This window comes from Chanodichthys erythropterus, chromosome 24 (genome assembly GCF_024489055.1).
Source record: "Chanodichthys erythropterus isolate Z2021 chromosome 24, ASM2448905v1, whole genome shotgun sequence".
Taxonomy (NCBI): domain Eukaryota; kingdom Metazoa; phylum Chordata; class Actinopteri; order Cypriniformes; family Xenocyprididae; genus Chanodichthys; species Chanodichthys erythropterus.
Genome location: NC_090244.1, coordinates 16,697,212 through 16,841,390, shown reverse-complemented (window position 1 = coordinate 16,841,390; position 144,179 = coordinate 16,697,212). Strand labels below are relative to the sequence as shown.

At 38.4% G+C, this 144,179-nt stretch overlaps 8 protein-coding genes and 3 pseudogenes across 19 annotated transcripts; 1 reads left to right on the top strand and 10 right to left on the bottom strand.

Moving 5' to 3' along the window:
• Positions 1–237: 237 nt before the first annotated feature.
• Positions 238–28,825, bottom strand: nptna (neuroplastin a). Of its 2 annotated transcripts, XM_067379671.1 has the most exons (9): positions 28,568–28,825; positions 21,816–22,163; positions 20,012–20,186; positions 18,082–18,176; positions 10,637–10,770; positions 9,833–10,106; positions 5,265–5,286; positions 5,007–5,082; positions 238–1,161 (listed from the first exon to the last, which is right to left on the bottom strand). In XM_067379671.1, exons 1-8 carry the CDS (start codon positions 28,638–28,640, stop codon positions 5,022–5,024), a joined length of 1,182 nt encoding a protein of 393 aa, XP_067235772.1. In that variant the 5' UTR covers positions 28,641–28,825; the 3' UTR covers positions 238–1,161; positions 5,007–5,021. The 2 variants fall into 2 exon arrangements, with proteins under 2 accessions (XP_067235772.1, XP_067235773.1); XM_067379672.1 differs by lacking the exon at positions 21,816–22,163.
• A 6,972-nt stretch (positions 28,826–35,797) lies between these two features.
• On the bottom strand, positions 35,798–43,518 carry LOC137015248 (UDP-glucuronosyltransferase 2A3-like). Of its 3 annotated transcripts, none has more exons than XM_067380079.1 (2): positions 37,464–43,518; positions 35,798–37,367 (listed from the first exon to the last, which is right to left on the bottom strand). In XM_067380079.1, the coding sequence occupies exons 1-2, from the start codon at positions 38,001–38,003 to the stop codon at positions 36,534–36,536; spliced, it is 1,374 nt and encodes a 457-aa protein (XP_067236180.1). In that variant the 5' UTR covers positions 38,004–43,518; the 3' UTR covers positions 35,798–36,533. The 3 variants fall into 3 exon arrangements, with proteins under 3 accessions (XP_067236180.1, XP_067236181.1, XP_067236179.1); XM_067380080.1 differs by having other exon boundaries at positions 37,482–43,518; XM_067380078.1 differs by having other exon boundaries at positions 35,799–38,124; positions 38,619–43,518.
• Positions 43,519–43,655: 137 nt separating this feature from the next.
• Positions 43,656–47,499, bottom strand: LOC137015247 (UDP-glucuronosyltransferase 2C1-like). 2 transcript variants are annotated; one of them, XM_067380076.1, is made up of 2 exons: positions 47,160–47,499; positions 43,656–45,321 (listed from the first exon to the last, which is right to left on the bottom strand). In XM_067380076.1, exon 2 carries the CDS (start codon positions 45,313–45,315, stop codon positions 43,732–43,734), a length of 1,584 nt encoding a protein of 527 aa, XP_067236177.1. In that variant the 5' UTR covers positions 45,316–45,321; positions 47,160–47,499; the 3' UTR covers positions 43,656–43,731. The 2 variants fall into 2 exon arrangements, with proteins under 2 accessions (XP_067236177.1, XP_067236178.1); XM_067380077.1 differs by lacking the exon at positions 47,160–47,499 and adding an exon at positions 46,232–47,153 and having other exon boundaries at positions 43,656–45,195.
• A 13,456-nt stretch (positions 47,500–60,955) lies between these two features.
• On the bottom strand, positions 60,956–63,489 carry LOC137014932 (UDP-glucuronosyltransferase 2C1 pseudogene; annotated as a pseudogene).
• Positions 63,490–65,141: 1,652 nt separating this feature from the next.
• LOC137014900 (UDP-glucuronosyltransferase 2A2 pseudogene) lies at positions 65,142–66,646 on the bottom strand (annotated as a pseudogene).
• A 2,901-nt stretch (positions 66,647–69,547) lies between these two features.
• Positions 69,548–71,284, bottom strand: LOC137014788 (UDP-glucuronosyltransferase 2A2-like). The gene is made up of 2 exons (XM_067379309.1): positions 71,231–71,284; positions 69,548–71,132 (listed from the first exon to the last, which is right to left on the bottom strand). The coding sequence occupies exon 2, from the start codon at positions 71,123–71,125 to the stop codon at positions 69,548–69,550; it is 1,578 nt and encodes a 525-aa protein (XP_067235410.1). The 5' UTR covers positions 71,126–71,132; positions 71,231–71,284.
• Positions 71,285–75,074: 3,790 nt separating this feature from the next.
• Positions 75,075–76,685, bottom strand: LOC137015316 (UDP-glucuronosyltransferase 2C1 pseudogene; annotated as a pseudogene).
• A 133-nt stretch (positions 76,686–76,818) lies between these two features.
• On the bottom strand, positions 76,819–85,160 carry LOC137015315 (UDP-glucuronosyltransferase 2C1-like). 4 transcript variants are annotated; one of them, XM_067380195.1, is made up of 3 exons: positions 84,523–84,617; positions 78,331–78,991; positions 76,819–78,234 (listed from the first exon to the last, which is right to left on the bottom strand). In XM_067380195.1, exons 2-3 carry the CDS (start codon positions 78,982–78,984, stop codon positions 77,404–77,406), a joined length of 1,485 nt encoding a protein of 494 aa, XP_067236296.1. In that variant the 5' UTR covers positions 78,985–78,991; positions 84,523–84,617; the 3' UTR covers positions 76,819–77,403. The 4 variants fall into 4 exon arrangements, with proteins under 4 accessions (XP_067236296.1, XP_067236297.1, XP_067236294.1 ...); XM_067380196.1 differs by having other exon boundaries at positions 78,349–78,991; XM_067380193.1 differs by lacking the exon at positions 84,523–84,617 and adding an exon at positions 85,042–85,160 and having other exon boundaries at positions 76,823–78,991.
• Positions 79,160–85,155, bottom strand: ugt5a1 (UDP glucuronosyltransferase 5 family, polypeptide A1). 2 transcript variants are annotated; one of them, XM_067380197.1, is made up of 3 exons: positions 85,042–85,065; positions 84,523–84,636; positions 79,160–82,228 (listed from the first exon to the last, which is right to left on the bottom strand). In XM_067380197.1, exon 3 carries the CDS (start codon positions 82,213–82,215, stop codon positions 80,638–80,640), a length of 1,578 nt encoding a protein of 525 aa, XP_067236298.1. In that variant the 5' UTR covers positions 82,216–82,228; positions 84,523–84,636; positions 85,042–85,065; the 3' UTR covers positions 79,160–80,637. The 2 variants fall into 2 exon arrangements, with proteins under 2 accessions (XP_067236298.1, XP_067236299.1); XM_067380198.1 differs by lacking the exon at positions 84,523–84,636 and having other exon boundaries at positions 85,042–85,155.
• A 10,034-nt stretch (positions 85,161–95,194) lies between the features above and the next one.
• On the bottom strand, positions 95,195–108,096 carry ube2q2 (ubiquitin-conjugating enzyme E2Q family member 2). Of its 4 annotated transcripts, none has more exons than XM_067379601.1 (13): positions 107,808–108,096; positions 106,408–106,512; positions 103,719–103,841; positions 103,548–103,604; positions 103,306–103,443; positions 102,943–103,027; positions 102,536–102,596; positions 102,355–102,445; positions 102,185–102,243; positions 100,540–100,588; positions 100,348–100,443; positions 100,199–100,265; positions 95,195–100,115 (listed from the first exon to the last, which is right to left on the bottom strand). In XM_067379601.1, the coding sequence occupies exons 1-13, from the start codon at positions 107,964–107,966 to the stop codon at positions 100,084–100,086; spliced, it is 1,122 nt and encodes a 373-aa protein (XP_067235702.1). In that variant the 5' UTR covers positions 107,967–108,096; the 3' UTR covers positions 95,195–100,083. The 4 variants fall into 4 exon arrangements, with proteins under 4 accessions (XP_067235702.1, XP_067235700.1, XP_067235701.1 ...); XM_067379599.1 differs by having other exon boundaries at positions 103,291–103,443; positions 107,808–108,094; XM_067379600.1 differs by having other exon boundaries at positions 103,306–103,446; positions 107,808–108,086.
• A 2,290-nt stretch (positions 108,097–110,386) lies between these two features.
• il17rel (interleukin 17 receptor E-like) lies at positions 110,387–128,339 on the top strand. The gene is made up of 18 exons (XM_067379669.1): positions 110,387–110,566; positions 111,349–111,376; positions 111,520–111,660; positions 113,361–113,467; positions 114,068–114,182; positions 114,326–114,370; positions 114,471–114,613; positions 114,702–114,773; positions 114,860–114,914; positions 117,884–118,044; positions 118,150–118,194; positions 118,733–118,790; positions 121,148–121,299; positions 121,610–121,675; positions 121,783–121,840; positions 127,464–127,586; positions 127,970–128,019; positions 128,207–128,339. The coding sequence occupies exons 1-18, from the start codon at positions 110,459–110,461 to the stop codon at positions 128,213–128,215; spliced, it is 1,536 nt and encodes a 511-aa protein (XP_067235770.1). The 5' UTR covers positions 110,387–110,458; the 3' UTR covers positions 128,216–128,339.
• Positions 128,340–144,179: the final 15,840 nt, after the last annotated feature.

The following is a 144,179-nucleotide window of genomic DNA, read 5'->3' as shown; positions in this document are numbered from 1 at the left end:
TTAAAACAAAATTAATTCATTAAAACTAAACCTATAAAATGATCCCATTATGGGAACGATTCTATAGAGCCTGACAGAACCCTTTTAGATTCTCTTCAAATGCCCTTGTGTGCTAGTTTATCATGTAGGATTTTGCAAATGCACAATTATTAATTACAATAATCAAATTTATATAAACCTGTGTTAAAATATACAAGGCATCATGTTATAAAAGAGGACAACGCATTTGACTTTGGATATTTTAATTGTTAAAAATGACATGTATATGCCTTAGTCAATTGAGTTAATATTAATTTCTCTTCACATTCTGATTTTGTAGACCTTTTATAATGTGTAAGGAGCTCATGCATGGACGTATTAAACAACGTGGATTGTTTTTCATGGTCTGAACAGTGCACTCTGCGAACATATAATATTAAAGCTTAATTATACACAACCAAAAGCTAAAAAGTTTGTTCTACTGTATGTATAGATATTGCATAGAATAAAAGCCATGCTGTATACTATGCATACATAAAAAGCAATCAGCCATGTAGACTTAAAGATAAGGTAAATAAGTATAAAATGAAGTCACTGGTTTGCGAGAATAATATTTGAAGAGATAAGTGCATCAGTATGAAGAACATTCAGATATCTATAGATATTTCAAGTGATTTCATACATCAATGTACAATACATGTACAAATTAAACATGGCAGGACACATTGCAAAGCCCTTAATTGAGTGATAGAATCATATGCCACCATACCAAATGGTATACAGTAACATGATAATCTGTACAAAAATACCAGAATCATGGTGGCATATTTGCGATAAGTTAAAGGCTTGCTTGAACAGAAGTCATTCATAAATACACAAACAAAAAAAGCCTGTATCAAACAGTAGAATATCTTGCATGCAATTATTATTTTTGTACTTTTGCCTGACATGGAAAAACTTGACTTGAATAAAAGAGATTCTAAAGAAAACGCAACACAATCATGCAAGAAAATGTTCAGGATTAGGTTCCGTTCTGTTCACACGTCCTCCTCACACCAGATTTATAAGGCATGCCTCGGGTTCTCATTCATTCCGTTTAACTCCTCCACCTTTGATTTGTTTACCAATGCGCTGAACCGTTCATGAGTAACGTTCATGTGGTCATGATGTGAATGTCTTTATCTGTAAACAACAAACAGCAGTGACAAAAAAGTTGTTTAATAATGTGGGTTTTACCAGAAGAATTACTGATTGAGAAAAGCTTAGCATCGCTGCCTAGTTCCTTGTTGTTGTGACATTCGGTGGACAGATTTTTCCTAACATTCATCTTTATCCATGGCAATGCTGTATATAGGGGTGTAACGGTACATGTATTTGAACCGTAATGGTACAGACGTCACGGTTCGGTGCATACAGTCAGTCACAGGTGATTCACACTCCAATCCAGAAGGGGGTGTGTGTGGCTTTCAAGTTGGGCAACTTTTTGAATTGGGCTACTTTTCACTGTTGCCGTGGGTTGTTTTTCATGTCCGTGGGTTGAATCGACCAAAAATAAAGTGATATTTAGTCCCTGGAACGCAAATTTTAGCAGGGGAGCCCTGCCAAAAACGCAAATTTTACCTCCCGGAACGCGTGTGACCCACCTGAAATGCCACTGAGCTACTTTTGGGCTAGTTTCGAGGAGCAATTGGGTTTTGCTGTGAAAACCGGGCAAAACCCAGTGTTTGCTTACCGTGACAACAGGACAAGTGCAGAGGAAGAATAATCGATCTATTCATAGATATGTAATATCTCAACCAGTGTTTAACCACTAAAATACATCAGTAAGAGGATAATATCTCGCGTAGCATCACATTTACCTCAGGCAAGTCATTTAGTGTCCACAGCATGTTAGTTCACTAGACAAATGAACTCTAGAGGGAGCTTTTCACTAAATATATGCACCATATTGGCTTATATATTAATTATATTTACTTTACCTGTTAGTGATGTCTTAATTTAATTTATGTTTAAATAAATTTGTTGTGAAATCAAGGTATGACAGTAACTGTGTAAATGATCTTATTTCAAAAATAAATTGGATTTGAAAAATACTTGAAAAAAAAAATTATAATTAGATTTAGAAGATAACGCACAACCTGTGTAAAAATGTGTAATTTACATGTTTTTTGTTTTGAGTGTTAAAATCTAAAAATTAATAGCAACTGAATTTAATAGTTTGGACTCTGTTGTTAACTGTAACCTTTAATATTACAGTATAGAGGGTATGCATCGACGTCATTTTCCCGCCGAAAACGCGCTCCCTCGGCTGGACTGAGTGAAAAGAACCTGCTGCGTGACTGGATTAATAGGACAAACGGCGAAAACGCGAGTAAAACTAACGAATTACCCTAAAGGTTGGATTCGAAAGTGTTTCTTACAACTTGTCAAATAAACCTAATCCATGGATATTGGCATGCAGCCAGGAGTCGTGTTTCCTGACATTTATATGTGCCTGATTTGACGCCGGGGAAATACATAAAGCAAATCTGGCTGTGAATATTTTATATAACTACAATATCGGTAGGTTTAAATCTGCTTAATCACTTATACCAATGTTATATCGTCATATTGTCCAGCCCTAAAACTTTTATAGTATAGTTTTTGACAGTGTTGTTTATTTAAAAACACCCAATTATGCATAATATAAGATGCAAAATGTTTAATTGATGAGTTGTCAACATAATATATAACAAGGTATGATTTTACCTCAAAATCCAACAATTTGACACAAAAGGATAACTGCAAATCCATGTTTCTCTGCTGGAGTCCAGCTGTTTCTGTGAATTGCAGTGATACATTTGCTTCTTTTTCTGTTGCTTTCTCTAGTTTTTAAATATATACCTCAGGGTTTGTGTCAAATCTATTTGTAGCTCTTTCCCGTTTTGAATGTGTTTTGTGTGTTTTTCGCGACATTCAAATGCTGAAAACCAATGCTGCTGCTCAGTCTTTTGCCACTCAGCGGGCGTGACCGCAGTCCTAACGGTCGACGGTGACGTCACGTGCATACCCTCTATAGTTCAGAGATTTTTATCCTTAAAGCTGCAGTCTGCGATTTTTCCTCTTTGTCGCCATCTCTGTTTGAAACCTGCAATTGCAGTCATATGCGGAACAGTTATCTGTACGTGCGTTCAGCTTGTCAGCACGGATGAATCTAATGCTTGCTGTCAGTCACCGCACCGGTGTGGATACTGTACTTCAGAATCACAGATTCTGCGTCTTGAAAGTATGACCAATATAAGAATTTTCACTGGAAAATATCATCTGAACAAGCAACTAACATTTCTGCCACTTTTGTTCTGACCAACTGAGGAAAAAAGCATTAGGCCTACAGTAAATCATGCTGCCAATGATGATTAAATCTAACGATCGCTTAGCTTGGATCACGTCAAACCGTGCAAATTATTATTACTGTTATACTTTGTTCTCTTAATGTTAACAGCATCAGCATTGCATCACTATGGGCCCTATTTTAACGATCTAAACGCAAAGTGTAAAGCGCACGGCGCAGGTGCACTCAGGGCGTGTCCAAATCCACTTTTGCTATTTTAACGACGGAAAAACGGTCCGTGCGCCGGGGCGCATTTTTGAAATGGGTTGTCCCTATTCTCTTAATGAGTAATGGGCGTAACGTTCAATAAGCCAATCAGAGTGTCATCTCCCATTCCCTTTAAGAGCGAGATGTGCTCGCGCCATGGCGGATTGCTATTTACATGCCGGAATTTGTTGGTGGAAAAGCTGAACGCTTTTCAAGCGAAGAAACCGATCTGCTCGTGCGCGAAGTTAAAAGTTTAGTTAGAGGTTAAACAAAGTTACATTATTATATTTATGTAGCCTACACAATAATATTCTTTTACACTGTAATCCTTTTGTTTTTAATATTTGGCATATTTGTGTGATGCGTATCCCTGTGTGTAATAAGCAAAGTCAAAGCGCACTGTGGACGCGCCCAGAGGTGCAGTTTCTACCAACGCGCTCTAACAAAAAAATATTGCGCCACTGACTTTAGACTTTAGACCAGGCTTGAGTTGGTCTATGGCGCAGTCTATTTTCAGCTCCTTAAAATAGCAATGCGCCTGAACACACCTCTTTTTTAGACCAGCACGCCCATGGGTGCACTAACTGGCGCAAATGCATTTACTAATTTAAGGACGTGGCGCTGAACGGGAAAACACAAACTAGCAAACACACTTGCGCTGCGCCTTGCGTCGCATTGCGCAAGGTGTATTATAGGGCCCTATGTGTATATTAGCGTTACCTATCTTTTGCTTTTTGACTATGGGTGAATCTCCAGTTGTCACTGACTTGGATCTTTCTGGATTACGATCCGCCATCAAAATGATTAGTTTAATTATTTCAGCTTCTGTGAGAAAAGGCTGTAAATGATCCACTACCAGCAGCATCCTCACGTGATAAAATCGACTAGCGTCTCGACGGGACTCCTTCCTTTCTGTTTACGGACGTGACGTAATGACGCACAGACGAACTGCCGCATGCTCGAATTTCCCGCAGAAATCCAACATGTCGCTCTTATTATAAAACATTATTACAAGCTTACCGTTGTGAATCGAGACAAGATAATTTGATAGTTTTGAACACTGGCTGGTTATGTACTTGCTCAAAAATTTATTTTGGATAATTTTTAACCAAAAAAAGTTGCGGACTGCAGAAAATTTGTTCAATAAACCACTGTTTAATGAATAAAAAAAGTAGAAAAAAAGCAATTTTATGTTTAGTTTTCTCCCCCTTGCTGTACCGAACCGTGACTTCAATACTGATGTACGTACCGAACTGTCATGTTTGTGTACCGTTACACCCCTAATATATATATATATATATGAAGATAAAAAAGAAGACTTTTACAGACTTTCTAGTAATTTATAAAAGTTTAAGTGTGGCTTAGTGTCCAAAAAGTCTGTTTTGCTACTATAACCACATTGTTTAGAGTTCAACTAATAAGAATATGCTCAGTGTAACTGAATACTCACCTTGTAATGATCAAATCAATTTGTATTTCTCTGACGTACGTTTTTATCTTTGTGGTTGTTGGTGGAATTAGTTTTCCTTGAAGGTGAGATCATAAAAATGAGTCAGTGGGAGTGCCATATGACAATCCAAAATACAAATTCAAATACATTTCCTTGTACATCTCTTTAAACTCTTTACATTCTGTAAAAATGACACATCACCTATCTAGGACAGTTGCATCCTACCAATTCTTATTTAAATGTAAATCTAATACTTACATTGGCCCAGCTGGTTCGTCGTCTGAATGGGAATCAAAACAAGGACAATTTTAGTTTGAGGCTGCAATGCTTCCAGCTGGCACAATATTCACATTATTGAATGAATGCCGTAAACCGACTGCATTAAGTAGCTGTAAAAAAACAACTCAATGCCATATTGTCTTTCAATTTATTGTTGCGCAGACGAATAACACAGAACAAAGACTTCGCTCCTTCAGCACTGGTGTGAGTAATTAAATGGCTTGCAGTACAAGAACAGAGAAAAAAATACAACCATGCAACCAAACCTATATCCCACGACTTCTGTATCACTTAAATAGCTCTAAAATTAATAAAACTTGATATTATATTCATGCATCATATTTCTTTAATTTATGTAATGTATTATATATTAAATAATATAGGATGTTATATTATATAACACACACACACACACACACACACATATATATATATATATATATATATATATATATATATATATATATATATATAGCTTTTCTTAACAATGATAACTGAAAAGTGAAAATAAAGAAAAAGTAAAATCTCATGCTCATGCCAACATGACTACATTGAAAGAGTCTCCAGTGAAGACGATTTACAGATAAACCAAGGTCATTTGAAGGTTAAACAGCAACAGACAGCATTCTAATAATGAAGGCAAAATAAAAACCCATTTCAGCCTTATTCAAACAAGACATATGTACAAACTAAACTATAGGGCAACAGTGAATATATGCAGTGCTGGTATAGGTTCAATCAAGCTGCATGCAGGTCTTTCACTTACCAGTGTTTTAGGTTGTGCCATTCAGAGAGAAAGAAATGTGTTAACGTTGTTAATTCTTAATGACTGCTACGTCCTCTGATATTAAACTCTAAAAGTGTGATTTAACTGCTAAAATAATGCTGCAGTGATTCACCAAGACTAGAACACTTGTGCAGATAAACCAAATGAAGCTGAAACTGAATTTATACACCTTACATTGTATTTTAAAATGTATATCTGCTCACATTCACGCACAACTGACAATATTAAACACGTTTTTATCAAACAAAATGCATAAATTAGTTGTTAGTCGATGAAATCAATACCGGAGGAAACCACTAGGTGGCGATGCTGGACAGCCAGGCAACATCCAATTGAATTTAATGAAGACGTTAGCTGTTCGAGATGTGTTAAACCAGTATTTTTGAAAATATCGACGGATACTAATTAAATGTACGAAATAACCAATATAAATTCTTTGCTTTAAGCAGGCTTTACACATAAAAAGAGGTCGTTTTATTTAAAGTCAGGTCTAAAGTGAATTTACTGGCTTGCAGCAAAACATTCTGCTGGATTGACACGGTCTCGTTTTCCCTCGCAGTGCATTAGGTGAGCACTAAAGTGGCGTGGGACTACACCTCCACGCGCATCAATAATTCACTGCCCACTATACCTACCCATACACCACAGAGTCTTATTTCTCTTGAATATCAGATTAGTGTCCAGATGACCTAACACAGTTGCCCTACAGGAAAAGAATGATGAGTGAGTGTGTGTGTGTTTGTTCTGGATGGCCTCAGACTGAATTATTGAGTAAGGGTCCAGGTCAGGATCAAATAACAAACTGTTCCATAAACTTGAGTTAAAGGTCTTGTGACGCAGGTAATAACTGAATTGTTCTGTATACACAGATGTGCTGCTTCATATATAACCTTGATACTTTTCTTTCAGGATTCTTTGATGAATATAAAGTTCAGCATTTGAAACGGAAATCTTTTGTAACCTTATAAATGTATTTACTGAAACTTTTGATCTGTTTAATGTGTCTTTGCTGAATTAAAGTAGTAATTTATTTCAATAATAATAAGAAAACTTACTGACCCCAAACTTTTGAACAGTAGTGTAAGTTTTTCTTCAGCGGCATCCTTTTTTACTTGTGATAACACAGAAATGTGACATTTTTTCTCAGGCAGTATCTACAGTGTAATTCCTAGTAAGAAAATGTATTATCTGACGGACATATAAATGAATAATACACATTTTCTGTTTTGAAACATCGTACCAACCCCAAACTATTGAACAGTAGTCTAGGTAATATTCATTTAAATATCCTTTACCTTGTATACAATTCTTACCTAGTTTCCTCTCACTGCGTCACAAAACCTTTAACTCAAGTTTATGGAACACTTTGTCATCTGATCCTGACCTCGTCTCTTAATAATTCAGTCCGAGTCCATTCAGACCAAACACACACATACTTACTCTTCATTCTTATATATACAGTCAAACCAAAAATTATTCAGACATTTTTGATATATTTGTACTAGTGGGGGCAGGACACTGTAGTTCATTTATGTAAGTGAGGATAGCAAAATAAAGTAAACTGTGACATATTATACCCAAAAATACTTCATACAGTGGACTTCCAGTAAAATTGATAAAAATTTGGAACCAAAAATTATTCTGACCTGACTTTGACCTGACCATGTTTTGCTTAAGTGTTATCTGACATAATTAAAATGAATGTTTTCTGACACAGTTTAACTCTGAGATCTTGTCATATTTTATTACCATTTTTTAAACTGCATTAATGAATGAAATGTTCAAGGTGTCTGAATAAATTTAGGTTTGACTGCATATATATATATATATATATATATATATATATATATATATATATATAATTTTCACCAACTTTTTATTGTATATAGTAGCCTAAAATTATTTAAACACTTAAATCACACTTTAAAATGTTGAAATGTCACTGGATTAGATAAAATACCAAACCAAGTGACATCTGCAAACTAAATCTGCTCTACCTTTTCTTAATTTTGAAAAACATATCTTGATTTGACGTTTTGTTCATTTGACATTCATACATTTCTGAGTATTTTAAAGTCCCCATGAAATCAAAATTTAAGTTTTTTTTGGCTTTTAGTATGAATATGTTAGCCTAAAGGCCTTTGCACACTGAGTCCAAAATTTTCGCATGCGTTTTTTCGTATTCGTAATCCTAAAAATTCGTCACGAACAGAGACCTTGCACACTGAGTCCGATGCATATTAATGAATGCCTTGCGAAAAAAAATCGCAAAACAATACAAAATGAAGTGTTCAAGGAGTGAGCACGATTTAGTTGCCCTCTCTCTCTTTAAAAAGAGGAAATATTGTGTCCATCCAATTTCGAGATTGCATAGAGAGAAAGGAGAGTTCACCTCATCAAGGAGCTGCGTGATTATCCCAAGCGTTTCAAAGTTTACTTCAGGATGTCAGTGGCTCAGTTTGATGCTTTGCTACTGGCACAATTTGTCTTTGTATTCCGCACGTTGTTTGTCATTCAGTGCTGCTGTGGATCAGCTTGTCATTCGGGATTTATGTGTTGCGTACGATGGCTCTGAATTGTCAAAACGTCTCTCAAAATGCATGCCACGGATGCGAAAAACGCAGAAAATCGAACCCGATCCGAATATTTTTTTGACGGACGAAAGTTTCGGAGGCAGTGTGCAAACGTGATTGACATAACGTGAGGTCGAATTTTTTTGTTTAACGTGCGAAAATTTCGCATGCGAATTTCGGCCTCATTTACACTAGTGTATTTTTGTTTTAAAACAGCGTTTTAAAATGAGAATGATCCTCGTCTACACTGGCGTTTCCACAGCGTTTCAGAAACGATCTCCGTCTACACTACACGACTGAAAACGCATGACCGTTAATGCACACTGGGCATGCGTGTACAAGTGTAAACAGTTAGTGCGCATGTAGGCAGCTGCAGTATTAAAAAATGCACAGTTTAATTGCACAAAGGTTGCTAAAAATGACAACAATGCCAGCAAAGATTGCAGTTCAGTCTCCATGTTATTGGTTACACGGTCATCAAGGAACGTGGGCAGCCACGCCATCGTTTTCAAAAGTCTCCATTTTGGTCCGTTTATACTGAAATGCAACCCCGGCATTAATGTTATCTGTAAGCTAGTGGGCTGCAAAATAATGACAAAATTTAGAAGATATAAGCATTCAAAGCATTCCCACTTCCGCTAATATGGATTATATCAGCCTCTCATTAGATTTTCTGTCCCACAAATGCTCTCTAGAATCTAAAGCGTCTCGCCCCCCCTACATTATAAATAGATGCTGAAGCTAAAATCGGTCATTTGTTCACACAATTACTATTTTCTGCATAGTGAATGGCACATACCCTGACAGCAACATAGTGTCGGCCCAGATCTGGCCCACATCTGGTGTAATCCGTGTGTAATCCAGATCTGGGCCACACTATGTTACTGTCTGGGTAGTGCACTATATAGGGGATAGGGAACTATGCTTTCCATTGATGCGAATGAAGTCTGGTTTCACGTTTTGGGCACACTATAGGTCTATGTATTGGCTGTATATTAGGCAAATTGTGTTTGGGATGGTCATGTTTCTTGGATTGGCAAGAGATCTCAGTAATGCTTTTTAAATAATAAAAAAAATATTCTCCTAAATCTCTTCTAATTTCTATCTCTTATCAACTTTTTGTAAAATAAATATCAGCCTAACATCAGTAGTTCATATTGAGATATAACCCACCCTTTTAAACTCACCATCAGGCACGTCATCAGGCTTCTTGCGCTTCTCGTAGATGACGATAATCAGCACCAGGATGATGATCTCGGCGAGGACGCCCAGCAGGGGCCACAGGGGGGCCAGGTAGCTCCTGACCCGCAGGACTGATACCATGGAGGTGGTGCCGATGGTGTTGGTCGCGTTGCACTCGTACTCTCCGGGGTCAGACGTGAGGTCTAGGTTTATAATTGTAAGCTTGGTGTAGCCATCCTCACTGCTAATGAAGAAACGGCGAGAGGAGTTGTCGATATCCTGGGTGATTGATGGAGTGGGAGGAAAAACAGTGACAGATGAGGAGAGGTGAAAGACGGGGGAAGAAAAGCTACTGATTATATGCTCAAATAGTATTTCTGATTTTTTTTTTTAATAAAGCAACTTATGTTTACTTGATTATCCATACACCATTCAAACTACAGAGCTTTGATCATAAAACTAAGCACTTAAATACTTACTAAGACAGATATAGAGTGCCAATTAAATTTCAATCAGAATTTCATCTTTCTTTTATGCCATATAAATAAATTAGCGTCTGCGCCAAATTGTATATTTTTGCTCAGTTTGGGTCTCTGAATAAAATTGATGTTTGTTTCGTCCTTGAGTATGAGCTCCATATTCTCACTATATCAAACTATTTGAGCCATAAAAGCCTGATGCATCAAATGTAACGCTCAACAAAAGCACATCAGGCTTTACAGAGTTAAAATGACATGAGTAAATGAATGGCGCGAGTAAATCCTTTTAAATCTACCAAACGGCTGATCTTCGATTCAAAAAGACCATACCGTATTGGGTCCGTTATCAAGTTTACGCCAGGTCCACAGGGGATAAGGATAACCCACGGATTTGCAGTAGAGGACGGCTGTCTCACCCTCATTCTTATTCTCGCTGCGCTTGTGCCCCGTGATGTCTGGTGCAGCTATGAGAGGAGAGCAGAAGGACGGTGAGTCCTTCAGTATCAGAACACATTTCATTGCAGAAACCTTATTAAGCATCGTGATCTTCAATCACTGAATGGATGTTTTTTCTTATGCCATTTGCAGTGTCATTTTGTGTGGTAAAATATAGCTTAAAGCAGGGGTGTCCAATCCTGCTCCTGGATGGCCACTGTCCTGCAGAGTTTAGCTCCAACCCCAATTAAACACACCTGAATCAGTTAATCAAGGTCTACTAGGCATATTAGAAACTTCTAGACAGGTGTGTCGAGGCAAGTTGGAGCTAAACTCCATATCCAGGAGCAGGATTGGACACCCTTGGCTTAAAGCTAGTGGTGGATCAGGAAATATTGAGAAATTACACCCTGATTGCCAAAAAAAAAAAACTGGAAACAACCAATGTTTCGATGGTCCACTTTAGAATTAGAATTAGAATTTTCAAAAGTACTGACTTCGGTCCCTAGTCAGTACTTAAATTTTAAAAATGTAAAGCTCTGAGCACTGTTGAGCGGATTCTTAAACACCTCTGATTGGCCACTGTGTTCACGGCTCATCAGGTATGTCTGTGATTGTCTTCAATGATCAATGCTTTAAAAAGGTTGTATATAGTCGTTAGTGAAGCTCTTCACCAAGCGCTTACACAGATACACACGGGAACGTTTGAAAGCAGACATCTATCAGTGGACTGGTCAGCCGCTTTCAAATTCAAACACTAATGTGTGCTTTCAAACACTGCCGTGCGTTGATCGTTGTAGCCAATCACTGACACATCTGTTGAGCGCATGAACACAATTTTAAAAATTTCAGTACCGATAGGTACCGAAGTCGGTACTTTTGACAACTCTATTAGACATCCTACTAGTAGACTGTTAGGTTACGGTTAGTAGAATAATCTGACATGTAGTTGCAAAGTTACTTGTGGACAGTAGAATGTCGGTTGGGGAGTATCAAAATAAAGTATTAGCCGATATTAAAAGAATAGTTCACCCCAAAATTTTTGTCATTAATCACTCACCCTCATGTTATTCCAAACCCACAAGACCTTCGTTCATCTTCAGAACACAAATTAAGATATTTTGATGAAATTTTTTTTTTATCTCCCATAGAAAGCAACGGAATTACCACATTCAGGGTCCAGAGAAGTAGTAATAAGAAGTAGTAATGCGCACAAAAAGTATTCTCGTTGCTTCATAGCATTAAAAGTGCCATCGAACTTTTTTTTACAAGATGTAATATAAGTCTAAGGTGTCCCCTGAATGTGTCTGTGAAGTTTCAGCTCAAAATAGTTTCACCCCATAGATTTTTTTTAATTCATTTTTTTAACTGCCTATTTTGGGGCTAATGCTACACTGTTGGAGAGATTTATAAAGAATGAAGTTGTGTTTATGAATTATACAGACTGCAAGTGTTTAATAATGAAAATAACGACGGCTCTTGTCTCTGTGAATACAGTAAGAAACGATGGTAACTTTAACCACATTTAACAATACATTAGCAACATGCTAACAAAGCATTTAGAAAGACAATTTACAAATATCACTAAAAATATCATGTTATCATGGATCATGTCAGTTATTATTGCTCCATCTGCCATTTTTCGCTATTGTTCTTGCTTGCTTACCTAGTCTGATGATTCAGCTGTGCACAGATCCAGACGTTAATACTGGCTGCCCTTGTCTAATGCCTTGAACATGAGCTGGCATATGCAAATATCAGGGGCATACATATTAATGATCCCGACTGTTTTTTGATTTGCCTGTTCTTCGGAGGTCTTTTAAACAAATGAGATTTATATAAGAAGGAGGAAACAATGGAGTTTGAGACTCACTGTATGTAATTTCCATGTACTGAACTCTTGTTATTCAACTATGCCAAGGTAAATTCAATTTTTAATTCTAGGGAACCTTTAAGGTTGAACCACTGTAGTCACGTTGACTGTTTAAACAATGTTATTACTACTTCTCTGGACCTCGAATGTGGTAATTTCGTTACTTTCTATGGGAGATAAAGAACCTTTCGGATTTCATCAAAATATCTTAATTTGTATTCCAAAGATGAACGAAGGTCTTATGGGTTTGGAATGACATGAGGGTAAGTACTTCATTTTTGAGTGAACTGACTCTTTAAGCAGACAGTCTACTAATACTGTAATGACTGATAGTTGATGTCTGGTAGTTGCAGAGTTACTTATAGTTAGTAGAATGTCTAAAGTGGACCATCAAAATAAAGTGTTGCCCTGCATTCAAGCTGACATTTATCCCATGCATTAATTAGGATTCAAGCCTGTTACTTTGGTGTTGCAAGCACCACACATTAGCATTTGAGCTACAGTGAACTTATCCACACATACATTGTCAATTTCAATTCTGAAATTGATTAGATAAGCGTGAAGTGCTGGTTCAAGATCTCATAGATTTATTTAAGCAGCACTAAAACCAAACTAATAAGACTATAGAATTATTTCAAGAAACTATTATGTTGTGGCCAAAAACTAATAACTGTCAGACAAAAATACTATATTGTATGCTATTTTTTTTTTAAATAAAAAAAAAAATAGTACGCTAAAAACTAAAATCAGTCATATTAAATGTTGCAAATAAATGTAAGCCTCACAATATAATGTACAGTATGAAAAATAAATATTCATTTCAATTATTAATGTTTTTAAAGATTAATTTTAAAGGGTTAGTTCACCCAAAAATGAAAATTCTGTCATTTATTACTCACCCTCATGCCGTTCCACACCTGTAAGTCCTTTATTCATCTTCAGAACACAAATTAAGATATTTTAGTTGAAATCCGATGGCTCAGTGAGTCCTACATAGGGAGCAATGACTTTCCTCTCTCAAGATCCATTAATGTACTAAAAACATATTTAAATTAGTTCATGTGAGTACAGTGGTTCAATATTAATATTATAAAGCGACGAGAATATTTTTGGTGCAAAAAAAACCCCAAATAACGACTTATTTAGTGATGGCCGATTTCAAAACAATGCTTCAGGAAGCTTCGGAGCATAATGAATCAGCGTGTCGAATCATGATTCGAACCGCTGATTCGACATGCTGATTCATTATGCTCCGAAGCTTCCTGAAGCAGTGTTTTGAAATCGGCCATCACTAAATAAGTCGTTATTTATTTTATTTTTTTGCCACTCCAAAAATATTCTCGTCGCTTTATAATATTAATATTGAACCACTGTACTCACATGAACTGATTTAAATAATGTTTTTAGCACATTAATGTATCTTGAGAGAGGAAAGTCATTGCTCCCTATGTAGGACTCACTGAGCCATCGGATTTCAACTAAAATATCTTAATTTGTGTTCCGAAGATTAACGAAGGTCTTACAGGTGTGGAACGGCACGAGGGTGAGTAATAAATGACAGAATTTTCACTTAATTTTTGGGTAAACTAACCCTTTAATTAAGTGTTAAGTGCTCTTTTCAATATTATCAGACAAATGAATGATTACTGATATGGGACTGATATATTGTGCATTCCTAAAATTACTGTTTTTAATAATACTGTGATGTTTAAAATTAAGAAAATATTGTATATATTGTATTTTTGATCAAATAAATGCAGCCTTGGTGAGCATAAGAGAATGTCAAAAACAAAAAAAAATCTTACTGACCGATAGTGTACTTAACAATTTAACTTGTCACTGACATATTAAATCTAATGTGCTAATATCTCAAAGGACACATACATGCACTATGTAAAAATATATACACTGAATATATGTGCCATAATGAGATGATTCACAATCTCAGAGGTTTAATCTTTGAAACCAACAGAGAATTGAAGCATTAGCATCAAAAGAAGGCTAAATCATTCATGATATGCCAAGAACCCCTACGCAAAACATCTTCATGTAAATCATCTCCCCATTTTGTAATTCAAAAGACAAATGACGAATCACGACAGGAGAGTTTTTAAAGATTAATTCAGTCTAAATGACCCCAAATACCTCAGCTAAGAGACAGAGAGAGAAAAAGAAAGACAGATTTACATCCCCACCCCCTCATGCAGGCCACCATCTGGTGCCTGTGAGCTGACTGCAGGATAACCAGAAAGAGGTGACCAGGACACGCTTAAACCGCATGGCACTTTACCAGCTGGTGATCTCTAACACAAAAAAACCAAACAGCCTGCTAGCTTTAAAGGCCATTATTAAACACACAATCACAAGGAGATCTGGGCTGGCTGGCATTTTGGTTTACACCCATTGCTGACTTGAGGCCTTAGAAATTTCCCAAAATAAACAAAACCAAAATGCTATATATTATGATGGAGCCAAACATAAAATAACTATGAAATATGTATATATATTTATAAACCCTGTATATAAAATGAATTCCTTGTTGGTCCAGGCAGGTTTATGCTAATATAGTGCTTGTAGACCAGCATAGTTTTGCTGTTCCTAAACATATTAAGATTTTATATTATATTTCCCTTCATAATATAGACAGATGAACCAAAACATTATGACCACCTGCCTAATATGCTGTTAGTCCTCTGCGTGCTGCCAAAACAGCGTTGAGGCATTGACTCTACAAGACCACTGAAGGTGAAGGTATCTGGCACCAAGACGTTAGCAGCAGATCCTTCAAGTCATGTAGGTTGTGAGATGGAGCTGCCGTGGATCGAAATTATTGGTCCAGCACATCCCACAGATGCTCAGTTGAGATCCAGGGCAACACCTTGAACTCTTCATCATGTTCCTCAAACCATTCCTTGAACAATGTGTGCAGTGTCGCAGTGTGAATTATCCTGTTGAAAGAGAGCACTTCCACTGGGGAAACACCACTGTCATGAAGAGGTGAACCTGGTCTGCAACAATGTTTAGGTAGGTAGCATGCCTCAAATATACGTCCACATGAATGGCTGGACCTAGGGTTTCTCAGAAGAACATTGCCCAGAGCATCACACACCCGGCTTGTCATCGTCCCACAGTGCATCCTGGTGCCATCACTTCCCCAGGTAAACGGCGCACATGTACATGGCCGACCAAGTGATGTAAAGGAAAACGGGACTCATGGGACCAGGCAACCTTCTTCCACTGCTTCAAAGTCCAGTTCTGACGCTCGTGTGCCCGTTGTAGATGCTTTCGACGGTGGACAGGGGTCATCATAGGCACTCTGATTGTTCTGTGGCTATGCAGCCCCATGTGCAGCAGAGTTGTGATGTGTGGCTTGGACCAGACAGGATGGCCTTCGTTACCCTCATGCATCTATGAGCTTTGGGCGCCCAACATCCTGTCACGTTTGTGGTTGGTAAATTCACGCCACTACAGACTGTGAGCAACACACAAGCCGTTTCAGAGATACTCTGACCCAGTTGCCTTGCCATAACAATTTGGCCCTTGTCAAAGTCACTCAGATCTTTATTCCTGCCCATTTCTCCTGCATCCAAGAAATAGATTATGAGACTGATTCTTTTCTTACCATCTAATCTACCCAGACCTTAATATGTGGCCTTGTTTGGAGACGATCAACGATATTCACTTAAAGGGTTAGTTCACCCAAAAATGAAAATTATATCATTTATTACTCCCCCTTATGTTGTTTCACACCCAGAAGACCTTCGTTCATCTTCACAAATTACACAAATTAAGATATTTTTGATAAAATGCAATGGTTCAGTGAGGCCTCCATTGACAGCAAGACAATTAACACTTTCAGATGCCCAGAAAGCTACTAAAGACGTATTTAAAACAGTTCATGTGACTACAGTGGTTCAACCTTAATGTTATGAAGCGATGAGTATATTTTTTGTGCAGCAAAAAAACAAAATAGCGACTTTATTCAATAATATCTAGTGATGGGCGATTTCAAAACACTGCTTCATGAAGCTTCAAAGTTTTACGAATCTTTTGTTTTGAATCAGTGGTTCAGAGTGTGTATCAAACTGCCAAAGTCACGTGAACCAATGAAATTTCAAAACACTCATGATGTAACGAAGCCTCGTTTACTGAAATCACGTTACTTTGGCACTCCAAACCACTGATTCAAAACAAAAGATTCGTAAAGCTTTGAAGCTTCATGAAGCAGTGTTTTGAAATCGCCCATCACTAGATATTTTTGAATAAAGTCGTTATTTTGCTTTTTTGCCGCACAAACAGTATTCTCGTCACTTCATAACATTAAGGTTGAACCACTGTAGTCACATGAACTGTTTTAAATATGTCTTTAGTAGCTTTCTGGGCATTGAAAGTGTTAATTATCTTGCTGTTAATGAAGGCCTCACTGAACCATTGGATTTTATCAAAAATATCTTAATTTGTGTTCTGAAGATGAATGAAGGTCTTATGGGTGTGGAACAACATGAGGGTGAGTAATTAATGACAGAATTTTCATTTTTGGGTGAACTAACGCTTTAACCTATGACTGGTCATAATAATAAAACTAAAACCATCCAAAAAAAAAGAAAAAGAAAAAAAAAGCTAGTTGCCAAGGCAACATTTCTTATTTTAATTTAGTTTAACAATGTACTAAATAGCTAAAACTAAAATAGAAATGACTGAACACAACAACAAAATTACTAATACTTTAACTCAAATTAGAATAAAAACAGCAAAAATAAAAATAAAAACTGATTCAAAGTATTAATTAAAACTAATATTATCTCAATGATACTAAAATACTGCTGTATAATACTGAAATGCTTTTATTTTTCATTATAAATTATATTAGCATAACATTTTAAGTCAAAATTTTGACATTATAACATTACTTTTATTAATATTATTTAAAAAAAAATACTTGTGCTAAATATGCTGTTATTATCCAAATATTGCAAATGAATTACTAATTATTAATTTTGCAACTATTACTATTTATATATTGCTAATTATACAGTATAAACAAATAATACTAATTATTAAGATCACAAAAAAATGTATTCACATTGGTTTGGTTTAGTTTTATTTGCACAAATATAAAATATATAAAATACAATAAAAACAAAAGTACAATCCATATACTGTGCAGGGAGAGGCAGAAAACCAAAAGGGCTTATTCGCTCTGTACTGCCTAGTGAACAAAAACCGGGTGTCTTTTCCATTCAACTAGCCAAGCTCACAATCATGCTGTCATGGCCTCTGTTAGTGTCCAAGCTCTGCTCTGACTCAGCATGTGCTGTGTGGAGGAGATGGAAAGACCCCACAGACAGGTTCAAAATGTTGGCACTTATACAAACCATCTGAAAATCAAACTCGCTGTGATACTAGAAAGAAACCACTGACCACTGTATTTTTTAGAGAAATGTGTGGTATTTTGAGGGCATCTTACCTTTTACCTCAATGGTGGCATTAGCTGGAGGGGCCGATTCAAATGTGTACACGCACATATACTCGCCCGCATCGTCTGGCCTTGGTTTATTAAGTCTGTGTAAAAATAAAACACTTATAAAAGGTACTATTTCTGTACCAAGCAAATATAATGGTATTCAGGACCTTGGAATATATAATCAATCAGAATAAATAACACCCACATGTAAAGAAAAAAAATGAATGCAAGTTAACTGTTAGCAGTACTAGTTTGCCTATATGGTTAGTCTGATTAGATTAGGAGTCAGGCAGAGAGATTAGCAACACGTGTTAGTAAAGACAGAAGCCTCGCTCAGGATTTAGACCAATGCAGAGCAGAGCGGCATCAACAGACAGAGAGCCAAGGCTTGACAGTCACTGAGATAATGCATTTACAAAACAAAGGCCAACTTGGGTAGTGCAAATGACTACATGATCGCTATTTGTTAACACCCAGAAGCCTATATTGCTATATTTTGATCTGATAGTGTCATAGAATGATATTGAGGACAATAAAATGTACTGAATTGATTAAATAATCTATTATTAAATATAATGTTGATTTTTCAGTTCATCTATTATTAAATTAAATAAATATATTTTTTGAAAATTAAAATCATTAGTTGTCGATAGAAAAATATATAGTATATTTATAGTATTAGTAGTAGGGCTGCAACTAAAAAATTTTGCTAATCAATTAAAGGGATAGTTCACCCAAAAATGAAAATAATGTAATTTATTACTCACCCTCATGCCGTTTCACACCCGTAAGACCTTCGTTAATCTTCAGAACACAAATTAAGATATTTTTGATAAAATCTGATGGCTCAGTGAGGCCTCCATAGGGAGCAATGACATTTCCTCTCTCAAGATCCATTAATGTACTAAAAACATATTTAAATCAGTTCATGTGAGTACAGTGGTTCAATATTAATATTATAAAGCAATGAGAATATTTTTGGTGCGCCAAAAAAACAAAATAACGACTTATATAGTGATAGCCGATTTCAAAACACTGCTTCATAAAGCTTCGGAGCATAATGAATCAGCGTATCGAATCATGATTCGGATCGCGTGTCAAATCGCCAAACTGCTGAAATCACGTGACTTTGGTGCTCCGAACCGCTGATTCGACACACTGATTCATTTGTGCTCCAAATCTTCCTGAAGCAGTGTTTTGAAATCGGCCATCACTATATAAGTCGTTTTTTGTTTTTTTTTGCCGCACCAAAAATATTCTCATCGCTTTATAATATTAATATTGAACCACTGTACACACATGAACCGATTGAAATATGTTTTTAGTACATTAATGGATCTTGAGAGAGGAAATGTCATTGCTCCTTATGAAGGCCTCACGGAGCCATCAGATTTCATCAAAAATATCTTAATTTGTGTTCCGAAGATTAACGAAGGTCTTACAGGTGTGGAACGACATGAGGGTGAGTAATAAATGACAGAATTTTCATTTTTGGGTGAACTAACCCTTTAAACTGTTGATTAAATTATGTAGAATATACATTGTGTAAAATATCAAGTGCTTGATGTGGCAAACTGGTCACATGAAAAAATATGTTTACAATTTACAATAATATGCATTAATAAAAGTATATAAAAAAAATGTAAAAAAATTATAAGTATGACTTAATGTTATTATACTCTATATACATAATAAAAAAATTTAGCAGCATTTAATTTAACTCAAATTCCAAAAATATTTTATTAGACATTATAATAGTTATCATCCATATAAAACTACTTGGTAAAAATTATAATAACAACATGCTTACATACTGTACATTTCATGTAGTATTTGGTTTGTGCGCCAAATCTTATTTATTTCATATTATAATGCTTCTAATGTTTCAGATTCAATGCTCTAAACAGCACAAATGTTCAATAACAGCACCTACTTGTACTCTGTGTTCTTGGCTACGCCCCTTGTGTCAGCGATCTCCTCCCCGTTTTTCATCCAGAAGGTCTCTTGGTGGGCGTTTTGGAAAGCTGTAAGGTTGCACTGAAGCGTGATTGGTGGGATGTGGTAACCCACGGGTAGAATCATGTGATCCGATGAATCGATTGATGGTTCTGAAAATACAGATGCGTCGGTCAAGGCCAGAGAAATACTACATCACACTGATTGAAGGTGGCGGGGATCTATACATCTATATATAAGTGTGTGTGTGTGTTTGTGTGGAAGAGTGGGAGAGGAAAATAAATATGGGGAATAAAGCTGAATATGCTTTATAGAAACAAGAAAAGAAATCACTGAGCTTTTCCAAGCAGCTTCTTTATGATGCTTTGTGTAAATGGACTAATATAGACTCATATACCATATTATATTATATTAAAAGCTCACTGTTAAACATATGAATCTCTTATAATAAAAAATTTACAAAATCATTTTCCTTTTATTCATACATTATATCCAGTGAAGTCCTAAAGTCTGAGACCGCAAAGACTGTCAAATAAACATAAATAGTTTCAGGATTTTGAATTTTATTATTGAAACAACAACAAAATAAACCATTATGATATACAATAAATAAGAAATATCTAAGATTCTGCACACAAACCAAATACTAAATCTTGAAAGTACATTCAGTTCTGTGTTATTTGAATAGTATATACTTTATTGATATAGTATTATGTTAATTTTTCCAATAAGATTTTATTTTTTTGTTTTCACTTTAATTTCAGGTAAATGATGGCGATGTCACTTATTTGCACATTTGTAGTTTACTACAAAGTATCGTTTACAAAAGTTAGCATTTTCAGGCCTCCAAAACGCATTGTCGTGTAAATGAACGGCCAAAACATAAAACGTTTTCAGTTTTTAGTTGAAACCCCTTAGTTAACGATAATAACCCTGGTTCAATACAGCTTTTCACATTAAATATTATATTACTTGTAGTGAATACTATCCACCTTATTTTGCAATGCAGAAGTAAGCTATTTACTGTGAATATGCAAGGCTTTAGATTCATTAGCCGCTAAGAAACTAAAAAAAAAAAAAACAATAAGTGCAGTAAACTGTAAAACTATTTGCGCTACAAACCAGCGTGTTTATGATTATGACAACACATTTAAATAATATGGTAAGAAATAACAGTTTGCTATGTCAAGCAGCATACAAGCTGTTTTTTACATCTAAAATTAACCGGAAGCCGTACACATTGAATTTACAAATGGCTATGCTGCCATTACATTAACAATAAGGTGGATAAAGAAGTATAGTGGTCTCAGACTTTTGGACTCCATTGTATATTATATATGATCCAGGCCTATAATATAGGAAGTATTGCCACTATATAAGCCGGACCATTGGTTATTGAAAAAACATAACCGTTGAATACCAACTACTGTATCTTACCAGATTCCATGGACTCCTTTGAAAAGAAACTGTAATATTGTCATAATCAACACAAAGAAAGCAACCTTGAAATATCTCAATAAGGAGGACAAGGACATTTTACACTCACTAAGGGCTTTTTGACTACAAAAGTAGGTCAGTGCCTGTATGTAGCAGCTACTAGCGATCTAAAAGGATGGTGCTCTGACCGTTTGTAGTCCGTTTATAGACTAAAACCAAAGGAGGAGGAAAAGGGAAGATCCACTACAGCAAATGCTGACCATGGCACTACACTAAATGTAGGTAAAGTCAAGGGGGCGGATGGTTTATTTCGGACACACCACTAGCGGGGACAGTTAACTCACTCTGCAACACCGTAACTGTTGCCTGGGCTCGAATCCAGGTAGTGGACGGATTCTGGCGCAAATCGTTACGCCGCGGGTCGTTACTGGCTCTGCACTCATAAATCCCAGAATCCTCAATGGTGACGCGGGTGACGGATAACACGCTTACACCATTGACGCCGTACGCGGTGTTGATGGACACGCGTTGCCTGCGCGCGCCATCCCACAACTGGAAGAAGTTGTCGGCCCTGTTCACTTCGGCGTACCACCACTGGATCTCAGGTGTGGGCTTCCCCACAACATCACAGTACAGCTCAAAGGTGTCGCCCGTCAGCTTAGTCTCAGAGAGGGGGGACTTTACAAACCCCGCTGAGGGGTGGCACAGAGATGGGAAGACAGGAAAAACATGACAAATAAAGAGATGGGAGGGAAAAAAAGGACAGTGAAAGGATAGCGGGTGGAAAAAAAGAAAGATTAAACTCAAATTACAAAACCAAAAGTGCAATAAGAAATAAATAATTTAACAATGAATCCATGAGAAAATACAAAAAAGATCCTGCCATGAACAGAAGTGTTATTTACTTTTAGAGGAAATGAAATGGGATCAGGTATGGAAGCCCATTTCCGCCACTAAATAAAAAAATAAAAAGAGTAATTGCGACTTTTTATCTCAGAATTCTGACTTTATAGCTTGCAATTGCGAGAAAAAAAGTAAGAATTGCGAGAAAAAAGTCAGAATTGTGACTTTATATCACGCAATTGCGAGTTTATATCTCGCAATTCTGACTTTATATCACGCAATTGCGAGTTTATATCTCAAAATTCTGACTTTATATCATGCAATTGCGAGTTTATATCTCAAAATTCCGACTTTTTATCACGCAATAGCGAGTTTATATTTCAGAATTTTGACTTTATATCACGCAATTGCGAGTTTATATCTCAGAATTCTGACTTTATATCATGCAATTGCGAGTTTATATCTCAAAATTCCGACTTATCACGCAATTGTGAGTTTATATCTCAGAATTCTGACTTTATATCATGCAATTGCGAGTTTATATCTCAAAATTCTGACTTTTTATCACGCAGTTGCGAGTTTATATCTCAAAATTCTGACTTTATATCATGCAATTGCGAGTTTATATCTCAAAATTCTGACTTTATATCATGCAATTGCGAGTTTATATCTCAAAATTCCGACTTTATATCACGCAATTGCGAGTTTATATCTCAAAATTCTGACTTGCGAGAAAAAAAGTGAGAATTCTGACTTTATATCACGCAATTGCGAGTTTATATCTCAAAATTCTGACTTTATATCATGCAATTGCGAGTTTATATCTCAAAATTTTGACTTGCGAGAAAAAAAGTGAGAATTCTGACTTTATATCACGCAATTGCGAGTTTATATCTCAAAATTCTGACTTTATATCACGCAATTGCGAGTTTATAGCTCAAAATTCTGACTTGCGAGATTTATCACGCAATTGCGAGTTTATAGCTCAAAATTCTGACTTTTTATCATGCAATTGCGAGTTTATATCTCAAAATTCTGACTTGCGAGAAAAAAAGTGAGAATTCTGACTTTATATCACGCAATTGCGAGTTTATATCTCAAAATTCTGACTTTATATCACGCAATTGCGAGTTTATAGCTCAAAATTCTGACTTTTTATCACGCAATTGCGAGTTTATATCTCAAAATTCTGACTTGCGAGAAAAAAAGTGAGAATTCTGACTTTATATCACGCAATTGCGAGTTTATATCTCAAAATTCTGACTTTATATCATGCAATTGCGAGTTTATATCTCAAAATTTTGACTTGCAAGAAAAAAAGTGAGAATTCTGACTTTATATCACGCAATTGCGAGTTTATATCTCAAAATTCTGACTTTATATCACGCAATTGCGAGTTTATATCTCAAAATTCTGACTTTTTATCACGCAATTGCGAGTTTATATCTCAAAATTCTGACTTGCGAGAAAAAAAGTGAGAATTCTGACTTTATATCACGCAATTGCGAGTTTATATCTCAGAATTCTGACTTTTTATGACACAATTGCGAGTTTATATCTCAAAATTCCGACTTTATATCATGCAATTGCGAGTTTATATCTCAAAATTTTGACTTGCGAGAAAAAAAGTGAGAATTCTGACTTTATATCACAAAATTGCGAGATATAAACTTGCAATTTCGAGAAAAAAGTCAGAATTCTGTGATAAAAAGTCACAATTACTCTTTTTATTTTTTTATTTAGTGGCGGAAAACGGGCTTCCATAGTCAGGGGCCTCATTTTAACCGCAATAACGTAAAATCTATATTTTAATTTCCTTTTTTCCATCTTGAAGCACAGATTTTAAAATTCTGTTCAATGCTTATAAATGGCATAAACATTCTATATTATTTCGTCTAAAAAATACAAATATTAAATAAATATATATCCTGTGCATCCTTACCCTGCAACCACCGTGTGACAATGGCAACTTACTAATTGAGCAAAAACTATTAACTTCTTACTTACTGACACAAAAAGACAATCTTTTGAGCTCACCAAGGCTGCATTGATTTTACCAAAATACAGTAAAAACAGTAATATTGTGAAATATGAGCTGAAAGCTGAAATTTCAGCATCATTAATCCAGTCTTCAGTGTCACGTGATCCTTCAGAAATCATTCTCATATGCTGATTTGCTGCTCAAGAAACATTTCTTATTATTATCAATGTGGAAAACAGTCATTATCGGTCATTATATATTTTTTTCAGGATTCTTTGATGACTAAAAAAGAGCTGCTTCTGCAGAAAGACACAAAGTGCACAGCCCTGAACGATGCCATCAGCATATCAGTCTGAATCTGAGCACCTCAGTGCAATCTCACTATTTATGTGTGGGTGTGCTGATGGACAGGCGGTTTCCATAGAAGCATACTACAGTAGATGAGCAGGTAGGGCTGCCCACCACCCCCTCATTAACTGCTGTCTAAGCTGATTGCATATAGAGATATCAAGCCTCGCAAAGTGCCCAGTCATATAGTGTAGTAAGTGTTTGTTGTGTGCATTCAGCAATATAGCAACTTAGGAACAAAACTGAAAGTGATTAATCAACAGTGCTTTCTGCTTTTCAATGTTTTCAAGAACCAGAAAACAAACTAATAAAAACTTGTTTTGAATTTAAAAACAAAAGGGACAGAATGTGTAAAGGCATTTTCATTAGATTTTAAAAGTTTATAGGCCTGTGCATAAATAAATGATGAAAGACAAGATATTTGAACAACAACCACTGACAGGTGTTCATAATTTACTGTCATTTATATTTTGTCATTATGAAAACAAAGCATATGCCATTTTATTATGAGCTTCTACTTGCATGCTCCAAGCATAATTATATTAATGATAATAATAATAATGTGTATACATATAAAATATAGCTATATTCAGATTTATTGGAGTGTGACTTCAGTCAGTGTATGAATAATTATAATAATATCAATAACAATAGTGCATGTATACAAATACACAGTGACAGGAGTGACTACTGTTTGAATAATAATAATATAGTAACAATATTGTGCATACATATAAAATATAACTATTTCAATTTATTGGAGTGTGAGTTTACTATAAAATAATAATAATAATAATAAATATGCATATATTAATAACTATATTTTATCTTTTGTTTGCATTTCTACCCTCTACCCTTGTTTTAATCTTGAAACTTGCACCAACATATATAACATATAAAGCTTCTGAAGTCTAACAGTTAAAAAAGAAAATTATGAAACAAATGTAACTACTATGATACATATTTATTTATTTAGTATTAAAAGATTATCGGATCAGTCAGTGAGAGGTTTGTGTAAGGGTTTGTGCGAGTAGGGAGAACAGACAAAAGATCAATAGCACAAATGAACAAAAAAGTAATACAAAGTTTCCTTTGAGGTTATGTTACGTAAGTATGCAGTTTGATTGTTGAATTGTATTATTATGTTAATCAGAATATTAATTTTACACACAGCAGTCTACTGCTGGTTCTGTTGATAATGATTGTGATGTAAAACAATCATATAAGGGTATAATGAGAAATAAAGCAGGTCCAGATATGATTTTTGCACCTTTCTACTCAATGGGTGATACAAGTTACCAAATGCTGCATTAAAAACAATATATATGGACATAAACATGTTTTATTTTGATCTGATGACTGTATATGAGCATCGCAGAAATTAGGAGGCATTGAGGATCTCCTATTCAACACCCCTGTGTGCATGAAAACAAATGTGCCTGTAATTAACATGGGCCAATATTGATCAGATAATTTATCTCTGTATTGGTCGATTAAACTATACTGTGCATCCTTAACGGTAAGCTTGATTGCATACAAATACGTTGTTCGCTAAAGATAGAAGCAAAAACCTTGTTAGTCTGAAGGCAGCAAGCAATGTTGTGCTCTTATGCCATGCAAAAACATCTATGCCAAAATGATCCATTTGATCAAATGTGTCTGTGTGTGTGTGTCTGTGTGTGTGTGTGTGTGTGTGTGCTCTCACATTTGTACTGAGAGATAAAAAGCGTCTGAGTGAGATGAAAGGAAAAGTGTCAGGTTTGATCTTCATATGTGCTGATCACAAACAGGCAATGGGCTACAACAGTGGGTTGTGACCAAAAATGGACCCTAGATTTGTTCCGAGAGGCTTGCGGACAGGAACAATGCTAAATTGCAACTAACTATATATGTGCAATGCATACACTGTAAAGAATTGTTTTATTTAACATAAAAAAGTAAGTTACCTGGTTGACTTAAAATTTTGAGTTCATTGAAATTAAAAAATTGAGTTAATACAATGAAGGCGAATGGTTTAATTAACAGAAACTCAAAATATTATGTTATCTGAACTACATTAATTTGATTTGACAAAAGAAAAAAATGTTGTGATAACAAATCATGAAATTATTTTTTACAGTGAAGGACAGTAAAATAAATAGGCTTAACTTCTAAAAAATTAAGAAAACACTTCCCATATTAGTTGTTGACACCCTACAAGAATTTGGCGTACGTTTATTTGTCGTTTGTTAGAAGCTAGTCGATTTTGGCAGAGGCTAACAACATCCAGATTACGTTAAAAATTGGTTCACTTGCATGTTGTTGGGCCTATGTTAGATTTTTTATTTCAGAAATAGTTTTATACAATGCATTGGGTCGCAAATTAAAGGGTTAGTTCACGCAAAAATGAAATTTCTGTCATTAATCACTCACCCTCATGTCATTCCACACCCGTAAGACCTTCGTTCATCTTCAGAACACAAATTAAGATATTTTGGTGAAATCTGGGAGGTTTTTATATCCTCCATTGAAGGCAACGAAATTACCACATTCAGTGTCCAGAGAAGTAGTAAAGACATTGTTATAATAGTCCATGGTTCAACCTTGATGTTATGAAGTGATGAGAATACCTTTTGTGCGCAAAAGGTATCTCCCCTGTCAATCTGCAACGTTTTTTTCATTGCAGCGCTTCGAAATAAAGAGTTTTGTTTTTGCGCACAAAAAGTAGTCACTTCATAACATTAAGGTTGAACCACTGTAGTTTAACGATGATTTTACTACATTTAGGCTATGTTTTCTGGACATTGAATGTGGTAATTTTGTTGCTTTCAATGGGGGATAAAAAAAAAACATCTCGGATTTCATCAAAAATATCTTGTGTTCCGAAGATGGATGTTGAACGACATGAGGATGAGTCTTAATTAATGACAGAAATTTCATTTTTGGGTGAACTAATCCTTTAATATGCAACTGAAGTCCAATCATTGGGTCACCTTGAATCACAAAGAATAACCTCTGACTACTTTTTCAGCTTAATTAACATATTTTTTCCCCTATCATTTACGATGTTAAAGGTGATACTTTATGCATTAGTTAAACGGCAGTCATTCCTGGCCAGGAGATGAAGTCGGACGGGCTCTTGTGTTACCGCTCATTAACTGAGCGCGTCCATGTCGTCATAATGCACCGCGGTGCTCCTCCGTTAAGACTTTAACGGGTCCGCGCGCACGGGGAGGACATTAACGCCATGCATACCGCTGCTGCATCGGCTCTATAAATAGAAACATGCAGCAGAATGGACTGCTGCTATTTACGGCGCTGCAGAGGACCGGGTACCTGCCTCTATTTCCTATTTGACATGCGAGTTAGCGCGAAGATGTCGCAGCGCAAAAGGATCGGTTTGCGTCGGAAGAACAAACAGGAACATGCGAAGAATTTCTGAGTCATTAGATTGGCCGTATGCAAATCAAGCACAAGTGCGAAACACAGTTCTGCATTTTTGGGTTTGTGATAAGCAGCCGATGACCCATCTAAGCGCATCCAAACGATCCTCTGGAAAGGAGAGAACCATAATCACAGTCACAAATAGATGCTCCCTGTGGGACAAGTCACCAAATATTAAAATCTAACCTATTTGTGAGAATGAAGTAGAATGGCGAGAGACATAAATTGTTCTTTTAAGGCGGAATGCAGTGCGCTTTGACATTTAAACCTACAAGGACATGTTTTCTTAAATATTTAATACACATAAATGTCACCTTTCTCAGTCTGAGCGGCTGTTTAGTTCTGAGTATTTCCAAAAGCAGTGCTGAGGGTTGATGAGAGTTTATCCCGTGCAGTCGAGGCAAATTGCACCTGCACGTGCAGCAACCGTTTCCTTATCAAGAAAGCCTTCATAATCTGTAATAAAACGCTTCTTTAAGCGCAACACATTAAAGTCCTTACCGTTCTGAGCGGAGCCCGAATGCAGCATCAAGACCCCGAATAATATCACCAGCAGATTCCCGGCGCAAGACATTTTCTAGGTCGTCTGGATACCTGGAATATGTGTGGAGGGATGCAGAGGAGAGGGAGAAGAGGGCTATCGAGGAGGATGTGAGTGGAGAGGGAGCTGCTACAATGACGAGGCGACCCTGGATGGAGCTCGAATCGGGTCACGTAAAAAAGCCCGTCGCCTAGCAATAGCGAGCGCGGTTAAGTAGATGCCGCCGCTACACTTACATCCGGTTTAAAGCGAGGCTCGTGAAGACGATGGCGCTGTCCTCTTAAATTCCCGCGATAGCAGACCTGTCCTGCCTACATCCCAGATAGACGGACACAATCCTCAGGTGATTATCAAATTCGCTCAAACACTCTTAAAATAAGGCTCTTTAATGGCATATATGGTTTTATTAATAACTTTACGTCTATGGAACATTTTTAATGCACAAAGGGAGATTATTATTAGTTATTTACACTAAGAAAATGGTTCTTGTAAAGAACGGTTCAGTGAAAGATTCTTTGGGGAACCCATAATGGTTGTTCTGTGGCGTGCACGGTGAAAACTTGGTAGTCTTCATGGGGTTTGTGGAGAAAATTGACTTGTTTGTTCATTAGCTACTTTGGTTTTAAAGCTTAATTTGCTCAATTAGTAAGAACATAGTTTAATTTATGGTAATAACTGGCTAATGAGTTATTAAAATCTGTCTGAAACTGTAAAATGTTTTGAGAATAACACAAGCTTGGAAGGCGAATCAGTTCAAAATAGGCCTCTATTAAAGAGTTAGACAAAATAAAAACAAAATAACGACTTTATTCAACAATATCTAGTGATGGGCGATTTCAAAACACTGCTTCATGAAGCTTTACGAATCTTTTGTTTTGAATCAGTGGTTCGGAACGCGTATCAAACTGCCAAAGTCACGTGATTTCAGTAAATGAGGCTTAGTTATGTCATAAGTGTTTGAAATTTCAATGGTTCATGATATGCAATCTGAACCACTGATTCGAAACAAATGATTCGTAAAGCTTCGAAGCTTCATGTTTTTAAATCGCCCATCACTAGATATTGATGAATAAAGTCATTTTTTTTTGTTTTTTTTTTGGCGCACAAAAAGTATTCTCGTCGCTTCATAACATTAAGGTTGAACCCATAGACTGTAAAAAAAGATGGACGACGCGACGTCGCTTCCTTCCATTGTAATGAACTGAAGCCAAAATGGCCGACCGAATGGGCGCTGACATGTTACGCAATACGTCAAAAAAAAAAAAGTTTGGAACCTGGGCATGCGCAGAAGGAACTCAGTGGAGCCGGAGGCGGAGTCGCGATATCAAACTTCCACCCAGACGACTGCGTCATCATTCATGTATTTTAAATAGACTATAAAAATTATATACAATTTAAAATTCTACCTATAAAATAATAGGCTATTCTATTTCTAGAGCAATAATACTTTTAAAACAGAAAATTCAGTAGATAAACTCAATATAATATGCCACTAGAAACAACTCTAAATCGTCAGAAACGGTCCTGCCATTTTAAATCAAGTTCAACTAACGTTACAGGAGATCGATTGCTGTAATTAGAGTAAGCTATCATTAGTTTTGTCCTGCTAATTATTATTTTATACCCATAAAAATAATAAGTAACTGCCAGATAACGATCACCTGCTTTTTCCCGACATTGTTAACATTAGGTGTGTTATCTTAACTAATAACATTTATTAATTAGCTTATAACACCCATATTTAATGTTACAGAAAAAGGTTCAGTGATCCGTCAGATCCTGTAGGTCGGTTAGTACAGTTTACTGCTGAACAACTCATTTTGTTGGTGTTAAATAACAAAGAAATCGAAAATTAACAGTTAGTTAATACATCTTCAATCTCCCCTCGAAGCTCCGACAGTCCTCAGACAAGCTGAGCTGTCAATCAAGTTCGAATCATGACGACACGCCCCGTTTTTATAGCATCAAATTGCTAGCTAAAATCTAAATCATCACAAAAACGAACAATTGAATGTATATCAGTGTGATAACAACTACCTTAAATGACCAAAACCATCTTTCAGAAAGTTTTATTTGAAGCAGAATTTATTTTTAAGTTTTCACTGAAGTCTCATTCGACTGCATTGAGAGGGCGGGGTTTATGACCTGTACTGCATCCAGCCTCCAGGGGGCGATCAAAGAGCCCGTGGCTTCACTTTTCAGAACGTATGAGACACACCCGGTTGAACCACTGTAGTCACATGACCTGTTTTAAATATGTCTTTAGTAGCTTTCTGGGTATTGAAAGTGTTCATTATCTTGCTGTCAATGGAGGCCTCACTGAGCCAACTGATTTCATCAAAAATATCTTAATTTGTGTTTCAAAGATGAACGAAAGTCTTACAGGTGTGGAACGACATGAGGGTGAGTAATTAATGACAGAATTTTCATTTTGGGGTGAACTAACCCTTTAAATGAAACATAAAACATTCAAATGTAACCGACAACAAAAAAAAGTATGCTAAATGTGATGGTTCATGGCAGAAACAGTGGCAATGGTCTCTTATCCATAAATAATATAACTTTTCATGCATTTTACTTTTGTAAAAAACAATTTCAGTATTTTACAGTAAAAGTGTACATAAATATAATATAAATGTTTTGTCCTTAAATTGTACAACAACAATATTCAATATTCTATACTCTCAACAATAGGAAAATTACATGTATTTTAAAATATAATATAGGGGAGACCGGGGATGGTTGTAACATTTTTGATGTTTCTGTCTGTATCTTGGAGTTCTCTTAAGCCAGTACGTTCAAAATGTGATTAAAACTAGTCACAAGTATCAGCTATTGAATGACATAGCTGTTATCTTTGCTGCACTAACTGAAAATGCGTTGTTTAGTTTCAAACACGGGGAGTGAAATGTTACAATTAAATATCCCATAGTCCGGGTTAGTTGTAACAGACCCTGGGGTGAGATGTAACATTATGAAATAAGGATTTAAAAAAAAAACAGTTTTGAAAGCTTTTTATTCAACTCAGACTTTTTAACATAATTGGTGTGTGCGTGTGTGTAACACAAATGAATAAAATTAGTAAATGCTCATTTTACATCCTTTAGTTTGTCTTTCTCTTCCAAGACCTAGGCAAGGGGTGCCAATCCTGAAGGACCACCATCCTGCAGAATTCAGCAACAACCCCAATTAAACTCACCTGAACCAGCTAATCAAGGTCTAGTAGGCATGCTAGAAACTTCCAGTCAGGTATGATGAGGCATGTTGAAGCTAAAATTTGCAGGACAGTGTCTCTCCAGGACCGAGTTTGAAAACCCCTGAACTAGGCATACTGAAATAATAATAAAAGAAAGCATAAATACAACTAAAAATGTACTTGGGGTAGGCAGTTAACATACTTCATTGATGTTACAACTAACCCAGAGTCTTGTAGCCAAATCTACACAGACACAATATAAACATAATTTAACTTTGATGAGTTTAACTACAAAGCAGGAATTGCCATAACAAAAATAAATGAAGTAAAAAAAAAAGTTTCTTTCCTACATCAAAATTAGTTTTTTTTTTCTCCTCTAAAATCTGCTGTGTTTGCCACAGGGCTCTACTTTCCCTCATGTGGATTAAGGACTAAACCGAGCATGTGTGAAGTGAATCAGGTGATTTGTAACTTGTTCCTGATTGGAGAAATTAGAAGTGTTAAAGGGTTAGTTCACCCAAAAATGAAAATTCTGTCATTAATTACTCACCCTCATGTCGTTCCACACCTGTAAGTCTTTCGTTCATCTTCAGAACACAAATTAGGAAATTTTTGATGAAATTCGATGGCTCAGTGAGGCCTGCATTACCAGCAAGATAATTAACACTTTCAGATGCCCAGAAAGCTACTAAAAACATATTTAAAACAGTTGTGACTAGAGTGGTTAAACCTAAATATTATAAAGCAACAAGACTTTTTGTGCACCAAAAAAACAAAATAACAACTTTTCAACAATATCTACTGATGGTCGATTTCTAAACACTGCTTCATGAAGCTTCGAAGCTTTACGAATCTTTTGTTTCGAATCAGTACTTCAGAGCGCATATCAAACTGCCAAAATCACGTGAACTACTGAAATTTCAAAAAACACTTATGACATAACAAAGCCTTGTTTACTGAAATCACGTGACTTTGGCTCTCTGAACTACTGATTCTAAACAAAAGCTTTGAAGCTTCATGAAGCATCGTTTTGAAATCGTCCATCACTAGATATTGTTGAAAAGTCGTTATTTTGTTTTTTGGCACAAAAAGTATTTTCGTTGCTTTATAATATTAAGGTTAAACCACTGTAGTCACATGAACTGTTTTAAATATGTCTTTAGTAGTTTTCTGGGCATTGAATGTGTTAATTATCTTGCTGGCAATAGAAACTGAGTTTCACAACAGCCTTGCTGCACCAAACCATCTTTTAGGAAAACATGAATTTTATTATTTCTACAGGCCTACACTTATTCTGTATAGGAAGCCTAGACAAAAAAAACTTTATTATAACAGTAAGAGTTTATTATTATTATTATTATTATTATTATTAAATCAGCAGATTAAACACTAGTCTATCACTGCCACACTCATAATGTGCCAACATTGATATTCCCTGACTAAAACAAAGATCTCATGTTGACAGTCTACTGCCATCTACTGCACAATGCATGCATCACACTAGTCAATAGACAGCGCATTTCCTTGATTCCCTGGAGATTAATGTTAATGTTAATGTTAACAGAATATGAATCTAAAATGCTATAGCAAAAATATGTTTTTTGGTTAACTGTAAGCTTTAAAGGTGCCCTAGAACTTTTTTTTTAAAGAGTAATATAAGTCTAAGGTTTCCCCTGAATGTGTCTGTGAAGTTTCAGCTCAAAATACCCCATAGATTTTTTTTAATTCTTTTTTTTAACTGCCTATTTTGGGGCATCATTAGAAATGAGCCAATTCAGGGTGTGTGGCCCTTTAAATGCTCGTGCTCCACGCCCCAAGAGCTCGCGCTTGCCTTAAACAACATAAAAAAAGTTCAAACAGCTAATATAACCCTCAAAATGGATCTTTACAAAGTGTTCGTCATGCAGCACGTCTAATCGCGTAAGTACAGTGTTTATTTTTTTTATTTTTACATTGATTCTGAATGAGTTTGATAGTGCTCCATGGCTAGCGGCTAATGCTACACTGTTGGAGAGATTTATAAAGAATGAAGTTGTGTTTATGAATTATACAGACTGCAAGTGTTTAATAATGAAAATAGCGACGGCTCTTGTCTCTGTGAATACAGTAAGAAAAGATGGTAACTTTAACCACATTTAACAGTACATTAGCAACATGCTAACAAAACATTTAGAAAGACAATTTACAAATATCACTAAAAATATCATGATATCATGGATCATGTCAGTTATTATTGCTCCATCTGTCATTTTTCGCTGTTATTCTTGCTTGCTTACCTAGTCTGATGGTTCAGCTGTGCACAGATCCAGACGTTCTGCCCTTGTCTAATGCCTTTCATAATGTTGGGAACATGAGCTGGCATATGCAAATATTGGGGGCGTACATATTAATGATCCCGACTGTTACGTAACAGTTGGTATTATGTTGAGATTCGCCTGTTCTTCAGAGGTCTTTTAAACAAATGAGATTAGCTACATTATAATTAATTTTATTTATATTAACCAAACATGAATTTTGCAGAAAGTATTTTGTAAACTATGGCATAAAAAAGACAATTGTTGTGCTCTTTGAACCAATCCAGCTACATTATAAGCAAAAGCACAAAGAAACAGCTAGCCTGTTCTTCAGTACTTAAATAAACATCAGCATTCTATCGTTTTGATTCCAGTACAGCAATTCACTTGTGTCTCTCACATTGCACTCTAGTTTGTGATTGTTTGCACTTGTACCCTACTGAGTGGGCAAACATGGCACTTCATGTCACAAGCTGTTCACACCGGCTCTGACCAGAATAGATGCTAACTGTGATATCTCTGTATACATAAACATCAAGTTTTCACCAGTTTATATATGGATGCATGAAAATTGTTTCCTAAAACTGTCACATTCCATGCAGGCGATGGTAAACAAGTGTTGGAAACATCTCCCATTAGAAATGTCAACACATTAGTTTCAGTTCACCTTGCCAATGACGTTTCAACTTCCGCATTCTATTGCCTGCGGCTGCATCTGTCTCTTACATCCTTTTGTTTTTCTTTTTTCATCTGTCCCACAACAGACGAAATTTGCATGTGCTCAGACTAAGTAAAGGCAAATTGTGTTCCAGAGAAATACACACTAAGGAAATGAAATATTGCAAATAATGTTTTAAGTTTATGCTAACATGCAATCTATATCCTTTATTCATTAATTCATGTATTCATTATATTTTAATGAGCATTTTGGGGCTTGATTTTATTTAAAGTCCCCCTGTAGTCAATCATTTTATGCCTTAAAACTCATCTTTGATCACCAAAATGACCTACATCATGCGTGACCTTTCCAACATGATTACGTCATGCGTGGTGAATTGAAGAGCTAGTGCAAGATGAGCATTTGTGGTTAAAAAGTATATACATTTTTAATTTATTTATTTTTTTTAGAAAATGAACGATCATTTCACTAGACAAGACCCTTATTTGCACTGAAACTGCAATTTGGACCCCATTATACCCCACTGAAGTTTACTATATGAAGAAAAATCCTGGAATTTCTTTTCGACTGAAGAAAGAAAGACATAAACATCTTGGATGACATGGGAGTGAGTAAATTATCAGGAAATTGTAATTTTGAAGTGAACTAATCTTTTAATATAATGCTAAAGCACGTTTACATGATTGGTTACAAGGTAGTTTGTGATGTAAGAAACAACAGTGATTTCAAACCGTGATTTTGAAAACTGTCATTAGATCACTGCAGTTTTAAAGAGAAAATACTCAGCAATTGTGTCGACTTATGAATTTGCACACAGTTTGTCTTGAAGCATATTAAAAACACCATAGATATAAAGAACATTAAAAACTTGATTTTCTTTTCACCACAGGGGGACTTAATCTGATCAATTTAATGTCTGTTTTCAGTAATATTCGAACATATGCGATAAAAAAAAAAAAATATCTAGATGATATTGATCAATGAACAAGTACCAGTTCAGTGATGCTGATGGAGCCTGTGATGTCTGATGATGCCTCTGGTGCTCTTCCAGCATATTATTCCTGATGCTAATTGAAACAGTAATGTGTCATTTGCATATCATTGGCACTCTCAGAGTATGAACACGTCCTTCAGACAAGGTTGAGCAACAGGAAGCATGTTCGCTATATTTTTGTAAATGACTCACAACAACCAAAAACATAGTTTGTCAAAATAATAATACTTAATTATTTATTAAATGAATGAATAAATTAATAAATGACTAAATAAATAATACAATGACTGCAAGGCAAATGTGTATTTCCCAAATGGGAATTTCCCAAAATTCTTTTTCACATATTTCTATATGCTTTATGCACAGGCCATACAGATTTAAATATAGCTTTTTAGATCATTTCAGCCTATAATAATTATAGAAATAGCCTTGAATATATATTTAGACCTCACTAAAATTTAGACTTAGAAATATTAGATTTAAGATTTAAAATTTGCTGTCTTAAAAACACTGGTAATTACACCAGGAAATGGAAGTACAAGAAAAAATTGTAAAGCACAAAGAACAGTTTATTTCAAACCACATATTGTCGCATCAGTCAAGTTTTGTTTTAGAAGATTGAGCTCACATCTACTGACTTTCTCATTGAAAATGAGAAAACAAAATGATTCAAGGATTTACATGTGTCGTGTCATTTTACAACTTAATTTAAAAAAGAAATTGAAATATTGGTTATGTCCTGAGATTTGAGCCAAATATTCAATCACTCAGATTTCATTTTTTTTTTAAATACTACTTTAAAACAAAGATATTTTATGATAGAGAAAATCACAAAACAAGACAACACAAATATCATCAAAAGAGTGAAAATAACATCTATACAGTGGTACTCAATCCAGGACATTCTGAAAGACTGTGTTCGTAAATGAGGGGCTCCTCTATTCCTCATGACAAACTCAATCCAGAAGACAGCACGATCAAGAGGTTTCATTGGCTGGTCGTGGTGTAGTCTGGACAGTCTCTGCATGTTCTCCCTGTAAGATGAGTTATGCAAAACCTCCTTTAATGCCTCTAGAAACACATTCCTGTCCAGAGTTGCAAAATCTACAATTTTTGCTGTTCCCTTTGCTTGCATCCTGGAGAGATTGTCAGGTTGGTCAAAAGATAAAGGAAGGCCTACAATAGGCACCCCATGGTAGATGGCTTCCTGAACTCCATTGGTGCCTCCATGTGCCACAAACACTTTAGTTTGAGGATGTCCAAGCAGGTCATTCTGAGGGAGCCAGTCCACAATCAGTGTGTTATTACCAAGGTTGGCAGGTCGTGGTCCTGTGTGTCTCCAGATAACCTTTTGAGGCAGTTGAGCAAAAGCTGCAGCAATCTCATCATTGTTTTCACTCAGAAGCTGACCAAAAACAGTTCCTAAAGTCATGATGATGACCCCATGCTCTCCTGAGCTCTGCACAAACTCCTCAAGGTCATCTGGAAGTGGCTTAGCTGGTTTGCACTGGAAGCCGCCCATGTAGACAACATTTGGCATTGTGGGTCGTGGAAACTCAAACGTGAAGTCGTTTCTCATGAGCCAGATGTCGGCATTCTGGAGGAGGGAGAAGAAATCAACATCAGGGCCAAAATATTTCTGGGTGAACTCTTGGTAATGAGAAACGAGGTATTTGGAATGTTTGTAAAGAACCATTATATATGTCATCACATTCATGACTCTCTGACTGAATGTCATCTTGTCGGTCATCTGTAACCCTGGAACAGGTATATATGAGAGAGGAGATGGAGCTACAACAAAATGGGCCTCTCCGTACACGGTACAGCGGACATTAAACACAAGAGGGAGGCCAAGATGGTGTGCCAGTAACACTCCACCTCCGAAAACTGGATCCGTCAGAACAATGTCATATGCAGCATCTTTCAGTGAATTCATCAAGGTCTCATTTTCAAACATTGTAGCTGTCATATTGCAAATTTGCTGATGAATTCTTGAAAACATTCTATAAGATTCATCAGCAACTGCCATTTCATTCCAAAATGATCGTCCTTGTCTCTGCATTTTCAGTAATTGAGGGAGAAACCTCTCAGTGAAGTCATTGTCCAATTCACCAGTGTCCACAGTAATGGAAGTGTAGAGAGGAGACTTTTCCTCAATGTACCAGCTAAAAGACCCTCGGACCACAGTGATATTGTGACCTTTTGAATGTAACTCCACAATAAGGACCTTCATATTTATCCAATGACTTCCATCCGCAGGGACGACCAGAACTTTACCTTTACCAAGATCTTGAAAGAGCAGATAACAGGATGAACAATCCAAGAAGGCTGAAGTGATGCATCTTCATTGATTACTTTTGATAAGAAGGAATATAACAATTAAAAGAGAACATAAGAACATTTCACAAATACAATGATAAATACCTATTATTGTCCTGAAATAATCTGTAAGGTAGTAGGACAGAAGATCAAGATTTGAAGTGAACTAATCTTTTAATATAATGCTAAAGCCTGCCGGCACATTGACATGATTGGTTACAAGGTAGTTTGTGATGTAAGAAACAACAGTGATTTCAAACCATGATTTTGAAACTGTCATTAGATCACTGCAGTTTTAAAGAGAAAATACTCAGCAATTGTGTCGACTTATGAATTTGCACACAGTTTGTCTTGAAGCATATTAAAAACACCATAGATATAAACAACATTAAAAATTTGATTTTCATTTCACCACAGGGGGACTTTAATCTGATCAACTTAATGTCTGTTTTCAGTAATATTCGAACATATGTGATAAAAAAAATATCTAGATGATATTGGTCAATGAACAATGAAAAGAACAAAGTACCAGTTCAGTGATGCTGATGTAGACTGTGATGTCTGATGATGCCTCTGGTGCTCTTCCAGCATATTATTCCTGATGCTAATTGCAGACCTGTCAACATTTTGACCTCAAAGTACGCTGGTACGATTTGTCATTCTATACTACGCAAAAACGTCTCAGGTTACAGATGTAACCCTGGTTCCCTGAGTAGGGAATGAGATGCTGCGTGGAAATGCATTGGGAACCTTCTGCGTGATGTCGTCACTGAAGCACTCATGTATCTAACCAATCGTGTAGCGAGACGTCAGAGACGGGAGACGTCACGGACCAGGAAACTATAAAGCATACCCGGATGCAGAGAACGCTAGCTTCTGGAAAAGTCTGAAGCAAGCACTCCCAAGTATGCAGGGGGTACGGCAGGAGACGCAGCGTCTCGTTCCCTACTCAGGGAACCAGGGTTACATCTGTAATCTGAGACGTTCCGTTTCGTGGGAACTGTCGACGCTGTGTGGAAACGCATTGGGAACGCTATCCCAACTGTGCCGTAGCTTCAAATAGCAGAGGACCCCGGAGTGGAGCCAACATCAAGGGTATAAACCCTGATAAATGTGTGCTGGCATGACCATCCAGCTGCATCACAGATACCATTAATGGATATTCCAGACATCAGAGCCTTTGATGCCGCCATACCCCTAGTGAAATGGACACAAACAGCCAATGGAGAGGGCTGTCCGGCCGATTCATATGCAATTGAGATGGCCACTTGCTCATCTTCCGCTTAGATGCTGGGCCCCCTTTCTTAGGGGACCCATAACAGACAAACAATTGGTCTGATTTTCGCCACAGGGCAGCTCTGTGGGCATAAGCATCCAAAGCCCTCAACGGGCAGAGCAGATTCAGTTTTTCCTGATCCGAAGACTCAAAGGGAGGAGGATAGAAGGCCTGAAGTACAATGGGACCTGGGACATTGGTGGGGACCCTGGCACATAGCCAGGTCTAGCGTGAAGGAATGCTTTCACCATCCCGCTGTCGTGTTGTCCATATGGACATGACCCGAGCACGAATGCATCGCCGCGTGACTTCGATCATGCAAAAAGGATTTCCCCCCGGGGAAAACCTCTTGGTCCTGAGCCACCACTGTAAGGGTCTCATGTGCAGAAGGCCAATAGTAATCACACTGGACGCAGCTGCCATCAGACCCAACAGTCTCTGAAACTGTTTTACAGTGAGAGTGGTTCGAAGGGAGCCTCAGCTAACCCTTGTAATACCACAACCAGGTCCCAGGCCGGCCTCAACCTCAGTGTGCCACGGAGGAAGCGAGTAAAGAGGGGGTCTCGACACACCGAGAAGCCACCCTCAAGAGAAGCATGAAAGGCTGAGATAGCCGCGACATAGACCTTCAAGGTTGAAGGCGATAGGCCCTCAGAGAAGTTTTCTTGGAGAAATCTTAACACAAAGCTGATAGGAGAGTGGACAGGGTCCATATTATTCTGTCTGCTCCAAGCAGAAAATAAATTCCATTTATAGGAATAAAGCTTCCTCGTGGCGGGAACTCTGGAGTTAAGGATGGTCTCCACAACCTCAGTTGGAAGACCAGCATCTATGAACCTGGCCCCCTCAGAGGCCAGGCCCATAGCTTCCACAGTTCTGGCCGGAAATGCATTATCGAGCCACCCGCTTGCGACAGGAGGTCCTGTCTAAGGGGAAGCTCCATTGGGGAGCCGTCTAGTAAGGACACTAGGTCCGAGAACCATATTCTGGTTGGCCAGAAGAGGGCTACCAGTATTAGGCTGACCCCTTCCCGGCATACTTTCTCCAGAACTCCCGGGAGCAAGGTGATCGGGGGAAATGCGTACAGACGTAGCCTCGGCCACGTCTGTACCATGGCATCCAGACCCAGGGGTGCTTTTGGGGGGAGTCTCCACTCCCCGGGCCTCGGCCCCTGCCTCGACAGGGCGTCTGCTCCCTTTATACCCCAGGATGCAAGCTGCCTTCAGAGAGAGCAGCTTCCCTAGGGACCATAGGAGGATCCAACGGGCCAAGTAGTAAAGTTGGCGAGACCGCAGACCCCCCTGATGGTTTATATATGAGATCACCGCTGTCCGTGCGGACCAACACGTGATGGTCTCTCAGGTCTGGGAGAAAGTGTTTTATGTGCCAGGAGAGTTGATGGACCTCCCATAGACCCTGAGCTGAGCGACCACTCATGATCACCCCCAAGCCCATGAGGGAAGCATCTGTCGTAAGCATTACACGACGACCAGAAGTCCCCAGCACGGGTCCCAGGGACAGGAACCAGGGATCTTTCCACATGGCCAGAGCATGAAGGCATCGCCGCGTGACTTTGATCATGTGAAAAGGATTTCCCCTGGTCCTGAGCCACAACTGTAAGGGTCTCGTGCAGAAGGCCAAAAGGTATGATGTTGGATGCAGCTGCCATCAGACCCAACAGTTTCTGGAACTGTTTTACAGTGAGTGACTGGCCTAACTTCACCCCTTTCACGGCTGCGAGAATGGAACTCACACGAGCAGGAGACAAATGTGCCTGCATCGTGGTGGAGTCCCAAACTACACCTAGAAAAGTGGTAGTCTGAGCCGGAACTAGCACACTCTTTTTGACATTGAGCCTCAGCCCAAGCCTTTTCATGTGGGACAGAATAGCATCTCGATGCTGAACTACTAGTTGCTCTGATTGAGCTAGAATCACTTTCTATGTAATACCATGCCATGTAATACTATGATGCCCTGAAGTCTCAGCGGAGCCAGTACTGCATCCATGCACTTTGTGAATGTGCGGGGTGATAATGACAGGCCGAAAGGAAGAACCCTGTATTGGTAAGCTTTGCCCCTGAAAGCAAACCTGAGGAACTTCCTGTGAGAAGGATGGATGGACACCTGAAAGTACACCTCTCTCAGGTCTATCGCCACAAACCAGTCCTCGGACCTGATCTGTGGGATAATCTGTTTAAGTGTAAGCATCTTGAATTTGAGCTTTCATATTGAGCGATTTAACACATGTAAATCTATGATAGGACAAATCCTTCTTTGGAACAATGAAGTAGCGGCTGTAGAAGCCTGACAGCTTGCTGGGAGGAGGAACCCTTTCTATAGCTCCTTTTCGCGCGAGTGTCATAACCTCTTGTTCCATAACCAGAGACTGCTCGGGGTCACCACTATGGGAAAGACCCCATTGAATCTTGGCGGGCGAGAACCTGTAACCCTTTTCTATTATGAGCAGCACCCATTTTGATTTTGGAGACCGCTGTGCCCTGACGCACACTGGGTGGCAGGGTTAGCATATGCATACAGCCTATCAATAAAAAGAGACTTCCACTCCTGCCGTCTGTGACTGAATTCTCAAGCGAGGACAGTACTGCAGTCATGGTAGGACTTCTGACACCTTAAGGTAAACGGGTATAAAATGCACAAGTAATGTTGAACAACAAATCTAAATAAAATTGAAATCGCTGATTATGAAAATGTTGTGATATGTGACTGAGTGACAAGCGCGAGTCTGGAGAAACAGGCGTTTATTTATTTATTCTCAGTGTTGAGAAACATATATTGCCTACATGTGTTGCGTTATTGTGTTAATACTAACTAAAGTAACTAATTATGTTACATAGCCTACTTATCTTATCTTATGCGCACACAGAGGGGTAAAATGAAAATTGCCGTGTTTGGTTTAAAATTTGTTCTTGCTTGTGTTATTTATTTTTTTTTTTTTGTCAGAAAAGATTTTTACCTATCCACCCGTGTTTTTAAGATTCGGTAAATGACGGACGCTTTAGTTAACACAACCCCTCGTTATATGACTAACTTCTTGATATTCTTGAATACTCGATGCGTTTGCTCTTATTGGTCCTTTCTATTCATTGTCAACTGTTTTCTATAAATATGTTTGTATTGGCTAACCTTTTATTCAGCGAATGTTTGTCTTCATATAAATATATAAATTTATATAAATCTGTTTATAATTCAAAGACAGCATGCTACAAATAGAAACCCTTTTTTCTGTAGGATTTAGTATCATATTTGGATATTGGAATAATAAATTAAGTATTTTAAATGAACCGCATGTAAACTCAATGTTTACTATTTTCTAAGGGTTTCTTAATTGTAGACTAGTTTTCATTACAAAACCTGTATGAACGACTCAACTGTCAGATTAGTTTATGTAAATATAGCCTTCTTGAAATCGCAAACAAAAAATTTTGTCCATATTAAATATGTGAATGTGATTCACTTGTGGTTTGTATAAGCACACATTATGCAATGCAAGATTAATCATGAATTAAAAAATGCTTTTGAGCAGGTTAAGTAAAATTTTTAATTGTGTCAAATAAAAAAAAACTTTAAAAGTCAAAATTAGATTAAAGAAGATGGGTTTGTGTGCTTTGTGTATTGTATTAGCAAAAATGTAAAAAATTACCCCCCCCCCCTCGAAAAAAATTTCCAAGGTTGGCAGGTCTGTAATTGAAACAGCAATGTGTCATTTGCACTCTCAGAGTATGAACACGTCCTTCAGACAAGGTTGAGCAACAGGAAGCATGTTCGCTATATTTTTTTAAATGACTCACAACAACCAAAAAGATATTTTGACAAAATAAAAATACTTAATTATTTATTAAATGAATGAATAAATTAATAGATGACTAAATAAATAATACAATGACTGCAAGGCAAATGTGTTTTTCCCAAATGGTAATTTCCCAAAATTCTTTTTACATATTTCTATATGCTTTTTGCACAGGCCATACAGATTTAAATATTGCTTTTTAGATCATTTCAGCCTATAATAATTATAGAAATAGCCTTGAATATATATTTAGTCCTCATTAAAATTTAGACTTAGAAATATTAGATTTAAGATTTAAAATTTGCTGTCTTAAAAACACTGGTAATTACACCAGGAAATTGAAGTACAAGAAAAAATTGCAAAGCACAAAGAACAGTTTATTTCAAACCACATATTGTCGCATCAGTCAAGTTTTGTTTTAGAAGATTGGATTTTAAGGATTTATATATGTGTCGTGTCATTTTACAACTTTCCAAAAAAAAAAAATTATTGAGACATTTAATTTGAAAAAGAAATTGAAATATTGGTTATGTCCTGAGATTTGAGCCAAATATTCAATCACTCAGATTTCATTTTCTTTTTAAATAATACTTTAAAACAAAGATATTTTATGATAGAAAAAATCACAAAACAAGACAACACAAATATCATCAAAAGAGTGAAAATAACATCTATACAGTGGTACTCAATCCAGGACATTCTGAAAGACTGTGCTCGCAAATGAGGGGCTCCTCTATTCCTCATGACAAACTCAATCCAGAAGACAGCACGATCAAGAGGTTTCATTGGCTGGTCGTGGTGCAGTCTGGACAGTCTCTGCATGTTCTCCCTGTAAGATGAGTTATGCAAAACCTCCTTTAATGCCTCTAGAAACACATTCCTGTCCAGAGTTGCAAAATCTACAATTTTTGCTGTTCCCTTTGCTTGCATCCTGGAGAGATTGTCAGGTTGGTCAAAAGCTAAAGGAAGGCCTACAATAGGCACCCCATGGTAGATGGCTTCCTGAACTCCATTGGTGCCTCCATGTGCCACAAACACTTTAGTTTGAGGATGTCCAAGCAGGTCATTCTGAGGGAGCCAGTCCACAATCAGTGTGTTATTACCAAGGTTGGCAGGTCGTGGTCCTGTGTGTTTCCAGATAACCTTTTGAGGCAGTTGAGCAAAAGCTGCAGCAATCTCATCATTGTTTTCACTCAGAAGCTGACCAAAAACAGTTCCTAAAGTCATGATGATGACCCCATGCTCTCCTGAGCTCTGCACAAACTCCTCAAGGTCATCTGGAAGTGGCTTAGCTGGTTTGCACTGGAAGCCGCCCATGTAGACAACATTTGGCATTGTGGGTCGTGGAAACTCAAACGTGAAGTCGTTTCTCATGAGCCAGATGTCGGCATTCTGGAGGAGGGATAAGAAATCAACATCGGGGCCAAAATATTTCTGGGTGAACTCTTGGTAAGGAGAAACGAGGTATTTGGAATGTTTGTAAAGAACCATTATATATGTCATCACATTCATGACTCTCTGACTGAATGTCATCTTGTCGGTCATCTGTAACCCTGGAACAGGTATATATGAGAGAGGAGATGGAGCTATGTCAAAATGGGCTTCTCCGTACATGGTCCAGCGGACATTAAACACAAGAGGGAGGCCAAGACGGTGTGCCAGTAACACTCCACCTCCGAAAACTGGATCGGTCAGAACAATGTCATATGCAGCATCTTTCAGTGAATTCATCAAGGTCTCATTTTCAAACATTGTAGCTGTCATATTGCAAATTTGCTGATGAATTCTTGAAAACGTCCTATAATATTCATCCACAAGTGCCATTTTATTCCAAAATGATCGTCCTTGTCTCTGCATTTTCAGTAATTGAGGGAGAAACCTCTCAGTGAAGTCATTGTCAAATTCACCAGTGTCCACAGTAATGGAAGTGTAGAGAGGAGACTTTTCCTCAATGTACCAGCTAAAAGACCCTCGGACCACAGTGATATTGTGACCCTTTGAATGTAACTCCACAATAAGGACCTTCATATTTATCCAATGACTTCCATCCGCAGGAACGACCAGAACTTTACCAGCATAAGATCTTGAAAGAGCAGATAACAGGATGAACAATCCAAGAAGGCTGAAGTGATGCATCTTCATTGATTACTTTTGATAAGAAGGAATATAACAATTAAAAGAGAACATAAGAACATTTCACAAATACAATGATAAATACCTATTATTGTCCTGAAATAATCTGTAAGGTAGTAGGACAGAAGATATAAAGTCATACAGATTTGGAACGACATGAGGGTTATTAAATGATGAAACAAATTTAATTTTGAGGTGAACTAATCCTTTAAAACAATCAAAAAAGTCTCATACTGCTTCAACAAGGTTTTAAGTGTTACAAAAATGCTGTTAGAAACAATAATGACAGATTTGTTGGCATCATGGAAGAGGGTCAAAAAATCATGAACTCATGTCTGCATTCTGGAAGAGAGAGAAGAAATCAACATCGGCTGGAACTGAACATTGAGTCTTTAATATTACATTCGATATTTGGCATTGTGGGTCGTGGAAACTCAAACGTAAAGTCGTTTCTCATGAGCCAGATATCTGCATCCTGAAGAAGGGATTTGTAATTGATTTTTGATCCAAAGTGTTTATGGCAGACGGAATGGTAATGTGAGAAGATAAACCTCATTTTGTGATAAAGCGAAAACATGTATCCCATTATGTTCTGCACACGTTGATCAAACGTCATTTTATATGAACGAAATTTTTCGTAATGTGCCTCTACATGCATCATACAATGAATATTTAGCACAAAAGGGAGGACAAGACGACGGGCCAGGAATCTCCCAACCCCAAAAGCCGGATCTGTCAGAACCAGGTCATACTTTGCAGTATGGAGTGTATCTTTATTTCTTTATTTTCAAATATTTTCCCCATTTTGGGAAAGTTGGGAATGCCAATAGTTCTAGGAAGTAGGAACTATGAAAAGGTTCCTCCGTTGTGAAAACGAGTCTCTAAGCATGTTGTGACCTCGTGAATGTAATTCCTCAATCAGGACTTTCATGTTCACCCAGCGACTTCCATCCAGTGGAAATACTAACACTTTACCTCCTAACACTTGACATAATATGCTCAAGAATACTAACAAAGTGACAGGGAGGAAATACATAAAATACTTTCAAATAATAGACTTGCGTCAAACGCCCTAAGTAGACTCGATCAGCAGAGTTCTGGTTGCGCTCTGTCCGAGGGGCCCTCTACTTCGTTTCCTTAGCAATCCTATTTGAAACAACTATCCACACACAAAAGGTAGGCCTTTTCCCTTAGCCACCTAAATTCAACACTAGAGTTCGCTCGTGCCCTACATGTTGGGCGCCAAAATGTGCCGCGTCACCCCCTGGGTGGTTTCTGCCGCGACCATGTAACACGATCTTGTCACGAGCCACTTCCTCTATTCATATTACTCAACTCCTGTAAAAGGTTTACCTTTATAGATTCAGGAGGAGTCAGGTAGGCATATAATATTTTCTTCTTAGATTATATTATCTCAGGGTCTACTTCTGATCACTACCGTTCCTCCTAGGCCTACGGTTCAGATATCAACCAAGCCTACCTGGGTGGGGTGGGTTAGCCTCCCGTTCAGTGCACCACAGCTGGTGCTTCGCCCTCAGAGGACAGCTATGCCTGCTAATGCACTCCCACGGCCCACTCTGTTGCGACTGGTTGGCAACCTTGACTGACTTTGTAAAGTCCATCAGGATATCTTTATAAAAATCTATCTTTTTCAGACAGTCAACTTCTGATACCCCAAATGGATTCTCACTCTACGACAATAAACAGACTGAGACAATACTATCAGAGTTTGAGGGCAGTCCTCATTCTCATTTTATTATTTCTTGCAAAGGCAAAAGCTAAATACACCACTTTATGCCAGCTAAGCTGGAAGTTCCATGGGCCAGATAAATAATTACATTTTTAAAGCTTACCCTCTTCTCTATTCAGTATATGTTCTTCTCTAAGAAAATCAGGCGTCTTCTTTGATCTTCTGAGGGTTGTGGTCTGGCGAAGACTTCCTCTTGCTGCTTGCTTGTATGCTCTTCCTTTCTTCAGCAAAATTACACAACTACTACTACTACTACTACTACTATTCCAACTACTCAGAGAGCTGTAAAGGCCCCTGTATTTATATTCTCTTTTGACACACTTTTCATTTACGCACATGTGGTTTCTACTTGCGTCAAGGTTACTTGTCTATTCCTTTTTTTCAATTGCGTCAATGCATTTCCTATATGCGTCAATGGCTTAAGCAATACACACATTTTTTTATTATACATTTTTATTACATTCTATTGCCTGCAGCTGCATCTGTCTCTTACATTCTTCTCTTTTTTCATTTGTCCCACAACAGATGAAATTTGCATGTGCTCAGACTAAGTAAAGGCAAATTGTGTTCCAGAGAAATACACACTAAGGAAATGAAATCTTGCAAATAATGTTTTAAGCTTACGCTTACATGCAATCTATATCCTTTATTCATTCTTTCATGTATTCATTATATTTTAATGGGCATTTTGGGGCTTGATTTCATTTAAAGTCCCCCTTTAGTCAATAATTTTATGCCTTAAAACTCATCTTTGATCACCAAAATGACCTACGTCACGTGTGACCTTTCCAACATGATTACGTCATGCATGGCGAATTGCAGAGCTAGTGCAAGATGAGCATTTGTGGTTAAAAAGTATATACATTTTTATTTTATTTTATTTGTTTAGAAAATGAATGATCATTTCACTAGACAAGACCCTTATTTCTCGTCTGGGATCATAAAGAGCCCTTTAAAGCTGCAATTTGGACCCCATTATACCCCACTGAAGTTTACTATATGAAGAAAAATCCTGGAATTTCTTTTCGACTGAGGAAAGAAAGACATAAACATCTTGGATGACATGGGAGTGAGTAAATTACATTTTAATTTTGAAGTGAACTAATCTTTTAATATAATGCTAAAGCCTGCCGGCACGTTGACATGATTGGTTACAAGGTAGTTTGTGATGTAAGAAACAACAGTGATTTCAAACCGTGATTTTGAAACTGTCATTAGATCACTGCAGTTTTAAAGAGAAAATACTCAGCAATTGTGTCGACTTATGAATTTGCACAGTTTGTCTTGAAGCATATTAAAAACACCATAGATATAAACAACATTAAAAATTTGATTTTCATTTCACCACAGGGGACTTTAATCTGATCAACTTAATGATGCTAATTGCAGACCTGCCAACATTTTGACCTCAAAGTACGCTGGTACGATTTGTCATTCTATACTACGCAAAAACGTCTCGGGTTACAGATGTAACGTCTCGGTTACAAAGGTAACCCTCGTTCCCTGAAGGAGGGAACGGAGACGTACGTCGGACAGACCGACGAATAGGAATCTCGCCAGAGAAGCCAATCTACTTCGAGTGTAACTAAACGAGCCAATGCACATTGGCATGCAATCATCTGCATCAGCTGCTCACCTCGCAGCGCGGGTATATAATGAGCAGCAGGTGCGTTGCATCTTCAGGTTTTCGCTGAGGAGCCGAACCAAGCAGGCGGCAGCACAGCAGGACAACAACTGTGGCGACGGGACGTACGTCTCCGTTCCCTCCTTCAGGGAACGAGGGTTACCTTTGTAACCGAGACGTTCCCATTCAGTCGGTCACGTTCGACGTACGTCGGACAGACCGACGAATAGGAATCCCTACCAAAGCGCCACAGGAGCTGCCCTCCTCTAGCGCTCTGTTGTAAGCCACCTGAACCCCCTTGCCTGCGGACGGTGGGACAGGGCTAACACACAGAGAGGGTCGATCACTGTTGTTCCAAAACCCATTCAGTGAGACTATTGGATAACGCTGGGAAAGCGTAACCTTCGTTTGAAGGAACGCTGCGGAAGCCACATCCTTCCCCGAAGGAGTTATGTGGAGAAGTACATATGGACTAACCCTGTAGGGGAGAACTGGGGTGACTCCAACTCGATAGAGATGGGTTCTCCCAGAGGGAAAGACACGGGCTTCGTTTAAGAGCAGCCGTGGAAAAAGCCATATGGGATCCCCGTAGGGTCACACATATGGAACCCAGCCTAAATCCGGTTCTCAAGGATACAACGGAGTATAGGCCTGGCGCCAGACGCTCCGCCACGTCGGCTGCCGAAGGGTAACCGGAGGACTCAACAGGGTCTGCCCGTAGGGACTCTCTGGAGAATAGAACGCGCATGTAGCGCAGCAAGCCGACACTAAGCCGGGGCCTCTCCATGCCTCTGACCTGAGGCGAGAACACGGGAGGAGACCGGCTCGACACGAAGGCTATAGTATCTAGCGAACGTGTTAGGTGTCGCCCAGCCCGCAGCTCTACAAATGTCTGTTAGCGAGGCGCCACGAGTCAGCGCCCAGGAGGATGCCACACCTCTCGTGGAGTGAGCATGCAACCTGAGCGGGCAGGGCACGCCCTGAGCTTGGTAAGCCAGGGCGATGGCATCCACTATCCAGTGGGCCATCCTCTGCTTGGAGACAGCCTTTCCCTTCTGCTGGCCTCCGTAACAGACAAAGAGCTGGTCTGAGGTCCTGAAGCTTCGAGTTTCTGTCTATGTACAGTCGCAAGGCGCGAACTGGACAGAGCAAAGCCAGGGCTGGGTCTGCCTCCTCCGAGGGCAGCGCTTGCAGGCTCACTACCTGGTCCCTGAAGGGAGTGGTAGGAACCTTGGGCACATAGCCAGGACGGGGTCTTAGTACCACATGGCTATCACCCGGCCCGAACTCTAGGCACAATTCGTCGACCGAAAATGACTGCAGGTCCCCTACCCTCTTGACGGAGGCCAATGCCACCAGCAGCAAAGTCTTCATAGACAGAATCTTTAAGTCTGCTGACAGCAAAGGCTCAAAGGGAGCAATCTGAAGTGCTCTGAGCACCAGAGTAAGGTCCCAAGAGGGTATGGAGGGGGGACGAGGAGGATTTAACCGTCTCGCCCCCCTAAGGAACCTGACGACCAGGTCGTGCTGACCAACAGATTTGCCATCTATGTGGTCGTGGTAAGCTGAGATAGCAGCAGAATGGACTTTGAGGGTGGAGGGGGACAGCCTACGCTCCAACCCCTGCTGCAAGAAGGAAAGCACGACACCGATCGAGCATCTTCGGGGGTCTTCCCGGCGAGAAGAGCACCACTCGACGAACAGGTTCCACTTCGAGGCGTAAGCACGTCTCGTAGACAGTGCGCGAGCCGAAGTGATGGTGTTAAGTACCTCGGGGGGTAAGTCACCTAGAACCTCCGCGTCCCGTCCAGGGACCAGACATGGAGTTTCCAGAGGTCTGGACGCGGGTGCCAAAGAGTGCCCCGTCTCTGAGAAAGAAGGTCGTTCCTCAGAGGAATGGGCCAGGGAGGTGCTGTCGCGAGGAGTGAGAGTTCTGGGAACCAGGTCCGGTTGGGCCAGTAAGGCGCAATCAGCAAGACCTGCTCCTCGTCCTCCCTGACTTTGCACAGAGTCTGTGCAAGTAGGCTCACTGGGGGAAACGCATATTTGCGCAGGCCCCGGGGCCAGCTGTGTGCCAGTGCGTCTGTCCCGAGTGTTCCCCCGGTCAGAGAGTAAAACAACTGGCAGTGGGAGGTTTCTGGTGAGGCAAACAGGTCTACCTGAGCCTCTCCGAACTCTCTCCAGATCAGCTGAACCACCTGGGGGTGGAGTCGCCATTCTCCTGGCAGCGCAGCTCGTGATAGCTCGTCGGCCACACGGTTGAGCACACCGGGGACATGAATGGCGCGAAGCGACCTCAGAAACTTCCGACTCCACAGGAGGAGATGGCGGGCGAGTTGCGACATGCGACGAGAGCGTAGACCACCTTGATGGTTGATGTACGCAACGGTCGCAGTGTTGTCCGTACGGACCAGTACATGCTTGCCCCGTAGCAGGCCTTTGAGGCGGCTCAGAGCAAGGCGTACTGCCAGCAACTCGAGGCAGTTGATGTGCCAATGCAGATGGGGTCCCGTCCAAACCCCTGACACTGCATGCCCGTTGTACGTGGCACCCCAGCCGGTGGCAGAAGCATCTGTGAACACCACAGCATGCCGGGACACCTGTTCTAAGGGCACTCCTGCCCGAAGAAACAAGGGGTCCGACCACGGACTGAAGGTTCAGCGGCACTCCTGAGTGATTGACACCCGGAACGTGCCGCGCTGCCACGCCCATCTCGGGACTCGGCCGTGAAGCCAGTGCTGAAGCGGTCTCATATGAAGCAGACCGAGCGGTGTTACAGCCGCAGCAGCCGCCATATGCCCCAGGAGCCTCTGAAAGAACTTCAGTGGGACCGCTGTCCTGCCGTTGAATGTATTCAGGCAGTTCAACACTGACCGAGCATGTTCCTCTGTGAATCCAACTCCATACCGAGAAAAGAGATCCTCTGCACCGGGGCGAGTTTGCTCTTTTCCCAGTTGACCTGAAGCCCAATGAAGTAGGGACTGTAGAACCCTGACCTCATATCGGCTGGAGGGACTGGCTCTATCGCATCCTTCGCCAGTAGGACTGCGATCTCCGCACGCAAGACAGGGGCATCGACATCTTTCACTACAGTGAAGTGGACACCCCTGAACCTGGGGGGACGCCGGGCGAACTGAATCGCATAGCCGAGCCTGATGGTCCGAATGAGCCAGCGGGACGGACTGGTGAGCGCTAACCAGGCCCCCAGAGACCGTACCAGCGGGACCAGAGGAACCACAGGCGCACCCGCAGCGGGGCAGCGAGGTGGAACGCAGGGACGCGGCCCGGGGGGCTCTCTCTGCGAGGCGGCCCGACGCGGCGTCACAGTGTGCTGTGCAACACTTACCTGCTTCCACGGGTGGACAGAGGGAGCAGTCGAGGCTTTGACTGCCTGCTGCTCGCTGCTGTCCGCTGGCGAGAGAAGAGGGGGATGAGAGTGGTGAGGTTGTTGCCCTCCCACTGCTCTCCGAGCCCTCTTCGGACCCGGAGATAGAGGAAACTGCTCTTTTATTGAGAATTTGGGTACCGCTGGCTGTTGGGCCAGCGGCGGAACAAAAACAGAAGGAAACAAAAGATTCTCCACCCGGCCCTCCTCCGGGGGAAGGAGCGGTGCGGTCACCACCTCCTGTAGAGCAGTCCTCTCCTTCTCCGGGTCGCCCGTCCTAGGGCCGCTTGGTGGAGCAGCAGCTGACCGCCTCGGCAGGATATGACTGATGGCCTCAGACTGTTGGGCAAAGATCTCGACCGCGTCGCCGAAGAGGCCGGTCTGGGACACGGGGGAATTAAGAAACCTGACCTTGTCGGTATCCCTCATGTCCGCGAGACACAGCCAGAGATGGCGCTCCTGGACCACAAGTGTGGACATCGCATGACCCACTGACCGCGCCGTAACGTTCGTCGCACGAAGCGCGAGGTCCGTCGCGGCACGAAGTTCCTGAAGAACTTGTGGGTCATGACCACCCTCGTGCAGATCCCTCAGTGCCTTGGCCTGATGGACCTGCAACAACGCCATAGCGTGTAGGGCAGAGGCAGCTTCCCCACAGGCCTGGTAAGCCTTGCCGGTAAGATCCGACGAGTGCTTACAGGCCCGGGAAGGGAGAGACGGCTCCCCCCGCCAGGTGGAGTTAGGGCACAGTTGCATAGCAACGGCCCGTTCCACAGGGGGTATGCGCGTATAACCCTTCGCTGCCCCGCCGTCAAGGGTGGTGAGGGAGGAGGACCCTCCGACACGGTTTCGGACAGTAAAAGGTGCCGTCCACGTGCCAGTGAGGTCTTCATGCACCTCCGGGAAGAAAGGCACTGGGGTGGGGGGCTGAGAACCAGCCCTTGCCACCCCGAGATACCAATCGTCCAACCTCGAGGGTTCGGGACACGGTGGAGGATTCCACACGAGCCCGACCCTGTTGGCGGCCCGGGAAAGCATAGCCATCATTTCCGGGTCTGAATCGGGCACAGTTGTCACTCCCGAGGGAGGCAGCTGCGCCGAATCGTCATCCGCGGAAGTATCAGGTTCACCCTCCGATGCAGCGATCGACATCCGGTCATCCTGGGGAGCTCCGAAGGATACGGATGGTACACACCTCTGGTGTGGTCCACCGCGCTCCCCCGGCAGCTCTACTGGCTGCGGAGTGCAGGAGGGATGAGGGTTCCTAGGGGGTTGGTTCCCCGAAGGAAGCGCGCTCACCGTGATCCTCAGGTCACCAGTGCCGCTGCCCGAAGCAACCCTCTGAGGAGGATTGGAACGAGGCAACGGCACCGGGACTCCGCCCCTTTGCAGGAACTGGAGTCTAGACCGCAACTCCGCGACGGTCATCATCCCACAATGGGTACATGACTCGTCCACAAACGCCGCCTCAGCGTGCCTTAAGCCCAAGCACGCGATACAACGTTGGTGACCATCCCGGGGCGCCAGGTAACGACCGCATCCAGCAGCACACAAGTAGAACGACATCTTTAAAAAGACGCAAACTACTCGTGTAAGCTCTTTAAAGGACTGACTCTTTTAGGTGCTGAAGCACGCAGGGGAATAGCCGCTGCAGCACAGACAGGGAATGTGCAGCCTGTCGTGTGCACTCTCTTTGCAGACGCTGCTCTTACCAGCTGTGAAAACAGCTTTTTAGCGCTCTTAAAGCGCACCGTCACCAGCCGTGGAAACGGCCTTCACGCTGATACACAGCTTAATTTGCTCAAATAAAAAAGGCAAAACACAAAGCAAAGAAGAAAAAATCGGCCCCGCTGCTGTGCTGTTCCTCCTGCACCGGACGAGAAGAGCAGTCAGAGAGAGAGCTAGCTCGTTGAAGTCCGTTCTTCAAACACTCGCTCGTAGAAACCACCGTGTTTGCAGTAGTTCGGCTCCGAAGCGAAAAGCTGAAGATGCAACGCACCTGCTGCTCATTATATACCCGCGCTGCGAGGTGAGCAGCTGATGCAGATGATTGCATGCCAATGTGCATTGGCTCGTTTAGTTACACTCGAAGTAGATTGGCTTCTCTGGCGAGATTCCTATTCGTCGGTCTGTCCGACGTACGTCGAACGTGACCAACTGAATGGGAACCCTGATTCCCTGAGTAGGGAATGAGACGCTGCGTGGAAACGCATTGGGAACCTTCTGCATGATGTCGTCACTGAAGACCTCATGTATCTAACCAATCGTGTAGCGAGACGTCAGAGACGGGTGACGTCATGGACCAGGAAACTATAAAGCATACCCGGATGCAGAGAACGCTAGCTTCTGGGAAAGTCTGAAGCAAGCACTCGCAAGTATGCAGGGGGTACAGCAGGAGACGCAGCGTCCTGTTCCCTACTCAGGGAACCAGGGTTACATCTGTAACCTGAGACGTTCCCTTTCGTGGGAACTGTCGATGCTGCATGGAAACGCATTGGGAACGCTATCCCAACTGTGCCGTAGCTTCAAATAACAGAGGACCCCGGAGTGGAGCCAACATCAAGGGTATAAACCCTGATAAATGTGTGCTGGCATGACCATCCAGCTGCATCACAGATACCATTAATGGATATTCCAGACATCAGAGCCTTTGATGCCGCCATACCCCTAGTGAAATGGGCGCGAACAGCCAATGGAGAGGGCTGTCCGGCCGATTCATATGCAAGTGAGATGGCCTCAACCAACCACTTGCTCATGTTCCGCTTAGATGCTGGGCCCCCTTTCTTAGGGGACCCATAACAGACAAACAAGGTCTGATTTTCACCACAGGGCAGCTCTGTGGGCATAAGCATCCAAAGCCCTCAACGGGCAGAGCAGATTCAGTTTTTTACCTGATCCGAAGACTCAAAGGGAGGAGGATAGAAGGCCTAGAGTACAATGGGACCTGGGACATTGGTGGGGACCCTGGCACATAGCCAGGTCTAGCGTGAAGGAATGCTTTCACCATCCCGCTGTCGTGTTGTCCGTATGGACCAACACGTAGTGGCCCCTCAGGTCTGGGAGTAAGTGTTTCAGTGCTAGAAACACCGCCATTATCTCCAGCCGATTTATGTGCCAGGAGAGCTGATGGTCCTCCCATAGACCCTGAGCCGAGCGACCATTCATGATCGCCCCCCCCCCCAGCCCGTGAGGGAAACATCATGTGAAAAGGATTTCCCCTCAGGGAAAACCCCTTGGACCTGAGCCACCACTGTAAGGGTCTCATGTGCAGAAGGCCAATAGTAATCACGCTGGACGCAACTGCCATCAGACCCAACAGTCTCTGAAACTGTTTTACAGTGAGAGTGGTTCGAAGGGAGCCTCAGCTAACCCTTGTAATACCACAGCTAGGTCCCAAGCCGGCCTCAACCTCAGTGTGCCACGGAGGAAGCGAGTAACGAGGGGGTCTCGACACACCGAGAAGCCACCCTCAAGAGATGCATGAAAGGCTGAGATAGCCGCGACATAAACCTTCAAGGTTGAAGGCGATAGGCCCTCCGAGAATTTTTCTTGGAGAAATCTTAGCACAAAGCTGATAGGAGAGTGGACAGGGTCCACATTATTCTGTCTGCTCCAAGCAGAAAATAAATTCCATTTATAGGAATAAAGCTTCCTCGTGGCGGGAGCTCTGGAGTTAAGGATGGTCTCCACAACCTCAGTTGGAAGACCAGCATCTATGAACCTGGCCCCCTCAGAGGCCAGGCCCATAGCTTTCACAGTTCTGACCACAGTAGCCTCGGCCACGTCTGTACCATGGCATCCAGACCCAGAGGTGCTGGATGTGTTAGGGAGTACCAGAGTGGTCACTGGGTTGGTTCTCCCGAAGCAAAATTTTTCCATAGGAGATCCACCACTTCTGGGGGGAGTCTACACTCCCCGGGCCTCGGCCCCTGCCTCGACAGAGCGTCTGCTCCCTTTATACCCCAGGATGCAAGCTGCCTTAAGAGAGAGCAGCTTCCTTAGGGACCATAGGAGGATCCGACGGGCCAAGTAGTAAAGTTGGCAAGACCGCAGACCCCCTTGATGGTTTATATATGAGACCACCGCCGTGTTGTCCGTGCGGACCAACACGTGATGGCCTCTCAGGTCTGGGAGAAAGTGTTTTATGTGCCAGGAGAGTTGATGGACCTCCCATAGACCCTGAGCTGAGCGACCACTCATGATCGCCCCCAAGCCCATGAGGGAAGCATCTGTCGTAAGCATTACACAACGACCAGAAGTCCCCAGCACAGGTCCCTGGGACAGGAACCAGGGATGTTTCCACATGGCCAGAGCACGAAGGCATTGCCGTGTGACTTTGATCATGCAAAAAGGATTTCTCCTAGGAGAAAGTCCCCTGGTCCTGAGCCACAACTGTAAGGGTCTCATGTGCAGAAGGCCAAAAGGTATGAATCTAGCGTCAGTGTCAGTTCTGGCAGGTCACGTCAGTCAAGCTTGCATCAGCTGACTCCCAGGTGACTTGCGTCTACCTATAGGAATACGACGCCTATTATGGCATCTATATATAAGCTCCTCAGTATTATCAGCAGCTATTGCATTTCTCAGGAGCAAATTAAATGGCGAATTCGACAGGCAAACAGCATCATCTCACTAGGAATTGTGCAATCGGGAATTTAGCGAAAGGGATTTGTGGATTTCACCTCTCATTCACTGCATTGATCATAAGCCAACTGATTGGAAATGACTGAGTTAAGGTTAGCATTGCTTCTCACATCGCTGCAATTAGACATGGACTGGCAGTTCAGATGATCTGCACTCCCCGCATGAAGAAGCGTTTCAAGACAAGATCAAACATCCACGTTACAGCCGGCTATTTCACTCTCCTTCATCTCTGAATGTTTCCACGAAGCTAAGCTAAGTTCCTTTTAATGCTCATTGTTTTAAAGCTAACTCGTGATGTTGTTAAAGCTATCACTCTTGCTTAGGCTTCTAGTCCTTCTCAGTAAAAATGTTTTTGCAAAGCTTTTGCGATCGTTTTTGGCGATGTGCGTTACTATCTGTTGTCATTGGCAACCGGCTTGATCGCCGCACATGCTGGTCGGGGCGCTTTTGTTTGTATAGCAACATACACGCTGATCAGATCACCATGTTTAGCGCTATACATTGCAGATTCAAGCAGCTTTGCAGTAGATACAGAAAACAAAGATTCATGGTGCAAATGGCTTTTCTGTTGTGGTGCAGCACATAGTAAACATTGTTTTTTCTTAAAGCTATAGTGCCACTGGAAACGCTCGTTCTTAAAGGTCTAGTTGCTATTTAGAACAAGCTGATCTTAAGGCTATCTAAAAAATTGCTTGTTACCAAAGCTCTAATGTCATTGCTGCATACTATAAGCACTACTGTGGTAAGTTCATTCAAGTACATGTTATCTTAAGCTGTTGTCTTAGACTTATGCTCTTTATGATATCCGATCATATCGCAACATTCTGTGATAAGTGAACAAATGTCTGTGGCTTGAAAACTTATCAGAGTATTGTAACATGCTTTTCTTTAAATACACAGAGGTTTCTTATTCAACCCTAACAATGTCGAACTTGATGGTCCTGTAAGGAGTGTGATATCATGGGAGTCTTCTCTTTCGTAGCCAAAGGAATCGGCCCGACTGGAGCAGAAATCATGCTCATGATGAGGAAGCACTGCATTTCATTTCTTAGCTGCACGCTGCATCTAACTCAGAGCTATTGCTGCGGGTGTATGCTTCCCCAACCTGACTACCACAAGTTTAATAATAGTCTGTGATTTACAACATGCTTGTTGTAACAGATTGCTGCCACTAGTGGTGTAAGCTTCCCCCAATAGGAGAGAGAAGAGAGAAAAAAAGAAAAAAAAATTATATTAGGCAATGGGTGTATGCTTCCTCGACTAGATTGCTGCTAACGGTGTAAGCATATATGATATATAAAAATCGCTAACTAAATGCGCTACAACATGCTTGTTGTATCAGATTTGCTGCCGCTACGGGTGTAAGCTTCCCCCATTTATTTATATATATATATATATCTATATATATATCTATATCTATATCTATATATATATATATATATATATATATATATATATATATATATATAAATTCAGGTCATTTAGGTAACTGCATTTTGAGGAAAAATGGCATTCAGATTTTCGCACTCAGTTTGTGTTGGGGGATATCAGTATATGGTTTGTTTTGGGGGTTTATTGCTGCTCTCCCTGCTCTTATCCATGCTAGGCTGCATGGATGCACAGGGAGTTCTTGCCCAGAACAGAACCATACCGCCAATACAAACTCTATGCATTATCTATCATATTTGACGATAGTGGTCCTGACAGAAATCTAGCGTTAGTGTCAGTTCTGGCTGGTCACGTCAGTCAAGCTTGCATCAGCTGACTCCCAGGTGACTTGCGTCTACCTATAGGAATACGACGCCTATTATGGCATCTATATATAAGCTCCTCAGTATTATCAGCAGCTATTGCATTTCTCAGGAGCAAATTACCCTCCTCCATCCCCAGCTCCTCCTCTCTTCAGTCAGGATTGGCCTTATTATTTCCCCTGAATCAGACTAGTTCTCGAAAATGTTAAATGTGTATGTTAAATCATGACATTTAATGGTATCTGCATGTTGGTCCTGTTCTGTTTACCCTGGGGTTTTATTGCTGTTCTCCCTGCTCTTATCCATGCTAGGCTGCATGGATGCACAGGGAGTTCTTGCCCAGAACAGAACCATACCGCCAATACAAACTCTATGCATTATCTATCATATTTGATGATAGTGGTCCTGACAGAACGTTGGACGCAGCTGCCATCAGACCCAACAGTTTCTGGAACTGTTTTACAGTGAGTGACTGGCCTAACTTCACCCCTTTCACGGCTGCGAGAATGGAACTCACACGAGCAGGAGACAAATGTGCCTGCATCGTGGTGGAGTCCCAAACTACACCTAGAAAAGTGGTAGTCTGAGCCGGAACTAGCACACTCTTTTTGACATTGAGCCTCAGCCCAAGCCTTTTCATGTGGGACAGAACAGCATCTCGATGCTGAACTACTAGTTGCTCTGATTGAGCTAGAATCACTTTCTATGTAATACCATGCCATGTAATACTATGATGCCCTGAAGTCTCAGCGGAGCCAGTACTGCATCCATGCACTTTGTGAATGTGCGGGGTGATAATGACAGGCCGAAAGGAAGAACCCTGTATTGGTAAGCTTTGCCCCTGAAAGCAAACCTGAGGAACTTCCTGTGAGAAGGATGGATGAACACCTGAAAGTACACCTCTCTCAGGTCTATCGCCACAAACCAGTCCTCGGACCTGATCTGTGGGATAATCTGTTTAAGTGTAAGCATCTTGAATTTGAGCTTTCATATTGAGCGATTTAACACATGTAAATCTATGATAGGACAAATCCTTCTTTGGAACAATGAAGTAGCGGCTGTAGAAGCCTGACAGCTTGCTGGGAGGAGGAACCCTTTCTATAGCTCCTTTTCGCAAGAGTGTCATAACCTCTTGTTCCATAACCAGAGACTGCTCGGGGTCACCACTATGGGAAAGACCCCATTGAATCTTGGCGGGCGAGAACCTGTAACCCTTTTCTATTATGAGCTGCACCCATTTTGATTTTGGAGACTGCTGTGCCCTGACGCACACTGGGTGGCAGGGTTAGCATATGCATACAGCCTATCAATAAAAAGAGACTTCCACTCCCGCCGTCTGTGACTGAATTCTCAAGCGAGGACAGTACTGCAGTCATGGTAGGACTTCTGACACCTTAAGGTAAACGGGTATAAAATGCACAAGTAATGTTGAACAACAAATCTAAATAAAATTGAAATCGCTGATTATGAAAATGTTGTGATATGTGACTGAGTGACAAGCGCGAGTCTGGAGAAACAGGCGTTTATTTATTTATTCTCAGTGTTGAGAAACATATATTGCCTACATGTGTTGCGTTATTGTGTTAATACTAACTAAAGTAACTAATTATGTTACATAGCCTACTTATCTTATCTTATGCGCACACAGAGGGGTAAAATGAAAATTGCCGTGTTTGGTTTGAAATTTGTTCTTGCTTGAGTTATTTATTTATTTTTTTTGTCAGAAAAGATTTTTACCTATCCACCCGTGTTTTTAAGATTCGGTAAATGACGGACGCTTTAGTTAACACAAGCCCTCGTTATATGACTAACTTCTTGATATTCTTGAATACTCGATGCGTTTGCTCTTATTGGTCCTTTCTATTCATTGTCAACTGTTTTCTATAAATATGTTTGTATTGGCTAACCTTTTATTCAGCGAATGTTTGTCTTTATATAAATATATAAATTTATATAAATCTGTTTATAATTCAAAGACAGCATGCTACAAATAGAAACCCTTTTTTTCTGTGGGATTTAGTAACATATTTGGATATTGGAATAATAAATTAAGTATTTTAAATGAATCTCAATGTTTACTATTTTCTAAGGGTTTCTTAATTGTAGACTAGTTTTCATTACAAAACCTGTATGAACGACTCAACTGTCAGGTTAATTTATGTAAATATAGCCTTCTTGAAATTGCAAACAAAAAATTTTGTCCATATTAAATATATGAATGTGATTCACTTGTGGTTTGTATAAGCACACATTATGCAATGCAAGATTAATCATGAATTAATAAATGCTTTTGAGCAGGTGTAGTAAAATTTTTAATTGTGTCAAATAAAAAAAAAACTTTAAAAGTCAAAATTAGATTAAAGAAGATGGGTTTGTGTGCTTTGTGTATTGTATTATCAAAAATGTAAAAAATTACCCCCCCCCCTCGAAAATTTTTTCCAAGGTTGGCAGGTCTGTAATTGAAACAGCAATGTGTCATTTGCACTCTCAGAGTATGAACACGTCCTTCAGACAAGGTTGAGCAACAGGAAGCATGTTCGCTATATTTTTTTAAATGACTCACAACAACCAAAAACATAGTTTGACAAAATAAAAATACTTAATTATTTATTAAATGAATGAATAAATTAATAGATGACTAAATAAATAATACAATGACTGCAAGGCAAATGTGAATTTACCAAAATTCTTTTTCACATATTTCTATATGCTTAATGCACAGGCCGTACAGATTTAAATATTGCTTTTTAGATCATTTCAGCCTATAATAATTATAGAAATAGCCTTGAATATATAATTAGTCCTCATTAAAATTTAGACTTAGAAATATTAGATTTAAGATTTAAAATTTTCTGTCTTAAAAACACTGGTAATTACACCAGGAAATTGAAGTACAAGAAAAAATTGCAAAGCACAAAGAACAGTTTATTTCAAACCACATATTGTCGCATCAGTCAAGTTTTGTTTTAAAAGATTGGATTTTAAGGATTTATATATGTGTCGTGTCATTTTACAACTTTCCAAAAAAAAAAAAAAAAAATTATTGAGACATTTAATTTGAAAAAGAAATTGAAATATTGGTTATTATGTCCTGAGATTTGAGCCAACTATTCAGTCACTCAGATTTCATTTTCTTTTTAAATACTACTTTAAAACAAAGATATTTTATGATAGAAAAAATCACAAAACAAGACAACACAAATATCATCAAAAGAGTGAAAATAACATCTATACAGTGGTACTCAATCCAGGACATTCTGAAAGACTGTGTTCGTAAATGAGGGGCTCCTCTATTCCTCATGACAAACTCAATCCAGAAGACAGCACGATCAAGAGGTTTCATTGGCTGGTCGTGGTGCAGTCTGGACAGTCTCTGCATGTTCTCCCTGTAAGATGAGTTATGCAAAACCTCCTTTAATGCCTCTAGAAACACATTCCTGTCCAGAGTTGCAAAATCTACAATTTTTGCTGTTCCCTTTGCTTGCATCCTGGAGAGATTGTCAGGTTGGTCAAAAGCTAAAGGAAGGCCTACAATAGGCACCCCATGGTAGATGGCTTCCTGAACTCCATTGGTGCCTCCATGTGCCACAAACACTTTAGTTTGAGGATGTCCAAGCAGGTCATTCTGAGGGAGCCAGTCCACAATCAGTGTGTTATTACCAAGGTTGGCAGGTCGTGGTCCTGTGTGTCTCCAGATAACCTTTTGAGGCAGTTGAGCAAAAGCTGCAGCAATCTCATCATTGTTTTCACTCAGAAGCTGACCAAAAACAGTTCCTAAAGTCATGATGATGACCCCATGCTCTCCTGAGCTCTGCACAAACTCCTCAAGGTCATCTGGAAGTGGCTTAGCTGGTTTGCACTGGAAGCCGCCCATGTAGACAACATTTGGCATTGTGGGTCGTGGAAACTCAAACGTGAAGTCGTTTCTCATGAGCCAGATGTCGGCATTCTGGAGGAGGGATAAGAAATCAACATCAGGGCCAAAATATTTCTGGGTGAACTCTTGGTAATGAGAACCAAAGAATTTGGGATGTTTGTAAAGAACCATTATATATGTCATCACATTCATGACTCTCTGACTGAATGTCATCTTGTCGGTCATCTGTAACCCTGGAACAGGTATATATGAGAGAGGAGATGGAGCTACAACAAAATGGGCTTCTCCGTACATGGTCCAGCGGACATTAAACACAAGAGGGAGGCCAAGACGGTGTGCCAGTAACACTCCACCTCCGAAAACTGGATCGGTCAGAACAATGTCATATGCAGCATCTTTCAGTGAATTCATCAAGGTCTCATTTTCAAACATTGTAGCTGTCATATTGCAAATTTGCTGATGAATTCTTGAAAACGTCCTATAATATTCATCCACAAGTGCCATTTTATTCCAAAATGATCGTCCTTGTCTCTGCATTTTCAGTAATTGAGGGAGAAACCTCTCAGTGAAGTCATTGTCAAATTCACCAGTGTCCACAGTAATGGAAGTGTAGAGAGGAGACTTTTCCTCAATGTACCAGCTAAAAGACCCTCGGACCACAGTGATATTGTGACCCTTTGAATGTAACTCCACAATAAGGACCTTCATATTTATCCAATGACTTCCATCCGCAGGAACGACCAGAACTTTACCAGCATAAGATCTTGAAAGAGCAGATAACAGGATGAACAATCCAAGAAGGCTGAAGTGATGCATCTTCATTGATTACTTTTGATAAGAAGGAATATAACAATTAAAAGAGAACATAAGAACATTTCACAAATACAATGATAAATACCTATTATTGTCCTGAAATAATCTGTAAGGTAGTAGGACAGAAGATATAAAGTCATACAGATTTGGAACGACATGAGGGTTATTAAATGATGAAACAAATTTAATTTTGAGGTGAACTAATCCTTTAAAACAATCAAAAAAGTCTCATACTGCTTCAACAAGGTTTTAAGTGTTACAAAAATGCTGTTAGAAACAATAATGACAGATTTGTTGGCATCATGGAAGAGGGTCAAAAAATCATGAACTCATGTCTGCATTCTGGAAGAGAGAGAAGAAATCAACATCGTCTGGAACTGAACATTGAGTCTTTAATATTACATTCGATATTTGGCATTGTGGGTCGTGGAAACTCAAACGTAAAGTCGTTTCTCATGAGCCAGATATCTGCATCCTGAAGAAGGGATTTGTAATTGATTTTTGATCCAAAGTGTTTATGGCAGACGGAATGGTAATGTGAGAAGATAAACCTCATTTTGTGATAAAGCGAAAACATGTATCCCATTATGTTCTGCACACGTTGATCAAACGTCATTTTATACAAAAGAAATTTTTCGTAATGTGCCTCTACATGCATCATCCAATGAATATTTAGCACAAAAGGGAGGACAAGACGACGGGCCAGGAATCTCCCAACCCCAAAAGCTGGATCTGTCAGAACCAGGTCTTACTTTACAGTATGGAGTGTATCTTTATTTCTTTATTTTCAAATATTTTCCCCATTTTGGGAAAGTTGGGAATGCCAGTAGTTCTAGGAAGTAGGAAATATGAAAAGGTTCCTCCGTTGTGAAAATTAGTCTCTAAGCTCTGTCACGTTGTGACCTCGTGAATGTAATTCCTCAATCAGGACTTTCATGTTCACCCAGTGACTTCCATCCAGTGGAAATACTAACACTTTACCTCCTAACACTTGAAATAATATGCTCAAGAATGCTAAAAAAGTGACAGGGAGGAAATACATCTTCATTTTTAACCTTTGATGAAAGAAATTTGCTTACATTTCAGTTACACAAAATATGGCAACACTTATTTTAATTGTTTGGGTAAAATAAAGGTAATCTGCTTCACTTACCACACAAAGTTTGTCGGCTGTTTATGAAAATCCAAGCATGTGACTGAGCGAGTAAATTTCTGACTGCGTAGCACTCCTAAAATTTGTAAAACAAGTCCTGCCCAGCTAATATGTTCAATGCATTGGGAATCCACTTGGGAAGATTGACACCACATACTTCCTTGTGCACACAAAACATGTCAAAGCTTGTACATGAATGTTATGAAAACTTCATAGATTTATTAGATTATGTCCTCTATAAATAATATTAAACACAACGGTTGTTTCTGGCACAGAATGCTATAAAACACAAAATATAACTGAAATGTGATGGAAATGACACTCTGAACTTTCAGAAATGACAAAAACAATTTACTGTACTGCATAAACTGTTGAACATTATTAGTACACAAAGTAAAGTAGTGAGAGAATGAAAAGTGTGCTTTAAACATCTTGTTAGAGCCATCTTACTTTTCTTTGAATTAGAGTAGAATATGTGTCTGGTTATTGAGATTGGATTTTTTTTTCCATTTCTTTGAGCTGAAAACCTACCCCTATAGTGTCACACCTGTAGGGTCCTGCATAAAGAGATTTAGTAGCCTAGGATGCCTGTCAGTAAAAACACAAACAAGTGTTTAAAGATGTTACATTGTAAGTCACTGTAGTTTTTCAGAAGTGACAGATCAGTCTCACTATGTATAAGAGTCAGGGAGTAATAATATATCATGTACACATGATCAGATTCCTCTTTATTATTATCTAAATCCAGTTAGATGTTTTAAATAATTTAAGATTCACAAAGCACATGCTGTCAGGAAACAATCAGGAAACATTTCAAATGAACTGATATTTCCAGCCATTATTATTCACGTTTTACCTTCTTTCTGAATAAAACTAGACAAAAATATCTAATTGTGTAAACAGTCACAAATGTAAATATAAGAACTGTAGCCATTAAAGTCAGAATAACATCTATACAGTGGTACTCAATCCAGGACATTCTGAAAGACTGTGTTCGTAAATGAGGGGCTCCTCTATTCCTCATGACAAACTCAATCCAGAAGACAGCACGATCAAGAGGTTTCATTGGCTGGTCGTGGTGCAGTCTGGACAGTCTCTGCATGTTCTCCCTGTAAGATGAGTTATGCAAAACCTCCTTTAATGCCTCTAGAAACACATTCCTGTCCAACTTCGCAATGTCCACAAGTTTAGCTGTGCCTCTAACTTTCATTCTAGAAAGATTGTCACCTTGATCAAATACTAAAGGTAGACCCAAAATGGGAACCCCATGATAGATGGCCTCTTGGATGCCATTGGTGCCTCCGTGTGTTATAAACACTTTAGTTTTAGGATGTCCAAGCAGGTCGTTCTGGGGTAACCAGTCAATGAGTAATGTATTATCACCAATGTTGACAGGTCACGGTCCAGTGTGTCGCCAAATAATTTTTTGAGGCAGTCTGGCAAAAGCGGCAGCGATTTCCTCTGTGATGTCTTGTGGAAGATGACTAAAAAGCGTCCCTAGGCACATAACAATGAGTCCATGCTCTCCTGAGCTCTGTACAAACTCCTCAAGGTCATCTGGAAGTGGCTTAGCTGGTTTGCACTGGAAGCCTCCCATGTAGATGATATTTGGCATTGTGGGTCGTGGAAACTCAAACGTAAAGTCGTTTCTCATGAGCCAGATATCTGCATCCCGAAGAAGGGATTTGTAATTGATTTCTGATCCAAAGTATTTATTGCAGAAGGAATGGTAGTGTGAGGTATACCTGGTTTTGTGATAAAGCGAAAACATGTATCCCATTACGTTCTGCAAACGCTGACCAAACGTCATCTTATCAGTCAGCTCCATTCCTGGTACAGGAACATACGACAGAGGTGAAGGAGCTATTTCATAATGTGCCTCTCCATGCATCGTCCAACGGACATTTAACACAAGAGGGAGGGCAAGACGATGGGCCAGGAAGAATCCGCCTCCAAAAGCCGGATCTGTCAGAACCAGGTCATACTTTGCGTTATGAAGTGAATCCATTAAGTTTTATTTTCAAATATTTTCCCCATTAAGGAAAGTTGATTGCAATGCATTTCTTCAAATAATGTTCCAACCTCTGAAACCAGAGTGAGTTGACTCCAGATGGACCAGATGTTCACCCAGTGACTTCCATCCAGTGGAAATACTAACACTTTACCTCCTAACACTTGAGATAATATGCTCAAGAATGCTAAAAAAGTGACAGGGAGGAAATACATCTTCATTTTTAACCTTTGATGAAAGAAAGTTGATTATATTTCAGTTACACAAAATATGGCAACACTTATTTTAACTGTTTGAGTAAAATAAAGGTAATCTGCTTCACTTACCACACAAAGTTTGTCAGCTGTTTATGAAAATCCAAGCATGTGACTGAGCGAGTAAATTTCTGACTGTTTTCCACTACTAAAATGTTGTGAAACAAGTCCTGCCCAGCTAATACGTGCAACACATTGGGAGTGCACATGGGAAAGCTGACACCACACAAAATATGTCAAAGCTTGATGATATTGTTATGAGAACTGCATAGATTTAGTAGAATGGCCTAATAAAATTGCCTATTAAAATTTTTACCCCATACTGTTTTACCAGTTGTTTAGCAAGGAGACAAAGGCGTCATTGAAATGCTTGAGATGAAATGTATATGAGTCATGTGATATGTCAAGAAAATAAAGAAGTATTATCTGTGAACAATAATATATATATATATATATATATATATATATATATATATATATATATATATATATATATATATATATATATATATATATATATATATATATGTATGTTCCAGTAATGGGCTATATTTTAAAAAATAAAAATTATTTAAGACATGACAGTCATTTAAGACAGTCATTTCTGACACAGAATGCTATAAAACACAAAACAATTGAACATTAGTACACAAAGTAAACTAGTGAGAGAATGAAAAGTGTGCTTTAAACATCATGTTAGAGCCATCTTACATTTATTTGAATCAGAGTAGAATATGTGTCTGATTATTGAGATTTCTTTTTTTGTCATTTCTTTGGGCCAGTTGTTCAAAAAGTTTAATCTGGATCAGAATGATCTGGATTTGGAAATCCCATGTTTTGCTATCCAGGATCAGGTAATCCATCTTACTTTTGTGCTGGTTTTTCAAAGAAAAATTGGATTGGATCACCCTGATCCAGATACACACTTTTACCAAATCTGGATTACCAGTGCTCTACGGAGCCCTAAAGGGACATGTTGATAGAAAGATTATGGGTTTTGAATTAAATATAATATTTTTGTTGGATATTTACAGCTGTTTGGTCATTGTTTTATGGCACCAAAATCTTTTTTTACTTTACAGTAGGTTACAGAAAGGCTAAATATGTATATATGTATTTTTTGACCAGTTTTAAAGTTTTACTATATTTTCCTCCTGGAATCCACCTTGAAATCCTACCCGCTGTTGGGATCAGGATAATCCTGTTTTTTTTTTTTTTTTATCAAAGTTATCCAAATCCTACTGACAAGTTTTGAACAACACAAACTGAAGGTTTGATCCAGATTAAAACTAGGATTGGATTTTGCGATCTAATCTGATTTCAGAATCCTTTTTTTCCTTTTGAACAACCCATTTTCAAGATTTGATCCAATCCGAAAGCCGGAATACGATCAGATTACTTTTGAACAGCTGGCCCTTTAAGCTGAAAACCTACACCTAGTGTTGCATACCAGTCATTTAGTAGTCTGCCTAGGATAGCTGTCAATAAAAACACAAGTTTTAACTGCATATTTGTAGGTTTCCTTGTCAGTTTTATTATTTTTCTTTTCTCCTTTTTTTGTCAAACACTTGGATGGAAATAAATGAAGCAAACTTATCAAAAGCGTGTTGACTGGACACTGGTTAATATGGACTAAATGTGTCCATAGTTGTAAAACATTCTCATATTTAATCTATCTCATGATTCAAATCACATTATGGATAAGAAACTGAGAAATTTAGGCCTACTTGCTGAATTCCTGTATTTACTTGCTGTATTTCTTATCAACACTAGATGGCGATTAAAAGTAGCATCCTTACTAATTTGGGTCGTCTGTCATTTAAACTTTTTCAGTTCATGATTTACCGAAAAAGACCCTGACGTTATCGGCGATCACGTGCTTCACTGCAGCGTGCAGGCATGAAACTGACCGGAACGGCGCGAATTTCTGAGGTGAGGTGAAGGTGAGGTAAAGTATGAGTTTTTGAAAGTATTAGCGTTTGAATTTCTGTAAAGTCCTATAAGTTTCATCAGCAAGTGCCATTTCATACTAAAATGATCGTCCTTGTCTCTGCATTTTCAGCAGTTGAGGGAGAAACTCCTCCATGAAGTTATCGTCAAATTCACCAGTGTACATGGAAGTGTATAGAGTAGACTCCTCTTTAGTTGGCTACAACCAGATATTTGAGATTTGGACACGGTGATATTGTAAGTGTTTTTGAATAATCTGTAAAACTGCAAGGCAGTAGGAAAGAAGATATGAAGTTATACAAATTTGGAACAAAATGAGGATTAGAAAGTGATGAAAGAAATAAAATATTGGGGTGAACGAAACCTTTAAAATAAGCGGAAAAAAATTTGCATTCTGGAAGAGAGAGAAGAAATCAACATCGGATGGAATTGAACATTCAGTCTTTAATATTTCAGTTCTGTACAGTTGGACAGTTATTCAGTTATATATTGCTTCATAAACTGAAGTCATTCATATTTTTAATAAGTAGCCTACATGCACAGTTATAATTGATTTACAGTGGGTTTTATCATAGTCAAGCAACAGTCTTCATCTGTCTGTCCAAGTATGCGTGCTCCAACATGTGAAGATCTAAATGATCAAATACACATTGCAAGTCACCTCTTTCTTTCAGAGCATAAGCACAATGCAGAGGCCAATTGTTATCTAATTAATGCTGGACAAAGACAACATTATTGTTACTGCGGCTTTGTAAAAATCAGACTGGCACAGTTGCAGTCTGTTTAAAGCCTTTTATATTACATTTTTAAAAGACAAATTAATCTGACTGAAGTCAAACTTTCTGCATGTGAACACAAAAAAAGAGACTTCATCATAATACAAGGGAAAACTTTTTTCTTGCATTAATCACAGATATGAAATTTGCCTCTATTGAGGCTCAAGATTCTTCTACTGACAATAAAAGCAGCTCTAAATAGTCAGTGCAAAATTATAAGTAAATTTCCACAATGAACCCATACAGTAATTATATATCATGCACATTTTACTGTCTTTTTGAACAAAACTCTAAAAAGATATCGAATCACATATATAATCAAAAATGCAAATATGAAAAGTGTCGCCATTAAAGTCAAAATAACATCTATACAGTGGTACTCAATCCAGGACATTCTGAAAGACTGTGTTCGTAAATGAGTGGCTCCTCTATTCCTCATGACAAACTCAATCCAGAAGACAGCACGATCAAGAGGTTTCATTGGCTGGTCGTGGTGCAGTCTGGACAGTCTCTGCATGTTCTCCCTGTAAGATGAGTTATGCAAAACCTCCTTTAATGCCTCTAGAAACACATTCCTGTCCAACTTCGCAATGTCCACAAGTTTAGCTGTGCCTCTAACTTTCATTCTAGAAAGATTGTCACCTTGATCAAATACTAAAGGTAGACCCAAAATGGGAACCCCATGATAGATGGCCTCTTGGATGCCATTGGTGCCTCCGTGTGTTATAAACACTTTAGTTTTAGGATGTCCAAGCAGGTCGTTCTGGGGTAACCAGTCAATGAGTAATGTATTATCACCAATGTTGACAGGTCGCGGTCCAGTGTGTCGCCAAATAATTTTTTGAGGCAGTCTGGCAAAAGCGGCAGCGATTTCCTCTGTGATGTCTTGTGGAAGATGACTAAAAAGCGTCCCTAGGCACATAACAATGAGTCCATGCTCTCCTGAGCTCTGTACAAACTCCTCAAGGTCATCTGGAAGTGGCTTAGCTGGTTTGCACTGGAAGCCTCCCATGTAGATGATATTTGGCATTGTGGGTCGTGGAAACTCAAACGTAAAGTCGTTTCTCATGAGCCAGATATCTGCATCCCGAAGAAGGGATTTGTAATTGATTTCTGATCCAAAGTATTTATTGCAGAAGGAATGGTAGTGTGAGGTATACCTGGTTTTGTGATAAAGCGAAAACATGTATCCCATTACGTTCTGCAAACGCTGACCAAACGTCATCTTATCAGTCAGCTCCATTCCTGGTACAGGAACATACGACAGAGGTGAAGGAGCTATTTCATAATGTGCCTCTCCATGCATCGTCCAACGGACATTTAGCACAAGAGGGAGGGCAAGACGATGGGCCAGGAAAACTCCAACTCCAAAAGCCGGATCTGTCAGAACCAGGTCATACTTTGCGTTATGAAGTGAATCCATTAAGTTTTTATTTTCAAATATTTTCCCCATTAAGGAAAGTTGATTGCAATGCATTTCTTCAAATAATGTTCCAGTCTCTGAAACCAGAGTGAGTTGACTCCAGATGGACCATTTTTCTCTTCTGATGACCAGAATATGTCTTGTGAATGCATCAAGCAGCTCCTTTTCAATGCCACCGCTATTAAAAACATTGATAGAGGTGTAGAAAGGAGATTCCTCTTTGATATACCAGCTGTTGGAGGCTCTAAGCACTGTCACGTTGTGACCTCGTGAATGTAATTCCTCAATCAGGACTTTCATGTTCACCCAGTGACTTCCATCCAGTGGAAATACTAACACTTTACCTCCTAACACTTGAGATAATATGCTCAAGAATGCTAAAAAAGTGACAGGGAGGAAATACATCTTCATTTTTAACCTTTGATGAAAGAAAGTTGATTATATTTCAGTTACACAAAATATGGCAACACTTATTTTAATTGTTTGGGTAAAATAAAGGTAATCTGCTTCACTTACCACACAAAGTTTGCTAGCTGTGCATGAAAATCCAAGAATGTGACTGAGCGAGTAAATTTCTGACTGTTTTCCACTACTAAAATGATGTGAAACAAGTCCTGCCCAGCTAATACGTGCAACACATTGGGAGTGCACAAAAAAAGGATAACATCACATACTTCCTTGTGCACACAAAACATGTCAAAGCTTGTACATGATATTTTATGAGAACTGCATGCATAGATTTAGTAGCTTCTAAGTCCTTTACCATCCAAATAAAATAGCCTATTAATCAACTACAACAAAAAAATTCACCCCAATACAGTTTTTCCAAATCTTGATGTACTTGTTAAGTAAGAGACAACAGCGACAGTGAAAAGCTTGAGATGAAATGAGTCATGTGAAATTAAGATATTACATGTGAACAATATTAATAAATGAAGAAAAAATAATTTTTAACACAACAGAATTCTATAAAACAACATAATTGAAATGTGATGGGAATTACACTGAACTTTCAGGAAAAAATGACAAAAACAAATTATTGTAATGCATACACTGAACATTATTAGTACACAAAGTAAACTAGTGAGAGAATGAAAAGTGATAGCTTTAAACATCCTGTTAGAGCCGTCTTACATTTATTTGAATTAGAGTAGAATATGTGTCTGGTTATTGAGATTTGAATTTTTTTTTTTTTTCATTTCTTTGAGCTGAAAACCTATCCCTAGTGTTGCATACCAGTCATTCCACCAGATACACCTGTAGGGTCCTGCATAAAGAGAGGAGATTAGATTAAAGAGATTAGATAGGATAGCTGTCAATAAAAACACAAGTTTTAACTGCATATTTGTAGGTTTCCTTGTCAATTCTTTTCTCCTTTTTTTTTGTATGTGTGTCAAACATTTAATAAATGAAGCAAACTAATATAAACTAAAGCATGTTGACAATAGATATAATATATAATATGGGCTAAATGTGTCCATAGTTGTAAAACATTCATATATTTAATCTATTTATCTCACGAATCACAGTATGTATAAGAAAATGTGAAATTTACTTGCTGTATTCCTCATTTAGTTGCTGTATTTCTTTCTAACTCTAGATGGCGATTAGGAGTTGCTCAGGCAGGCCTACTTACCAATTTGGGTCAGACCCAAAGGCCCAGACGTTATTCACTTTAGAGCAATTATATGTGCAAATTATATAGCAAAGTTTTATATAGTAAATTTTCATGTTTTTGCTCGGCTTATCACGTGCTTCACTGCAGAGCGCGAGCACGAACCTGGCCAGAACGGCGCGAATTTCTGAGGTGAGGTATATTTGCACGATATTAGTTTTTGAACGTATCAAATTATGAAGTTATAAACGGGAGCATGGGTTTTTTTGGATTACTAGAGCTTGTTTGTGAATCCTCAGATGAATAACGTAAGTGATAGATAATTTAGATTACATTGTTTAGATAATTTTCTGGCTTTTTTAAAACTTGAATATTTTTTTGTGTTGTTAGTTCAATACATTTCTTAGTGTTTTAGGTTAACATGAGTAACACAATAGTTTGGTTCTTTGGCTTTCCTCCACCTTACACAGGCTAAGTTACATGAACCAAACGCTATATAGGCTAACAAAAAGTTATTTCAGGTAACAAATTATGTCTATACATATATATATATATATATATATATATATATATATATATATATATATATAGCTACATAGTCTATTTTCATAAAATAAAAACATAACTGCAAAACAAACAAACTAAAAAACAAAAGCCTACTTTACAATTTTCCTTCTTTGTATATGTATATATTTAAACCCACATTCACAATAAAACAGACCTATTTTGCCTGTGTTAAGCAATGTCAGATCTCTGCAAATAAAATTGAAGAACTTCGCATTAAAGCTAGGGTCTGTTTTGAATACAGAGAAGCAGGCGTTCGTGGAAATGGTGTTCACGGAAATCCAGACATGGCCAGTTCGCAGTTTGAGGTGGATATATGGCTCTCTGGTTTGGGCCAGTCGTTCTGCAGCATCAGGCAAGAACCGAGGTGGGTGAGTGTGTGTGCGTTTGGGAATGAAGGCTGGTGTTCCCAGTTCACAGTGAGAGCCACGGTATGTAATACTGATGTTGAATTGCTTTGCTTAAGTTCAAGACCTTTTTAATTTACAGAGGGAGTTTGGGAATATCATCACCTGTGGAGTTTGTGTTCCACCCTTTGGAAATACAGTAAGAGCTGCAGAGCAAATTAATTATACTGGGAGACTTTAACCGCTGCAAACTGGAACTGTCATTAAGCAAAATGTCGATTGCGCCATAAGAGACTATAGAATTATAGACAAATGCTATTAGAATGTAAAGAAGGCATATAATGCAAAATCAAGGCCCAAATTATTATTCCACCAGTCTTGAAGAGTGCTAAACCTATGACTAAAGATGTGTCAGTGTGGTCGGAAAACAGCATTGAGTCTCTGAAAGGCTGTTTCTTATGCACCGAGTGAAATATGTTTACACTGCTGACATTCATGAAATCACAAAAACAGTAACTTTGTAAATTTCTGTACAGATAGTATGGTTACTGAAAAATAGGTAACTATTTACCCAAATAACAAACTTTATATCACAAAGGAGAACTTAATCAGTTGCTTAAAAGAAAAAAAAAACAACAAAAACAAATTCTAAAGGAGAACATTTACAAGTCTAAGACCCAAAGGATGTGGAATTAAATAAAAAATATATAACACATATGCAACCAGCAAATGATGATTTACAAAAGGCTAATGACTGTTTTTTTCCCCTAAGCTTTAATAATAATAACTTTGATAATGAATGTAAAATGGAATTGAACTCTGTGATTACTTCTGACCTTGGGAAGAACAGGTTGATGATTGACCCTGACTACATTCAGTTGTTATTCAAACCTATGTGCCCTATGAAGTCTTCTGGCCCTGATGGTATTTCAGCCTTTCTCTTAAAGGTCTGTGCTGAGGAACTGACCCCTGATTGGTGCTATATATTTCAATAGTCCAATAGTATTTAAAAGCAGATGTTACTAGTGAATTATTTAATCTTCAGTTTGCTTAAGGACAAGGCAGAGGTACAGGTAAGCAGATAATAGAACGAACACACTGAGGAGGCTTGAGTGATGCATTTCCATTGTTTACCTAAATGAAAAAGAATAAAATCTTTATTAATTTGTTATAGAATAAATGATATTTCACAAATTACAATGATCAAGAGAATCTTCATTACTGTCCAGAAATATAATAGAAGTGTTAAATCTATAATGTTTCAGCTCAATCTGTACTAATTTATGGCTACAATCTGTACAATTTGACAGTTTTTCAGGTATTTTTAAATAATAACTTATTTCTTGCCATGAAGTAATGCCACTTCAGTAATAAGGTTAGATGTTACATCTGTGTGTCACTTTAGTGTAGGTTAGTGTTGTGTGGGTTAGCCACCATCGGGCCAAACTGTTCTCTTTACTCAATCTTTGGAATGTAATGCAAATGCTTATACAGAGCAGTTATTCACAATTCTGATGATTCAACCATAAATGCAAATGTGAAATTAATTATAATGTAGGGGATTCATTTTAGCCCTTGTACTGTCAATGATACATGTGAATGATATTTGTCTGTAGCAAGTCCTAATAATATGGATTGTTTTACACTAAAAGCAAAAAATGCAGCTTAAAACAAACAACATAGAGAATATTGAATTAGTTCTGAATAATTATTTTAGTCTCATGCTTTGGACTAAAACATTGTTACGTAAATCTAGTAAAATGTTTTAAATAATTTAAGATTCACAAAGCACATGCTGTCAGGAAACAATCAGGAAACATTTCAAATGTACTGATATTTCCAGCCATTATTATTCACGTTTTACCTTCTTTCTGAATAAAATTAGACAAAAATATCTAACTGTATAAACAGTCACAAATGCAAATATGAAAAGTGTCGCCATTAAAGTGAAAATAACATCTATACAGTGGTACTCAATCCAGGACATTCTGAAAGACTGTGTTCGTAAATGAGGGGCTCCTCTATTCCTCATGACAAACTCAATCCAGAAGACAGCACGATCAAGAGGTTTCATTGGCTGGTCGTGGTGCAGTCTGGACAGTCTCTGCATGTTCTCCCTGTAAGATGAGTTATGCAAAACCTCCTTTAATGCCTCTAGAAACACATTCCTGTCCAGAGTTGCAAAATCTACAATTTTTGCTGTTCCCTTTGCTTGCATCCTGGAGAGATTGTCAGGTTGGTCAAAAGCTAAAGGAAGGCCTACAATAGGCACCCCATGGTAGATGGCTTCCTGAACTCCATTGGTGCCTCCATGTGCCACAAACACTTTAGTTTGAGGATGTCCAAGCAGGTCATTCTGAGGGAGCCAGTCCACAATCAGTGTGTTATTACCAAGGTTGGCAGGTCATGGTCCTGTGTGTCTCCAGATAACCTTTTGAGGCAGTTGAGCAAAAGCTGCAGCAATCTCATCATTGTTTTCACTCAGAAGCTGACCAAAAACAGTTCCTAAAGTCATGATGATGACCCCATGCTCTCCTGAGCTCTGCACAAACTCCTCAAGGTCATCTGGAAGTGGCTTAGCTGGTTTGCACTGGAAGCCGCCCATGTAGACAACATTTGGCATTGTGGGTCGTGGAAACTCAAACGTGAAGTCGTTTCTCATGAGCCAGATGTCGGCATTCTGGAGGAGGGAGAAGAAATCAACATCGGGGCCAAAATATTTCTGGGAGAATTCTTGGTAATGAGAACCAAAGAATTTGGGATTTTGATAAATACCAATCATATAAACCATCGCATTCATGACTCTTTGACTGAATGTCATCTTGTCAGTTAGTTGTAATGCTGGTATAGGTATGTATGAGAGAGGAGATGGAGCTACAACAAAGTGACCTTCTCCATGCATGGTCCAACGAACATTTAGTACAAGAGGGAGGCCAAGACGGTGTGCCAGTAACACTCCACCTCCAAATGCAGGATCTGTCAGAACGACGTTATATTTACCATCCTCCAGTGATTTCATCAAGATCTCATTTTCGAATATCATGGCTGTCATATTGCACACTTGCTGGTGGACTTCTGAGAACCTGCTGTAAATCTCCTGAGCAATTTCAATTTCGGACCAAAATGATCTTCCGTGTCTCTTGATCTGAAGTAAGCGGGGAAGCAACAATGTCCAAAAGTCACTGTCAAATTCACCAATGTCTACAGTAATGGAAGTGTAGAGAGGAGACTCCTCTTCAATATACCAGCTATTTGAACCTCGGACCACAGTGATATTGTGACCTTTTGAATGCAACTCCACAATGAGGACCTTCATATTGATCCAGTGACTTCCATCCACAGGAACGACCAGAACTTTACCAGAATAACATCCTGATAGACCAGATAACAGAATGAACAAACCGAGAAAGCTTGAGTGATGCATCTTCATTGATTACCTTCAATGAAAAAGAATACAATCTGAATTCATTTATGGAATAAATGATTCTTCACTAATTACAATGATCAAGAGAATCTGCATGATTGTCCAGAAATATAATGGAGTTGAGTGTGAAATCTATAATGTTGCAGCTCGATCTGTACTACTTTACTGGCTAAAAACTCTACATTTGGATAGTTATCCAGGGATATAAAATAATAACTTTTTCCTTGCCATCAAGTAATGCTGCTTCAGTAATAAGGTTAGATGGTACATTTGTCAATAGTTTTTCATCAATAACAGATTTTACACAGTTTCACTATATATAAAAGTCAGGGAGTGATGACCTATCATGTACACATGATCAGATTCCTCTTTATTGTACGGTGTTCATAAAACTTTGTCAGTTAAAACTTCAGCAAAAGCTTATACAGAGAAGTTATTCACAATTCTGTTGATTCAATCATAAATGAAAATGTGAAATTAATTACAATGTAGGTGGTTAATTTTAGCCCTTGTACTATTATTGATACACGTGAATGATATTTGTCTGTAGCAAGTTCTAATAATATAGATTGTTGTACACTAAAAGCAAAAAATTATTATTTTAGTTTCAAAGCTTTGGATTAAAACAGTGTTTCTTAAATCTAGTAAAATGTTTTAAATAATTTAAGAGTCACAAAAGCACATGCTGTCAGGAAACAATCAGGAAACATTTCAAATGTACTGATATTTCCAGCCAATATTATTCACATTTTACCTTCTTTCTGAATAAAATTAGACAAAAATATCTAATTGTATAAACAGTCACAAATGCAAATATGAAAAGTGTCGCCATTAAAGTCAAAATAACATCTATACAGTGGTACTCAATCCAGGACATTCTGAAAGACTGTGTTCGTAAATGAGGGGCTCCTCTATTCCTCATGACAAACTCAATCCAGAAGACAGCACGATCAAGAGGTTTCATTGGCTGGTCGTGGTGCAGTCTGGACAGTCTCTGCATGTTCTCCCTGTAAGATGAGTTATGCAAAACCTCCTTTAATGCCTCTAGAAACACATTCCTGTCCAGAGTTGCAAAGTCTACAATTTTTGCTGTTCCCTTTGCTTGCATCCTGGAGAGATTGTCAGGTTGGTCAAAAGCTAAAGGAAGGCCTACAATAGGCACCCCATGGTAGATGGCTTCCTGAACTCCATTGGTGCCTCCGTGTGCCACAAACACTTTAGTTTGAGGATGTCCAAGCAGGTCATTCTGAGGGAGCCAGTCCACAATCAGTGTGTTATTACCAAGGTTGGCAGGTCGTGGTCCTGTGTGTCTCCAGATAACCTTTTGAGGCAGTTGAGCAAAAGCTGCAGCAATCTCATCATTGTTTTCACTCAGAAGCTGACCAAAAACAGTTCCTAAAGTCATGATGATGACCCCATGCTCTCCTGAGCTCTGCACAAACTCCTCAAGGTCATCTGGAAGTGGCTTAGCTGGTTTGCACTGGAAGCCGCCCATGTAGACAACATTTGGCATTGTGGGTCGTGGAAACTCAAACGTGAAGTCGTTTCTCATGAGCCAGATGTCGGCATTCTGGAGGAGGGAGAAGAAATCAACATCAGGGCCAAAATATTTCTGGGTGAACTCTTGGTAAGGAGAAACGAGGTATTTGGAATGTTTGTAAAGAACCATTATATATGTCATCACATTCATGACTCTCTGACTGAATGTCATCTTGTCGGTCATCTGTAACCCTGGAACAGGTATATATGAGAGAGGAGATGGAGCTATGTCAAAATGGGCTTCTCCGTACATGGTCCAGCGGACATTAAACACAAGAGGGAGGCCAAGACGGTGTGCCAGTAACACTCCACCTCCGAAAGCTGGATCGGTCAGAACAATGTCATATGCAGCATCTTTCAGTGAATTCATCAAGGTCTCATTTTCAAACATTGTAGCTGTCATATTGCAAATTTGCTGATGAATTTCAGTAAACCTCCTATAAGTTTCATCAACAAGTGCCATTTTATTCCAAAATGATCGTCCTTGTCTCTGCATTTTCAGTAATTGAGGGAGAAACTTCTCCATGAAGTCATCGTCAAATTCACCAGTGTCCACAGTAATGGAAGTGTAGAGAGGAGACTTTTCCTCAATGTACCAGCTACTAGACCCTCGGACCACAGTGATATTGTGACCTTTTGAATGTAACTCCACAATAAGGACCTTCATATTTATCCAATGACTTCCATCCGCAGGAACGACCAGAACTTTACCAGCATAAGATCTTGAAAGAGCAGATAACAGAATGAACAATCCAAGAAGGTTGAAGTGATGCATCTTCATCAATTACCTTTGATAAGAAGGAATATAATCTGAATTAATATGCTATATAGTAAATTATTTTTCACAAAATACAATGATAAAGAGAAATTCCCAAAATATCATGGAATTGAACATTCAGTCTGTAATATTATAGTTATATCTGTACAATTGGACAGTTATTCAGTTTTATATGGCCTCATAAACTAAAGTCATTCACATTTTCATTAAGTACATTTACATGCACAGTTATAATAGATTTACAGTGGGTTTTATCATAGTCAAGCTAGTTGTAACACAGTTCGTATATATACGGGAAGAAGGAGGCGGGAACCGGCAAATGTTTCAACAAAACTTTAATACCAAAATAAACAAATACAAAACGAAAGTACCCTCGCGGACGTCTGCCGGCCACACAAACATAATAAAACATAACGTAAAGTCCAGGCCTGGTCCTCTCTCGTCCTTCACGGTCGTCGCTCCTCCTTTTATGCTCCCGGAGCTCCTCCATGAGAGATTCAATGGTGATGCTCGGCTTTGACTGCTGTTCCAGTGCACTTTCACGGGTAGAAGGTTGGAAAAACACGGGTTATGGGTTGCCTGGAACGTGGCATAAGTTCATGTGGTTTCCCTTTAAGGTTGTGCAGTTACGTTTGCGTTTAATGTGTGTTTGCTGCTACCTGTTTGGAATATTCAGTTGAAGGGGTGGATTCTGGAATCTACTGCCGCTTCAATATATATCTTTTAAGTTATTAATCAACATTTATCTTTCTGTTAAATTATTTGAATGACTTCTTCAATGTATGTTAAAGCATTTATTTTCCTTTTTCAAACACTAGAAAATAATTGTGAAGATTGTCTGTACCTCTCACTGAGAGAAAAGAACATGTTATCAGTATGTTTTGGGAAAGTTTTCTGCTCAAAGCAGAGCTCAGATCAACTTCAGCCTTGACGAAGTTGTGAATCATGTGTATCTGTGTATGTGCGCTAAGTCCTTTGTCCTGGTGGACAACTGGCATTCTGCTTGAGACCAGCAGACGCCATGTCATGAACCCAAAAGGACATCCAGTACGTAAATCCAGGGTCTCCTCTGCAACATTGTGACAAATGGAGATATGCTTCTGACTATCTGTCCATGTGTGGAAGATTATCAAATTTGTCTATTTTTCTTAGCCAATCAGAATCATTCAACCTGAAGTAATGATGTAGTTAGTTGACTCCGGTAGAGTATAATTGTGAAAGTGAATGTACGCAGAGCAGCCTACGAACTCCTTGTGAGACTTGAAGCTGGCTTCTGCTGATGAAACTGCAAACTATTCTTCAATAAAATTTTCTTCAATTTATTATGTTTTAAACTTTGACTCCGGGTCTTTATTTATCATATCTGGTCTTTTGGGTCTTTAACTGTAAAATTCCCCTACACTGTGGATTATTATTAAACTTTGTGTTGGATCTTTATTATTCTGTCGTATCTTCAGTCCATCAACACACACCCATGACAGCATTAATCACAGATATGAAAATTACCTTTATTGAGGCTCAAGATTCTAATGACCACAAAGCAGCTCTAAATAGTCAGTGCAAAATGCCTAAATTTGCTTTGAATTAAAATTTGAATCTCACTGAAATGTTTTACAAGAATATTTTTTCACAATGATCTCATACAGTAATTATATATCATGCACATTTTACTTTCTTTTTAAACAAAACTCTAAAAAGATATCGAATCACATATATAATAAAAAATGCAAATATGAAAAGTGTTGCCGTTAGAGTCAAAATAACATCTACAGAATGGTACTCAATCCAAGACATTCTGAAAGACTGTGTTCGTAAATGAGGGGCTCCTCTATTCCTCATGACAAACTCAATCCAGAAGACAGCACGATCAAGAGGTTTCATTGGCTGGTCGTGGTGTAGTCTGGACAGTCTCTGCATGTTCTCCCTGTAAGATGAGTTATGCAAAACCTCATTTAATGCCTCCAAAAACACATTCCTGTCCAGAGTTGCCAAATCTAAAATCTTTGCTGTTCCCTTCGCTTCCATTCTGAAGAGATTATCTGGCTGATCAAACACTAACGGTAGACCCAAAATGGGCACCCCATGGTAGATGGCTTCCTGGACTCCATTGGTGCCTCCATGTGCCACAAATACTTTAATCTGGGGATGTCCAAGCAGGTCATTCTGGGGGAGCCAGTCCACTAGTAATGTATTGTTACCAAGGGTCGCAGGCCGAGGACCTGTATATCTCCAGATCACTTTTTGAGGAATCTGAGCAAAAGCCGCTGCTATGTCGTTGGTGACGTCTTGAGGAAGCTGAGTAATAAGGGTTCCTAAAGACATGACAATGACTCCATGCTCTCCTGAGCTCTGCACAAAGTCCTCAAGATCTTTTGGAAGTGGCTTGGCGGGTTTACACTGAAAGCCGCCCATATATACGATATTGGGCATTGTGGGTCGTGGAAATTCAAAGGTAAAGTCATTTCTCATGAGCCAGATGTCTGCATCCTGGAAAAGGGAAAAATAATTAACATTGGGGCCAAAATGTTTGAGACAAAAAGAAGTAAAGATTGGTTCAGCTACGAGTGCAATTTGGAATTGGGTGAAAAAGTAAGTCAGAACATTCTTGACACGTTGAAGGAATGACATCTTGTCTGTTAGCTCTGCTCCTGGGACAGGGACATAAGACAGGGGGGAAGGAGCAATGGCGAAATGTCCCTCTCCATGAATCGTCCACCGAACGTTAAAAACCAGAGGAATATTAAACTTGTAAGCTAGGATTGCACCACCTCCAGCAGCTGGGTCTGCTAGCACCACGTCATATTTAGCATCTTGGATTGAGTTCATAATTTTTTCATCTCCTAATACTCTATCCATCATCTGCTGCATTTCTTCATACATGCTTTTAAACTTCATGATGATTTCATACTCCAGCTGAATGCGGCTCCAAATGGAATTCCCTTCTTTTTTAATCTTCAAGAGACGGCTGATCAGTAAACCAAAAAATTCCTCATCAAATCCTCCTGTGTTGGGAATGGTGATGGAATTGTACAAAGGAGATTCTTCCTTGATATACCAGCTGTTGGAGGCTCTAAGCACCGTCACTTTGTGACCTCGGCTATGCAGTTCCTCAATCAGGACCTTCATGTTCACCCAGTGACTTCCATCAAGTGGAAACACTAGCACTTTACCACCATCTACTCCAAATAATACGCATAAGAGCGACAACAAAACAAGAGGTGCTGAATGATGCATCTTCTTACACAACCTTAAAAAACAAAAGAGAAGAAATCAATGAATGGATAATAAAGAATGATGGAAAACAGAAAAGAAAGGACCCGGAAAAAACAAAAGCAAGCTTATTTTACACTGTAAAAAACAAAACAAAAAGCAAAACAAAACGAAAATCCATCAATTTTTACAAAATAAAACTGGCAGCTGTGATTGCCAGAATTATTTTAAAAACACAGTAAAAAATACTTATAAAATATATTTACAGATCAACCTGTAAATTTTACAATTTAAAACTAATTTACAAAAAATAAATCCAACAGACCTTCCCATGCTGCTACTAAAATCTGTTTTTTACATAAACTGACATCCACCATAATAACACTGGTGGTAAAGAGAAAACCACATGATGAATCAGAGTTCATCACAGGCAGTTTTTCCACAAGCTGATGTACATACTATTTAAAGAAGGTACACCAGCGTCATGCACACCATCATGGCACTCAAATAACACAATAAACATTCATTTAACAACAAAAGATGAAAATTAAAAGCCTGATGTTCATAACTGATAACAAAAAACTAATAAGAAACAATTATAAATTTTAAAAACCATCAAATGTGAGCTGTCACACAGGGAATTGTGGGAATATCAATTTATGGTTGTTCTTTTTACTTCCAATTTTTTTTTTTTTTTTTTTTTTTTTTTTTTACGAGAACTTACTGATGACCAATTAACAGGTTTTTACAGTTGTATTTTTAGTCTTTTATAGTTAAAATGAAAATTTTTGGTTACATTGTAATTACTCAAATAAGTACTGAGTACTATTAATTAACTACATGTACTTACTATAGAGTTACAGTTGGTTCAACAAATAAAAATATGTTAACGTTTTCCACTAGAATATTTAACTTAAGCCAATTGGGAGAATTACATTAATTCAAAGCAATATTTTGAGTTGATCCAACATAATGTTTTAAGTAAGGTGAAGACGTATTTTTGCCACAAAAACACATTTCTAAGTAACATGAACTTAATAATTGTCAACATGAATGCAACTATTTAGGTTGATCCAACATAATGTTTTAAGTAAGGTGAAGACGCTTTTTAGACACAATAAAACGCATTTCTAGTAACATGAACTTACCAAGCACCGCTTGTCACCATGATGGTAACTCTCCAAAAACCCACATTAACAGAAACTCTTCTAAATTAGCATAACAAAACACTAATTACTGCTAAATCTCCCTTACCATTAATCTTGTGCAAAATTATATTATATAACACTTAATTTTAGCATTTACTCTCCCTTTCAAGTGTCATGGGCAAAGCATGATGGGAAATATAAATCCCAGCCCAGTTTCACTTAACTTAAGTTCGTCTAAATTAAAAGAAGTGTTCATACAACTCAAAACAATGAAACATGTTTACACGTCATCAGATTGTGTTTTACATTAACAGAACTTAAAATTAAATACATTTTTGATTAACTGAAAATGTTAAACTATGACAAGTCATGATTGTATATCGAATCAATAGGCATAATTTGTGTGTCATCCAAACTCAATAAAATAACAATTACAAGTAAAAAGTCTAACAGCATTTCAGAACTTGATTTTTTATTTCACAACAATATATATATTTAAGTAATGACTAAAGGTCCCCTTAATTAGTTTTTAGAGGGTTAGGGTTTGGTTTAGGGTTAGTTATTTGTAATTATGCATAATTTACTGTTATTACTATAGTAAGTACATGTAGTAATGTATAACTGCGGCGCTGTAAAATAAAGTGTTACCCAATTTAGTGTTACGATTGGATACAGGTGACGCCAATGATTAGTGATGCAAATTCTTTCTGATCTACAAGTCTAATATTTGCTGTTATGTATCTGTTATGGTCTTGTAAAGCTAGACTTTTGACTTACAGAATAACATCTGGTCCATATTGCAGAAAATGTATATTTGTCTAGTAAAAACCACATGTTTTTTTCCACGTGATCACATGGATTTCACAAGAGAACTGTTCCAAAACCACTTTTCTCATGTGCAAATGTTTTTCATGTGTTCCGCATGTGACCACGTGTTTTTGCACATTTGAAATTCACTTAGAGGTTTTCACTTTGTTTTCATATTTTTAAAATACTTGATGCCACCAAACCAACAAACTTTGGTCATTCCAATGATTTCATTCTCAGAAGCGCTCATTGCATCAACCCTGTACATTGTAAAAATCACTTCATTTGTAACAACACTTAAATGCAAAGCAGGTCAACTGAAGTAAAGAACAAGTGTGGAATGGGCCACAGTGTATGCAGTAAAAAATGGTCTCACCTTGTGTACGAGTAGTATCTGAATCGGCTATTTGTTTAGTAGTGTTACGACTGCTGAGAGCTTCCTAAGTATGTCTCAAAGTTATGCAATCCCTCAGTACACATGCTGCAACATCTGAAAAAAGCTCCATCATCATGTGCACATAAACAGAGTACATGCTAAAACAATACCTTGCAATGTGTGCATTCACCTTTTGTAGTAAAAACAGCATAATCGTTTGGCATTTTCTGAAACCTTCTACATATGTAATTTGGTTTTGTACACTTCTTTCATAAGGCAAAAAATGACAAAATAGCTGGATACTTAGATTTTTACAATTTCACTTATGATGAAAAGCTGGAAAAGTTCTGTGGTTGAATTTGGTTTAACAGTAAAAAAATAAATATTATACAAGCAATAAAAGGCCAAGATATTACATAATGAACTAAGAGCAGAATTTAAATCTGAAATCTGATTTATGGACTGACAAAGAAAGAACTTCTATGTGGAATTATATTTTGGGAATATTTCAATCCTCACCTGACAATCTGCAAATACTCCTTGAAATTCACCTCGACACAGTGTAGCGTCTAAAACATTCAACACGTTTATCCTGCAACGTTTATGAGCTTATCAAGTGCATTTAGGTGAAAGGTTCCTTTGAATGAGTGAGCACAGCAAAAGCCTTGAGGCGGAGCAGTTAAATAATGCCACGATAATAAGGGTCAAAGATCTCTGGACCTTGTTTTTAAACCATAATTTTCAACCAGCCAAACATCGTGAGGAAATTAAAGAAATTTGTTTTTATGTTACTTTTCAATAAAAAAAAGAAAAGAAGATTCTTTGATTTTGCACTAGAAACACTAGAAGTCCACATGATCCTTCAGATTAAATGTCTGGCTTTGTAAAGACTCCCACCATTAAGAACATTCCAGGAGAAAACCAACTAAACAGGTGATATTGTTCGTATCAGTTGTGTAACAGGCGGAAAGAATAAAAGGAAATCTGAGATTGCTTAGACTGATTCTTGTTGTTTAACACAACGTAAAAAAAAACAACAACAAAAAAAAACTACTAGACTCTATTTATTAAGACTTCAGCAGTGTCAGCAGATCACCAGGTTGAAAAAAAAACCTAACACTTTTCGTAAACAGTAACTCCAAACATGTCCACACATGGTCAAAAAGTCCTTTAGTGCCTAGGGCGCAATAAAACACTGAATTTCGCAATTTCGAGTTATGGCTGTGAATGTTCTATTATGCTTGTAAAAGGATATTGTGTAACAATGATGTAACATGTTTTAACTCTTTCCCTGCAATTTTCCATCATTTATGACAACGCTTTCCAGCCATTGATGGAATACTCCAGCAATCCGTTTTCACTGTTATTTGGTAGGGGGTGATATTCCTCATCTTCTGAAAGAGTACAGAGGCTGCACTTTTAGACATACACTCTCGAACTTCCCAAAGCACTTTCCCTCAGGGGAATCCCCACCGGCATTTTAAAGTGTGTTCAACTTCAAGTGGACGAGGGACGTTTTTTTGGACAGAGCTTCGACCCCTTGATTTTGACCACGGGAGTGAGTCTTCTCAACATGTACATTTCAGGCAGATCCATAGACCACAGTGCTCTAAGACCGTCTCGGTTACAAAGGTAACCCTCGTTCCCTGAAGGAGGGAACGGAGACGTACGTCGGACAGACCGACGAATAGGAATCTCGCTAGAGAGGCCAATCTACTTCGAGTGTAACTAAACGAGCCAATGCACATTGGCATGCAATCATATGCATCAGCTGCTCGCCTCGCAGCGCGGGTATATAATGAGCAGCAGGTGCGTTGCATCTTCAGGTTTTCGCTGAGGAGCCGAACCGGATAGGCGGCAGCATCAGCGGGGTACAGCGACTGTGGCGACGGGACGTACGTCTCCGTTCCCTCCTTCAGGGAACGAGGGTTACCTTTGTAACCGAGACGTTCCCATTCAGTCGGTCACGTTCGACGTACGTCGGACAGACCGACGAATAGGAATCCCTACCAAAGCGCCACAGGAGCTGCCCCCTTCCAGCGCTCTGTTGCAAGCCACCTGAACCCCCTTGCCTGAGGATGGTGGGACAGGGCTAACACAGAGAGAGTCGATCACTGCTGTTCCCCAAAACCCATTCAGTGAGACTATTGGATAACGCTGGGAAAGCGTACCCTTCGCTGGGAAAGGAACGCTGCGGAAGCCACATCCTTCCCCGAAGGAGTTATGTGGAGAAGTACATATGGACTAACCCTGTAGGGCTGTGCTACATATGGAAGAGCTGGGGTGACTCCAACCCGATGAAGGGTAGGTTCTCCCAGAGGGAAAGACACGGGCTTCGTTTAGGAGCAACCGTGGAACCAACCATATGGGATCCCCGTAGGGTCACACATATGGAACCCAGCCTAAACCCGGTTCTCAAGGATACAACGGAGTATAGGCCTGGCGCCAGACGCTCCGCCACGTCGGCTGCCGAAGGGATATCGGAGGACTCGACAGGGTCTGCCTTGTAGGGACTCTCTGGAGAAAAGAAGCGCATGTAGCGCAGCAAGCCGACACTAAGCCGGGGCCTCTCCGTGCCTCTGACCTGTGGCGAGAACATGGGAGGAGACCGGCTCGACACGAAGGCTATAGTATCTAGCGAACGTGTTAGGTGTCGCCCAGCCCGCAGCTCTACAAATGTCTGTCAGCGAGGCGCCACGAGCCAGCGCCCAGGAGGATGCGACACCTCTTGTGGAGTGAGCATGCAACCTGAGCGGGCAGGGCACACCCTGAGCTTGGTAAGCCAGGGCGATGGCATCCACTATCCAGTGGGCCATCCTCTGCTTGGAGACAGCCTTTCCCTTCTGCTGGCCTCCATAACAGACAAGAGCTGGTCTGAGGTCCTGAGGCTTTAGGTTCTGTCTATGTACAGTCGCAAAGCGCGGACTGGACAGAGTAAAGCCAGGGCTGGGTCTGCCTCCTCCGAGGGCAGCGCTTGCAGGCTCACCACCTGGTCCCTGAAGGGACTGGTAGGAACCTTGGGCACATAGCCAGGCCGGGGTCTTAGTACCACGTGGCTATCACCCGGCCCGAACTCCAGGCACGATTCATCGACCGAAAATGACTGCAGGTCCCCTACCCTCTTGATGGAGGCCAATGCCACCAGCAGCAAAGTCTTCATAGACAGAATCTTTAAGTCTACTGACAGCAAAGGCTCAAAGGGAGCAATCTGAAGTGCTCTCAGCACCAGAGTGAGGTCCCAAGAGGGTATGGAGAGGGGACGAGAAGGATTTAACCGTCTCGCCCCCTAAGGAACCTGATGACCAGGTCGTGCTGACCAACAGATTTGCCATCTAAGTGGTCGTGGTAAGCGGATATAGCAGCAGTATGGACTTTTGAGGGTGGAGGGGGGACAGCCTACGCTCCAACCCTACTGCAAGAAGGAAAGCACGACTCTGATCGAGCATCTTCGGGGTCTTCCCGGCGAGAAGAGCACCACTCGACGAACAGGTTCCACTTTGGAGGCGTAAGCACGTCTCGTAGACCGTGCACGTGCCGAAGTGATGGTGTTAAGTACCTCAGGGGGTAAGTCACCTAGAACCTCCGCATCCCGTCCAAGGGACCAGACATGGAGTTTCCAGAGGTCTGGACGCGGGTGCCAAAGAGTGCCCCGTCTCTGAGAAAGAAGGTCTTTCCTCAGAGGGATGGGCCAGGGAGGGGGCTGTCGCGAGGAGTGAGAGTTCTGGGAACCAGGTCCGGTTGGGCCAGTAAGGCGCAACTAACAAGACCTGCTCCTCGTCCTCCCTGACTTTGCACAGGGTCTGTGCAAGTAGGCTCACTGGGGGAAACGCATATTTGCGCAGGCCCCGGGGCCAGCTGTGAGCCAGTGCATCTGTCCCGAGTGTCCCCTCGGTCAGAGAGTAAAAACAACTGGCAGTGGGAGGTTTCTGGTGAGGCAAACAGGTCTACCTGAGCCTTTCCGAATTCTCTCCAGATCAGCTGAACCACCTGGGGGTGGAGTCGCCACTCTCCTGGCAGCGCAGCTCGTGATAGCTCGTCAGTCACACGGTTGAGCACACCGGAGACATGAATGGCGCGAGCGACCTCAGATGCTTCCGACTCCACAGGAGGAGATGGCGGGCGAGTTGTGACATGCGACGGGAGCGTAGACCACCTTGACGGTTGATGTACGCAACGGTCGCAGTGTTGTCCATACGGACCAGTACATGCTTGCCCTGAAGCAGGCCTTTGAGGCGGCTCAGAGCAAGGCGTACTGCCAGCAACTCGAGGCAATTGATGTGCCAATGCAGATGGGGTCCCGTCCAAACCCCTGAGACTGCATGCCCGTATTACGTGGCACCCCAGCCGGTGGCAGAAGCATCTGTGAACACCACAGCATGCCGGGACACCTGTTCTAGGGGCACTCCTGCCCGAAGAAACAAGGGGTCCGACCACGGACTGAAGGTTCGGCGGCACTCTGAGTGATTGGCACCCGGAATGTGCCGCGCTGCCACGCCCATCTCGGGACTCCGGCCATGAAGCCAGTGCTGAAGCGGTCTCATATGAAGCAGACCGAGCGGTGTTACAGCCGCAGCAGCCGCCATATGCCCCAGGAGCCTCTGAAAGAACTTCAGTGGGACCGCTGTCCTGCCATTGAATGTATTCAGGCAGTTCAACACTGACCGAGCACGTTCCTCTGTGAGGCGTGCTATCTGCTCGACCGAATCCAACTCCATACCGAGAAAAGAGATCCTCTGCACCGGGGCGAGTTTGCTCTTTTCCCAGTTGACCTGAAGCCCCAACTGGCTGAGGTGTCTGAGCACCAAATCCCTGTGTTTGCACAACTGATCCCGGGACTGTGCTAGAATGAGCCAGTCGTCGAGATAGTTGAGAATGCGAACACCCCGTTCTCTCATGGGAACAAGGGCTCCCTCCACGACTTTCGTGAAGACGCGGGGAGACAGGGCCAGCCCGAAGGGTAGGACTCTGTACTGATATGCTCAACCTTCGAACGCGAATCTCAGGAATGGCCTGTGTCGCGGAAGAATTGAAACATGGAAGTACGCGTCCTTCAGGTCAATCGCTGCAAACCAATCTCGGGGACGGATGCACTCGAAAATGCGTTTCTGCGTGAGCATTTTGAATGGTAGCTTGTGGAGGCTCCGATTCAAAACTCGCAGGTCCAAGATCGGTCGTAACCCGCCGCTTTTCCTGGGTACAATGAAGTAGGGGCTGTAGAACCCCGACCTCAAATCGGCTGGAGGGACCGGCTCTATCGCGTCCTTCGCCAGTAGGACTGCGATCTCCGCACGCAGGACAGGGGCATCGGCATCTTTCACTGTAGTGAAGAGGACGTCCCTGAACTTGGGGGGGGGAGCCGGGCGAACTGAATCGCAAAGCCGACCCTGATGGTCCGAAGGAGCCAGCGAGACGGACTGGGGAGCGCTAACCCGGCTCGCAGAGACCGTACAAGCAGGACCAAAGGGACCACCGGTGTACCCGCAGCAGGGCAGCGAGGTGGAACGCAGGGACGCGGCTCGGGGGGCTCTCTTTGTGAGACGGCCCGAAGCGGCGTCACAGTGTGCTAGGCAACACTTACCTGGCTCCACGGATGGACAGAGGGAGCAGTCGAGGCTTTGGCTGCCCGCTGCTCGCTGCTGTCCACTGGCGACAGAAGAGGGGGATGAGAGTGGTGAGGTTTTTCTCCTCCCACTGCTCTCCAAACCCTCTTCAGACCTGGAAATGGAGGAACTGCTCTTTAAAATTTGGGTACCGCTGCCTCTTGGGTCAGTGGCGGAACAGAAACAAACCCAATAAAGGATTTACCACCTGGCCCTCCTCCAGGGGTGGAAGAGCAGCCCCACCCATCTCTGGGTCGCCCGTCTCAGGGGTGATTCTCACCAACCAGTTAAACAGCTGCAGAGACGGGAGGCGTCATCTCCCCGCAATGGATACAGCAGAGCCTGCTGGGCCGGAGTTTCTTGCAGGGGACGACACCCTTGGCGACGAGCAGACTGAGGGGCGGCCCAAGAGGAACTCAATGGTTTGTCATGGGAAGCTCCCCTATCCGCTACTAACTGAGGAGAACCGCTGGGCTCAGTCCTCGACAGTGTCACCGAAAGGCCACCTCGTAAGATGGGAGCATTGAGAAAGCATTTAGCTTGACAACCTCTCACACCTCACAAGGTAAGCCAGGGGGCACTTCTGGACCACGGAGGTGGACATCGTCTGGCTGAGGGCCTGCGCCGTGACTTTGATCACGGTTAGTCAACAAGCGCAGCTCAACCCCAGCACAGAACTACCCTCATGCAAAAAGAGTGCCTTGGCCTCACATGCAGGGTGGGTGTGGTCTGTGTACAGCCACCCCATCCAAGAGGGTAGTGAGAGAGGAAAAACTTATGCAGATTGGCACCTTTGGCATTCCATATTTATGGCACCAATATACCCCCATACTGCCAAGTTTTCCATGCACATCTGGAAGACCCAGGAAAGCATGGCTGTAAACTCTGAATCCGAGTCAGCATAAGCACACACCATTACAGTGGGCAGCGTCACCCTCATTTCCAGAGCATAACAGCACTCTCTCCGATGCTGCAATCGACGTCTGTCCCTCAGCTGGAGCTCTGAATGAAATGCTAGGTTCCCCTATGAAAAGGACCAGCAATCCAATCCAGAAACTGCACAGCTTGCAATGCGCTAGAGAGGAGGGGCCCTAGGGGGTTGGTTCCCCGAAGGAACCCCTCAACCTCATGTCACCCAAGCCATATCAGCAAAGTAGACCTCTTCTGGTGCACCAGAGAGGGCGCTACAATGGAGATTACGCAAGGGAACCGCGCATCTAGAGCGCCGAGCGAGCGCTGGGTTGCCGTGACAACCCGCGCTGCAGCCCGGCAGCTCGACGGCACACGACACGCAGAGGAGCGAGAGGTTTGCTCTCGCTGATCTCCGCGGTCTCCCAGAGTGTCGGGCAGACCCGCGGCTGTGCTTTTACACACAAGCGGCAGCTGGCCAACAACAGAGGGGACTCAAGCTTCCCGGAGAAAGAAGAGTCACGACCGGCGTGTCGACGTGATCATGTTCTCATATGAAAACATGAACACCCACGAACATCATTTCAGCACGCGCCCAGACATGCGAAACGGTGATCGTGGCCGTCAGTGAGGACAGGAGCAGTCGCATCCAGAAACACAAGTAGGATGTCGTCTTTAAAAAGACGCGAATCTACTTGTGTAAGCTCTTTCAGGGACTTTACTCTTTTAGAAGTGCTGAAGCACGCAGGGGAACGGCCACCGCAACACAGACAGGGATTGTGTGCAGCCTGTCATGTGCTTTCTCTCTCTTTGAAGGCGCTCACTCTTACCAGCCGTAAAAACGGCTTTTCAGCGCTCAAAAGCGCACCGTACCGGCCGTGAGAACAGCCTTCTGACGCTGTCAAACAGCTATTTGCTCAAAAACGGCAAACGAAACAGAAAAAGAGAGGACGTCGACCCCGCTGCTGTGCTGTTCGCCCGCACTCGGAAAAAAAAAGAGAAGTTCAACCAAAAGCTTGACTCGTCTTCTAGCAGACACTCGCTTGCAGAGAACAGGAACAAACACCGTTCGGCTCCGAAGCGAAAAGCTGAAGATGCAACGCACCTGCTGCTCATTATATACCCGCGCTGCGAGGCGAGCAGCTGATGCATATGATTGCATGCCAATGTGCATTGGCTCGTTTAGTTACACTCGAAGTAGATTGGCCTCTCTAGCGAGATTCCTATTCGTCGGTCTGTCCGACGTACGTCGAACGTGACCGACTGAATGGGAACACATGATTGTGACGTCACAGCAGATCGCGCTTAATTTACCCCCACCCCGCACAACTGTAGTGTATGATATTGGAGTTATTTTGAAATTTTTACCACATTTAATACTTGTAGCTACCTTAAGCGGATTGTAATATGGAGAATTACAGTAAGCATACCAGTGATGGGGGTAATGCATTACAAGTAACTTGAGTTATTTAATCGGATTACTTTTTCAAGTAACTAGTAAAGTAACACATTACTTATTCAATTTACAACAAAATATCCAAGTTACTTTTTCACATTTATTGACTGATCGGTCTCCTGTCTCCATGTTGAGAGAAATCGTAAGTGCCGAAGCGTTGTGTGCGCTGTGTGAACATGATGGTTATTGTAGTTCTAGACTAAATGTGAACATGCAGCAAATCAGCATATTAGAATGATTTTTGAAGGATCATGTGATACTGAAGACTGGAGTAATGATGCTGAAAATTCAGCTTTGCATCACAGGAATAAATTACTTTGTGAAATATATTCAACTAGAAAACAGTTATTTTAAATTGTAATAATATTTCACAATATTACTGTTTTTACTGTATTTTTAATTAAATAAATGTAGCCTTGGTGAGCAGACGAAACTTCTTTTAAAAACATTAAAAATCTTAGTGGTTCCAAACTTTTGGACTGTACTGTACATGAAAACATTCAGTATTCCTCAAAATGAATAAAAACAATCTCAGAATTTTACACAAACCTGTAATAATTAACTATATTAAATTACACAAATATACTTTATGTATTTAATCTCACTTTATTAACCAATGTCTTTGCTTCTGTCCTTCGATGATCTAATTCAACCATACTAATAATCTAAAATTACTTTAGATTAGGTACAGAAATAAGAGTGTTGAACTTCCTTCTCCTCTTCTTTAATCTAGTATTGCAGCACAGGTTTGTTTGAGCTGCGCCCTCTACTGTACAGGTGTAAATATGCATTTCCTTCCGCCTGAGGCTTATTCATTTCACTTTTGGTATGAAAGTGCCTTTACATTTGCAAAAAATAGAACTTCTTTGTAGTTATTAAAAAACAAACAAGCAAACCCAGCTCAGGTGAGAAAAAGTAAAGCAAACGTAATGTAGCACATTCCTTTTCATAAAAAGTAACCAAGTAATGCAATTAGTTACTTTTTTAGGGAGTAACACAAGATTGTAATGCATTACTTTTAAAAGTAACTTTCCCCAAAACTGAGGTATACAGTATTAGAGTACAGTGCACATTGCTGAAAAGCATACCTGTTTATGAAATGGTTAAATGACTGAGGAAACTGTTGTCCTCCAAACATCCGGCTGCACCTTTCGACCCGTTGCATCCATTGTAACCAAGATATGAAAACATGGTCCTTATTTCATCAGAAACATGCCTACGTCCTTTGCCTTATCTACCTCTTCCACAGTTTTGCCTCCCTACACTTTCACCACTCATCCTTACTCCTCTTCTTCTTCTTGGCTGTTGAACCCTGTTTTTTTCCTTGTTGTTCTTCCATTTTAAGAAATTGTAAAACTGTGTCATGCTTTGTCTATATATGCTTTCCAATTGAAGATTCATGGCATGGATCTCTGAGCTATTTTAGAGAACTGGTTCTAATGCTTTAAATTCCCCTTCATTAGTGAAGTTCAAGATTCACCTGTGCAATTCATCAATTCAAGACACATTTACAAAAAAAAAAAAAAATCTAATTGAAATGTACTGAAAATATACTTGACGTATTATTACTAGTTCAACCATTTAATGATTTATGCAATTAACCAATGCATTTGTTTTGAGGAATAACACTACAGAGAACCAGTATAATACATTTTGAGTAGTCTCGCATAGACAGACCTTCAGACTGACGGCAGAAGGTCTGGACTCTATCGCAACTTTTATTGGCCAAGGACCGCCTGAGTGGACGTTTGACTGACATTGGGATTCTTTTTCCATGAGGGGGTTTGGCTTCACAGCATTTGTTTCCAGGTGGGCCATTAAAGAATGTGACACACACGTCTCCCGGACATCCTGTAGAATTTAACAAACCAGATGATGACTTCAAAAATCCTAAAATATAATTTAAGCCCCGCCCACATGGAGACGAGTTTAGCTGTATGTGCAAAAACTTTGTATCGTATAGGTGATAGTGAAACCGCTATTTTTTGAAACTGGGTCCCAGAGTGGGTAAATCTGAAAACAACGCCCTTTGCGTTTTCGTGTGCACAGCCAATCCGTATATTTTGTGAAACGATGATGTCATCACCCTACGTGTCGACCCTAGTCAGACGCCGCTAACAGCAACAATAGTGTACTACATGCTTGTGTTTGTGCTGCAGAAGCTACAGAGCCTATTTCTAAGCTTTACTAAAGTTTGTATACAGCATGCAAGGTATATGCGCATGCTCCAGGTCTTATTCTTTGTTTTTATCTCTATTGCAGAATTACAGCGCCACATACTGATCAAGCATGTATACTACATTTTTTGTAATTGTTTCAGTGGTTTCGTCTGTACGCAGACATTTCTTGAGACGAGGAAAAAAAAAAAAGATCGGATAGGGAAAGCTCTGGCTTTGTGTGGATGTAGCCTTAGTAATTAAGTAATAGTAATTTAAACACTTCTAATTTCAACCAAACCCAACCTGTGTAAGCAACATTACAAACCTGATCTGAAAGCTTTTTCTGATAAGTTATCAAATTGCTCTGACAACTCTGCCATCTAAAGACAGAATGGCAACAGTGCAAATGCAGTTTTCAGCTTTTCAAAAACCACCAAACCTCATCTATGTGTATATTATATAATACAATTTATAAAAAAAAATATTTCTGGACAATAACCCATTTCATTTTCCTTCATACTACATTTTCTTAATGCTGAGTTATGCAATAAATGGATATATTCATTGACTGTTTTATTGATGTATGAGTACCAGTGTTCTAAAGTTCACTGCCAGTGACTTCAGTTCAAGCATTAGTTACAACTCTGGTGACCTTACCCAAGCAAACATAAATAGTGAATTGCAATACAAATACAACACAAACTTCATTATCAAATCAGCTTATAATAGGCCTAGAGAAAGCAGAAGTTTTGGTCTCATTGTTAATTGTAGAGAAGAAACCACAAGCGTACAAAAATGGAAACAGCTACACCATGTGGCAGTTCAATTCATATAATCTTCCATTTTGACAAGGCGCTTACAGCTTCTCTAGTTTTTAATCACAGTTTAAACTTGCTGTACATTTTCTTTCATAGCTCACAGATTACTACAAATATACCTAGCATTTTATGGTTTAAAACACAGCAATGCCAATAATAGATTTACACTGTGAAAGACTGGATAAGATTTAAAGTAATCAAGAGCATTAAAAGGTTTAGTGGTTACAGGCAATTCTCAAATATGTGCATGCATGAAAAATCACAGCTGTATAACTTTTAGTGTCACTGAATTCTCATTAATATGGTATTAATTCTTGTAGGTGATGTGTTTAAAGCAAATGTCTGACTTGCAGTAACTGTAGAGTTGATTAAATCCTTAATACCAAAAGATATCAGTCAGCTGACAAGTCTTAAGCTACACTGCTGACAATGACTGATCATTTCATAACATGTTGCAACAGCCCCTGACCCCACAGATGATGAAATTTCATGTGGTAAACCATCAGTGAAAGTCATTCATGTTAACGTTTAACCAGCAACCTAGAGTTAAAATAGTTAAGTATACATTCAACAGCATCATAACTTTAGACAACAAAAAACAAAACTTCAAAATTAAAGTTTGAGTTGAAACAACCTTTTAAAATCAGGCAGAGAGAGTTAGTATTTATATTCTGGCATCCCTGATGTTTTCTTAAAGGCACAGTATGCAAGTTTCTCCACTAGAGGTCACTTATTCAAATGCTACAGTCACACCATTTCGTAATTACCATAAATAAAGCCATATGCTTTTGAATCGCTCTTGCTGTACATTGATGTAATACACAGATCGGTCTTCACAGCGCCTCTTGAAGTCGAACACAATTTAAATCTGAAGTTGTCAGGTGGTACAAGTTGCAGCTCTCAGAAAATTACAAGTTTACACATTGTAATTACAAGTTCTACAAGCACTTGAAGGCTTTTTACAGTTCAGAATCGTTACGGTAATTACGACATGGTGTAAACACTCCTAGAACGATAACAAAGGCGTAGCGTGATTACGCCATAAATGAGCGTAGAATCATGGGAGGTGTTATCTTAACCTCCACAGCCGATGGAAAGCAATCCGATAGGACCAAAATCATGTTCATGGATGAGCTAATGTATTCGTTTTATTAACATTACTGTGGTATGAGGCAGGGCGGGGCCTAGAGCCTTGGGACATTTTACATTGCTGTTTTTATTATGCTTTATATGCCGTAGCCGCTTCTATCGTTTTGATGTTTATGCTTATTTTACAAAATGAAAGTTACGATTAACATTCGCCACCTCCTTCCCTGGACTTGAACTGTTACTTATGTTTGATCGCTTAAATTCATGTTATTTTATTGTAATGAAACAGCCCAAGTGCTGAATTACTACTCATACAGGTCATTTTATTTGACGAATTAAAATTGTGGGGTAACGCAGCACTATTTTACTTGGTCAAAACAATCATACTAAAAATACATTTGAGTATGCTGAACATTATTCGTGTGTCCGCTCGATGGCTGGTATGAGATACTTATTAATAAAAGCTGGATGACTTGTGTTGTTAAATGGCAAACATTGTATAATGGAGAAAATGCTGTATTACTGCTCCTACAAATATAACACTTTCTGGTTATGCTATGTTAGCCACTTGACAAAATAGTGTTGTCCGATTTACTTTGTGTATAAACGTGGTACGCGTGGTAAATCAAGAAAACATAATTCGTTTTTGAGCTATAACAATTAGTTTTCTGTTTATATATGTATCCAAACAGTTGCTCACCTGTCTAATAAAACAAAATATTTAAGCATCTTTGGTGTTTCCATGGTTTCTATTGAACCAGAATTCGAGGGTAACACGGATATGTCATTAATAGCCGCAATGACACGGTTCGTTACACTGGTTAAAATAGCCAATTTCTCTGGGATTTAAACATTGTTGGAAACATTTGGGATAATGCAAGTACACAAGTCAACAAAATATGTAACACTGTTCTAGTGGTTTTTGAATATTTTAATCCAAGAATGTTACATATTGTGCCTTTAATGAAAATCGAAGTTCTCGGATGCATCAACCAGATCACTCACAGATACCCCAACAAGGCTCCTCGTAAAATTCTTTATTCATAAACTTGATGCAAGTTTACAAATATACTGTACATGGTCAAAATTCTCTTGTAATGGAAAAAAAAAAAAAAAAAAAACACTAACAAAAACTCAGAAAGCATGCCAACAGTGTGAGCTTCAAGAACCATTCCATGAAATGGCACCAGAGACGAGTTTCGTTATTAGTTACTGCGAGGTTCACGTTCGGTGTGAAAACAAAAAAACAAATAAGTCATTACTGTTCGGACAAGGAAACAAGGACTAATCAGTTACAGAAATCTTGGTCAATGCGGACAAGCCCAGGTCGACAACTCTTGAAAGAATGCAGATGTTCTTCTGAGATGAATAACCCCCAAAAAGGAACATCAGTCGAAAAAGGTCTGCCTTTTCAAATCTCACCGATGAAAACCCAAGACCGAGCTCATCTCTGAAACAAGACAGCAGCAATAACTTGCAAAGCAGACACTTGAGTTACTCAAGACACTACTGCTGCAATGGCTCTCTTGAATTACATTTACATGTGATTGGAGTACATTTGCATCCATGTTCAAGATAATACATATCCAAGAGCCTGTCTGTTATGGAAGTTCAAACTCAGGACTGATCCAAGAGGCACAATCACAACATTCTGTGCAAATACTAAACCCAAAATATTTACAACTGGGAAAGTTGAAGTCAGAGGGGTGAGAAACGACAACAAAAACATAAAACTTACATTTGACTGAGCACTCAAATTCAGTAAACATAATGGAAATCGAATGCATTTTTATCGTCCAATCGCGATTCGCCTTTTAACACTTGAAACCAAGCCCCATCATAAAATACTAAATAGAGGCCATAGGAAGCTGTTTAAATAATTTTTGCTTTCGGGAGTCCTTGAAGTGGATAGGTAGAGCAAAAGGACCTAACAGAATGGATTTTCCTGAGTTTTTAATGGAAATTGTGAGACGCCCTCACATATGCGAGCCTTCAACAGCCAGTTTTATAATACACTCCAAAACAAAACAAAAGACTAAAAAGTAGGGAGGTATGGTGTCCTCTTTTGCCGTTAATGTTAAAACATTGACCATTCTTAAGACTTTCTTACTGGACGTTCAAATCCAAGAGGTAAAATAAACAATGCCTTGAGTTTTGTATGAATTGTCCATCGGGCATGGAAAGAAACAGTGCTCTTGTAGTGTTGTGCTATGAGAAAAGTATTATATGCGCTCTTGAAGATTTTAATCCATCGATGCTCACAAAATAAAATTGACAGTAAGTACTGCTTATCATGAGAGGTCCATTAGAAATGTAAACCTCAAATGTCTCAATCTGTAACAGCTGTTTTTTAATGGAGCAGAAATTATGAACATCTTTCAAAACAGGATATGACAATTAAGGGTGGGAACAAAAAAAAAAAAAAAAAAAATCAAAAAGTTATGTTCATATCACTTATATAAATACAATTTTTAAGATATTACCCCCATTATTTTGAGAAACATCAACCTTTTCCCCCCAATTGGAGTCCAAAAGTCCTCATGGATAATTCCCCCACTTCACATAAACACCACATTTAAGACGCCTCAAATCCATTTACAAGTATACAAGTGGAGCTCTGTTCAACTATGGAGCGACGGCAAGTTTTGCTTCGCCTTTTCAAAGCCAAAGCTTGTATTTGTCCATTATTGGTCAGATCAGCCACATGCTAAAAGCGAGCGTAAGGAAACGGAGTGGAATTCATCCTTAGTTGAAAAACGAGATCTGGAGCTAGAGTCGTATAAGTGCCCCTTCCTCTCGTCCTCGCCATTATCATTAATATTAGGGTTGCTTAAGAAGCTTGCACATATAATTGTGGCAAATAATGATTCTTCAACAACATCAGCATTAAATGTACCAGAACATGTTAACTCAGTATGCATGAGGGGGGAAATGTCTCTATAGATACAAGAGCAGTGGCACATTGTCTTCACATTGTCTCTAGTTGCATCCATATCCTGTTTTAAGTTCAGTAAACCACCATTTAAAGTCCATGGCCATAAGAACGTCCTTTAAAAGCAGACAGAGAGGATCAGATCCAGCATCTTCATTGAGCATCTCCATCTATGTAATAATCCTGAACAGAGCCATGCTCCAGTAAAAGTGAGGAGGAAGCAACAAAAACGAGAAAAAAGAAGAAAAAAAAAAAAAAGAGAAAAACACGTCTTTCTCTGATCAGACCATTTCGAAACGCCATGTTAGATGCCTTATTAGTACCAAGGCTCTGAAAGTCCCATCAGTATAGAAAAGAATAGGTGTGAGAGAGAAAGAGAGCATGAGAGATCCAGACATCATGGGATATGGTCAAAGAGTCCAGCCTTGCAGAAGATAAAGGACGATGCAAATTTCCGAGCATTCCAGACAGCGAGAGGGTGAACGTTTCCCCTGATGGTTTCCACTTACACGAGGTCTCAAAAAAACATTAGTAAAATAAAGCAAAGGTTTGACCAGATATCCCATGTTTGCAGTGTGCGAGCAGATCAATGCGTCTACTAGCCATCTTCTTTAGGAGGTGTGTACCAGCCTAGATTAAAAAAAAAAAAAAACATCTGAGAACAGTTCAAAGTGCATCAATTCTGTAGCTCATTTTATAGTTTCTCCACCTACCATTCTTTTCATGAATCTGAACCAATGATTTGTATGACTGTTGTGCTCTGGCAAGATTGTATTGATTCTGCACAAAACAAAAGGGAAAAGGGTCAACATTTCTGCAAGGAAATAGTTTTTGTTTCTAATCACGAGGAGGCCAGGCAAACCTTATTTGCTCCAAACTGCACTCTGGCTTTCCCTTTGACTAAGGTGGCGTTGATTTGCATGATGACTGACTCTATTGAGTAGGCACTGCTCCAGCCCTATGATCAACAGCACAGATTCATCTCATTTTATTGTTTCAGTTTCATTTTATTACTTCAATGTGCAAACCTTAAGAGAATTCAGAGGATTCAAACCTGTTTTGTAAGTAGCTCCATACACAAGGCTCCTCCTCCAAGAACATAGCTAGATGAGAAAAACATTAATAAATTAATTTTCATTATTTAAAAACAGGGGGTTTAATATAATTAGATGTGTTAAATGAATGGATCCTTCATGAAAGACAACATGAATTTATAATTAATAACCTTAAGGCTGTTCGTTTTAACATACTTAAGTGTTTATCTTAACAATGGCAGTCATATGTTCATAATTTATTGATTCTCCCTACTACTACTTCTTTATCTTTTAAATGTTCTAAAAACACCAACTGCTTTAATACGTTCAGAAGGTCTTCCAGGTTTGTGGAATTGGACACACAGAATATTACTGAAAACTGAGACCCACAGCATTTGATCGCTGGATTTACAGAAGTGTTTTCTCAATATTGCAAGAATGCATATCTAATCAACTCCTGATTAACACTATTATTTGAATTTCAGTTTCAGCTATTTAACCATGTATTATTGTCTTTGGAAGGCTTTTGTCTTTCACACTCAATAAAATGTACAAATTCAGGTCATTTCATATTTACATGCAATTCATTCCGACTTTTTTTTCAGCTGAAATTTCTTTAACCTAATATATTTACTTGAAGTACCCCCTGAGATTTTAATTTTTAAGTTAGGTCAATAATAAAATTGTCAATAAAAATAATAATAAACAATAAAATTAAGTTCATGGTTCTCTGATGTTAATGTTCACATGACATGCAGGCAAACAGAAATTTTTTTTTTTTTAATCTTTCTTGGCTTTATTTTTTAATCATTTTTATTTTAAAATTATTTTAACTTAACATTTTATAATTAAATAACTTAATAGCTTTTCATTAAACTCATGAACCCCTGCAGTTCCATCATGAACCCCAGTCTGGGAAACCCTGACATAATGTAATATTGAATGCACTTCATGTTGTTGATAAAGAATGAAATACATTTTCTTTCTCTTTGTATTTTTATATCAATATGGTACAAGATTATTCTACTCAAATCAATGTGATAAACAAGTTAGGTCGAAAGTAATCTAAAAGTAATCCAAAAGTAGTCACATTATATTGCATAAATATGTAATGTATTTGATCACGTTACTAACTACAATGTGTCATTTAATTTGAAATCAGTAACCAATTACAATTTGTGAGTAATCTACCCAGCTCTGTATGCATGTATGTGTGCGTATATTTTTTATATATTATATATATATCTTGCATATCTTTAAATACAAATATTAACGGTAACACTTTACAATAAGGTTCATTAGTTAAACATTAATGCATTAACTAACATGGACTAACAATGAGCAATACATTTGTTACTGTATTTACTAATCTTCGTTAACGTTAGTTAATGAAAATACAGCTGTTCATTGTTTGTTCATGTTAGTTCACAGTGCATTCACTAATGTTAACATGATTTTAATAATGTATTATTAAATGTTGAAATTATCATTAAAGATTAGTAAATGCTGTATAAGTGCAGTTCATTATCATTATATATAGTTCATGTTAACTAATGTAGCTAACTTATGTTAACTAATGAACCTTATTGTAAAGTGTTACCATATTAACACTAGCATAGACAGGCCAGTCTGATGGATTTTACTAGAAATATTTCTCGTGCTCACCCTCCAGACAGGACAGGAGACACAACCCGTACAAAGGGAGGATCAAAAGGAAAGTTATCCTGCCATCAGAAACAAAGAAAACAAAACTTCAGTTGCATAATCTCAACTTTCAATCAAATTATCTTCAATCTGTATTTTATTGTACAACAAAGAAACAAAACAACACTAACTTTATAAGAGAAATTGAGCAGAATGTAGTCCATGCCTTCTTTTTCCTTCAAAACCTGCAAGTCGCTGTGTAACGGACTGTCTGGGTCAACCCTTAAAACACAGGAGAATGATTTTACACATGAATGATCTGAACCATCATCAGCCTTTAAGTTATTTCATATGTTGCGCAACCACACTTACGTCCTTAACTTGACATGCCACTCATACAGGCTATCATTGACTAACTCCACTGAATAGATACCTGGAACAGACAGAATGGAAGAATAAACAAACAGATCAACAGATCTGTAACAGTCCTGCATCCTGAAACAAGATCAAACTAACTGAAACTTCCAAAACCATTTTAAGACATCACATGTGCACTCTTGACGTTCGAAAGTGAAGCTACTTAAAATGTGGCCAAATTCCAAGATAAGATAACATTTTGTGGAAAAGCCAAAGAAAAGGGAACCGTACCAAATTAGCCATTTATGAAGTTCCATTACAGGTAAGATGTTCCCTTAGAAGGCAACAGCCTACGTAGGCAGTATAAAGGTTTGGAACAGACACATGGAAATGTCATTTCTGTACTGCAAAACCAAAATTACCTGTCTTATAACTCTGTGATCTATAGATCTCCCTGAGTTCCTTCATGAGGCGGTCAGAGGCCTGAACTGAACCAGACACCGCACCCTAAGAGACCAACAAAGTAGCATTTAGGGAACATATAATACCACTACAAGGTGCAATCTTTCAAATTATTCTTTGATAAATGAGAGCATTTGCAAACAAAAAAATCTGACCCTACTTGTAAATAAACAAAATCATTTGCTATTAGGCATTATATTACACATAAGGAGAGGATCTAGTAGTCACTGCTATTAACCAAGTCAAATAAACTGCTTTTTTAAAAGTGCTCCACCCAACCCCAAAGTTATATAAAAAAGGTACCTTACCGAATGGACACTTACGTTCAAGTGGTCCTGCCTCTGGTTCTTGCGGATTTTCTCCAGAATGGCCAGATTCTCCTTCTCGATGCCATCGTCCTCCGACTTTTTACCATCAACTGGTTCCTCTTTCATGTCATAGTGGTCTAGATCTTCAATATCCTGCTGCCACAGCAACAAACAAAAGAACGTGTTAGGTATCAACTAGTCTTTTTTGTCATAACCGGAATCGTAAAGAAAACATCGCATCCCCCAAAGCTTAATACCTCTGCCATTTCCTCTTCCTCCTCTTCTTCTGATGTCACTTCATCTGTTGTTCCATGCTGGGAACAACAAGAACATGAAACAAAAAGTTTGCATCCGCTCATACTCATTAAGAACAGGGGAGAAGGAAGGAGTGTAAGAAGACTATGCAGGTCTGTGCTGATTTGGGCTACCTTCTTGTCTTGATTGATGGGTCCAGCAGGAAGTGGCTGATCCAGCATCTCCACATCAGGATGCTGGGGCAGGTTATAGAGTCGGCATAAATCACAGATCAGCCTTTTCAGCTGCTGTAGGAGCTGCATAAGAAGAAAAATTGGTAACAAATGGTGAGTAACTTTATTTGACAAAAACTGTCCAACTTTTTACCCTCTGACTAAAATAAAACAGCTAATCTACTATCAACCATTGGGTTATAGAAAAGAATGCAAGATAAAATGTGTTCAGATAAAAAAAAAAAGTCTCATGCCGACCAATATGTGGATTTGGTTTCATTATGGATTAGAGCTGCATGATTATGGCACATAATCATATTCAGGTCAATCTAAAATAAGACTGTACATTATAAAACAGGGCTCGACAATAGGGGCTTTCGCACCGGAGGAACCTTTTCATAGTTCCTAGAACTATTGGCTGAAGTACCCAGATTTTGCGGTGTTCGTGCCGCAGGAACTAGGAACGATTTTAGTTCTGGGAACTAAATTAGCTCCTACTTCAGAGTACGGTCTAGACCAGCGCTATAGGAACTATCAGTGACGCGAGTACGGCATTTACCTGTTGCGATAACGGCATTTACCTGTTGTCTGCAGGGTTGTGTTTCTCTGCCTCAATGAGATGGGATAGGATATTTTGTCTCTAGTCCCACTTTTTGCTCTCTCAGTCATGTAAATCAGGTGCTTACATTCCACAGCTTTGATCACAGCATCCTCCATCCACCAGTTTTTAGCGTTTGTAAACGCCACGCTTAAAGACGCCACTGTCGGCTGCTTCAGTTTCTATTCCCGGTGCGAATGCAACCAGGAACATGGCCAAAAACATAGATACTATCCTAGTGGCTAGTTCCTAGAACTATTCGGTGCAAAAGCCCCTAATAAGGACTACCTGATGGCCCGGCGCCAGCGTACACGACGTTCGAAACGGTTGACAAAGCTGCGTCAAGCATTGCTGCATTGTTATAAAAGTTTATTATTTAATCATGTGCCCGTGTTTTTAAGCCTCGCCAATTTGAATATTCAAGTGCAAGATGACGCAAAAGAGAACTCAATTCAGTACTAGCACACTTTTTAAGAGGTTTTATGTGCGCACACATCCAAAAACGCATGCCCAGAATGCCATGTCTCAGACATACTAAATTGAGTTCTCTTTCACATCTTCTTGCACTTGAATGGACAAATTCACACAAAATTATGTCTTTGTGAGTTCCTCATAAACAGTCAGATATGTGAACACAGACAGTTGAGAAATAAAAAGCATGTGTAACAGTACATTGGAATCATGCATTTGCTCTTAAAGTGACAGCAGCCTAATAAACCTGCTGCCTGCTTAATAATAAACAAAGAAAAAACAACAACACTATGCAGTATTATTTTACATTTGATTCAATTTCTCTATCTGAAAACTATTGTTAAACCTTACTGAAAATCCTGAGAAGCACTGTTTATTTAATTTATGTTTTGTATTTATTTGTGCTATTGCTTGCAATTTGATTATTTGTTCTTATTTAATTACTGTTTACTCATCTTAAACAATATTATAAAATGTATTTTACTAAGGCTAGTATTTTTTGGTGTGATAACCTTATTTATTAAGGTTACATAGGTCATAAACAATGAAAACATATTACTTCATAGTAAATTGTTTTGTGGATAGGCCAGTGAAAAGTTTGGCAGGGCAAGTACAAATTTAATCCATGAAAGCCAAGAAAAAATCCTTAGCGTTGAGCCCTGCTAAAAGATTCTGTTAAAAATAATGTTCCAAGTTCTTAGAAATGTACTCTATTCTTGTGGGTTTCATATGAATTTGACAAACTACTAAACCATTTAACAAAAGCTTGAATTAAATGATTATAAAAATGTAATTTCCATTACACCAGTGCAGACATATTAATCATTAATATTTTCAAATATCTATGTTTTATATTTCTATGATATTAAGAGTTCCATCAACCTGACAGTTTTTTTTTTAAAAAATTAAAAACATGTTCATCATAGAGAGGATTTCAGGTCACTACATGTATATGTATGGCATGTTTAATGTATTTTTGGAATAAATTAATAGATCTGGACAAATCTGTGAAAATAATAGTTGAAAATAGTAGTTTCCCTCGCAATCAATATTATCAATTTTGACTAAAAGAAAAAAAGAAGTCTCAAATGCTCACCAAGGCTGCATTTATTTGCTTAACAATAATATTGTGAAATATTATTACAATTTAAAATAACTTTTTTCTATTTTAACATATTTTAAAAATGTAATTTATCCCTGTGATGCTAAGCTGAATTTTCAGCATCATTACTCCAGTCTTCAGTGTCACATGATCCTTCAGAAATCATTCTAATATGCTGATTTGGTGAAACATTTCTTATTATTATCAATGTTGAATACAGCTGTGCTACTTAATATGTATGTGGAAATGTGATTTGTTTTTCAGGATTCAGATGAATATAAGTGCATTTGAAATAGATTTTTGTAACAATGTAAAAGTCTGTCACTTGTCAATTTAATGCATCTTTGCTGAGTAAAAGTAATAATTTCTTTCAAAAAAACCTACTGACCCACAACTTTTAAACAGTAATGTACATTAAAATACTTATTTATCACTGCATTTTGATGATCCCATCTCAGGTAGAGAAAACACCTCCTTACCAAAGTATTGCCTTTTCTGACATCCTCTAGGCGTTCAAGGACTTCAGTCAGACTTGGATCATCTGAATCAACGAACCATATTGGTGGGGTTGAAGGGTAAGACTCCTACAAAAATATGAAAAGTTACAACATCAGCATCTTCCTAATTGCATCAAAACCCTTTGTCCTTCCACAAGGTTACTGAAGTCTGGCCAGATCCATTCAGCCACTTGCATGACAAGCAGCCACACCAACAGCTGCCAAACCAATGAATCAAACTCTGCAGGTTCTCTCTCTTATTGAACAACCAGAAGAGACCACAGCAGATCTGTGCAGTGGGTGTGAGTCAGAGCTAATGTTGATGTGTCCATGAAAAATCATGTTCCCATCCACTACTTAGAAATCTCCTCCCATCATTGGAGAGCCAAAATGATGGCGACGTGATTTGCTTCTGCTTGTGAGGACCACACACACTGACCTTACAGCACCACACATCAAAATATGAGCTCAGCAAACTATCTGGCCTCAACAACAGCAAAACGGCCGCCAGTTGCACTGCAGTGCGTCTTCATAGATAGTGTAGGTTATGACAACAACCCTTGATAATCTAGCAGACTTAATATACGTGCAGATTGTGTCCTCAAAAAAGCTGTGAAAAATGGCAGGAATCGCTCATAATATTAAGTTTGGAAATGCGCTAATATTGCTAACACACAACGTTAGCAATGTGAAATCACGATGCAAATTATATTACAACGAACCACGATAGATTTAACTGAGTTGGATCATTTTAAATCTACGCATTTCTTAACAGGCCTCGCTAAATGAAGAACTCAGCTAATTACTGCTAAATTAGATAGCTGACAATATAACTAACTGTTTACACAAATAAAAAGGTTTCTTACGCTATATATATTCCAAAATAGCATCTCAAACTCAGACTAGCAAGACTAAAAAAACAAAAACATTGTCCAAAACGTCGTTTTGCTAGCTAATGTATCATTTTTGCTAAATTAGCACACAAGCTAATTACCTGGCAACTAACTTAACTGCAAAATATCACTAACGCGGAATAAAACAACTATTCGTTTTATTTAACTATCTCGTGTTTCATATAATCAAACAAACCTGAATATTAGCAGGCGAGTTTGTTTAGCTAACACAGTTACAGCGAGAGTCAACGCAGTTAACTTTGTTAGCTAATCAACTAACGTTAGCAGGCTAAATGTAGCTCATGCTTGTACTTGTTTAGCTGTTATTTTGACATCCGTTTGAGGATATAATCGATCCTGATCGGTCTACATGCTTTTATTCGCATTATAATGGCTGTAACGGAGTCAAAGGGGGTTGTTGTTGTGGTGGTGGTGTTATTTGACTCGGCCTTGTCTTCGCATAAGCTACACAAGGCTGATGAATCTTACCGTGATATTGCAGTGAATAATCAGCAGCTTTTCTCCTGTCACATTGAACTGGCAGCTCAGTTCATCGGGCTTCCAGTCGATTATTCTGAATCGCTCATGGTTTGGGTCAAAGATTGACTCCAGGAACTTTAATTCGGCCTTCAGCCCCGACACCGACATCTTCCACTCATCTCATCAGCAGCCAGGCCGCGGGGGGAAGGGACGCACGGATACCGCGAGCGAGCGCGCAGCTGATCCTAGGGAGCGAGTGTGTGTGTGCGCGCAGCGGAGGCTGGAGGAGAGAAACAACAAAGAGGGGGTGGGGAGAGGCGCACTGGAGGCAGGGAGAGACCAGCAAACAACGCCCGCCAAGAAATAATGTGAGAGGGGCCAGACAGAGAGGGGAAGGGGTGAATTCATAATCACATGGATGTCATGGTTTTCTGGTCAACCATTCTGAATTAATAATAATAATAAATTAAAAATCAATATATTTATTTCAGTATCGTCAACCAGAAATATTTTGAGGAACCCATTTGATCATTCCCTTGCACTATCTAGCAAATAAATAAGTAAATAATAATAATACATTAAACATATATTATAATATCTTAGTAAGTATTAGTAGTAGTAATAATAATAATAATAATAAACTTATATAATGATACCTAAGTGTCAATAATAATAATAATAATAAGTAAATCTATATTAAAATTACGATTATGATTTATTATTTTGTTATTTTGTAATGCATTTGATTATCACTTTGCACTATCTATTATATAAAATAATTTAATAAATAAGTTATTAATAATAATAATAATAGTAAATTAAACATATATTATAATATCTTAGTAAGTGTTAATAATAATAATAATAATAATAATAATAATGATATCTTAATAAGTGTCAATAATAATAATAACAAATACAAAATCTATAGTAAAATTAAAATTATGATTATTATTTATTTTTTAGGATGGTCATCCAGAAATAATTTGAACAGGAACCAACAGTAACCCATTTGATCATCCCCTTGCACTATCTATTATATAAAATAATTTAATAAATAAGTAAATAATAATACATTAAACATATATTATAATATCTTAGTAAACGATAATAATAAAAATAATAATAAACATTTAATAATATCGTAGCAAGTGTCAATAATAATAAATAAATACATAAATTAATTAATTAATAAAATTAAAATTTTGATTATGATTTATTATTTTTATGATGGTCTACTAGAAATAATTTGAACAGGAACCAACAGTAACCCATTTGATTATCACTTTACACTATCTATTATATAAAATAATTTAATAAATAAGTAAATAATAATAACAATAATACATTAAACATATAATATCTTAGTAAGTGTTAATAATAATAATATCTATCATATAAAATAATTTAATGAATAAGTAAATAATAATAATAATAATCCATTAAACATATATTATGATATTTTAGTAAGCGTTAATAATAAAAATATTATTAATAATAATAATAATAATAATAATAATGAACGTATAATGATATCTTAATAAGTGTCAATAATAATACTTATACAAAATAAAAAATCTATGTTAAATTTAAAATAATGATTATGATTTATTTTTTAGGATGGTCAACCAGAAATAATTTGAACAGGAACCAACAGTAACCCATTTGATCATCCCCTTGCACTATCTATTATATAAAATAATTTAATAAATAAGTAAATAATAATAACAATATTAGGCTACATTAAACACATAATATCTTAGTAATAATTAATAAACATATAATATCTTAGTGTCAATAATAATAATAATAAATCTGTATTCAAATTATTGTTTTTAAATAATTTTTTAGGATGGTCTGCTATTTATTATTTATTATTTGAATACACTCTTAGAAGAAAAGGTTCTATATAGAACCCCAAAGAACCTTTTTATCTAAGAGTGTAGGAAGCAACAGTAACCCATATGATCATCACATTGCACTAGCATATAGATAATTTAAAATAATTTAATCAACTACAACAACAATAATAATAATTATTATTATTAAAATGTTTCACATCTGTACAGATGATGTGCTGTAATCAAAACCAGCTGTATATTATGACTGTTTTGATCTAGTAATTGTGGTATTTTTGTGGGAAATCCTAAATGTCTAAATTCACGCTTGTTTCCGTGAGGCGTGTCTGCTGATGCTATTTGTCTCCATCTAGCGGCGAATACAGAACTGGATAGTTGTACAGTTTCCACAGAACGTTACTTTATTTCAGACACATAGGTCCATATCAGTAAAAAAAAAAAGTTATATATATATATATAGCGCTGTGAACTAGTAAATGCCACAGAGAGGGATGTTTATCTAGAGTTTTCATTGCTTTTATAGATATTTCTTTCTAAATTGGCATTATGATCGAATTAGCTATGTGTCGAGAGAGAGAGAGAGAGAGAGAGAGAGAGAGCGAGCTCTGAGTGATACACAGATGAGCAACTTTTGAAGCGGCGCTACTTTTTGCCTTCTAATTATTGTTTTTAGTGGGCGGGGGCAATTTCCTCTATTATGTCAATGCGAGTTTGATTTTCAAAGCATACTGTGACTACAAGTCATTCACAGCAACAAAGCAAGTTTGTACAGGAGCGTCTGCACGCCAACACTGACCAAACATGAAATGTCTTCAGCTTCTTCTTCTTCTGCCCCTCATCCTCCAGAACCACAAGGTCCACATGGACACAGTCGAGAGGAACCAGGACTGTGATTGGAGCTGTTCTGAGGTTTGTCAGTTACATGTTTATATTATATAATATAATAACGTGATTTAGATTTTTTTTTCTGTATCAATTTAGTGATTTATTTAGTTCTTCTTTTTTGTTTTACTTGATTTTACCTTGACATTATTTGAGTTGAGCATTGCTGCAGTAATAATTTGATTTTTAAAAATGTATTATCAATGTGCTGGAAGTATGTCTAGTCAGACAGAATAGTCTATCAGGATCAATTGCATATACTAATATTTAACAGAATTATGCCAGTGCTTATTTATAAGAACTATTGCTGTGTTATGACAGAAAAGAGTAATGGCAGGTTGAGTGGCATTTAATTATGAGTCATAAAAATATGATCTCATCTATAACAACAAAGCCTTCCGTGTTGTGTAATATAGCCTATTAAAAAAAAAACATTAGTCTCAGTCTTCTAGTATAGCAGACTTTGCGTCTGTAAGACTGATTCCCCAAAAAAACCTACTCCCACTCATCCAGGTCATCGGACAGTCAAAGTTAATATTCTTTTGAATATTGTAACTGGATATGAGGATATACTTGACTACACTCATTTGCCTGACAGCTGTGATATATTTGCTCTATCTAACCAGGAACTTCCTATAAGTGTAAGGAGTGAGTGGGAAACCCCTTGTTTTACTATCCTTACAGTATTTTCACATTTCCTGTTAAGTGTTAAAGCATTTTTGAAACCATAAATGGCAAAGTAGTTTGCATGATTATCACTCAGCGTAGTATTTTAAATAACGTCAAATCATTTTGATCTCTTCAAACAGGGTCTGCAGTGTAAATCCAGAGCTTACTGTGAGTATCTATCTATCTATCTATCTATCTATCTATCTATCTATCTATCTATCTATCTATCTATCTATCTATCTATCTATCTATCTATCTATCTATCTATCTATCTGTCTGTCTATCGCACTAACATATTCTATATCTTATAGCTCCACTGTCGGCGTTTCGCTGCAGAGATCAGCCTTTTAACAGCGCCGTGTTCAGTAATGTGACATTGTCTACTGTTTTGGCATGCGAGGAGAGGAAATGTTCACTCCAGCTCAGAATTGCAACCTCAGTTAATGTTACTGGTGTGTATGATTCATGTCACATTAATAATGCATGAATAAAATGCTTTTGATGTGGTACATGTTTTAAATGTAATAAATATAAAATTTATTAATCACTATATTTGTTGGCCAAAACAATGGTTTAAAGGATTAGTTCACTTTCAAATGAAAATCACCCTCAAGCCATCCTAGGTGTATCTGACTTTTTTCTTTCTGATGAACACAATTGGAAAAATATTAAGAAATATCCTGATGCATCCAAGCTTTATAAAGGCAGTGATAGGGTTCACGAGTATGAGCGGAAGAAAGCGCATCCATCATAAACATACTCCACACGGCTCCGGGAGGTTAATAAAAGCCTTCTGAGCAATAATAACTGACATGATCCATGATATCATGATATTTTTAGTGTTATTTGTAAATTGTCTTTCTAAATGTTTCATTAGCATGTTGCTAATGTACTGTTAAATGTGGTTAAAGTTACCATCGTTTCTTACTGTATTCACGGAGACAAGAGCCGTCGTTATTTTCATTATTAAACACTTGCAGTCTGTATAATTCATAAACACAACTTCATTCTTTATAAATCTCTCCAACAGTGTGTAATGTTAGCTTTAGCCACGGAGCACAGCTTCAAATTCATTCAGAATCAATGTAAACATCCAAATAAATACCATACTTACGCGATTAGACATGTTGCATGATGAACACTTTGTAAAGAACAATTTTGAGGGTTATATTAGCTGTGTGAACTTTGTTTATGCTGTTTAAGGCAAGCGTGAGCTCCGTGGGCGGGGAGCGTGAGGAATTAAAGGGGCCGCAGCCTGAATTGGTGCATAGTTAATGATGCCCCAAAATAGGCAGTTAAAAAAATGTATAAAAAAAAAATCTTTGGGGTATTTTGCGTTGAAATTTCACAGACACATTCAGGGGACACCTTAGACTTATATTACATCTTGTAAAAAAACGTTCGATGGCACCTTTAAATATGGATATTTTCTTACACAAATGCATCACCTTTAATAACCCCTCAGAGCTGTGTGGAGTACGTTTAAGATGGATGGATGCACTTTCTTCAGCTTCAAACGCATCAGGATATTTATTAATATAACTCAGATTGTGTTCATCAGAAAGAAGAAAGTCATATACACCTAGGATGGCTTGAGGGTGAGTAAAGCTTGAAATTTTCATTTGAAAGTGAACTAATACCTTAATATTTCTTTAAGATATACCTTTTTTTGACGATATTTTTATATTTTGAATTTTTGTATTTGTATGTTTCACAAACTGTTTCATAATTGTTTGACTGATTCATTTTAGCTGAAATTTAGCATTGTGACAACTTACTCCAAAATGTTCAATGAAGTGTTCTGCTGAAAAAGTTTGCTGTGTAATTACTTAGGCCGAATAAGTCATGCCTACATCACTGCATTAAAAACAAAAACTGTGGTAACTCATTGACACAGCAGTGCCTCTTAGCACAACTCCATCTTTTAAAAACAAATTCTCTCACAAAAATTAGTTATTAATTAAATACCTTATAATCTAAAAGGTCTAACATTAACTAACCACAAAATGCCTTAATAGTTACTACCTTGTTGATGTATCCTCAAATGTTAATTGAAGGAAAAACTGCAAAATGATGTCAGCACTTTGCATCACTTAAAAAGGATGAAAATGAAAAAAATAAGGTTCTTGTAAAGTTTTGACCTGTTTTCCAGGTGATATCCGTGGAGTTTTAGTGTGTGCCGATTCTGCAGGGATGATAGGACATTGCCAGATGTATACCTTTGGCAGAGTTGGCAGAGAAAACGCCACAGGAAAACGGGTACACAAGGGATTCACCCAAAAATGAAAATTTTGGCATCATTTACTCACCCTCAAACCTGTATGAGTCTCTTTCTTCTGTTGAACACAAAAGAAGATATTTTGAAGAATGTTAGTTGACTGCACCCTTTGACTTCCATAGTATTTTTTTTCCTACTATGGAAGTCATTGGGTGCCGTCAACTGTCTGGTTACTAACATTCTTCAAAATATACAGTAAAATACCCTCTCTAAATAGTGTTAAAGTAACACTGAAACAGAGTTAAAGTTAATGAGATAATTAAGCAATTAATAAGGATGTTCTTGTGTTTCTCTTTTCTTTAGTGATACTGCTTGTTAACAGCAGGTGTTCATCACTAATGCACAATCATCACTTAATTAATTGCTTAATTATCTCATTACTTTAACTGTGCTTCAGTGTTATTTTAACACTATTTAGAGAGGGACCATATGTACTCTGAGCAGAGTTGATTTAACTCTGGAGATTTCAACAGAAGAAAGAAACTCACATCTAGCATAACAACTGAGCATTTTATCAATGCCATAGATCTGTCAATCTCCTACCTTGATCTCAGATATTGTATATCTGTTTATACTTCTAGGTTGATGTGCAGTTTAAGTGTGTTCCTGTTAGACCTGGACAGCATATGTTCGTGACTCTCAAAACGATTCCCAACTACTGTAAGGCCATGTGGTCACAAAGACACCTTGTTCCCGGTATCAGTATTGTTTGTTTATGTTTCTACCCAGCTGTACTTCCTCCTTATTTTGCAGTCTATATATAATCAGCAGTCTATATATAATGTAGCCACACATGACCTGAATAACATTATCTATTGCCCTTTGCTTTTTATTGACAGAATGCCGTCATGAAGGTATCAGAGACACAATTGCAGAGTGCATCAGTAAGTTTCATTATTATGACGTCAATACATTGATAGATATAGATGGATAGATAGATACGTCAGTATGTAAAACCTCAACTGTTTTGTTATTTTGTTGTAGCTGGGAAACTAGCATACACTGTAGATAAAGACAGGAATACATTAACAGTGAAAGTGAATGATGCTCCTGAGGACACAGATTACAATCTCCGGCTCTGTCGTAAACGCAGTGTTATTTGTGCAGGGGAAGGGCCACACAGAACGGTAAGAAGAGCTAGCATACTTCCCCTCTGAAGTTCTTTGAAGACTTTTACATTGACATTTTACCCTTGTGTTTTGCACTGTGTTTCAGATAAAATCACAGCATCTACAGAGAAGCGTAACGCTTCAGTATTCCAAAGCTTTACCCTGTTTGTGCATTGAGGTGTGAAAGCTTTATTTATGTTCTGAATGTGCAAAATCGGACTGTTAGAGAAGGAATTGTTGATTTCCAATGTCTTTTTTTTTCAGGGTTGGCCTGTTAAAGTAGATGCTCGAAGAGTTCAAGTGTGTCCATTCAAAAACAGTGAGTAAAATTTACAATATTCAAAACAGAGGTAATTTAATTTTTCATTTTACACCATAAAAAATGGTGTAAAATGAAAACACACAAATTAAAAAAAAAAAAAAAAAAAAAAATCCTGCATTGACTTGTTTATTTGCACTTGGTTCTGTTTATATCTGTTTCAGATTTTATATACTAGTTGGCACTTGCTCGTATTTGTAAAGGGAGTATGTGTATCTAAAGCACTTAAATAGATAGTTCACCATCATTTCCTCACCCTCATTTCATTTCAAACCTGTAGCAGTTTCTTTATTCTGTGGAAAACAAATGAAGACAATTTGAAGAATGTTTTCGTCCTTACAATGAAAGTCAATGTGTTCCAAAAAACTCTTTCAAACTATCTCTCTAATTGGGAATGAGGAATCATGTGGGTCATTGTCTTTTTATAGTATTATTAACATAAATTGAAGGGTGCAGATACAAATACACAAATGATCTTTAAGAAAAGTCTTTTCCTTACACTACTGTAAAGTGATCTTACAGTAGATGAAAAGCAATAGAAAAGTTCCAAAGAATTGAATATTAACTTGGTACGCAACAAAATACATTAATCCATCAGTAAAATAAATAAAATCAGCATCCTCTGAACTACATTTTGGCAATGACTATATTTACAGTACTATAGCAGTTAATTCATCCTTTGACAAAAGACTTTGTCCACCTCCCTTGGCAGTCGCCTCTTAGTTCTGAAAAAATACAGTACATGTAAAGGCCTGGGTATACATCATTCTTCATCTTGAGCACAGTTGAAGTATACTTTGGGCTTAAGTAGTACTTTTCTACAAATCAATTTGACAGTTACGAGTTTGAGGGTGTAGAACGTGCTACAGTATTTACTGAACACAAGAGCAGTGAAAGTTCTCTTATCTAAAGTACTGTAATTATACCGTAGTAGTATAAAAACCCTTTATAACACAGTTAGTTCCTGTCCTTGATTCTGATTGGTAAATAGCTGTGTTTTATTCACAATAACGGAACCCAACGGTTCTGTGTATCACTCCACAACACCCTTAGCAACAGATTTAGCATTTTCCTTCAGGTCAGTCCCATGTTCATAATAAAAATTCTGTTTAAATGTCTTGTGTATTATCTTGTCCTTTTAACATTTAAGGGGTTTTCCCGTGACTGACAGCACTAGTCAAAGCATTTGTTAGTTGCGTCTGGTTGCGTCTTATTCCGTTTTTTTTCAATATAAAAGTTTTCGGTACTGACTGACACACTCATAAAGACTATCTTTGTCGCCATCTAATGGTGTAATAATGTAACTTCTGTTGCTGTTCACGGTCATGGACCATTTTTTTCCGGCGGAAGGAAGGCTTTTTGAAAAACTGTAATTCATGAAAGTTGCATTGATACATATTTCTGGCTTTAATATTTGTATTGTGTGGTAACCGTATTATAAAAGCAATAAGGTACTCGAGGCTAGTGCTGTATCGTGAATAAATCACGGTTGAAAGGGTTGCAAGCACTCCGCTTCATGCAACTTTCATGAAGTAAACTTTTTCAAAAAGCCTTCCTTTGCCACCAGACGGTCTTTGCCACCATCTAATGGAGTGAAAATATAACTTCTGTTTAGGGCTGCACAACGATTAATCACAATTAATCATTTGCAAAATAAAAGTCTGTGTTTACGTAATAAATGTGTGTGTTCTGTGTATAATAATAATGTATATATAAATACACACACATACATATGTATATTTAAAATATATATATATTTATATATAAAATATTTATATTTATATAATATAAAATATATTCACAATTACGCAAACACAGACTTTTATTTTGCAAACAATTAATCACGATTAATCGTTGTGCAGCCCTACTTCTGTTGCTGTTCACGGTCATGGACTATTTTTTCCGGTGGAAGGAAGGCTTTTTTAAAAAGTTTACTTCATGAAAGTTGCATTGATACATATTTCTGGCTTTAATATTTGTTTTGTGTGGTAACCGTTTTATAAAAGCAATAAGGTACTCGAGGCTAGTGCTGTAATAAGTCATGACTGAAAGCGTTCCAGGCACTCCGCTTCATGCTGTACCTTATTGCTTACTTAGGCCAGCTTCTCTTATGGTCATTCCATGCACAAGAAGATGATGAACTACACTCAAACAATGCTGGGTTGAAAACAACCCAAGTTGGGTTGAAAATGGACAAACCAAGCGATTAGGTTGTTTTAACCCAATGAATGGGTTATTTTTAACCCAGCGATTGGCTTATATGTTTGCCCAACCTGCTGGGTAAAAAGAACCCATTCATTGTCCATTTTCAACCCAACTTGGGTTGTTTTTAACCCAGCATTTTTTAGAGTGTAGTAGAGTGCTTCGTATGTTCTTTGAGTCCCTGCCATTTATTTTTCTTTTCATCTCCTCTTCCTCTTCCTCTCCATACCTCGTTTTTCAACTTCTTCCACCAGTGTTATGGGCCGTTCACATAAAACGTGTTTTTACATTCCTCTGCGCAACTTTTCCATTGTTTTTCTTTGTAAACACTCTGGATGGGCGTGTTTGATTGTTGCGCTCTTTTGCAGAGTCTCTAGACTATAATCACCTGTGGCCCTATTATATTAACTTCAGCACTTTTTAATTAGTCTGTCACCAGTTTTGCTTCACAATTTTCACTCATAGATAAATGTGTTACTTGTGTTTACGTTGTGATGCTTGAGTTAATTACATGTGTCTGTACTCAGTCTTCTGAATGAGAACATGTTTAAACCTGAGCAGAATTGGGGCATTTTATGTTAAGTTTGGCATAAACTTGAATGTTAAGATGAACTGAATGAACTGAATGAATGGTTTGGGTTTCAGGTATAGGGCGTTAGCAATCAAGAAAACTGTAAATCATTATGGACAAAAGAGACTGCCTCGTAAATCATAATTTTGAATATTATATTTGGGATTTTAAAACTCAAATTTTTCTTCTGTAACAGATTTAGAAGAACTGTGGTCTGGGATAACCTATGACCTCAATAAGGAGGAGCTTATATGGGAGCCACTGTGTCCTGTCAAAGTCTCAGTTTCTCTATGCCATATAGATGGAGGAAAAGGCTGCCGAGACCTCGGAGATGTTTTTCATTCAGAGGGGCAAAAAGTATATTCTCTTCCCCGTCATCCTTTGTTCCATTTTATTACATCTGCAGTTACAGCTGCTGATTGTCAGGGACCCTTTCATCATTTCTTACTGCTTTTACCTCAGGTGATATTCTCTTCTGTGGATCCACACCCTACGCTTTGCACGAAGGTATAATGTTTTTATTGCTTATCTTCTTTCATCCTGAAATGAAAATTATGTCATCATTTACTCACCCTCGTGATCCTGAACGTATGATTTTTATTCTTCTGTGGAACACATGTAGCAGAATGTCCCTGCTGCTCTATAACATACAATGAAAGTGGATGGGGACTAGAGCTGTCATGTTACAAAAATGACAAAAAGCACCATAAAAGCATTATAAAAGTTGTCCATATGACTGCTGTGCTATATTCATATCATTCTTGCACTATATTACAATTAGCTTTAAAGATTATGGTCATCTTATTCATAGCTATCTAAGCTACATAGCTATAAGTTTTCTGTGAATTTCAATGAAAAACAACAAAAATTATATTATGGTCTGTTCCTAAAAACAAAACTATCAAATTACTTCAAACGACTTGGAATTTAGCCTACCACATGAGTTGTTTAGACATGAAGACAGAATTTTCATTTTTTGGGTGAACTGTTCCTTTGAAGATGTTTGGGTTGAGTCAGAATTCACAGTTTCTTCTTTCTTTTATAGTTTACCACTGAAGCAGGGACATGGATTAAATGTCCTTTCACCAAAGGGAATTTCTCAGGTATACCAAGCACTACCACAGCTGACAAAAGTATGTTCTTAGAATGTTTTGCTAACGTTCCCATTTAGTTAACATCCAATACGTCATTTTTTAAAAAAAACGTTAAATCATTTTCTTGGTTATGCGAACATGCAAACATTAAATTTTAGCATTTTGCAAACATTTTGGGAACGTTACTTTTGAATGTTCTCTGAATGTTCTGAAACAAGAAGTCATCTTTTTTTTTTTTTTTTAAATATTAGATCCAAACAAAATGTGTTGAAAATGTTCCATAATGTTCTTTTATCGTTACTGGAAAATGTTTCCTCATAGGGCCCTATGCATGGCGCAGGTGCACTTAGGGCGTGTCCGAATCCTCTTCTGCTAGTTTAACCACAGAAAAAATGGTCTTTTGCTAATTTAAAGACAAATAAAATAGTTTAATGCTTCTCCAGAGAGGAATCCTTTTATTTTTAATATTAAAAAATGTTGTGAACCCGTCTATAGGTGCATATTACTAATGCGTCCTTTAAATAACAAAAAAAAAATACTGCGCCATTGACTTTAGACCAGGACTGTGTCCGAAATCGCCCCCATACCTTTAAAAAGGGCACTATTTGAGGGGACAGCCATTTGTAGTGGTGTCCAAAACCATAGTGAACATTAACGAGTGCACTCATTCAATCCCAAAATGCACCGCAGTAAAGAGTTTACAACTGATGTACACTCAATGGCTAGGGAATACCCATAATGCATTGTGAGAGTCGCGCCGCACACCGAATTAATTCCCACATCTGAACTAAAGATGCCGTCCGCAGCTGAATCTTCCATCTATCAACTTCCCAATGTGGCAACAGCGTAATATATATATAAATTCTTTTTTACTTAATTATTAAATTGTTTAATTAAAGGAACACTCCACTTTTTTAAAAAATAGGCTCATTTTCCAACTCCCCTAGAGTTATACAGTTGAGTTTTACCGTTTTCTAATCCATTCAGCTGATCTCCGGGTCTGGCGGTACCACTTTTAGCATAGCTTAACATAGTTCATTGAATCTGATTAGACCGTTAGCATCTCGCTCAAAAATTACCAAATAGTTTCGATATTTTTCTTATTTAAAACTTGACTCTTCTGTAGTTACATCATGTACTAAGACCGACGGAAAATGAAAAGATGCGATTTTCTAGGCCGATATGGCTAGGAACTATATTCTCATTCCAGCGTAATAATCAAGGAACCATGGGTGCAGCAGGTGCAATGATATGAAAACGGTAAAACTCAACTGTTTAACTCTAGGGGAGTTGGAAAATGAGCCTATTTTCAAAAAAAGTGGAGTGTTCCTTTTAAGGTTTATACATGCTAGCTTTCATGACAATTTTTTTCATTACTATTGGAGCTGCCAGTTTGCCAAGATCAAATGATTATTAAACAGCAAGCACAAACCATGCAAAAGCGACAGCCCTTCTGGCGCACTCGCTGTCCAAATTCACTCACTCATTCCTTCAAGTGGACTATATTAGTGGACTAATGTAGGGAATAGTGAATGAGGGTTATAGGGTTGATTTCGAACACAGAACAGGTTTTGGTCCACTTCCAAACGAACTCTGGTGCGGTTCGAATGATATATGAACGCAACACGGACCAAAGACATGTAACCGAACCAAAAACAGGAAGACGATACCCTAAAAAGGACAGAATCCTCACGCATGTCGGTTTTTCTCGTCATAGATGCGAGTTTGCCCATCACAGGCATCAGACGCGCGTCTCCATGCAGCAGATCATTTGTGTGTGTGACAGATGGATTCCCGCCGCTGTTTTGACTACTTTACACATTTTATAAGCTCTTCACGAGTTCCCAGCTGGCCAAAATACCATCACATGCAGGTTACGCACCGCTGCACACACAACGAGCACATTTACCTCAGAAAACAGCACTGTTTAGGACGTTCGGTAAGTTCCGTCTCAAAATAGGCAATGCGTCATAAAATCCGACCCTTCACGTTGTGAATGTATCCCTATGCCTGAAAGTTCGGTATATTTTGGTTTGGTGATAAAATCGCCAATCTGAACGCTAACCGGACCAGGACTAAATGTTTTTTTTTTTCTTCTTTGATCCGGACCAAATGAACCAAACAAACCGAACTACAAGTGTGAACGCACCCTTACACAATGTGGTGCTGGACATGAAAATGATAGTTGTGTCGGCTGAAACTAGCAAAAAACACTTGTAACATTGCGCCAGATGTACGATAGGGCCCATAACGTTGAGAGAACGTACTGAGAACTTTCCCTGATATCTGTGACACCTTTAACAAGCAGTTTGTTTATGTTACACACTGTATGAGGGCTAAATGACTTTAATGTTTTATCTGACAAGTCTGGACAGCAAAGATGACATCCAAAAATGGTCAGCAGTGGGCAGAGATATCAACATGGGTCAAAGCCAACTTCTCAGTTTCAGTCTGTGAGATGAAACCGTCCTCTCAGTGCAAACAAATCAAGGGGAACAAGTCCCAAACTCTTTCTGTGGTAAGGAAACATTAGCAGGATTATCAGCATGTAGGATCAGTTCTAATAATTTGAGAGCAAATGTACATGATGTAATGCAGATGTTTTCTTTTTCATCATTTTGTTTTTCGGTACTCTCCTATTCATCTTAGTAAACCATGCCTCAAGGCTTCCATTGAAGGCTATTGCCCTTGTCAAAGTAAAACTTTTCACCTGGTTTGTACCTGATGACATGAGAAAGAAAAGGGTCTGTTCTAAGGAAAACTCGTAGCACAAGGGCAGTCTTGTTTAAGCTTGTTTGATGTCACGGCAGTTCTTATTTGTTTTCTAGGACAAAATGGAGCGCACAGTTTTCAACTTGTCTAAAAATGCATGTGAAGTGTGTGTTTGCATCCAGGTAAGGCTAAACAAGGAGATTAACAGTGTTGACAGAACTTGTTGGATTTATGTCATCTATAATTTATTTATATTAATTAATTTATTTCCTGTTTCCCTTTTTTAAAGGTCCAGAGGGTAGATGTGCACTTTTCAGTCCCTGTTCTTCAGTGCGACTTGCAGTGTTGTAAGTCATATAGCCTATAATGGTGATGAAGCGCCTAGGCGGTGTTGGGGAAGCCACTTTAAAGATCTAGCTAAGCAACAAAATACAACTACATATAATGTCAATAGTTCAACTACAGGCAAGCTAATCTTTTTTTAAAAAAAAAAGTTACATGTAACATGACATTCAAAAAAAAAATGAAATTGTGCGCACGATTTACTAATTCGTTCCCTCGATTTACTACATCACATGCATGATTTACTATTTTGTTCCCTCTATTTATAAATCATGCACATAAACGAACTAGTAAATCGTGCACACGATTTAGCCTACTATTTTTTTCCTGCATGTCATGTCCGGGACATTACAAAAAGAGAAAAAAAAAACTATTCTCATGCCAATGAATATTTGAGTTTGTTGTAGTGGTGGGCGATATGTCAAAACTCTTATGTCATGATTTGATACATTTTATTTCACGATACCAATATATATCACAGTAGCCTATAGTTATTTTTGCTTTAAATAAGGTTTTTATAATATCAACATTTTTGATACCATTGAAATTTATAATTCTTATTACCATATATCATTTAAAAAACTAATACTAGCCTTAAACTCTCAAGCTTACTGAAGACAATTAAACAGTGATAAAGAAAGAGCAAAGAAAGCATACTACATTAGAACAAAGACAAATTAAACAGACTTACCTGAAAAACTTAAAGCACTAGAAATACTACATGAAATTTATAAAGTAATCAAATGTATAACAAATACTGCATAGACCTTACTGTGTAAATATACATTAATTCTTATTAAAGTTACAAAAGTGATTCAGTCAAGAGCTGTGAGCAATTTTCTCTCTTGTTGTTGTTTGATTCGCATTAATGACAGCAGGTAAATTTGGATGCTGTCACTTTAAGACCAACTGCATGGTCCCATATATAGAGTACCTCAGGGATGACGTGTTTTTGTAGGCCAACCCGGAAGTTAGTGGCGCACGGGTTCCCTCGATCGAAAGCCTATGCGTTTTTCCCATAGACTGTTGGAAAATCACAGAAAATAAGCTCTGTGTTTAACAAAGGGTTATGACACTTACACGTTTTGTCTATCAAGATTATCTTTACAAGTTAACACAACATTTATACATTTTGAAGCCTAAATAAAGTCGTCAGATATAAAAGGCTAACAGTAGGCTATAAACGGACTACAGCACACCATGGTCGCGGATCAACGCAACCACCACCAAGCTTCCTCAAACTGTATTTAGAAAACAACGTTATTTATAAACATGCTCGCTGATTATGATCTGCGCTGTGTATTAATACTTAACCACTTTTTCATGAGAAATGCTGTCCGAATGTCATGTTTGTCATGATGACGTCTAAAGTCCCCGCTAAAGGAAGTAGTCCCTTTTAGCAACTTGTTTGCAACCGCCGTTTTTAAGACACAATAAAGGTTTAAAAAATCACAAGTGGGTTATAACTGGTGTGTTTTATGTCATAGATCAAACGTGAAAATATTGAGAGGCTTTGTTAACCACAGACCTTATTTCAGGCGATTTAGCAAAAACCCATAGACTTCAAGGCGATGGAACCGGAAGTCCTTAAATGTTAACTCGCTTCCGGGTTTTGCCTACAAAAACACATCATCTCTGAGGTACTCTATTTTTGCGTTCTTTCTCAATTTCTCAGTTCTTTCTCAAATCTTCACATTGACTTAAGACATAAATTTACTTGCAAATACATGTCAGTTTGACACATAGGTATGTATATTTAACCGTTCAAGCCCAATTAGACGGCAAAAAGCAGTAAATTCAGTTCTTGTGCTTTATGAGCAGGAGCTTCAAGTCGCATGTCTCTCAGACTGCGCTGAAAAAACAGAAAGCGTACGCATATTGTGAAAGTTGTCTTTTGATGCTAATTGAGCTTCAACGGTTTAATATCAACTGTTTTTAAACCGCAGTTTAATTTGTCTAAAATTAAAAATTGAATTTACCTCGGCATAGTTGAATAACAAGAGTTCAGTACATGGAAATGACATACAGTGAGTCTCAAACTCCATTGTTTCCTCCTTCTTATATAAATCTAATTTGTTTAAAAGACCTCTGAAGAACAGGCGAATCTCAACATAACACCGACTGTTATGTAACAGTCGGGATCATTAATATGTACGCCCCCAATATTTGCAAATGCCAGCCCATGATCAAGGCATTACACAAGCCAGTATTAATGTCTGGATCTGTGCACAGCTGAAATGGCAGATGGAGCAATAATAACTGACATGATCCATGATATCATGATATTTTTAGTGATATTTGTAAATTGTCTTTCTAAATGTTTCGTTAGCATGTTGCTAATGTACTGTTAAATGTGGTTAAAGTTACCATCATTTCTTACTGTATTCACAGAGACAAGAGCCATTGCTATTTTCATTTTTAAACACTTGCAGTCTGTATAATTCATAAACACAACTTCATTCTTTATAAATCTCTCCAACAGTGTGTAATGTTAGCTTTAGCCACAGAGCACTATCAAACTCATTCAGAATCAAATGTAAACATACAAATAAATACTATACTTACGCGATTAGACATGCTGCATGACGAACACTTTGTAAAGATCCATTTTGAGGGTTATATTAGCTGTGTGAACGTTATGCTGTTTATGCTGTTTAAGGCAAGCGTGAGCTCCGTGGGCGGGGACCATGAGGTATTAAAGGGGCCGCAGCCTCAATCGGTGCATATTTAATGATGCCCCAAAATAGGCAGTTAAAAAAATTAATAAAAAAAAAATCTATGGGGTATTTTGAGCTGAAACTTCACAGACACATTCAGGGGACACCTTAGACTTATATTACATCTTGTAAAAAAACGTTTGATGGCACCTTTAAAAACACGTGAAAACAATGTGCTTTCGTGACCACACAGCACAGCAACGTCACGTGAGCGTAACCGGGATACAGAGGGTAGTCCAAAATCTCTACCGGTTAATCATGTCTACTGGTATATCGCCCATCCCTAGTTCGTTGTGTCACCTGTATTTGCCTGTATATGTGTAGCATTTACAGCTACTCATACTTTTAAGAAGTTCAACTACAGTCAAGCTAACCTTCAATAGTGGTAGCTGCTATAAAGCTAACAAAAATGTAGCTAAATTGCGGGTATTAAAACAATTTTGTTAAAAATATGACAATGTAGCAATTTGTAGTGTAGCTTCTTACTGGAAAAGTGAAACAATCTTGATAGCTAAATTATTGTCATGCTAATGAACATGTATAAGTAGCATCACAAACCACTGTGCACTAAAGCTAATCTTTTAAAAAATAGTTATGTTTGTGATGGAGCTGCTGTCAGATGCAATATAGCTGATTGTTTTATCTTCCAACAAAAGTTTCTTTGCAAACTCTCCATTGCACTGTGCCTCGTTTACAAAACAATCTGCAGTCAATTCTCCGAACAAACATATAATCCTCCAACACGATCAGCACCATTGCAAAAATAAAGCATCCACTTGTTCCTGATGCAATGATATATAACCCAGGTGAAAAAAGTACACTTCCAAAATTGCTCTATTTTCGTGCACTAATTTTGTACTTAATATACTAAAAATTCTTCTTTAGAAGAATGTTTTTAAAATCTCTGTATTTAAAACATTTATTTAGATACCACTTGGGTTCAAATGTACTATAAGTGGTATCTAAATACATTTTTTTAAATACAGAGATAGTATATTAAAAGCACATTTTAGTTTATATTCATGGTGTCTCAAAATAGCACAGTTGAGTACACTTAGATGTTCTTAAGATTATCTTAAGAAGTACTAAAGAAGATTTTTAGTATATTAAGTACAAAATTAGTGCACGAAAATAGAGCACTTGAAGTACATTATAGAAGTGTACTTTTTTTAACCTGGGTATTTTTTGATGTCTTGCTCTGGAGGCAGTCATATGCAAATGTATTTGCCCGTGTGATGTCAAAGATCCCACAAAATCAAAATAAGCTATTTTTGGATCCTGATTGAATAAATGCTTTGTTTATAATGTGGAGGACGCTTTAAAAGATGTTTTACAAAGACTTCTTATATGTCCAAAGGTCAAGACAAATTTGATTTCTCATTTCTCTTTAAAGGTGCAGTGTGTAAATTTTAGGAGGATCTATTGACAGAAATGCAATAAAATATACATAACTATGTTTTCAGTGGCGTATTACATAATGAACCGTTATGTTTTATAACTTTAGAACGAGCCATTTCTATTTACATACACCACGGATCCCCTTACATATTAAAGGATTAGTCCACTTTTAAATAAACTTTTCCCACTATCTACTATAAGGAAATTATTCTCCTTATAGTAGACTTCAATGGGCACCAAACAGTTGAAGGTCAAAAAAGTTTCACTGCAGCTTCAAATTATTCTACACGATCCCAGAGGAGAAATAAGGGTCTTATCTAGTGAAACCAGCACTCATTTTCTGAAAAAAATTTAAAATTATATGAGTTTTAACCATAAATGTTCATCTTGAACTAGCTCTCTTCTTCTTCTCCTCTATTAGAATTCCAGCAGTGTAGATGCTGTTAACAGTATTACTGCCCTCCACAGGCCAAAGTTTTGAACTAATTTTTATATGCAATATGCTAGTTCAATAGTATATAACAATTAGTTCAAACTTTGGCCTGTGGAGGGCAGTAATGCACTTAGCAGTGTCTACACTGCTGGAATTATAATAGAGAAGAAGAAGAAGAGAGCTAGTTCAAGATGGGCATTTATGGCTAAAAATTTTTTCAGAAAATGAGTGATGGTTTCACTAGATAAGACCCTTATTTCTCATCTGGGATCGTGTAGAACAATTTGAAGCTGCAATGAAACTAATTTTGACCTTCAACTGTTTGGTGCCCATTCAAGTCTACTATAAGGAGAAAAATCCTGGAATGTTTTCATCAAAAACTTTAATTTCTTTTCGACTGAAGAAAGAAAGACATGGACATCTTGGATGACATGGGGGTGAGTAAATTATCAGGAAAAGTTTATTTAAAAATGGACTAATCCTTTAAGTCGCCATTTTGCGCCAGCATGTTTCTACAGTAGCCCTAAAAGGACAAATTGCTCTACAGAGCACATTTCATCACTATGTTGTTGTTCTTCTTCTTTGTTGGTGTTTTTAGTGGCAGCATGCATTGTCACTACGTTGAATACGCCTGTAGGAGAAGAAGCAGTAGTAATACTAGTAGTAGTTGTGTGGATTTATTAGAATTTATTAGGTTTATTAGAATCAGAGAATGTTCTATGTAAAAAGAAACCTTATTGCTTGCCTGGCTACTCTCTTCTGTCTCAGATGATGACATATTTGCCCTGTGTCGGCCACCGTAGCTTCTCTATGTGCTTTGAAAGGGAGGGGTGAGCAGTGGACTGAGCAATTCGCAACCTCACCACTAGAAGCCGCTAAAATTTACACACTGCACCTTTAAAAAATAGTTCCATGTAGCTATGTAGGAATTTGCAATGTAGCTTTTCACTAGACATTATTTTGAAAATAGCTAGTGTCATGCTAATGAAAATTTAGTAAGTGGTGTCACTGATAGTAGTGATATGTTTAAATTTTATGTTTCAAAGCTATTAAGGATATGCATTTTTTTTTTAATCACAGTAAATTGGTGCCGTGACCCGGAGAGAAGTCAAGTTCAGGACATTGAAAAGATCTTACTGCCTGCTGTCATTTTTCTGACAGTGATCCTTGCAGCTGCCTTGTTTAGTAGATTGACAATCAAAGGTAAACTGACAGTGCTTTGACACACCTGTTGCCGCTGGCATGAAGGAAATGTTGATGTTGTTGTTGGTAACCGTACGCACTGGGTTTGAGATAAAGAATCTGCAACAGAACAGCACATTCTTATTTAACGACCCTTTCCATTGAAATTAAGAGTAATAAATTAAAAGCAAACAAATGATAGACTGAAGGCTTCAACACAAGTCAAATAATAGTAGACCTACCAGTTTCAAACCTGCATACGCTTTAGAAATGATTTGGGTGTGGATGTGTTGCAAAAGATGAAAATCTTTGATATACTGGTTGCTAGATTCCAGTTGCTAAACAGATTTTCCTGGAAATATCTTGTGGTTTATTTTGATTTCTGTTTGTTTCTGGTTGTATAGATGGGGATGAGAAGAAAAAAGCGTGGATGAAACTCTCATGTCAGGAAACGGTAGGTTAACAAAGAATGATGGATATCATATGAATGCTATTTTACTATCTATGATTACAATCTATGATTCATGACATCCCTGGCACGATCAGGCACGAGCCACGACACACGGACAATATTTACATATGAAATCCTTTTACCTACTGAGTAACTTGTCTTGTAACATGTCTTATGTTCCTTTTAACAGAATCAGTGATGCATTTCTGCGCAGCAAGTGAGGATGTGGATTGTGGGACAGTTCTCAATAAAGCATACATGTCTTAAAGGATTAGTTCACTTTCAAATTAAAATTTCCTGATAATTTATTCACCCCCCATGTCACCGAAGATGTCCATGTCCTTCTTTCTTCAATCGAAAAGAAATGAAGGCTTTTGATGTAAACATTCCACTATAATATTCTCCTTATAGTGGACTTCAATGGCCTCCAAACTGTTGAAGGTCAAAATTACAGTTTCATTGCAGCTTCAAAGGGCTTTAAATGATACCAGACGAGGAATGAGGGTCTTATCTAGCAAAACTATCACTCATTTTCTAAAAAAAAAAAAAAATATATATATATATATATATATATATATATATATATATATATATATATATATATATATATATATATATATATATGTTTTAACCATAAATGCTCATCTTGAAGTAGCTCTCTTCTTCTTTTTTATTAGAATTCCGGCAGTGTAGACACTGCTAAGTGTATTACTGCCCTCCGCAGGTCAAAGTTTGAACTAATTGTTATATACTTGCACAAGCATATTGTATATGACAATTTAGTTCAAACTTTGACCTGTGGAGGGCAGTAATACACTTAGCAATGTCTACACTGCCGGAATTCTAATAAAAAAGAAGAAGAGAGCTAGTTCAAGATGAGCATTTATGGTTAAATGTATAGATTTTTTTTTTTTTTTTTTAGAAATTGAGTGATGGGTTCTCTAGATAAGATCCTTATTCCTCATCTGGGATCGTGTAGAACGTTTTGAAGCTGCAGTGAAACTGTAATTTTGACCTTCAACCGTTCAACCGCTCCATTAAAGTCCACTTTAAGGAGACTAATCCTGAAATGTTTTCATCAAAAACCTTAATTTCTTTTTGTCTGAAGAAAGAAAGACATGAACATCTTGGATAACATGGGGGTGAGTAAATTATCAGGAAATGTTCATTTGAAAGTGAACTAATCCTTTAAAATTAGTTTTTTTACTGTAAGGACTGAAACTTTAGCATAATTTGCATATCTTGTCAGAAGCACATATGAAAGTTGTAACATCTGAGTTATGTATTTAAATACATTTGTTCTGTTTTCAATAATGCAAAAGCTGCTTTTAGAAGTTATAACACAATGTATTAGAATGCCAAAAAAAAAACTTTCTATGAAAAATGTATATAAGACCAATATTGAGTGACACTAATTGTGTCCTGTTGGATTTCCTGCTTTGCATAATCAAATGTTTGCTACCACTTTTGTACAGCAGAGGGCAGTGTCGCTCAGAAATGAATGTACGTGTCAGCATTGTAAATGAGTTTTTGCTTCTCATGTTGATATTTCTCTCACGTAATTCTTGTAAGTAGGTCACAAATGTGTGGTCAGCTTATAGACACTTGTGTAACCCTGTATGTCGCTTCATTGCCACAGAAACTTTTGTGACTGCATGTGTTCCTGTGTCGCCTGTGTCGTCGTCTGTTTATAAATGACACACTTTCCTCTGATCCTGAGGATGCAGAGATACTGGATTACATTCTTGGATGGTGTGGCTCTGTGCCGATGGGAGGGGCCGGGTGGAATCAGCTCTGGGGTTTGCTGATGAAAACATTCCTAAAGGATAGAGTAGAGCCCAAACAATAGAGTTCAATCACAGATATAGGGCAAATCCAGTTTTGGTGAGATGCCACCATCGTCCATCTCAGTGATTCTATTTTTTTTATGAGCATAAATGGGCCCTAGAGTTCACTGAGTTTAGCTCACTGCGTGGTATGTGGGTGCTAACGCTAGGGAGTTTTGACTGGTGTAAACACTGTAAAACAAACCCATGTGAAAATTGTTGGCCCCAATGACCTCATCTCTGCCTCTAGACTCCACCTGCTGTCTGCGAGTCTTCAGCTGGGAGTGAAGCATTTTGATACTTTCCATACGGACCAGACCGCTACCTTTTCTGTACCTCCCTTACAGAATGTTCGACTGGTTGTGCTTTGCCGCCGAAATGTGTTTGGGATAAAGGGATAAAGCAGTGAAAAAAGAAACGGAGACAAAAGCATTTGCTGAGTCGTCGTATGTATAGCTACTTCCACTAGTGACCGCCAGTGACCTTTTTGGTTGGGGTCAACAGCCAACAGCCCTGTCCTCTAACCTTTTGGACTGGTCAGTTTTATTACCATTGACTCATACCATCTGTTGGTGTTTGAAGCTGTAAATCCCGATGCAGAGAGTATAATGGCATTCTCGCATCAGAATATGTTCACTTCGCTATTCAAAAAGTAACATACGTCTGAGTATTTGATGTGGAACTTACTTTGTAACCTATTTAGTATGAATGTGTGTAATGAATACATTCACCATGCTGTCATTGTTTTGTGACTTACGCCGTCAGTTGCGCTGCTTCACTGCCAATCACAACTCCACTCCCGTGGCCTCATGGGAAGGTAAAGTGTCCAGCAGATGTGCACTTCAGAATCTCGGAAGTAGTAGGTCATCCGGGTGCTTTCCGTGTATTGTTTTATGAATAGAGTACCTCAGAGATGACGTTTTTTTGTAGGCCAACCCGGAAGTTAGCGGCGCACGGGTTCCCTCGGTCGAAAGCCTATGCGTTTTTCCCATAGACTTTTGGAAAATCGCAGAAAATAAGCTCTGTGTTTAACAAAGGGTTATGACACTTACACATTTTGTCTATCAAGATAATATTTACAAGTTAACACAACATTTATACATTTTGAAGCCTAAATAAAGTCGTCAGATATAAAAGCTATAAACGGACTACAGCACACCATGGTCGCGGATCAACGTCGTCACCAGCAAGCTTCCTCAAACTTTATTAAAAAAACAACTTTATTTAATTGCTCGCTGATTATGATCTGCGCTGTGTATTAATACATAACCACTTTTTCATGAGAAATGCTGTCCAAATGTCCCGTTTTTAATGATGACGTCTAAAGTCCCCGCCAAAGGAAGTAGTCCCTTTTAGCAACTTGTTTGCAACCGCCGTTTTTAAGACACAATAAAGGTTTAAAAAATCACAAGCGGGTTATAACTGGTGTGTTTTATGTCATAGATCAAACCGTGAAAATATTTAGAGGCTTTGTTACAGACCTTATTTCAGGCGATTTAGCAAAAACCCATTCAAAAAACCCAATGACTTTAGGGCGATGGAACCGGAAGTCCTAAAATGTTAACTCTCTTCCGGGTTTTGCATACAAAAACACGTCATCTCTGAGGTACTCTATAGGCCTACTATGAAAAATGCTTGAAAACTTGGTTTGATGAGGGCATTCTTGTGGTTGGTCAGTTGCTGAATTATCAGGGGTATTTAATGACTTATGATGAGTTTCTTTCATACTTCAACCTCCCTGTTTCCCCTAAAGAATTTGCCTCTGTAATTGGTGCTATCTCTTTGAGTGTTGTTTTTTTATGTAGAGGTATTTCATACTCTAAACGTGTGTCTCTATTGCAGCTAGCTGATACGATTTGTGGTAAAGTTTGTTTTTCGACAAGCAAAAATAATAAGGCTATATGTTCCCTTTTTCAAAAAGAACTAGTCAGTAAACCACATGTCATTTCCTATTGGTCAAGGTTTATTGGAACTATTAATTGGAATAAGGTTTGGTTGTTACTTAATAAATATATTATTACAAATAAGGTCAAGGAAATTTTACCCTGCTAAACATTTTCTATCCAAATTTAACAAAGACATAGATGTAAATTTTGTTTTTTGCAACCAGAAACTGTACCTCATATTTTCTGGCACTGTCAATATACCAAAAAGTTGTGGTGGGAAGTTTCTAAATTTATAAATTACAAAATGGAATGTAATTTTCTTTTGTTATAAGAACATGTAATATTTGTTTTTTTACAATATGAAAAGAGAATGGAAAGGGAAGCGTACATTATTATTTCTTTTGATTATTTTAGTGAAGTTTCATATTCATCGGTGTAAATTTACTAATCAGAAACCTTTTTTTTTCTGTGGTATTGAAAGAATTAGAAAATTATATGGTTTCCATTAAGGACAGTACAAACAAAAAAGCTATTAAAACCATGTATTTGTTGAACACTTTTAAAATTTTGTGAAATGTCAAAGCCTTTTATTGTTTGTTTGGTCTATTTAGTTTTATTTCAACTCAGTGTTTGTATTTTGCATTTGTGTATCTTTAACCCTGGCATTTCCCCCCCCCTGTATTTTCTGTGTTCATGTTCTGTAACTCTTATTCATGGAATAAACAAACAAACAAAAAACTATGAAAAATGCACTGTAATTTAGTATTCATGAGGGACTTTTTGCTTCAGCAGTATATATGGTGATATTTGATATGTTATGTAATTTAAAATACATCAATTAATATGTTTTTTTAATATATATTTACAGCGAGCGCAAACCAATTTTTTAAAAATAATTTTTAATCAGGCACCGCATAGAGGAACTAGAAAAAGTTGACTCAACGTTGCGAAGCTCTCGAAACTCTGAGGACATCTACTGGTTTAAAGACGTAGGTGAAAAAGTGTGTGACAGAAAACTTTACTCGAATTTAATTTAAAAATGTATCGAAATAAGTCATAATTATACAACTAATGATGGTTTATGGGTTCGCTTGAGATAAATCCCGTGGGTTATATAAACATGGGTTAGCTTAAATCACGTGACTTCGTCCGAATCATTGATTCAAAACAAATGATTCATTAAGTGAATCGTGAAGAAGTGTTTCAACCGCCTGGCTATCGCTATAGAGAAGTAAGTTAAGTTGTTCATTGAATTTAATATTCACTAATCTGAAAATACACTATTTTATAATATTTTGTGTCTAATCATATCAGTAAATATCAGTTATACTACGCGGTACGAATGATTATTCAACACTCTCGTTATACACAGACTCAAACCATTGCGGCCTGAAGCGTCAACGGTTATTTCCTGTGGTTTAAGAAAAAGCCACTAATGTATTATTGTAGATGTGGGAAAGGAAGCCATTTAGGACGTGGTATTCCTGACTCTGACATATTTGTCTTCTCACAGCTCAGAGAGTTAATGAGTTCAGTGTTGCTGTTTTAAGTTTTTGGATCAAATATGTTTTAGCTTCATCTAAACACCACAGAATAACAATATGGAACACTGGGAAGCAGAGAGTACGGAAAATAGCCCATAAATTCATGGTCCAGTGCCTCCAAGGACATCATAATGGTCCATTGGGCACAAACCCCTGTGGGTGTGGTAGTGGGGTCAGGTTTGCATTCAGCACCCTGGGACCATCCATAATGAATCTTCCTCTGCATGGAGTCCCGCCAGCTCCCTAAAGTACTAACCAGTACACCAAGGCCCTTGTCTAATGGTGATAATGGTCTGCTGGCACTGGGCATGGAATCCATTGCAGACACAGCCAAGCTCACAATGACATTGCCTGGCAGATATGGTCTAGCAAAACGGACACAAAGAGATAGGAGGAGTCAACTTTAATCTTTATGTGCATGTACACTAACTATGGAGCTGTTTGTTCTGGAGAAGCTGGTCCATGTCCAACATGACATTTTACAGCTATTTTGTTTAAATTAGGCTAATGGTTAAATCATTGCTTGGATTGTGTGCTTTAAGACTACACTTTTGCAATAAATTAATCAATTACAACTTAATTTAAGCAATGTGTATATATTTAAAACTTGACTGTATAGCCAAGTTTAGAGCTCTTGAAAGGAAAAAGAACATTTAGGGGCCAAATCATTTTTTTTAGCTGACAGAATAGCTATTTCACGACTATCATGTAGTAGAGATGAAAATGTGATAAAAACAGTCTGTCCAAATTCACAGTGTTCATAAGAGAAATACCCTGGTGACTAACTACTTCCAACAGGATTCTAAAGTCTACATTTGATGGACAATTTACTATCCCATGAGGCCACTGGAGAGGATAAATGAATGGCAGTGAAGCGACGCAGCTGATGCTGGTAGGTCACATGACAGTTACCACATGATGGATGTAGTTCTTCTGGATTATATACATGCTACACACATTCATACTATAATAGAACATACTTTTTTTAAGTTGCAAAGTAATTGACCCTTCGCAAAGACCCGCCCCCCACTTAGTTACTGTTGCTTTGTCCGACAAGCCATGGCACTGTCACGCCACATGCAGTGAAAAATACATCACGGAGCAAAGATGAAACTGACAACACATCGACAGACAAGACAGAGCAGGTTACTGATGATATTAAATAAAGTCCCAGCTTCCAAATTGTGTTTTTTTTTTTGAAATTCGAACAATAAAAACCGTTTTGTGGCTCTTTAATGTGTCGTGACAGATCGCTGTAGCGCCTCAGCTCAAGCGGCTCGTGAACCAATCATCTCTTCATACTAGTTAATTTATAGCATCAAATAAACATGAATGAAATAACAAGTATATCTCACAATTCTGTTTCTCCTTCTAAGAATTGTGAGATATAAACTTGTATTTCCAAGAAAAAAAAGTCAGAATCGTGAGATGAAAAACTCAAAATTAACTTTTTTTTTTATTCTTTTATTCAGTGGCTTCCACAGACTGCTACTGCAGAACTGTCTTTTTCTGCTACCAGGTAGGCTCTGCCCACAAAACCGTAATCGCTGTTTGCAAACACAAAATAGGTCTATATGTCACAATAGGGTAGAAAAGGCCATTTAATACCAACTTTAAGCTGTGATTACATGCTTTTATAAATAAAAATGACCATTCGTTCATGTAATATACATTTATATGTAATAGGTCCATGTGTATTTATTATTAATTGAATTAATATACATAATTTAAATAATAGAATCAATATAAATCATAAGTAATTCATTTTGAAAGTGCTAAATCAAATGATAATTGCCTATTGTGATGTTTAATATGAAAATAAACATGTATTTTGTCTTATTACCCGCACGTTCAATTAGGACGGGGCAACGTGAGAGAGTTGCAGAGTGAGAGAGAGAAAAGAGAGAAGCACACCCATATACACAACATGCGTCTCAACGTAACACCATAATCATGATGACTGATTGGTACATTTCTGTAATGTTCCCTTATTCCCTATCCACCTAATTTTGTGGAAGTAAACTATTTTTAAGGCAGGAATATCAATTACACATGTATCAGCCACATCCACTCGAGCACAACAGCCCGTGTACATTCAGGTCGCATATACACACAGGATCATTAGGATTACTAAGTCACTGCTTGTCAGTACATGATGGTCCTTCTCCATCAGTGATCATACATTCCAGGAAATTGCATCACTTGACAAAGGTTCTTTCCTAACAGTGTTCCTCACAAGCTCTTTGAATTACAGTCCCTCGAGGGGTTTTGGTGGTAGTTGATATCACTGAACAATTGAATTGTTCCTTGACTTGTTGAGACAACTGTTTTGTACTTTACCGTATAATTTACTCCATTTGGTAATTAGTTTGCTACATGTTTAATTACATGCCTCCAAGCCATATGGGAGAATATGTAATAATGCACTTGTCAAATTAACTACGGTTTCAATTAGTTTTTTTCACAACAGACACGCCAATGAAAACATTTCAAAGATGTTTCAGACAAAACATAGCCTTTTTGGCGTCTGCATATCTTGACCCAGTGTTATCTGGCTGTGATTTATGGTCCTGCATGTGTTAAACTCAATGTTAACCAAGTCCCTTAACCAAACCAACCGTGCCACATGCATAAATAGATCAGTAAACAATCAATGATGAATGACTCCAAAGCATATGGAAATAGATTTGAAATAAATGCACTTCCCCGCCCCCCACTGACCACATTCAAACTCACTTTTCAGATATTCATGAGTCCTCCATCACCTCATTGTCTGGCCATTTTGAGACTTTGTCTCCATTCTGGACAAAGAGGACAATGGGATAGACACCTGTTACCAGTCTATGGGCGTAACAGAGACATCATCCTGCTGCAGTGTTCTATCCACTCTGGGTAGAAAAGTGTCGCATGCTGAATTTCACATATTTCCCTCATGTTTAATGTTTCTGTAATTTTATCTGTTTGGCTGTGTAGATTTTTCCATGCACTCTCCATGTGCCTTCTGTTTGTTTGTTGAGGGCCTGTGGACAAACTCATTACTCCACCACCCAATGTCCTTGGAAGGCCCCTGTAGCGTTCTTAGAAGGGGGTCTGAACAGATGGTCCCTGTTGAACCCCCCACATCGGACACTCTTCACACTGCATCACTGTCATTTAAGTCAATTGCATGCTTGAGGGTGGGGGGAATTGAAGATATCTAAAATTATTTCTTTTGAAGGGATAGTTCACCCAATAATGAAAATTCTGTCATCATTTATTCAATCTAAAATTGTTCCAAACCTCTATGAATTTCTTCTGCTGAACACAAAAGAAGATATTTTAAAGAATATGGGTAACCAAACAGTTGACCCAGGCACCCATTGTCTTCCATAGTATGGAAAAACATACTATGGAAGTCAACTGTTTGGTTACTGACATTCTTTAAAATATCTTTTGTGTTCAGCAGAAGAAAGAAATGTATACAGGTTTGGAACAAATTTATGATGAGTAAATGATGACGTTTTCATTTTTGGGTGAACTGTCCCTTTAAATAACCAGGTTACTACAAGAATTCATACAGTCAGCAACATAAATTAATCAAAGGTGGTGGCAAAAATGTACGGAAGAGGATTAGGGCCAAGCAATAATAAAAAAATAAACCATCTCGAGATTAAAGTTGTTAAATTTCGAGAAAAAAGTCTAGATAAAATGTTGAGAATAAACTTGTTAAATTACGAGAAAAAAGTCGAGATAAAATGTTGAGAATAAAGTCATTAAATTACGAGAAAAACTCGTTAAATTTCGAGAAAAAAGTCTAGATAAAATGTTGAGAATAAACTCGTTAAATTACGAGAAAAAAGTCGAGATAAAATGTTGAGAATAAACTCGTTAAATTACGAGAAAAACTCGTTAAATTTCGAGAAAAAAGTCTAGATAAAATGTTGAGAATAAACTCGTTAAATTATGAGAAAAACTCGTTAAATTTCGAGAAAAAAGTCTAGATAAAATGTTGAGAATAAACTTGTTAAATTACGAGAAAAAAACTCGTTACATTTCGAGAAAAAAGTCAAGATAAAATGTTGAGAATAAACTTGTTAAATTACGAGAAAAAAGTCGAGATAAAATGTTGAGAATAAACTCGTTAAATTACGAGAAAAACTCGTTAAATTTCGAGAAAAAAGTCTAGATAAAATGTTGAGAATAAACTCGTTAAATTATGAGAAAAACTCGTTAAATTTCGAGAAAAAAGTCTAGATAAAATGTTGAGAATAAACTTGTTAAATTACGAGAAAAAAACTCGTTACATTTCGAGAAAAAAGTCAAGATAAAATGTTGAGAATAAAGTCATTAAATTACGAGAAAAAAGTAGTTAAATTACGAGAAAAAAGTCGAGATAAAATGTTGAGAATAAAGTCATTAAATTATGAGGAAAAAAAGTTGTTAAATTACGAGAACAAATTCGTTAAATTACGAATTTGTTCTCATAATTTAACGACTTTTTTCTCGTTATTTAACGACTTTTTTCTCTTAATTTAATGACTTTATTCTCAGCATTTTATCTCGACTTTTTTCTTTAAATTTTACGAGTTTATTCTCGTAATTTAATGAGTTTATTCTCAACATTTTATCTTGACTTTTTTTCGAGTTTTTTTTCTCAAAATTTTTCTCGAGATGTTTTTTTTTATTATTATTGCTTGACCCTAATCCTCTTCTGTAAAAATGCTGTAAATAAAAATATTAATTTAAAAATATTTTACTAATTCAAAGTATATTTATACAAATATATAACAAATGAAAAAATATGCCCCAAAGAATCAGTAACAAAAGGAAGGGCAAATATTCCCTGAAAAAAAAGTCAAATCTATAGCTAAAATTATATTCTTCATAATCATTCACGTTAACTGGGAACAAACTACAATATGTCCTTAAAAATATTATTATACACTACCTTTCAAAAGTTTGAAGTCGGTAAGATTTTTTTTTTTTGAAAGAAGTGGCTGCTGTTATTTGCTCAAAATATAGTAAAATGGTAATAATGTGAAATATTATTACAATTTAAAAGAACTGTTTTCAATTTTTTTTTATGTAATTTATTCTTGTGATGCAAAGCTGAATTTTCAGCATCATTACTCCAGTCTTTTTTTGTGATTCTTTATTTATTAAACATTTTAAGTTTATAACTATTTACAACAGAGCCCAAGATCTGGCCATAATCATAAGATATAAATATAAGACTTAATAAAATAAATAAATAAATATGACACAAAGTAAAATAAAACTGTGACCAAAGCAGTATATAGAAGGATACATCTCAAGATTTCAACATTTTTGATGAAATCTTAATAAGATCCAACCAAAATTGTATTGTCCTTCTGGTGGCACTGTGAACTTTAGCTGTGGTGCACTCCAAAAGGGCAATGTCTAGCAAATAGGACATCCAAGTTGACATAGCTGGGGTAGATGGTTCCAACCACAGTTTCAGAATGACCTTTTTAGCAGCAGTAAGGGCAGCGGACAAAAGAAAAACCAGAGTTTTTTTTGGATCTGATTTCTCAGAAGATCTATCAGTATGACCAGAACTGCTTAATTCGAGAACATTACTTATGTGTCTTCAGTGTCACATGATGCTTCAGAAATCATTCTAATATGCTGATTTGATGTTCAGGAAATATTTCTTATTATCATTGTTGAAAACCGTAATGAACCGTAATGGATTCTTTGATATAATGTTAAAATGTTATTTATAAATGTCTTTATTGTCACTTTTGATCAATTTAATGCATCCTTGGTGAATAATTGATTTCTTACTGACCCCCAACTTTTGAACAATAGTGTTTTTGTATTTTACATATCACTTATGTAAGGTTGAATGTGTTCAGAAGGTGCAGAAATGAAATGTTTGAAAAATAAACTAAATAATAAAAAGACAAATTGCACTTTTCCTAGGCTGTATTCCATGTTTGTGCAAATCCTTTAATCAATTTTTCTGCTTTCCCTTCTTTTTCGCATGTGAGCCCTACTCATTGCTCTGGAGTATTGACACCTAGTCGGGGTAATTAGTGAGCAACAGGAGCGAGGGGGGGATTGACAGCACCACATTCACTCCTACAGCTTAATTATCACACCGGAGAGAAGGCTGATGTCCCCAGACGCTTCCATCCCCCTCCGAACACATGTAAATCTACACGCACACACATACATTTATGCAAGCGCACCACTCTTAAAAGGATACATTACGCTCATATTGTGTTATTGCACACCTATGACATCATAACGTCATAACAGTGTTACAGGGAAATGAGGCTTCTGCATACAGTCATAATGATGTAAGGTCTGATTGTTGGCAGTGCCCCATATGTCTTTGGAATAATCATCATTACATCAGCATGGAATATCATGTTTCCAGCAGGGTCAGATCTGTTTGTGCATTAAGGCAACAGATTTAGATCACAAAACAACGTTGTGCTCCCAGAGCACCTCCTAACATTATATTCTTACAAAAACTGACATATTTTATATTTTCATAAAATAAGTTTAAAGGTGCCATCGAACGTTTTTTTACAAGATGTAATATAAGTCTAAGGTGTCCCCTGAATGTGTCTGTGAAGTTTCAGCTCAAAATACCCCATAGATTATTTTTTATTAATTTTTTTAACTGCCTATTTTGAGGCATAATTAGAAATGCGCCGATTCAGGCTGCGGCCCCTTTAATTGCTCGCGTTCTCCACTCGCAAGTGTTTAAAAATGAAAATAGCGACGGCTCTTGTCTCTATGAATACAGTAAGAAACGATGGTAACTTTAACCACATTTAACAGTACATTAGCAACATGCTAACGAAACATTTAGAAAGACAATTTACAAATATCATTAAAAATATCATGATATCATGGATCATGTCAGTTATTATTGCTCCATCTGCCATTTTTCGCTATTGTCCTTGCTTACCTAGTCTGATGATTCAGCTGTGCACAGATCCAGACGTTAGTACTGGCTGCCCTTGTGTAATGACTTGAACATGGGCTGGCATATGCAAATATTGGGGGCGTACATATTAATGATCCCGACTGTTACTTAACTGTTATGTTGAGATTCGCCTGTTCTTCGGAGGTCTTTTAAACAAATGAGATTTATATAAGAAGGAGGAAACAATGGAGTTTGAGACTCACTGTATGTCATTTCCATGTACTGAACTCTTGTTATTCAACTATGCTGAGGTAAATTCAATTTTTGAATCTAGGGCACCTTTAAAAAAAATTAGCTTATATATTATCGTGCTATTTTGTACTGAATTTAATTGATACTGATTTTATTTTAAAAAGATGACAAAAAGTATTTCTTTGATGGATTCATCCATATTTATAAATTTTATATATATATAACACCTGAATGAAGAATTCAAGCTAATTAGGTCTGGTCACCTTTTAAACATCCAAATCTTCAAATGTCAACACCTGCAAATTATTAAACATATTAAAGGACATGCATCAGTTAAAAAATTATAGTACATAAAAAAATTATAGTACATGCATAAAATATAATTTGTCTCATATGAATTGTTGAATATTTCTTTGAATGCCCTTCTCTGCAGTGCGTTTTGGCCTTTTCATATTTTTCACGTCTCAAATTCAGCCATGATAGAAGGAGCAAGGTCAAGATCAGAACAACTAGGCCTTCTCGAGTAACAGCCCATTACTGACTAACACTGAACAAATATTCGTAATGTAAAATCCCACACTTATCTACATTCTCAACAAACCTCATGTTATCAAATTCTTTCCATTGAAAACTGCAAGATGAGAGGAAACTGATAATATGAGAAAACACAGTGATTCGAGAAGGATTCCTCACCGTGGGGCTCATATGTGGTCTGTCAAAAGTAAATATTTACCTCCGATAGCTGAGAAGGACTCGTGCCAGGACAAACTGACCCCTTTTTTGAACAATATGGATGTTACTGGACTCATTCCCTGCTCACTAATAGTGCATTGTGTATACAGTGGCAAGAAAAAGTTTGTGAACCCCTTGCAGAATCTGTTATTTTTTGTTTAGTACTGTCCTGAGTAAGATATTTTACATAAAAGATGTTTGCATTTAGTTCACAAGACAAAACAATAGCTGAATTTATTAAAATAACCTCATTCATAAGTATGTTAACCATTGATTCTCAATACTGTGTGTGGTTACCTGATGATCCATGACTGTGATGGTTGTTCATGAGTCTGTTGTTTGTTCTGAACAGTTAAACTGAGCTCTGTTCTTCATAAAAATCCTCTGTGTCCTACAGATTCTTCAGTTTTCAAGCATTTTTGCATATTTGAACCCTTTCCAGCAATTTCCAGGGTTAGAGCATCTCCAGAACTGCAGCTCTTGTGGGGTGTTCCCGGTCTGCAGTGGTCAGTATCTATCAAAAGTGGTCCAAGGAACCAGCGACAGGGTCATGGGCGGCCAAGGCTCATTGATGAACGTGGGGAGCGAAGGCTGGCCCGTGTGGTCCGATTCAACAGTCGAGCTTCTGTAGCTCACATTGCTCAAGAAGTTAATGCTGGTTCTGATAGAAAGGTGACAGTGCATCACAGTTTGTTGTGAATGGGGCTGCATAGCCGCAGACCAGTCAGGGTGCCCATGCTGACCCCTGTCCACCACCAAAAGCACCAACAGTGGGCACATGAGCATCAGAACTGGACCACAGAGCAATGGAAGAAGGTGGCCTGGTCTGATGAATCACATTTTCTTTTACATCGCGTGGATGGCACCAAGATGCACTATGGGAAGAAAGCAAGCCGGCATTGGCAGTGTGATGCTTTGGGCAATGTTCTGCTGGGAAATCTTGGGTCCTGCCATCCATGTGGATGTTACTTTGACACGTACCACCTACCTAAACATTGTTGCAGACCATGTACACCCTTTTTATGGAAACGGTATTCCCTGGTGGCTGTGGCCTCTTTCAGCAGGATAATGCGTCCTTCCACAAAGCAAAAATGGTTCAGGAATGGTTTGAGGAGCACAACAATGAGTTTGAGGTGTTGACTTGGCCTCCAAATTCCCCAGATCTCAATCCAATCGAGCATCTGTGGGATGTGCTGAACAAACAAGTCCAATCCATGGATGCCTCACCTCGCAAATTAAAAAGGATCTGCTGTTAACATCTTGGTGCCAGATACCACAGCACAGCTTCAGGGGTCTAATGGCGTCTGTGCCTCAACAGGTCAGGGCTGTTTTGGCAACAAAAGGGGGACCAACACAAAATTAAGAAGGTGGTCATAATGTTATGACTGATCGGTGTATTTATTATAGTGTGCATTATGTGTGCTGTTCCATAACGTAATGCAGTGTAATTACAAAACTGGAAAGCCCCATCATTAACTACACTTACATAAAAGCACCAAGGTATTGCCATGTTTTTTACAAGATATATTGGGATCCAAACGGCTTTAATCATTGAAATAATCAATTTCAATCATGTTCAATGTTTTTTTTTGCCGCAGTAAGAAGCTGATTTAAGCCTGCATGTGTTTGTTCTGATCTGTGTTTGAGAACATCCTTGTCTTGTTTCAGGAGTCAGAACATGATGCACCTGGTGAATACATTCAACCCCCCAAAACTATCAACTATGAGTAAGCATCTGTCAGATTCGTAAACAGCTTCTTTTGTTCCTTAGAAAAGAGTCCATAACATCTTCATCAATACAAAAGTCAGGTGTGGCCACGGCAGTATTTTTTGATTGTGGCATGTCAACAAAACCTCTGGCACATACACTGTGTTCTCTCCAGCTGGGCATGAGAAATGAGAAAATGTTCTCCCATGTTCTCTGTCACAGCTGAAGCATACAGTGACTGATTTGATGTTATTCATTGTATCTTTAAACTGATTCTCCATCTCTAAGAATTTGCAATGATTGCACATTATACAGTGAAATATTTTATTGTTCATTTCTAAATATTGATTGGATGAGCCATATTTGAAGTTGATGGTGTCTTTTATCATAATAAATGTAGCAATATACCATTAATATAGCAATAAACCATTCAATACATATGATTTTTCCCTGGTTTAAAAGTAACACCCCTTCCCTGAGCAGCCTTAAGTGGATACAGAATTAACGTTTTAATGTTTAAATTTATTCTCATATATATATATATATAATATATACAAAAATGTCGCCGTTTGGATTTTAATAGGCAAATACTTCATCTATGAATGGATCATTATTACTGTGATTATTATTTTTCTAGCATGTTATATGTTTGGCAACGGTTCTTTTAACCCTTAAAGATGGAGTGTGTAGCTTTTCATTTCTTTAACAACCATGTATTAAGATTCCAGGATGACAATGTCAAGATTCACCAGGGTTAAAATTGAGAAAGAATGGTTCAGAGAGCATGAAGAATCATTTTCATGCATGAATTGGCACCTCTTAGTCCAGACATTAATTTCATTGAAAGTCTTTGGGATGTGCTGGAGTAGACTTTGCAGAGGGCTCACCTCTTGTATTGTTAATACAAAATCCAGCCGAGTTGGCGCTCCGGACTCCGGCCCCCAGGTGTAGGTCTCATTGGCTCATCCAGGCCATCAAAAGTGTTAATAGAGTTTAAAGCAATCATTTTGAAGACTGAGCACAAACAAACTCCCACGCTTCAAAGAACCGCAATGTTAGATTGCATCAAACACTTGCCGAATTCTGAATCTGATTGGTCCAGAGGACATATCGCATTTAGGCTAAAAACGGGTTCGGCGCTTATAGCGGTTTGGAAAGAAACTGCATCTTGCAGTACATTTTAAACAAGGAAATATAGCGATTTGGCATGAAACATTGATGGAGCAGAGAATAGGTTCAGTACACAGCAAAATGGCATGATGAACTCATGTTTTTTTTTTTTTTATTTGGCGTTTATCGCATTTTGGAAAAGAGCTCTTTATATATATATTC

What these genes read in the sequence shown, in the direction of transcription:
- ube2q2 (XM_067379598.1), bottom strand. Translation starts at nt 107,966, where the DNA reads ATGTCGGTGTCGGGGCTGAAGGCCGAATTAAAGTTCCTGGAGTCAATC. An exon ending in TCAGAAAAGGCAATACTTTG is followed by an intron (nt 103,842 to 106,407) that starts GTAAGGAGGTGT and finishes CTTCTTATGCAG; the next exon opens with CTCCTACAGCAGCTGAAAAG. An exon ending in TGAACGTAAGTGTCCATTCG is followed by an intron (nt 103,028 to 103,290) that starts GTAAGGTACCTT and finishes TTGGTCTCTTAG; the next exon opens with GGTGCGGTGTCTGGTTCAGT.
- LOC137015248 (XM_067380078.1), bottom strand. Translation starts at nt 38,003, where the DNA reads ATGAAGGTCCTTATTGTGGAGTTACATTCAAAAGGTCACAATATCACT.
- ugt5a1 (XM_067380198.1), bottom strand. Translation starts at nt 82,215, where the DNA reads ATGCATCATTCAGCACCTCTTGTTTTGTTGTCGCTCTTATGCGTATTA.
- LOC137015247 (XM_067380076.1), bottom strand. Translation starts at nt 45,315, where the DNA reads ATGAAGATGCATCACTTCAGCCTTCTTGGATTGTTCATCCTGTTATCT.
- nptna (XM_067379671.1), bottom strand. Translation starts at nt 28,640, where the DNA reads ATGTCTTGCGCCGGGAATCTGCTGGTGATATTATTCGGGGTCTTGATG. An exon ending in GCCAAGAACACAGAGTACAA is followed by an intron (nt 18,177 to 20,011) that starts GTAGGTGCTGTT and finishes ATTTTTACACAG; the next exon opens with ACTTAATAAACCAAGGCCAG. An exon ending in TGCCACCATTGAGGTAAAAG is followed by an intron (nt 10,771 to 18,081) that starts GTAAGATGCCCT and finishes CTCCTCTCATAG; the next exon opens with CTGCACCAGACATCACGGGG.
- LOC137014788 (XM_067379309.1), bottom strand. Translation starts at nt 71,125, where the DNA reads ATGAAGATGTATTTCCTCCCTGTCACTTTTTTAGCATTCTTGAGCATA.
- il17rel (XM_067379669.1), top strand. Translation starts at nt 110,459, where the DNA reads ATGAAATGTCTTCAGCTTCTTCTTCTTCTGCCCCTCATCCTCCAGAAC. An exon ending in ACAAAGACACCTTGTTCCCG is followed by an intron (nt 114,183 to 114,325) that starts GTATCAGTATTG and finishes TTTTATTGACAG; the next exon opens with AATGCCGTCATGAAGGTATC. An exon ending in AGTCCCAAACTCTTTCTGTG is followed by an intron (nt 121,300 to 121,609) that starts GTAAGGAAACAT and finishes TTTGTTTTCTAG; the next exon opens with GACAAAATGGAGCGCACAGT.
- LOC137015315 (XM_067380193.1), bottom strand. Translation starts at nt 78,984, where the DNA reads ATGAAGATGCATCACTTCAACCTTCTTGGATTGTTCATTCTGTTATCT.